At 41.1% G+C, this 129,250-nt stretch overlaps 3 long non-coding RNA genes across 4 annotated transcripts; 1 reads left to right on the top strand and 2 right to left on the bottom strand.

Moving 5' to 3' along the window:
- Window positions 1-32,590: 32,590 nt before the first annotated feature.
- LOC138751491 (uncharacterized) lies at window positions 32,591-56,215 on the bottom strand. Of its 2 annotated transcripts, none has more exons than XR_011349981.1 (2): window positions 55,325-56,215; window positions 32,591-32,916 (listed from the first exon to the last, which is right to left on the bottom strand). It is a non-coding gene; the product is annotated as an uncharacterized lncRNA (long non-coding RNA). The 2 variants fall into 2 exon arrangements; XR_011349982.1 differs by lacking the exon at window positions 55,325-56,215 and adding an exon at window positions 35,619-36,191.
- LOC138751490 (uncharacterized) lies at window positions 35,843-57,552 on the top strand. The gene is made up of 2 exons (XR_011349979.1): window positions 35,843-35,944; window positions 57,463-57,552. It is a non-coding gene; the product is annotated as an uncharacterized lncRNA (long non-coding RNA).
- Window positions 57,553-86,661: 29,109 nt separating this feature from the next.
- On the bottom strand, window positions 86,662-115,223 carry LOC138751492 (uncharacterized). The gene is made up of 4 exons (XR_011349983.1): window positions 115,017-115,223; window positions 95,432-95,515; window positions 94,169-94,245; window positions 86,662-89,769 (listed from the first exon to the last, which is right to left on the bottom strand). It is a non-coding gene; the product is annotated as an uncharacterized lncRNA (long non-coding RNA).
- Window positions 115,224-129,250: the final 14,027 nt, after the last annotated feature.

The following is a 129,250-nucleotide window of genomic DNA, read 5'->3' as shown; positions in this document are numbered from 1 at the left end:
TTTACACCCCATTAATCTACACCCCCAGTACATTTTGAACAGTGGGAGGAAACAGGAGCCCCGGAGAAAACCCATGCAGGCATGTAGAGAACGTACAAACTTCTTACGGACTCGATCACCTGGCACTGTAAAGACATTGTGCTAACACCTATGCCAACTGGGCTGCCCTTGAGTCTGTGGCACCTCCTTTCATAGATGGCAAAGTGAAGTGCTCCAATTGATCGAGCATTGGTTGCCAGCAGGAAAGAAGGTTTGAATACTAAATCCTTAATCCTAGCACTTACCCTATTTATTACTGGACAGCAGGGAATGCATCCTCCTGTATGCTGCTAGTGGAGTTTGTGGACACACAATACAATCAGCAAAAGGACCATGCACCAATCTATTCACCCACATAATTTGGCAACCACAAAATCCCATCCAGACAACAAGACAGTTTCAACCAACAATTTTTAGAAATAAGGTTGAAATTTAGTTTTGAAAACTGACCATGAAAGTTGAATCTAAAAGGCCAATGCATTTGGATAGAATAGAAATCTCGGTGAAAGGAGAAGGCACTGATGGAATAACGGGTAAAGGTAGGAAGACGAAGAAGAAAATAACACCAAAGACCAACACACAGAAGTGCTGGGGAAACTCAGCAGGGCCATGTTGTGTCACATACTCCATTTCTCCAGCGATTTTTTTGTATTGCACTTAACCTGAGCATTAGCAGATTTTCTTGTTTAACTTGATAGAGACCAATTAACGGTGGGTTGAATTGAAAATTTACTTCAAATTGATCTTGATGCTCAGCTCTTTTTCAGAATGGCAGTCTTTGTTGTTTGGGATTAACCTCCAGTGATGATGCTAAAGGAAATCAGAAGAAACATTTGTGGTAAATCTCATCATTTCTTTTTTCTTGACTCCTGGCCTTGCCATTCCCTAGGTCCTTGCCAAGTCCAGACCAACAAAAAAAAAAAATCACCCCATTAAGGTCAAAGGAATAATTTTGTGTCAACGATTCCAGCTCACCTGATGCCCTCACTGAGTCGGAAGAAAATTCTGGAAACTCCTGTTGTGTTGAGAAATTCTGTGGGTTCACAGAGAGATGAGTCTGGACATAAGTGTAACACACTTTTAAGTTTTATTAACGTATGGGAAACAAACAGGGCAGAACGTTAAATGGTACAGAATTACTAATTCATGTAAGCAATGATACAGACATTCACCTCAGACATCAATTAGATTCTGACAATGTTAAATCTATATTCGATCCCACTTACACACTACACACACTGTTTCACGTAAGCGTTGATATAGACGTTGACCTTGGACATCAATTGGACTCCGACAATGGTAAATCTATATTTGACCCTGCTCACACACTATAAACAGGGACTCTTACACATGCTCCCAGTTCCCTGATCAAAGGGGATGTGGCTCTACTGCAAGTATTAACCTATCCAATATTATGGCTCAGCTTCAGTGTAGTGCACACCTTACCCATGACCCTTCCAGCGAGGTCCACAGTAGTGACCTGGTATGGAGCAGTGTCTGGAACTTGGACCACGAGACTGAGAGAGCGAATGCGCTCTGTGCTGGTGCTAAATACAGTGCTAATCTGTGCTGCAAGCCAATGATGACCCTAGGTAATTTAAGTTAGCCAATGGCAAGGTGTGCATTAATTAGTGGCTGGAATCCAACCTTGACTGATAGGTGATGTGACTTCTGAATAAGTTTCAGACGGGGAGGACACGTGACCACCCACAATACACATATTCCAGACAGATATGGAGGCCATGTGTTTCTCCACACGCAACTTCTAACCTTAAAACTTGAGTGGTTTCAGAATCTGTGCCCAGTAATGTCACAAGAAGATTTTAAAAAAACATTGATGATGGAGACTCCGGATGCAAGATTAAATATTTATGTTCAGTGGCTTATCACTAGGAGAGCAAAAAATGTCAATGCTGCACAATGTTTTTATGTGTTGCTTCTTTTTTTCTATCACTGGCAAGAGAAAATTGGAGTTTTTATCAAACTGTACCAGACTCCAGTTGGGAGGATCAAAGCTCTTTTGACATGTGTATCTAATACAAAAAGGAGCACAAATTCAATAAATACCACAAAAGAGAGAACAATATAACTAAAAATCTGCTCCCACTGTGTCCCAATTATTTCTCAGTGTCGTCACTGTATTGTTTCTCTTCCAGTCCTTTCAAACATCGAAGCCAATGAATGGAGATTCCTTTCAGCCCCATTTCTTTCCCATGTCAAATGTCAAATTCCAGCAAAGGTTAAAGGATAAAGCTGTTGGATTATTTCTGTTCACTTCTCTGGATTGAGAAATTAAAATAGATTACAGAAAAAAAAAAGCAGAATCAACTGAGACAAGAATTTAACATCGTTAGATCAAGGAATATGATTACATTTCGGAGCTGCTTCATAGATTTTGATGATTTGAGCAAAACAAAAAATGCCTGCAAGTCAATGCAGTTCTTCCTTTGATTGCTTCTGTCTCACCTTGAGCCCCCTTTTCCCTGCCTTTGGGCTGTCAGTGTGAGGAGTTTTGAGAAAGATAAAAGGAACATGTACTTGATGTAGGGGATAAGACATTGAAAAGCATGGACTCCACAACTGCAAATCACGCTCAGGGAGGGACTTTTGACTGTGAGGTTATTAAGTCAAAGCGTACATTTTCAATCTTCTTCAGCATGATGCTGAACCAAGCCATGAAAGACCCCAACAATGAAGACGCTGTTTACATCCGGTACCGCACGGATGGCAGTCTCTTCAATCTGAGGCGCCTGCAAGCTCACACCAAGACACAAGAGAAACTTGTCCGTGAACTACTCTTTGCAGATGATGCCGCTTTAGTTGCCCATTCAGAGCCAGCTCTTCAGCGCTTGACGTCCTGCTTTGCGGAAACTGCCAAAATGTTTGGCCTGGAAGTCAGCCTGAAGAAAACTGAGGTCCTCCATCAGCCAGCTCCCCACCATGACTACCAGCCCCCCCACATCTCCATCGGGCACACAAAACTCAAAACGGTCAACCAGTTTACCTATCTCGGCTGCACCATTTCATCAGATGCAAGGATCGACAATGAGATAGACAACAGACTCGCCAAGGCAAATAGCGCCTTTGGAAGACTACACAAAAGAGTCTGGAAAAACAACCAACTGAAAAACCTCACAAAGATAAGCGTATACAGAGCCGTTGTCATACCCACACTCCTGTTCGGCTCCGAATCATGGGTCCTCTACCGGCACCACCTACGGCTCCTAGAACGCTTCCACCAGCGTTGTCTCCGCTCCATCCTCAACATCCATTGGAGCGCTCACACCCCTAACGTCGAGGTACTCGAGATGGCAGAGGTCGACAGCATCGAGTCCACGCTGCTGAAGATCCAGCTGCGCTGGATGGGTCACGTCTCCAGAATGGAGGACCATCGCCTTCCCAAGATCGTATTATATGGCGAGCTCTCCACTGGCCACCGTGACAGAGGTGCACCAAAGAAAAGGTACAAGGACTGCCTAAAGAAATCTCTTGGTGCCTGCCACATTGACCACCGCCAGTGGGCTGATAACGCCTCAAACCGTGCATCTTGGCGCCTCACAGTTTGGCGGGCAGCAGCCTCCTTTGAAGAAGACCGCAGAGCCCACCTCACTGACAAAAGGCAAAGGAGGAAAAACCCAACACCCAACCCCAACCAACCAATTTTCCCTTGCAACCGCTGCAATCGTGTCTGCCTGTCCCGCATCGGACTGGTCAGCCACAAACGAGCCTGCAGCTGACGTGGACTTTTTACCCCCTCCATAAATCTTCGTCCGCGAAGCCAAGCCAAAGAACATTATATATGAGTGTTGGATCCAAGCTGTAAAATTAACTCTCAGGTTCTGAACATGCTTCATGCAAGATTTTGTGTCTATTTATGAAGAGGTTGTGTAGCTCAATAACAAATTGATTCACTCTCTTCACGACTTGGGATTAATGAGCAGCGATACTTAAATATGTCTGTTCTGGTTATTTTGTGCCCCAGTTCCTCCATAGACCTTAATCCTATCTGTTTCCATTATCTTGTCAAATGCTAAAAACCTTTGCAGATAATCTGAATGAAAATGATTGTATGATTTTTAAAAAATTCTACAAGAAATGCAGCTACTAAATTTTCCTACCCACCATGCACTGACTGTTTTCTCATTATTTACTCATTGCATACTGCTTCTGTTTCTCTTATTACCCCAAATGTCAGCTAATCTGGCCAATACTTGTGCATGAGAAAAACATTACATTCTGCAGAGGCCACGAGTGAGCTTAAAACATAATGCTGGAGAAACCCGGCAGGTTTACTTCATGTGTACTTCATGTAGCGAAGATACAGGTACAATCCTGCTGCATGTCATCTGCTGGAGACTGGCTTGAAGAGACAGGACTAGGATTCCAGAGAGTGCTGAGGGCAAGGAGGGCTCCTGAGGGCGTCTCAAGCATTGCAAGCTTCCTGATTTTGTCAGCAATTCAGATCTGGGAGCTTGAGTTGGCCAATGGATCGAACAGGAAGTTGTGCAGCTAAAAAGTCTGCAAGGGCACTGGAGCCAAATTCATGGACACTCGGTGTCTCTGAAGGGACTCTCTTTTGATTCTCTTTCTCTTGTTGCCAAGTGATCCTAGTGGCTCCTCTTTGTGTGTCTTTGTGGCAGGCATTTAGTGCATTATAACATGATAATGAAGGAATCTTGAATCATGTGTGCTCACAGTGGACCTTGCTAGCTAGTCTTCAGGTAATGTAATGATGAAATCTTCATTTCACTGGTGATTGACGTGAAATCTTTTGGTGATATATCTCATCTTTTTAGGATGGGATTGGGTATGAGGTCATTTCATCAGATCATACAATTTCTGCATTACCCTCTTTTGGTGAGAGGTGCAGGGCAAAGCCCCAGGAGAAAGGGTAAACCAAAAGAGTATTTGGACCCAGCATGTCTCCATTTAATTATTTGTCCAAAATGTCTTTGCCAAGTTAATTGATTATTTGATAGTCTCCTTTTGCAAGAAACAGTCCATGTGGGTTTTAGGTAATGGCAAATAAAGACAAATAATATGGAGCATCCTGATTACAAACTTCACCTCCCTCATTGTCTGAGACTGAGTAACCTGGCTGACTCAGTACCCCCTATTTTTATCTGGGTATCATTTAGCCCACACATGTCCAACTCTGGCCCACGGGCCAAATTTGGCCCGCGATATAATTATATTTGGCCCGCAAGATCATTTCAAAAATGTACTAGAGGTGGCCTGCCCTGCAGCGAGAGCCGATGCTGTTTTTTGGTCATGTCACCCCCACCATCTTCCCCCTTCATTGCACATCCTTCCCCATTGTAACACAAGAAATTGTAACACGAGAAGTCTGTCGATGTCATCAGCCGGCAAGCCAGTTAGAAGGCACAACCAGTCACTTCTCCCACCTGTCGATCGGTGCGGCAGATTGGCGAGCGCCTGTGATTTCCTGTCGGCGCGACGGGCATGGCAGGCTGCGCACGGCCCCTGGGCAGCGCGAGCCCCGCGCGACTGGCACCGGACGGCCCTTCTACAGCGCGAGCACACTTCTCCCGGTCGCCACGGCCTTCAGCGCTTGCACCCGCTCGGACCCCAGGGACAGCTGGTTCAGCCCTGCACGTGAAGAGAGAGATGGTGGCTGTCCTCAAAAGCTGATCGGCAGCGCACTGGGCCTGAGTGGGTGGGTAAGCAGGGGTGGGCAGAGGGTGTAGGTGAGGAGTAATGGGCAGGGGAAGTTATGGTGGTGCGAGGGGAAGTTAGAGGGAGGGATGAGTACAAGGAGGGGTGGATAGGGAAGAGGTAAAAGGGGAGAAGCAGAGCGAGTAGGAGAGGGGTGATTAGAGGGTGAGAGACGGGTAGAGGGAGGAACAGGTTGAGGGGAGAGGCAGTAGAGGGGCGTGTATAGGATGGGGTGGGTAGAGGCAGAGCGAGTGGAGTGAGGGATGAGTAGAGGTTGGGTAAAGGACTGGTCAGGTAGAGGGATGGTGGGTCGAGGGTGAATAGAGGCCTAGAGCCTGAGGAGTGAGCAGGAAATGCTGAGTCTTGATGCAGGCCAAAATGGACACAGCCTGTGAATGCTGACTACATCTCCACAGGGACCAAATATGTTTCCCTCAGGTCAAGCAAAGGGTGAACTTGAGCTACCTACTCCTGACCTGTAACATTATCCTCCTAAAGTTATATCCTAAAGTTTAACATTACATATGTTGAAAGAAGAGAAAACATGCAGATGTTGTTGAAAATTTTCAATAAATATTTAGTTTGGCCCTCGACTTAGTCCAAGTTTTTAATTTTGGCCCTCCGTGAATTTGAGTTTGCCAAAGGTGTCTTGCAGATTAACAGTCTGGATCTCTCACTGAATGCCAAGCTTTGTGCCTGTCATTGACAGTTGAGCAGGCAACACCCAGCCATTGTTATGTAAACCAGGAGCTCCACAGAAACTCAGCAAATCATTGAGTTAGCAACTTTAATAGTGTGGGGTAGTGTGAAGGTTGGAGGATTGTCGCTGAAAGGTTGGAGCATCAGTGACTTGAATGCATCCCTACCAAACCAACCACCTTCAGATTCATAAAGTAGATAGCATATATATTTATTTATTTTTATCCTTTTACAGCAGCCATTCTCAATAGGGATCCTAGTACATTTCAGTGGAAGCCTTGTCTTTTCCCCTCATGTAACATAAATATTTTAACTTTTTTGTGTTGTCGGTAAGCAAGAAGTATGGAATAAACCAACTAAACTTGACTACATTATAAACTTTGAGAAGAGTCTTAAGGGGGGTTGGCTTAGCCAAAATAAATGTTGAGAATGGCTGATGTACAGCACGAGAGAAGCCATTGAAACCAGTGCTGACAACTTACACCTGATTAACCTACCAACCTTACACATTTTGGAGGTGGAAGAAACTTAACTACCCAGGGAAAACCCACACAGGTCATGGGGAAAACATTCCAACTCCTTACAGACAGTACTGGATTCAGGGCCAGGTAGCCAGCACTGTTGGAGCATTGCACTAACCGCCACGCTAACCGTACCACCAAACACTAACCATGTTACAGACATCAGCAAAGGGGTAATAACGATTTTAATTTTTTTTTCCAAATTCAGCTTGTTTTATAATCTGCCTTTTCAGATTTCCCTGAAGACTACAGGAGAGAAGGCCTAGGTAGTGCTACTGTATGATTCAGGCCCAAGGGCAGAATAGGATTTTCTGAATATAATTTTTTAAATAAAGCCCTTTCAGCCCAGTAGCCCATGCCACCCATCTCCCCGCAAATACATTTTTTAAGAGTGTGAGGAAACTAAAGCAGCCAGAGGAAACTCATGCTGTCACAGAGAGAACGCACTAACTCCTTCCCGACAGTTCTGGAGTCGAACCTTGGTTGCTGGTGGTGTCGCATTTTTTTTTTATGTTTGAAGAATCAGTTTTCAACTGCAAAAGTAAAAGTGAAGAAACTCATCCTTGATCACCTCTGTAGAACACATTTGAAAGTATTGGTGAGTATTTGAAATGAATAAAGCCAGATGTTGGGCGATAAATGCAATCTGGCAGCAATAAATTGCACCCAATTAAATGCAATGTTTTCTTCTTCTTCTCTTTGGCTTGGCTTCGCGGACGAAGATTTAGGGAGGGGTAATGTCCACGTCTGCTGCAGGCTCGTTGGTGGCTGACAAGTCCGATGCGGGACAGGCAGGCACGGTTGCAGCGGTTGCAGGGGAAAATTGGTGGGTTGGGGTTGGGTGTTGGGTTTTTCCTCCTTTGTCTTTTGTCAGTGAGGTGGGCTCTGCGGTCTTCTTCCAAGGAGGTTGCTGCCCACCGAACTGTGAGGTGCCAAGATGTACGGTTGGAGGCGATATCAGCCCACTGGCGGTGGTCAATGTGACAGGCACCAAGAGATTTCTTTAGGCAGACCTTGTACCTCTTCTTTGGTGCGTGGCAGAAATGCAATGTAATGCAGTATAAAAGATAATTTTCTCCCCAAGAGGAACATTAACTGTGTTCTGTTTGAATAACATCAAGTTACAGCAAGAGGAAGAGATGAGTTTTCCTCACGTTGAATGCAGAAAATTGTCCCTGATCTTAGATGCTGCCAGGTCAATTCCCTTAGTACAATCTGGGGCAGATTGGGGACAGTTACTAATTTACCAATACAAATCTGCAGAAAAGATAAGGGTAAATGATGATGCTCAGTCCCATTAAGCACATCCCATCTTATAAACAGTAAATCCTCTCCTCCTCCATTTTACCTCCCTGTAAAGCTGTCTATTTGAACAGAGAAAGAAGCATAACCAATTCAGAAAAAAAAGGCTGGCCAATTCTGTTCCTGTCCTCCGAAGCTCCTGGAGAGACACGCCGTAATCCAAAGTAAGCACTGATTACTGTAACTGGCAATGCTCACTCAGGAACTCATCAAGTTCAATCTCAAAGATATGTAGTGATCTCGCGCTCAACACATTTTTAACACATGTTCCAGAGGACAATGATTACATAACAAGTTACACCATCTGGTACTTACAGGCCTCCAGTCCTATTATCCCTTCATTTCAAATAATTGGATTCCTGTCAACATCCTTAGCACTTAAAAAAAAATGGCAGTGCAGCCGGAGCTGCCGTAACAACATTGCCTCCACTGGTGTGGACCTGGGAGAGCGGAGATACAGCACTGCTCTGAAGGGTTCAATCACCCAGTCCTAATGCCAATGGCTATGTATAGCCTGTTTGAGGAGATGATGGTGTTTTTAAATTAAAATCCTGCAACCATGGGTTATCAGCGCCTGTGTTCAGGAAGATCCACAAAGGGCTGGAGATTTATGGGAGCAGTGGACCAGCACAGGGCACCAGAAATGGGAAGAGCACCCCCTGTTGAGAAGGAGACCATCCTACAGGATTGTGACCATGGCAGCAGACCAGCGAGGGGCCCAGCATCTAAGGGACCCACTCAGGCTACAAGTGACTTGTGGACAGGGGACCAGCATGGTCTGGGGGATGCTGGAGATTGGCTCATAGGAACCAGGTATTAGAGTGCTGAGGGCAAGAAGGGTCTCAGGCCCTGAAGGCTTCCTGAACATGTCAAGGGTTTGGATCTGGAGCTCGAGTTGCTGATGAATAGAACAGGAGTCTGTGTGGCTGCAGCTGTGGGAGTGCTGGAGGTGAATCCATAGACACTCGATAATGCTGAAGGGATCCTCTTTTGTTTCCCTTTCTCTCATATTGTAGGAGGCACCAGATGACACTTTGCCTTACAGGCAGGCAGTAGGCAATTTTGTGTAATATTACATGTTCTGTACTATTACATGACCTTAAAGAAACCTTCAATCTCAAAAACATCATTCATTTTTAGACTGGACTTGTGTCACCAATACACAAGGGCAACGTGAAGCTCCCTCACAGCTCCAGTGATCTGAATTCAATCCGGTACCATCTGTGTGATTCTGTGTGTCTTAGTTGCCTCTCACATCCCAAAAATGTATTGGTAGTTTAATTCATCAGTAATGACATTGATTACAGCCTTCAATGCATCAGCTTAGTCTTTGAACAATGTATTTGAAGATCAAGACTTCAGCTCTAACAATTAGGTGGCTATGATTCCTGCCCTCCCCAATGCTTCTGAGACCTGGACTACCTATAGCTGGTGATTCAAAGCACTGGAAAAACAAAACACCAATGCTCTTACTCCGAAATATTCCAAATTAACAGGAAGGTTGATGGAATAAATGTTCTCTCCCAGGCCAAAAACCTGAGTCGTGAGAAATGAATTAGATCAGTCAAATATATTCTCAGGCCAGGTCATTTTCCTGTCTGACAACAGTCTTTCAAATCAGACATGTTGTTCCAAGCTCTGTCATTGGGAGCTTACCAAACAGCCAACTCCATAAAGAAGTGCTATGTTCCCAGTGGATTCTGGCAATCCTTGGTACATGAGCTGAGAAGGACATTCGGGATGGTGTGGAAAACCTCAAAGCCATGACATCATGAGACATAGAGTCCCTGGGCAGAGGATTGGCTGAAGAGCACTGCTTTGTAAGCTACCCACCTCATCAACTACCTCCTTTCCCATCTATGCAAAAGTCCTTAGCTCACATATTCATCTCATCTGTCATCCCAGAGATCACAAATGCAGAATGGAAGTGTCATTTTCCATCCTGATTAATTGACTAAGAAGATAAATAAATCCTTGTGCAGGTTAATAGCCTGAGTATCAACAAGCATGTGAGAAGGAAGAGTTGTAGGGCTAAAGGATTGTGCTGAAGGGATTACTCTGCTGTCACCAGCTTCAACTAGTGGTGTAAAATAACCTGTGTTGTAAGGCTGTACTCTTTTCTCAAACATAAGGATTGAATAGATATGGAGATTGCCTACACTGGATGTGCTTCCTGGGTCATAGTTCACAACAGATGCTGAGTGGAGTCTCATGGGAGAGTTTCTACAGCCACAGAATAACAAAGTAGCATTGCAGCAGGACAGACAGTAGTGTGCGGGAGAAAGGAAATAGCATATTTTAATCGGAGGGTCTGGAGTCCAGTGATAGGTGGTAGGGGTGGGAATGAGGGTGTGGGAGGGGTGGGTGGGTCAGATTGTTGGCACAAAAATGTAAATCAAAGCCTTGACTGGAAGCAGAACAAATGCCATAATTGGATGCATTTTTACCAGTTCATTGATCGACCAGTAAGTGGCACAGTGAACTAGTCCCATGGTGTTGAAGGCTCTTCCTGCTGTGAGTGAAAAGTTTTTGATGGCGTGCTGTGATAGAAACCTGAACAAATTGAATCAGATTAGAGGGAATTCTTCAGAAAAAAAAACTACAATGTTTTTTTTTGAAAATTATATTCACATAAAATACCAATTGCAACCTTAAAGACTGATTTTATAACTGTTTTGCACATAAATCTATTTCAGCTTGGAAATTGTAGGTGCAAATAAAGGATGGATTTGAAACACAGAGAAACTTAACTCTTAGACAGGCACATGGATGAAAGAAAAAATAGATGGTTACAGGGTAGGGAAGGTTTAATACTTTTTTAAAAGGAGTATATGAGTCGGCACAACATTGAGGGCCGAAGGGCCTGTACTGTGTTGCAGTTTTCTATGTTCTATGTTATTCCAGACAAGTTTGAGGTCATGCACTCTGAGAGGATAAATTCTAGTAAGAGACATTGAATAAATGACAGAAACCTTGGGAACATTGAGGTACAGAATCCTTAGGAAGCAAGCTGCATGAAAGTGGATAGGGCGTGAAAAAGATGTTTGCCATGTTTGCTTTCATGGGCTGAAGCACTGGATATAAGAGTTGGAATATCATGTTGCAGCTGAACAAAACACTCTTTAGACAACACTTTGAGTATTGTGTATAGTTCTGTTTGCCACAATAAAGAATGTTTGTGATAACAAGAGAGAGACTGCAGAAGAGATTCACCAGGATCTGACCTGGAATGGAGGGCTGTAATAAAAACAGGAGATTGAATAGGCTGGGCTTATTCTCACTGGAAGATAGGAGGCTGAAGGGTAATCTTAGAGTTAAAAAATTTATGAGGGACAAAGATAGGATAAATAGAATCATATCCCAGGGCAGGGGAACCTAGATCTAGAAATCAAAGATTTATGTTGATAGGTGAGAAGTGTAAAGGAGATCTGAAAGATACGTTTTTCATGTAGAGGTTTACAAATATTTAGAATAAGCTGCCAGAGGAGGCGTAAGAGGCAGATACAATTACAAATATTTAAAAAGCATTGAACAAGTATCTGGATAGAAAAGAAGTAGAGGGATAGAGACCTAATGCAAGCAAATAGGATTAGTGTTGATAGGCATTACAACAGCACAGATGAGCTGAGTTGTAAAGGTATTTTGGTGCTGTACATTTTGATGATGCTCTGATTCTACATAATTGCATTATTAAAAATTAGTGACATTTGAATCCTTATTCTGTATGCCAGATTGGCACCAGCATTCTGAATAGTAAACTGGAAAATACCCAGTGGTTGGTCCCACTTTGTGCTGTGGAGGCAATTCTATTTATTTCTGGTAGTAGATTTACAGTGATAACTACTCCAAAGTCGAAGATTGTGTGGCCATTGCATTGAGATCTGCATTGTAACATATAATTTCAATAATGCAATTAAGCAAAGGGACTTAGAATTGGGAGTAAATTGCAAACTACTGAAGGAACTCAGTGGGCCGAGGCACATCTGCCAAAGGGAAAGGAAATGTCAATGTTTCAGGTTAAGACCCTGCATCAAGACTGAGTTGAGAGGGAAAATAGCCAACAGAAAGAGAAGGGGAGAGGTGTGACAGGGACTTGCAGGTGATAGGTTGACCGGCAGATGGAGAAGGGTAAGGCAGGGCAAGGCAGAACAGAACAGAAACTGAGACAGGTGGGTGAAAAGTGGGCAGGTCAGATAGATGAAAGACATGGTGGCCATTAAGAAGTTGTGAAAAAAGTTGAGATGCTAAATTTTAATTAAAAATGCATAATTGTTTTCAATCATCCTGGATTTTTCTGGGTTTTGCCAATAGTTCGGCACTGGAACTGTTTTCATTGCTCAGGTTCCACTGCTGGAAATTTTGGGACTTTTGAACAAATGCTGTATGGTTTCATAGGTGAATTTTCAGCTGAATTTCACTGATGCTGTCTCCAACAGGGAAGCAAGAACCTACTGAGTTTTGCACAACATTGTAGGGAAGGAATCTGGTTTCAGATTCAATGCAAGGGCAGAACTGACCCAAGATCTATAAACCCAGAATGGGGATCATATTGCTTTTGGGGACAAATGAGGTAAAGCCCATTTTTTATTACTTGAATTCAATTTAATGTTTTCAGTTGTTAAAGAGTGTTAGCTGATTGGAGGAAGAAGCTGAGTATCACTATAAAAGTGAGCATCTATGTAGCAGAGCGGCCATCAAAGGAATGGTCATCATCGGAATGGATTGAGTAAGAGTGCTAAGGCTTCGGCTTAACAGGCTTCAGTGAGAACAGATAAGAGGTGAGGGATAGATGGAGTTGAATTTTAAAAAAAGGCCACCCTATTCAAGGAACATAAAGGATTTAGCAAGTAGGCACAAGTAAGGGCAAGTTTTGTAGGATGTCTGATGACTTCGTCTGCGAGAAGTATATCCAGCTGCGTTCCTGACAAACCGAGATAAGGAATTGGAGCTGGACTTGGATGAACTCTGGATCATTTGGGAGGCAGAGGGAGTGATAGACAGGAGTTACAGGGACACTATCACACCTAGGAGGCAGGAGGAGAGTAGTTGTGTGACAGTCAAGAGAGGGAAAGGGAATAGGCAGGCAGTGCAGAGCACCCCTGTGGCCATTCCCCTCAATATTAAGTATACCATTTTGGATACTGTTAGGAGGGACAACCTACCAGGGACAAGTGACAGCTATCACGTCTCTGGCATAGAGTTTGGTCCTGTGGCTAAGAAGGGAAGGGAGAAGAAGAGGTGAGCAGTAATGATAGGGGATTCCACAGTTAGGGGAACAGATAAGAGGTTCTGTGGAAAAGATTGAGTATCCCAGATGTTATGTTGCCTCCCTGGTGCCAGGGTCGGAGATATCTCAGATCGAGTTCACGGATTCTCAGGAATGAGTGTAAGCGGCCAGATGTTGTGATCCATATGAGGACCAATGACATGTGAAGGAAAGGTGAGGTGGTTCTGCAAGGACAGTTCAGTGAGTGAGGCATTAGGTCAGGGGTGTCAAACTCAAATTCACAGAGGGCCAAAATTAAAAACTTGGACTAATTCGTGGGCCAAACTAAATATTTATTGAAATTTTTCAACAACATCTGCATGTTTTCTCTTCTTTCAACATATGTAATGTTAAACTTTTTCTTATTAAAATAAATGTTTAATAATAGTTTTGGTTAAACTCTTTCCAGAAGAAACATTAACAAAAGAGAAATAAAATATTCAATAAATAATACTTCTCTATAGCCTTTAAGCTCCTTTTAAATGTATTTTTTTTACAAGCCAACAAGTCAAAAAAATAACAACTTGCTTCAATGAAAATCCAATCTTTCAACTATGAACAGTCCAAAGTTAACCAAAGAAAATATTAATCCAAGCTTAGCTTGCTACACTGTGATTTACTCTGATGCACCTGGGTCTAAATCAGATACTTGGCATCTCTTCTTAGATGCAAGTTCATCAAACTCTGGGGTCAGAGTTTGCCTCCCACTTGTCTTGAAAGGTCCTGTTTTCTGTCTTTCGTTTGGCCATTTTTTGTAAGGGGTTTATTACATGTGAGTTGGGCGACAGGTCGCAGATGCTGATGAAAGTAAAGAGAGGAGGTGGGGGCGATTAGCGGGCTGACGGGCCGGCGCCAACGCATTTGCAAAGCATTCTGGGATTTGTAGTATTAGCTGTGCATGCGCTATACTGGCGCGGCGGCCAGCGGGCCAGTTCTAATACAAATTTGTTATGATCTTGCGGGCCAAATATAATTATATCATGGGCCAAATTTGGCCCGCGGGCCTGAGTTTGATATGTGTGCATTAGGTTGAAAGACAGGAACTCCTGGGTTGTAATCTCAGGATTGTGACCTGTGCCATGTACTATTGAGGTTAGAAATAGGAGGATAATGTAGCTTAACATATGGCTAAAGACTTGGTGAAGGAGGGAGGGCATTAGGTTTCTGTCTTCCAGGGAAGGTGAGACATGTTCTGTCGGGATGATTTGCATCTGAACTGGAGGGAAATTAATATCCTTGTGAGAAGATTTGCTAGTGCTTCTCCAGGTAGATTTAAATTGGATTTGCAGGGGGATAGGAGCCAAAGTGCCAGGGCACATAGAGGAGTGGAGGAGGGAAAAGATGACGTGGAAATTAAATGCACTATTAAAAGTCAACTGGTTGTATGTGGTGGAAATTTTCTAAAGTGTATCTATTTTAATGCAAGGAGTATTGTAGGAAAGGCAAATGAGCTTAGAGTGTTTATTGGCATATGGAATTATTACATTGTGGACATTAGTGAAACTTAGTTGCAGGAGGCTCAGAACTGGCAGCTCATTGATCTGGCGTTCCATTGCTTTAAACTTGATAGAACAGGGTAGATGAAAGGTGGAGAAGTGTCATTGCTCATTAGTGAAAATATCACAGCTGTGCTCAGGCAGGACGGACCAGAAGGCCTGTTTACTGAGGCTATATGGGTGGAGCTGAGGAACAGGAAATATATGACCATACTCATGTATTATAGACCATCCAATAGTCAATGAGAATTGGAGGAGCAAATTTGTAGAGAGATAGCAGACAGCTGCAGGAAGCATAAGGTTGTGATAGTAGGGAATTTTAATTTTCTATATATTGACTGGGACTCCCATACTGTAAAAGGGGTGGAGGGCTTGGAGTTTGTCAAATATGTTCATGAAAGTTTTCTAAATCAATATATAGAGATACCAACAAAAGAGAATGTAATACTGGATCTCCTTTTAAGGAATGAGACAGGACACAAGACAAAAGTATGTGGAGGGGATCATTTTAGTCCAGTGGCCATAATGTCATTAGTTTCAAGTTAATTATGGAGAAGGATATGTCTAGGACTTGGGTTCACATTCTCAATTGGAGAAAGGCTAATTTTGAGGAAATTAGAAAGGATCTAGAATGCTTGGATTTGGATAAGTTGTTTTCAGGCAAGGATGTGCAAGGTAAGTGGAGGACATTCAAAGATGAAATTTTGAGAGAACAGAGTTTACATGTTCCTGTCAGGATTAAAGATGAGGTTAGCAGGCAAGGGGAACCTTGGTTTTGAGGGATATTTGGGATCTGGTTTGGAAGAAGAGAGAGATGTATAACTGGATTTAGGCAACAGAGCAAATGAGGCACTTGAGTAGTACAAAAAATTTTAAAAGGCAAAAAAAATAAAGACACAAGTTTGCTTTGGCAGGCAATGTGAAGGAAAATCTTAAATGTTTCTACAGGTATATTAAGAGCAAAAGGATAGTAAGGGTCAAAATTGGTCAAGTATAGGAGGGATGAAGGGTCCAGTCCAGGTCATTTACATGGGTTAAATGGCTTGGTGCCAGCAAGGTCTAATCAATTATAAAGGCCAATGGGCCAAGGACAAGTACAAAGGTACTTAAAGGGGGCCAATGGTTAGGTATGCACTGATGGGTCGGGCTGGGCTAAACCTTGATTGGCAGGTGGTGTGTCTTTGGACCAGGTAGTAGGCAGTGTTGTCACGTACCAGTCATGACCCCTCAGAATACAATTCACCCCTCGGAAGTCACACCACTTGTCAATCATCACTGATAAAAAACCAAATATATCTTAATAGAAGTCTTACCCTTAACAGATCGATAAATCATGGATACAACTATTTCTAATGTTAAAACTACATGTTGATATACAGGACTAATGAAAGGCAGACGTACTCTTGATAATCCGGCAAGCACAACACAATATATCGAAACCAGTGACAGCGAGAATGAGAACAGTCACCCAATGGATGACAGTTGCCCAACATCCTCCTGGAGACCCAAATGGCCACCATGTTTCCCATGAGATGTTGTGCTGGAGGAACTGGTCCCTTGAGTGTTGAATTTTAACCAGCGAATCTTGAACTTGAGCGGCCAAGTGGGTGATGTTCCTGGACTCATCATGGATATATGTTGAACTCTCCTTAACAATCACAGCATAGATATCATCATCAACAACAAGTAGATAATCCAGAGCCATTCAATTCTGAGAATGACTCATCCTGATGGTCGTCATCTCTGCCACCATCTGAGTCAATGCGTCTTCAGTATGTTGCAGTTAACCTGCCATTTCGTTGGCCAGTATCTTGAGCATGCTGGTCATCTGGATGATCTCATGGAACAATCGGGCCATGGCATATCTGGAAAAGGCTATCATCTAAAATCTCTTTGCCTCTATAATGGCCCTCTTGTCCTGGTGACTGCTGTATGCCGGGTGCTCCCTAAGGTTGGCTTGGGAGTGAGATGTAGGACATGATGAATGCTGGAAAGCAGCAACCGTACCAGCTCACAGTGAGCCACATGTAGGCACGGTAGCTACAAATTCAGTGGGTCTCATTTAAAATCCAGGGAGCCCTCAGCTTAATGGCACCATCGGGAGTGGTCACCGGGGTACTCGGATAACAGTTTCACTCACTGTTGCTGTGACTGACTGAAAGGTTTGTACTGTGTTCATTTGGGAGCCTGCACAAGCAATCCTTAGGTCTGATCACCAGCTGTGGAATGACCCTAAGAGTCAGAACTTGGGTGGATGTCAAATTGTTGGGAGGGAAATACCATTTCCTGAAACACCCTCCCCATCAGGGATTGCTGGAAGAGAGGTTATTGAGTGGTGGGGAACTGCTATTCGGGCCCCCCCAAAAAAACATGCCAAAACCCATAGGAGCGAAAAGTCTATGCAGGCAGTTCATTTCAAAGTAATGCAGTGGAGCATAGTAAGATAGGTTATGTGCTGCCGTCAATAACCTAGGAGGCCCACAAACCTTTGGGTGTTTGTTTTATTTGCGGGGATGGCAGAATTCAAAATTTTATTCTTGGCAGTCTTGGGAATATCTTTTTGGCCTGAGAGCCAATGTATTCTGAGGAACTGGACATTCTGGCTGGGGTCCTGCACCTTATGTAGTGGTGAGGGGAGTGGTGGGGTTCTCTGAGGGAGGAGATTAACATATGGAGCCTCTGAGATAATGGTCTGAGGTGGGGCCAAACCTTAATTGGTAGATGGTGTGTCTTCTGACCAAGTAGTGGGCAGTGCTGTCACGTGACACACCACTATACAGTGTGGTGCCGGAGAATTGGAGGGTAGCTCTCATTGTTCCGTTGTTTAAAAAAGGCTCTATAAGTAACCCTGGAAATTAGAGGCTAGTGACCCTAATGTCAGTAGTAGATAAATTAATGGAAGGGGTTCTAAGAGATCAGATATACAATTATTTTGATAGCCAGGGACTGATTAAGGATGGTCAATATGGCTTTGAGCATGGCAGGTTGTTTTACCCAATCATATAGAGTTTTTCAAAGAAGTTACCAGGAAAGTTGACAAAGAAAAAGCTATGGATGTTGTCTACATGGATTTTAGTAAGGTCTTTGACAAGGTGCCACATGGGAGGTTCAGATGCTAGGTATTCATGGTGATGAGGTGAATTTGGTTTGGCAATGGCTGGATGGGAGAAGCCAGAGAGTAGTGGTGGATGATTGCTTCTCAGAGTGGAGGCTTTTGGCCAGTAGTATGCCTCAGGGATCAGTGCTGGGACCACTGTTGTTTGTCATCTATATCAATGATTTGGATGATAATGTGGTAAATTGGATTAGCAAGTTTGCAGATGACACTAAGATTGGAGGCAGTGTGGATAGCAAAAAATGTTTTCAAAGCTTGCAGAGGGATCTGAACCAGGTAGAAAAATAGGCTGAAAATTGCTGATGGAATTTAATGCAGACAAGCGTGAGGTGTTGCATTTTGGAAGGACAAACCAAGTAAGGATGTACAGGGTGAATGGCCGGGCACTGAGGAGTGTGGTAGAACAGAGGGATCTGGGAATTCAGAAACACAATTCCCTGAAAGTGATGTCACATGTGAATAGGGTTGTAAAGAGAGCTTTTGGCATATTCATAAATCAACGTATTGAGTATAGGAGCTGGGATGCTATGGTAAAGTTCAATAAGACATTGGTGAAGCCAAATTTGGAATATTGTGTGGAGTTTTGGTCACCTAGCTACTTGGATGTTGTCTGGAGTTGAGGAACTGAGTTACAGGGAAAGGTTAATCAGGTTAGGACTTTATTCTCTGGAGTGTAGAAGGATGAAGGGAGATTTGATAGATTTATGAGGGGGATAAATGTAGATAGGCTTTTTCCACTGAGGGTAGGTGAGAAACAAACCAGAGGACATTGGTTAAGAGTGAAAGGGGAAAAGTTTAGGGTGAACCTCTTGTCACAGAGAATGGTGGGAGTATGGAATGAGCTGTCAGCTGAGGTGGTGAGAGTGGACTCAATTTTAACTTTAAGAAGAATTTGGACAGGAATATAGATGGAAGAGGTATTAATGCCTATGGACTAGGTACAAATCAATGGGAGTAGGCAAAAAAAATTGTTTGGCATAGAGTAGAAGGGCCGAATGGGCTGTGTTTGTGGTGTAGTGTTCTATGGGTCTATGGTTTTTAAATGTTAACATTTTTGTATATTAAAATGGCATAGTTAGTATTTTCTAAAATGCCCATTTTAATTCCTGTGGATTTATTTCAGTGTTTATGAATGTTAAATATATTGAGAACCATTGAAATACCATGACAGTCAGCAGCACAAAGTGTTGTGGCTTTCCTGGTGTCACTGAGATGGTTTGGTTAAAGAGTCATGGAAACAAGCCATTCAGCCCACCATATTGGTTGCTCATCCACATTAATCCTATCTTCCAACAGTTGGCCTATCTCCTTCAATTCGCAGGAACATTAACTGCTTGTCTGGACTCTGCTTACACCACTCACTCTGCAGAGAATTCTGGCTATTCACCACTCTCTAAGTTAAATAGTTCTCTCTCTCAGATTCCCTCAAATTCCCTCACCTCTTATTTTAAATCTATATCCTTTAGCTCTATTTACATTTGATGAAGAAAAGTTTCCTGAAATTCACTTTATCTATGTCCCTCACTTCCTATACCTCAATCATGTCCACTCTTCATATCCTTTACTCCAGGGAAAACAGACCTATTCCCACTTATCTCTCCTCACAACTAAAATACTCCATCTCAGGAAACATCTTGGTGTATTTCCTGTCAAACCTCTCTAGTGCTATAATATCCTGCCTGAATCTAAATTACAGTAAGGTAACAGGCCCTTCCAGCCCATGAGTCCATGCTGCCTTAAATACACCAATTAACCTCCAAACCCTGCACATTTTTGGAAGGAAGGAGGAAACCAGAAGAAACCCACACAGACACAGAAAAACATACAAGCTCTCGACAGACTGCACTGGATTCAAACCTGGATCGCTGGCACTGTAATAGTGTGCCACTGACTGCTACACCAACTGTGCCAAGTATGGTGACCAGAAATGCAAGATGTACTCCAGTTGATATTGAAGCAAAACACTCTTGATCTTGTCTTCAATGCCTTGGTAAATGAAGACCAATATATCATAAGCTTTCTTAATTAGTTATCTTCCTGTGCTGCCACCTTCAAAGATTTCTTCTTATGTTCCAAATACACTTGCCAGATTTATTGAAAGGAAGGGCTAAGAACAAAGTGGCCCAAATGCCATCATCCCAACTTGTTGACAGGATGGGTTTAGCCATGGGGCCCGTTCAGTGCTGTATGACTGTAGGACTTGCACATCAAGGTTCATCCATTCCAATTATGAGCCCAGAGGACCCCTAAACCCAGCAGCAATAGATATTCACCCAGACAAATGGATACTTAAACAAAAGTTGCTTTTTATTATCTTTAAACATGAAAATAGAATCAAACTTTAACTTATCTCTATTGACTTACTTAACCTAACTTAACCCCCTTCTAATTCTAAGCGCATGTGTGTATAAGTTCAGAAAAGTTCTTTAGTTCACAGTTGAATCTCACTTCTCATTCCTCCAAGTTTACTGGTTGCAAGCAATTCTTATACTGTGCACAGAATTTAACATTTCTAAAGTTTACCAGGCTTTGGTGTTCGAAAGGTAAATGGTTACCGCTCAGGAAGGTACTTGTTGGTTTAGAGAGAGATATGTTGTTCCAGGACATCCACAACTGATTCCTTTTTAATCAGCCACTCCAGTGTTTTGCTGATGAAACTTGCCCCTTCAGGGTTCTCCAGATGATAACCTTTTTCTTTCAGGTCACCACAGAGTGCCTTTTTGTTTCTCTTATTCCAAGTGAAATATTAGGTAGCCAGTCCTCTCCACTTGCATGAATCACAAGGGCTTTTTGCCAGGTCATCTTCCAAAAGACTTTCCACAAGTTTTCCAGCTTGTTCTGTTCCAGTCCCAGCTGCTTCTGTTGGCTGTAACACTGTACAAATGACACAGAGAGAAAAGCCTGTTTGACTCTCTCTGCTTTCAAAACCACATTATCCTCCTAGAACAATGTTCTCTTCCAGACAATCTGCAGCTACAGCAAGATCTTTCATCTGTTGCCTTTTGTAAACAACAATCCATTAGTGAAGTCTCTTGAGCACTCTTCAAACTCTTGCAAAAGCTCTGAGGCACCGATATGTCTAGATTGATCAATGCCTGGGACCAGATGTAATATACCCCAGGGTGCTTTGGGAATAGAGGGAAGGTATAACTGGGGCAGTGGCTATGATCTTTGGGCACAGGGGAAATACTGGAGGATTGGAGAATGGCAAATGTATTCCCCTTCTTTAAAAGGTAATAGGGAGAATCCTGGGAATTATAGACCAGTGAGTATTACATCAGTGATGAACAAACTGTTGGAGAGGATTCTTAAGGATAGGATCTATGAGCATTTGGAGAACTACAGTCTACTCAAGGATAGTCAGCATGGGTTTGTGAAGGGAAGGCCGTGCCTCACAAGTCCAAATGAGTTTTTTTTAGTAGGTAACAAAATAAATTGATGAGGGTGGGGTGGTAGATGTAGTCTATATGAACATTAATAAGGCACTAGAGAAAGTTCCCCATGAAATACTCATTCAGAAAGTCATGAGTCATTGGTATCATGGAACCTTGGCTATGTGGATAAAAGATTGGCTCGCATGTAGAAAGTAGAGAGTAGAAGTGAACAGAAAGTATCTTGCCTTGAGGTCAATGACTAGTAGAGTTCTGCAGTGATATGTTCTGGGACCCCTGCTTCTTGTGATTTTTACAAATAACATAGATGAAGAGGCAAAAGGATACGTCAATAAGTTTGCAGATGATACGAAGGTTAGAGGAGTTGTGAATGGTGCTGAAGGTTGTCATAGGTTACTAAAGGGTATAGACAGGATATAGATTTGGGTGGAAAAGTGACAGATGGAGTTCAATCCGTATAAATGTGAGGTGATGCATTTTGGAAGGTCAAAACCAGAAGGCTGAGAACAGGTTTAATGGTCAGTTACTTAAGAGTGTGGATGAACAAAGGGACTTTAGGATCCAAATCCATACAAATCACTGTCGCCAAACAGGTTGATAGGATAATTAAAATGCCTATGGGAATGTTGGGTTTTATTAATAGGGGGATTGAGTTCAAAATTTGAGAGGTCATGTTGCAACTCCACAAACCTCTGGTGAGACCACACCTAGAATACAGGTGGTTCCCACTTATGATGGTTCAACTTACGATTTTTCAAAGTTACAATGGTTCAAATCTGTACTTTCAATTTCAAATTCCAATCTGTTCCCGCGCTCACGATATATGCTTTAGCATCTCTATCATCGCCACCATCCAGCAATTTATTTTAAACATAAAACATAACAATTTACAGCACGGAAACAGGCCATTAGGCCCTTCTAGTCCGCACCGAACCAAACACCCCTCTCTAGTCCCACCTCCCTGCACAATGCCCATAACCCTCCATCTTCTTCTCATCCGTATACCTGTCCAACCTTTTCTTAAATAATACAATTGACTCCGCCGCCACTATTTCTCCCGGAAGCTCATTCCACACGGCTACCACTCTCTGAGTAAAGAAGTTCCCCCTCATGTTATCTCTAAACCTCTGCCCCTTAATTCTTAACTCATGTCCTCTTGTTTTAATCTTTCCTCCTCTTAACGGAAATAGTCTATCCACATCCACTCTGTCTATCCCTTTCATAATCTTAAATACTTCTATCAAATCCCCTCTCAACCTTCTACGCTCCAAAGAATAAAGACCTAATCTGTCCAATCTCTCCCTATACTCTAGATGCTTAAACCCAGGTAACATTCTGGTAAACCTTCTCTGCACTCTCTCCACTCTGTTTATATCCTTCCTATAATTAGGCGACCAGAACTGCACACAGAACTCCAAATTAGGCCGCACCAACGTCTTATACAGTCTCAACATCACCTCCCAACTCCTATATTCCATGCAATGATTGATAAAGGCCAGCATATTAAAAGCCTTCTTCACCACCCTATTCACGTGAGTTTCTACCTTCAGGGAACGATGTACCGTTACTCCTAAATCTTTCTGCTCTTCTGTATTCATCAATGCTCTCCCATTTACCACGTATGTCCTGTTCTGATTCTTCTTACCAAAATGAAGCACCTCACACTTATCAGCATTAAATTCCATCTGCCATTTTTCAGCCCACTTTTCTAAGCAGCCCAAATCCCTCTGCAATCCTTGAAAACCTTCTTCATTGTTCAATGCTTCAAACATTCTTCATGCCCAGTGTCCTTTCAGCTGTGTACATTTTTTTTCCAGTGTGGAATAAAGCCATTCAAAATGTAATTATAAAAAATGAAAGGTGCTGTATTCTTTTTTGACTTGCTGGAACACCACCCCATCATAAATTTACGAGCACCTGTACTGTGTTCAGTTCTGGTCACCTCATTATAGGATGTGGAAGCTATGGAGAGGTTGCAGAGGATGTTGCCTGGATTTGAAAATATGTCTTAAGAGGCAGGGTAAGTTGAGCTGGGACTTTTCTCCTTGGAGCGAAGAAGAATGAGAGGAGACTTAATAGAGACCCACAAGATTCTGAGAGGCATAGATAGGATGGACAGTCAGTGCCCTTTTCCCAGGGCAGGATCAGCAAGCACCAGAGAGAAGTTTAGGGGACACATCAGCAGTAAGTTTTTTTTTACACAGAGGGTTATGGGTGCCTGGAATGTCTTGCTGAGGATGGTGGTGGAGACTGAAACTCTTAGACAGGCACATGGATGAAAGGAAAAATAGAGGGTTACAAAGCAGAAAGGATTTAGTACTTTATTTTTTGAAAGAATGTATGGGTCAGCAAAATATCAATTTAATTTTAGGTTTTTTTGTTTCTTTTTTTCCTTTATTTTATTTTTGTTCTTTATTTTAGATGAACCTGTTAAATATGGATTTAATTATGGTTGTCTTAAATCATATCATTAAATTAGATAGAATTTACATTTTGTTTAGACCAATGGATTGTCTAATATAATTTACTTGGTTTCTATCCAGAATTATTTTAAGAAATATTGTTAAGTAAACAAATATGGATAGGTTTTTTTGAATTACATTAATATTAATTTGTGATATGTATATGATATTTATTATATTGGTGGACTTTGTATGTAGGATTTATATATGTAAAACTCAATTTAAAAAAAAAGAAAGAAAACATCGAGGGTCAAATGGCCTATACGGTGCTGTAATGCTCAATGAGATTCGCCTTCAGATTTGGAGAAAGGACTAGGACATTCTGATAGGGAAGGCAAATAGATTTCTCTACTCAGGAAAGTCCAGGCCAATAACCAGTATTAGACACTGAAATATCAAAATATATGAGGATGGCTTTTAATGAAGCTACCAAAATTTTAATGCCATTAGTTTTGCTCACAGTCCATAAGATTATAAGATGTAGGTGCAGAATTATGCCATTCCATCCACTGAGTCAGCTCCGTCATTCGAATCATGGCTAACAGCAATGTATTTTCCTCTCAATCTCATTCATCTGTCCTGCCAATAACCTTTGACACCCTCACTAATCAAAAGCCTATCAATATCTACTTTAAATATACCAGTGACTTGGGTTCCACAGCTGTCTGTAGCAATGAAATCCACAGATTCACACCCAGCAGCTGAAGATATTTCTCCTCATCTCTATTCTAAGGGAAGTCCTAAGGCTCTGTTCTCTGTCCTGGACTCTCCTACCACTGGGAATATCTTGTCCTCATCCACTCTATCCAACCCTTTCAAGTTCAATAGCTTTTGATGAGTTCTTCCTCATCCATGGAACCATAGAAACATACAGCACAGAAAGCAGGCCATTTTACCCTTCTAGACTATGCCAACCACTATTTCACTAGTCCCACTGTCTTGCTCCCATTACATAACCCTCCAGATTACTCCCATCCATGTATCTTTCCATTCTATTCTTAAAACTCAAGACTGAGCCCATATTCACCACATCTGCTAGCAGCTTATTTCACACTCCCACCAGTTGCTGAGTGAAGAGTGATGTCCCCCCTAAACTTTCCCTTTTCAGCTTAAAACTATGTCCTCTTGTATTTATCTCCTCCAATCTAAGTGGAAAAAGCCAATTCACATCCACTCTGTCTATATCTCTCATAATTTTGTAAACCTCTATCAAATCTCCCCTCATTCTTCTTTGCTCCTAACCTGTTTAAGTTTTCCCTGTAACTCAACTCCTGAAGACCCGGCAACATCCTAGTAAATCTTCTCTGCATTCTTTCAATCTAATTGATATCCTTCCAGTAGTTAGGTGCCACACACAATATTCCAAATTTGGCTTCACCAATGTCTTAAACTACTTGAACTTAACATTCCAACTCCTATACTCAATACTTCGATTTGTAAATGCTAAGATACCAAAAGCTTTCTTTACAGCCCAGTCCACCTGCGATGCTAGTTTCAGGGAACGATGTATTTGTATTCCCAGACCTCCTCAATGCCCTATCATTTACTGTGTATGTTTTACCTTTATTTGTCCTTCGAAAATGCAATACCTCATACTTGTCTGCATTAAACTCCATCTGCCATTTTTGGCCCATCTCCCATTTGGTCCAGATCCCTCTTCAAGCTTTGAAAATCTTCCTTGCTGTCCATAACACCTCTTATTTTTGAGTCATCAGCAAATTTGCTGGTCTAATTTACCACATTATCATCCAGACCATTGATATAGACAACAAACAAAAATGGTCCCAACACAGATCCTTGAGGCACAACACTAGTCACAGGCCTCCAGTCTGAGAAGCAACCATCCACTACCACTCTCTGTTTTTTTTCCCACACAACTAATTTTGAATCCAGTTTACAACCACTTAGTGTCTTAATCTTTTGAACTAACCTCCCATTTTGGACCTTGTCAAAGATTTTATTAAAGTCCATGTAGACAACATCCACAGCCTTTCCTTCATCTTCCTTCTTGGTGACCTCCTCAAAAAATTCTACAAGACCTACCATGCATTAAGTAAGCCATACTCTCTGACCTTAATCAGTCCATGGCTGTCCAGATACCTATATATCCTATCTCTTAGAACTCCTTCCAATAAACTTACCTACTATAACATCAGCCTCAAGGGCCTATAAATTACCCGGCCTATTTTTGGAGCCTTTTTTAAACAACGGGACAACATGAACTACCCTCCAATTCTCTGGCACCTCACCCGTGGTTAAGGACATTTTGAATATATCTGCCAGACCCCCTGTAATTTCTACACTAGTCTCCCTTAAGGTCAGAGGGAATATCATATCTGGCCTGGGGGATTTAGCTACCTTTATCTGCTGTAGAGTAGCAAGCACCTCCTCCTTCTTAATCTCCATATGTTCCATGGTACTTTTATTTGTTTCCCTTCATTCCTTATACACTATTCCAGTTGCCTGAGTTAATACTGATGCAAAAAAAAACTGTTTAAGATCTCCTCCATTACTTGAGGCTCTACACATAGTTGACCATTCTGATCCTCTAGGTGACCAATTTTGTCCCTTACTATTGTTTTACACTAAATATACTTGTAGAAACCCTTCATGTTTATTTTCACATTATCTGCCAGAGAAACCTTATTTTTTTTTTTTGCCTTCCTGATTTCCTTCTTGAATATTTTCTTGCATTTTATGTACTCTTCAAGTACCTCATCAGCTCCATCTAAATTTCAGCAAGTCCAGGCCAGAGCCATCCAATTCTTCTCCTATGTTTACCATCTCATCCCTGGTTCATTCTCACAAACCTCATCTGGACCCTTTCTAACACCAGCACATTCTTCCTTAAACATGGGGCTCAAATCTGCTCACAACACCCCAAAAGTGGTCCAAAAAAAAATCACAAATCCTTTCATGGGACCTCAGCATTACTGTCCTTACTTTTATATTCTAGTTCTCCATAATGAATTTGCCTTCCTTTTTACCAACTGAACCTACAAGTTAACTTTGATGGAATCCTGCTCGAGACTCAACTCATGCTTGAGATTTAAGTTGACAGATTGGAGATTAATATTGACGCTGTCACTGATAATAACAAGCTGATCAAATTGCCTGTGGCTTATTCTCTGCCCAGGCATGGAATCTATGGAAATCATTCTGGTTTATGAGCCCAAGCATTATAATCAACTTATGGTACATAGGATAATGGACAATCGTGGTGGGTACACTGTGGGAAAGCATTATGAAAATGACGATATGAAGAAAGGTAAGAGGAAAAATATCAGAGAAATAGAGATATAGAATCTTACAAGATGGTCATAGGCCCTTCAACCCTTCACATTCATACTGATCTGTTTGCCAATCCACAAAAATCCTTGTTCTTTCAGTTGGCATTATCCTTCTGTGCTGTGCTTATTTAAGTGTCTGCTCAAATGGAATGAATGCATCCACTTTCACCACCTTCTCCAGCAGTGCATCCCAGATATCAACCTGTTCCTGTGTAAAATATTTTCACTCATATTCTCTTTTAAGCTCCTTCCTCTCACCTGAAACCCATGATCTCTTTTTCTTGATACCCCTTCCATGGGTAAAAAAAAAAGAATTTGACTCTCTGCCTGTTTATGTCTCTTGTAATCTTGTCAGCTGCCAGCAAATTTCAGCAATACTCCGGTCTAAATTATATAAACAGTTCATTGCTTGCACAATAATCCAGATGTTCAGTAAAAATTGGGATCAGATTCTGTTTTGATCAATTTATAAACCCAACATGCAAAGTGTACTAAGTTTACTGGCAGGTTCTGGGTATCAATTCCCCATACAACAAATTGAAAAAAAAAGTGCATAGAATTACAGCAGAACTCTATGGAATTGCACCTAATTTTCAGATGAAATCACCATTATAATGTGAAATGGTTGTTATTTATCTCATTTATCAATACTGGATTAGTGGAAGTGGCCATATATGATGACCCTATCTTACCATCAAGTTCTTTTTTCTACATACATCACTCTATATATATGTCTGGTCATTGTGCATTATTTAATTTTCATGACCTGGATATATTCATTTCTGATGGAGTCTGAATTTTTTTTCATTTTGCAATATTAGAAAGGGACTGATGTTATATTGGCCCTGAGCTGTATGGATCAGATGTGGAACCAGGTAAGAGAATTAAATACTAGGCCCTGGGTATGTTGGATATAATATTTCATATTTATTGTTTGGTAACACAAAGTGAAGTGATTCAATTGTTTTTATCAATTTGATTTAGTACCCATGCATATGTTTACAGCACAGCTTTCCTTCATATCCATCTTCAAAAAAATAGACAAGATTACTTCAAGGTACTCTTTAAATTATTTGAGATTTATACATTTGTATTAATATAACTATATTAAAAATCAACTTTATATTCTTCTTTTAGGTTCTGTGTCTTTTGGATTCCCTGTCAAAGTAGTGCTGAGGCTGTCTGGAGAATGTCCTTTCCTACTCTCACTTATAACATTATTGGGTTTAGGATCATGTTTCTAAGCGAGACTCCATGTACATTTGCCAACAGTGAATGCTATTTTGTCTGGTGGTTGAATCAAATGGAAAGTTATCTCCTTCAGAAGAAAAGAAAATAATTAGAGCTGGTGAATCATGTTGGATTCAATACTTTGTGTGGTTACTAATGCAGTTATACTCCTAACTATTAACATTTATGATCTCTGCAGGCTTCCAAAGTTTTATTTTCCTTTCATTTCGATGATTTTCTTTAATGGAACAGGGAGTATTGATTTCAAAAACAAAATCTGACCAGCAAGCTTAAAATGATACCATTATAGGTCAGCATATCCCTCACTCCACAAGTACTTTTAATCCAGGGACCTGTCCTCAATTCACTAAGAAGAATTCCAAGAGCATGCCAGGTGGGGTGGCCATCCAGAAAACTTGACTTGCATCTTTATGAATGCTAAACTGCAGATTAGCATGACAGAGATAGAGCCAACTAATACCATAGTCATCAGATCAGATCAAACCCCTGTAAATTCTGCTATATCCAGCCATGAATAGTCATGGCCTATTAAAATTGACTGGATAAAGGATGTGTCATGAACAATTTAGTGTTAGGAAAGATCAGCAACTGATAGTTGGAGACAAAGGCTAAAGGACTCTAAATAGAGGAGTGCAAGATTCAGCTGGTCTTTTTTTCTGAAAATGCAAGTTTTCAGCCGATTTAATTCACTCCTGTTGAGGCACATCTGAATGCACTTGACATTGGAAACATTTATGGCCTCACAAATATTCTCATTATATTGCCAAAGGCATGATGCAGAACCAATGGTGTTTCTTGGCAAATTGTTCAGTTCAACAAGCATCTATATGACAAAATATATAAAGCAAAGCATATTCAACCTAATAGCCCAATCAGCCTATTCCAAATCATTAGAAAATGATGGGAACTACTGTCGGTGGGTGCTGCAAGGTACTAACTCAGCAGGAATCTGCCCACCAACCAACTAGGGTAGCTTGGCTCCAAATATTATTGCAATGTTGGTCTAAACGTCTGAATTCCATAGAAGTATTTTATGTAGGCAGGCTTTGATCAAATGGATCACCATTGAAAATCCCAGAGAAAACTCTCCTTGAATGGAAAAAAGTTGTTTGTAATTGTTGGAACTCAATTTATCTGGATTCAATGCAGCTCTAACCTTCTTCATCTGCAACCTCAATCACCTTAATCACCAGACCATATGGAGTTTATTCATTGATGAATGAATTTTAATAAATTCCACTTGCATCTATTCAACTAATGAGGCTATTCCTGTCCATTTATGGCAAGATTCTGAATAACATCTGGACTTGGGCTGATAAATAACAATAAAATATAATTGTGCCAGGCAAAGACAATTAACAACAATCTTTTAATAGTATTACAATTGTCCAATCACTCACCTTCAATATCCTGTTTGAATATGAGGGAGGTGGATGCAGTGTGGGACAGGTGAAAGATTCATTAGTAAGATGGACTTAAGTTGGCTGGACATGACTATGGGAAATCTTTTCTGTATAATTAGGGGGAAGAATTAAAGGTTAAAAATCTTAAAGCCCTTATGAATGAAATTTGTTGTATTCTTAGGATGTACCTTCATATTTAATAATGAATAGATCTGCATTTCTGCAATGCTTTTAATAATTTCTCTGAGTTATTTAAATAAAAATAGTGTTAGCAATTTTGGAGACTTTGCAAAGTCCTGTGTGGTCAGGTAATTTTTCTGACAGTAAGTGGGAATGTATATTTACTACGTGAACTTGCCTGGCCTTCAAATAGTGTTACAGTACACCTTGTATTCAGCTGATCAGACCAAGTCCCAGTTTAATGGATTAAATCTTGAAAATTGTTACTGGCTATTTCCACCCTAGGACATATTGGATTTCTATAGGTGTGCTTTAAAACTCCAGGGTTTGGAATGTGCTGGAAGTCCCACATCATTTCTGGACACAGATTTGAGACTCAAGATGAAGCTGAAACCTCCAGATCTGAGGAGGTGAATCCACTTCGTCTTGACTGAATGATGCAAAACAACCTATCACTTGAAGTTTGCTGCCCTTAGTTCAAAGAATTAATGTAGATAAGTTGTTATTTCCTTTTTTAATGTAACTTTTAAGCCTTTAATGTTTGATATTAAAATGTATTTTAAACATGATAGTGTTTTAATTTTCTCTCTCTCTCATATCTGCTGAACAAAAAGGTGAGAATGAGACAAATGGATAATTCTCTCACAAGTTTTGCTGTTAAATGTCAATTGGTGCTGAACTCTTAACTCCTTTGAAATATTGGATTAAACATTAAGCACACACTAAATGTTAACTTTGTGGTACACTAAACCAGGAAGGGAAGGCATGCACATGCAATAATCTCCATTTTAAAAAGTCCTGTTGTCTTTTTTTTTGCCATTGTTGCTTGTGCCTCTCTGTACAATGCAAGTCCTCCTGAAAAGTGATACCTGCATCTTGCATTGAAATAGCCATACTAATGATATAACTGTACTTTTCATTTTTTTTTGTTAATATGAAAAGTATTTTTGCACTCTATGTTGATGGTAAGTTTGGAGAGGCTGAGTGGTTTGCTTGGTGAGCCTTGTCAGTGACATACTAACATATAGGCTGAGATCCGGGAGAGGGGATTGATATAACCAAGAAAGACCAAATCATAATAAAGGAGTCAATGCACAATGGTAAGCCTAGTTTTATGTCAAGTTGAATAAAAAGTTACAAATACCCTGATTAATGGCAACAGTGGTTAGAAAGGAGAAGGTGGGAACTGATGACTAGAGTTTGCAGTGTGGATCAATAGTTCTAATTTAAATGAGGTAACCTTTGGCTTATCCATGACTAGTTGTTGGTCAAGAGGTTTTATAATGTGGAAGCAATGAACAGGTTGGGGAGGTTTTGAAGAAACTGATCTCTGCACATAAATAGAAACTGACACCATGTATATAGATGATGAGGAAAAATGGCAAATTCTTGATGAGTTATACTACAAGAGTTGTAGATATAAAACATTGTTGCTGACATTTTGTCAACAAACAGATATTGAAGCAATCTTACTGATCCAAATAATTAATGATGGTCCAACATTAGAATGGGGAAGTTGAGCATATCACATCCATCTTCACTGATAGATTTTACTGGGCTAAATTTTGTGTCTGACTAATCAAATCCAAACAGCATTTGGCAAAACAAACCTATTGCTGAACCCCTAAAGCAATAATGGTGCAACGCTATTAGTGCCAGAAACCCAGGTTCGAATCGGATGCTATCTGTAAGGAATTTTTAACATTCTCCCTGTGTCTCTGTGGGTTTCCTTTTGAGTGCACTGGTTTCCTCCAACATGCCAAAGATGCACAGGGTTGGTAGGTTAATTGGTCACATGGGTGTATTTGGGCCATATGGAGTCATGGGTTGGAAGGCCTGTAACTACGCTGTATTTCTAATTTAAATTATTCAAACGAGAAGTGGAATGGCTACATTATTCAGATTATTACTAATGGAGATGATGGAAAAAAAAATAAATTGATGGATGTCAAAGATTAGAAAAGCAAAGAAAAAGTGATTTTTTTTAAATTTTAGAAAGCAAAGATAATCGTCTGCAGATACACAGTAGGTTAATGTGCAAAATATGTGGGAATAAAGCGGCGTTCAAATAAGACTGATACGAATGCACAGGATTAAACTAAAGAAGTCAGGAAAAACAACAAACAAAAAATGAAACAAAAACTCTGAAACCATTTCAGAACCAATTTAATGCTACAGAAGTGGGGGATTGTATGGAAGATTCAAGAGCAGCCGATCAGCCTTCATTGTTCATAATTGTCTAATTCACTTAGTTTCCTCATGTGGCACCTCAGATCAGTGATGTGCATTATGATGTGTTGTTGACTGACTTCCCCTGTTTTGCTGCTCCAAAAGCTTTCTTGGCATAGCATTTAAAAAAAAAATGCTGCTGGAGGGAAGGAACATAGTAAGTAAACAGTAAGTAAGAATGAAAGATTTTATGCATTTATGATCCCTAAGATAGTACAACAGTGTTCAGTTCCCATCTTGCGATGATTTGAAATGATGAAAACAATGCATTTAAACTAACCAATAAATCTTTAATATATTCAAAAATAAGTTTTGTTTTTCCACTTAATATATTCAATTTTCAAAACCACTCTGTTCAATAATTGGGTTTGTAGCTTGAATGTTATGAGCTAGTTTTGCTCTCCTGGCAAGAGGCCAATGCTTCAGGCACTGAAGTGATCTGAGACAAAGATGATTGCTTCCAAATGTGAGAGCAGTATTCATTTCTTTAAAAAGCTGTCCCTCTATTTTGTAGAGGGACCTATCATTTGAAAGGAGTCTCTTTTGTCTTTTATCTCGGGTGTGTTGCACTTTTTGTTGCTCATCCTCAAGTTACCTGAAAAACAAAAGCAGTTGGTGTTAAGGTTGTTATCGAATAGTACAGGAACTGACAATGGCAAAAAAAAACGCCACTAAGTTCTGGATTAACTCAAATTAATTTGGATGATAATTAATGTAGGGCTGCAAATAAGTTACTTCAAGGATGTACATTTTGTGATGCCATAGTAATGGGTTGGCACAATTATTGAATTTCTGGGAGCAGAAACCATCCCCCACCAGTTTAAATACCCATTTCAAACCCCTCTATTTGTTATTCTTTCTTCTTTGGCTTGGCTTCGCGGACGAAGATTTATGGAGGGGGTAAAATGTCCACGTCAGCTGCAGGCTTGTTGGTGGCTGACAAGTCCAATGCGGGACAGGCAGACACGGTTGCAGTGGTTGCAGGGGAAAATTGGTTGGTTGGGGTTGGGTGTTGGGTTTTTCCTCCTTTGCCTTTTGTCAGTGAGGTGTGCTCTGCGGTCTTCTTCAAAGGAGGTTGCTGCCCGCCGAACTGTGAGGCGCCAAGATGCACGGTTTGAGGCGATATCAGCCCACTGGCGGTGGTCAATGTGGCAGGCACCAAGAGATTTCTTTAGGCAGTCCTTGTACCTTTTCTTTGGTGCACCTCTGTCACGGTGGCCAGTGGAGAGCTCGCCATATAACACGATCTTGGGAAGGCGATGGTCCTCCATTCTGGAGACGTGACCCACCCAGCGCAGCTGGATCTTCAGCATTGAGATCCATCACTACTGATTGTTGATGCCCTTGACTTCTTTGATGTTGGTGAGACTCATCTGCTTCTACTGCACAGCTGTTCCTTCTACCCCAGTTGCTGCAATTCATATCAAAGCAAAATCCTGCACCTGCTAGACATCGAAAATTAAAAACAAAAGATGAAGGTCTGCCACTATCTGTTGTTCTCACTTTCACAACTGCCCATTGCTGTTTCAACACTTCTGACATACCTCCTCTGTTCAAATGATTAATTTCTCTAGGTTCCTTTATGAGCTCTGGAGGTCACTGTTTCTGGTTTACAATCAAACTCAATGGAAATCAAAACTCCTCTAAATGTGGGGAGACAGTTCTCTGGGCTTCCTGACCCTGCTTTTTCCAGAGGGTTGAATCCAGGTTCCTTGGATATTGGGCAGTACCTGAAAACTGATGACCCAGTGCCTGATCATCCAGCAGAATGCAGTTTGCAATAGCCACAACCAAGACGACTATTAATGAAATTCTTCATTCTTCCTACTGCTGATCCTAGTATTTTGATTTGACTTTTCCTTTGTTTATCTGATATAGTGGCTGCCATCTTTAGTCTGAATCCTTATCAAATTATTTGAATTGCTTTCTAGTGATATTCTAAATTATCTGGTATGAGGGAGGGAAGTAAACACACTGATATGCAAAATGGAACTCAGCTGGTCTTTTCAGCATCTATAGGAGACAGATATATTGCTGATGTTTTGAGCCTAAGCCCTTCAAGCATCTTCAGGTATTTTTCCTTGAAGGACTTAGGCTCAATGTCGGCAATATACCTTTATCTCCTATAGATGCTGTGTAGCTTGAGTAAAATCTCTCATCTCTCAAGGAGAACATATGCTTTTTTGAGCTTATAACTGAGGGTAGGGTCTCGCAGTGGCCTTCAGAAGGTCTCAGGGTTTAGGCAGGAAACCAGGATTATATATGGGTATATGGGGTGGAACCAGCCATCAGTATAACACACCACCCAGTGAATCTTAGTTCACTGCATTCACTTCTTCCTGCAGTATTTAGGGTACGTGGATGAAGACCGAGAAATTTCTTTCAGAAAATAAATTTTAAAAATGTATAGTTATTTATAAATTCAAGTGATCTGGGGGTTTGGAGATCCTGGTGGAGCACCTAAGCACTGGAGGGCCTTGGTCCCCTTAAGGGAGAAGTGGTGGGCAGGGTCTCTGGCTCTACAGTAGAGGGGGGTGTACTTCCTTTCTGAACCGAATTCCCTAAGACCCTGACTGAGACGGGCAAGAATGAGCTCCACAGCTCGTAGGGCACTTGAGGCAATGGACCCACTGTTACGGTGGGTGCCAGGTCCCTGATGGAGACTGTGTCCTCTCTGCCACTCGGGTACTCAACATAGGTGTATGTGGGGTTAGCATGGAGCAGTTTCATCCTTTCAAACAGGGGGTCAGACTTCACTTCTCCTCACATGCTTCCTGAGAAGGACTGGACTAAGAGTGGTGAGCCAGGTTGGGAGTATAGTTCCCAATGTCAATCTTCTCTTGAAATTGAATGGTAGCTTCCTGCCAGTGTGAGTCTGGAAGGCCTCTTGACTTGAGGGCCAGTTTGACAGCCTTCCAGACTGTGGCATTTTCCTTTTCAACCTGCCTGTTCTCTGGGGGTTGTAGCTGGTTGTCTTGCTGGATGCGATGCCCCTTGCCAGCAGGTACTGAAGTACCTCTTCGCTCATAAAAGATGAGCCCTGGTTGCTATGTATATAGCTGGGAAACCTGAACAGGGTGAAAATGGAATCTAGGGCCTTTATGACTGATTAACTGGACATTGAATGGCAAACGGGAAGTGGGAGTACTCATTAATGATAGAGAGAAAGAAATTGTTTCCGTTCATAGAGGGGAGAGGTCCCTTCAAATTGACACTGAGCTTTTTGAAGGGCCTGGATGACTTAATCAGGTGCACTTTTGTGGGGCAGTGGAAGTGCGGCTTGCACTCAAGGCAGACCTGGTCATTTCCCTGATATCTTCCATGGAGTAGGGCAGATTGTGCTCCTTGACAAAATGAGCCATGCAGGTAACCCCTGGATGGCAGAGCTCGTTATGTAGAGACTGCAGTTGACTGGTGTGTGTAGAGGCACTGATTCCTTTGGAAAAGGCATCTGGAGGGTCATTAAGAGCTACTGGTTGCTAGGTGATGTCATAATTGTAGGTTGAGAGTTTGATCCTACACCTAGCAATTTTGTCATTTTTGACTTTTGCCCTCTGGACATTATTAAACATGAATGCGGTAGATCACTGGTCAGTGAGGAGTGGAAATTTCCTACCAGCCAGGTAGTACCTCCAGTGCCTCATGGCTTCTACAATGGCTTGGCCTCCTTTTTTCACAGAGGTTTTGGAGCTTCTGGTCTTGCAATGTCTGGGGGGGTGGGGGGGGAATGCAACTGGCCTGCCCACCTGGTTGAGGGTGACGGCCAGGGCCATGTCTGGTGTTGTTTTCCACTTGGAAAGGTATATTCTCATCCACCATGTGCATGGCGGCTTTCACAATGTGGTTTCGGAGGTAGTTAAAACCCCTTTAGGCTTTAACTGAGAGGGGGATAATAGTGACTTTTAAGAGAGGTCGAACCTTATCAGCATATTGAGGGATCCACTGGGTGTAATGAGAAAACCCCAGGCATATCCTCAAAGCCTTTGTGATCCTGGGAATGGGGAGCTTTAATGAGGGCACATCCTATTGGGGTCAGGGTCAATGATGCCACTCTCCACCATCTAGACTAGGATAGCAAGATATTTAGTCCTGAACATACATGCTAGAGTTATAAGTGGGGTTCAGAGCTTTTGCTGCATGGAGAAAACTCTGAAGGTTGGCTTCCAGGGTATGGCCACAGGTGATGTTATCAAGGTAGGGGAAGATAGCCTTCATCCCATACTTATCCACCATTCTGTCCATCTGCCTCTGGAAGTTAGAAACCCCATTAATAATACTGAAAGGAACCTTCCAGAATTGATAGATGACCGTTGGCCTTGTATGTTGTATATGGACGGTCCTCAGAACTGATTGGCAGCTGGTGATGAGCAGCCTTCAGGTTGATGGTCGAATAGACCCATTAATGCACTATTTCATTCACCATGTCTGAAATTCGAGGGAGGCGGTAGGTTTCCAGAAGTGTTTACCGATTAGTAGTTTGGCTATAGTCAATTACTAGCCTGGACTTGTTTTCCCCTTTTACCACCACCACTTGTGCTCTCCACGGGCTAGTGCTAGGTTTGATGATCCCATCATTGAGCAGACGTTGTGTCTCAGACATTACGAAGTCTCAATCTGCTGTGTTGTACCTCCTGCTCTTGGTAGCAATAGGTTTGCAGTCTGTGGATAGATTTGGGAAGAGAGGTGGGAGGAGGGGGTTGATATTCAATGTAGAGAGGCTGCATTGGGCCCTGATTTTAGAGGCCTTCTGTTCTAAACTGTTACGGGAGGAGGGGACCAGAATACTCCAGGGTCATGCTCTTAAGGTGACACAGGAAGTCCAGACCCAACAGCACAGGAGCACAAAATTCATCAATACATACAGGTGTATTTTACAAAGTTCTGCCCCTCAAATGACAAATGTACTATACAATACTCTTGAATAAGAGTAGAGTGCAAATGAGATGCAAGGAATATACGATAATTGGAAGGATACATCTTTAGGTTGTATTCTTGTATAGTACTGAGTCTATGAAGCTTTCAGTCGAGCCTCTGTCGATTAGGCATATGGTGGAACGTCCATTTATTTTATCAGTCATTATGGAGTTGCTAAGCTGGTGAGGTCTGTCCTGATCTAGAACTATCAAGGCTAGGACTCTGCACTCCTCAATCGAGTGGCCCCACCACCCTGGGTTACCCAACATGGGTAAGGTGGCATCGACCTAATGATGCAGCAAGATGGCTGCCCTCCTTCCTCCTCTAACGATGATGGTGCTGAGTTTGAATTTGAGTTAATGGCATGATGGCCGCTAAGCCTTTTCACGCTATTTTCTCGCAGCCACCCTCTTTTTGCATGCAGCACAGCAAGTGGGTTCAGGCAAATTCGGGGCAGACGGCTTGGAGCTTCCACTCGTGTAGCAAACCCTTACCCAATGTCCTTTCTTGCCACAACTGGAACAAACTGCCTCTTTAGCTAGGCAATCAGATTGGGGGTGCTAGCCCTTGCTGTAGAAAAAGCACTCCCTAGCACAGGAGCATTTCCTAGCATGGGAAGTGGCAGCTGTTAGGGCTGGGGTAGTAGGAACAGCTAATCCTTGGAAGAGGTCACCTGGGTGAGTAATCTCACTAGCTTGGAGGTCATCACACTTGAGCTTGGCTTGTTCCAACGATTTGGCCAGTTCAACATGACTGGCCAGGTCCTTCTTAGCGGACTACAGCAATCGCTGCCTTATATACCACGACCAGGCCCCCGCGACTAGTGTCCTGGATCTTCTTCCTCACGAACACTGCCAGTAATCACTTCATACCTACAATTCTTGTCAAGTGTTCAGAGATTCAGCAGGTAGTCATCGATGGTCTCTCCTACCCATTGATGATGTAGAGTGAATCAGTGCCTCGCTAGGACCTCGTTTTGCGACTTCAGGTATCAAGCCTTCAAAGCCACAATATCAGCATCATATGTAGTGCAGTCCCTAATGACTGCATACGCTTTAGTTCCTACCCTCAAAATGAGTGTGGACCTCCTGAGTTCATTGGTGTGGAAGACTTCTCTGGTTGTGTTCAGGTAGGCCTGGAAGAGGTCTAGTCAGTATGTGAAATCCTCAACCGCGTTGGGGAACAGATGGTCCATCAGCAGCAAATCTGGCTTGAGCAGCGCTTCCATCTTCTAGGGAATAAGCTAATAAAATTGTCGTGTGAATAAAAGTTCTCACGACTGGAACGATAACGTACATTTTTATTAGCTTATAACTGAGGGTAGAGTCTCAGTGGTCTTCAGAAGGGCTCAGGGTTTAGGTGGGTAGATGGGGGTGGAGCACACCATCAATGAAACTCCATTCACTGCATGCTGAAAAGACCAGCTGAGTTCCTCTTGCATTTTGGTGTGTTAATGTCACTAATATCACAGCATCTGCAGCCTATTGGGTTTCACTCATAAGGGAGGAAAGGCTTAGATTGTTTATTTTAGGGCCTGTATTTTGCTGTAATATTTTGTTCTATTTCCCCAGTGGATCCTAAATTCTGTCTCAATTTCAAAATATTTAAAGATGAGGCCGATCCATTGATCCAAGTCCATTTAGCTTTCCAGAAAGAATCAAATGCTTTCCTCTTCGACCATCAAGTTCACTGATTCAAGGCCTTTGGGCTCCAATATGAATCTATTCCAAATTTTGATTTATATTTTGGGGCAGCATGGTTAATGTAGCATTTAGCAAAGCACTACACCAGTGTCCAGGGTTTGAATCCTCTGCTGGCTGTAAGGAGTTTGTACCTTTTCCTTGAATGGCCCAGTTCCCTTCCACATTCCAAAAAATGTATGGGGTTAATAGGTGGTTGGTCACATAGGTGTATTTGGGCAGTGCAGGCTGGAAGGGCCGGTTACTGTGCAGTATCTCCAAATTAATAAATTACAATTTTGTGTGAAGCAGAACTTGTGCATATTCTTTTCATAATCTATCTTTTTTTGTCATGAACAATTCTCCAATGTTACCTTCAAACTCCATTTGCTCATCCCTAACACAACTCCAGAGAATAAATTTATAAATGTTTTATTTTGAGGTTAAAATGCTTATTTTTCTCCATTCCCATCTCTATTGTGTTGACTAAGAATCTGATGATATGGTCATTCTCACAACATTCAATATGTAGTAAAACCTTTAGCATCTTACCAAGAGGTGAAGGGCTCCGGATAAATGTAGATTTTTATTTTTTACTTGCCTTTTGACCAACAGATATTTGAGGATCCAGAAAACTGAGGGGTAATCCCTTCCCTATCTGAAATATTGATCAATGCTAGTAACTGTCTTAATTATCAGTAGCAAACATGATAATTGTTGATACAAGTATGGTGGCAGTTTGTCTGATGCAGCACTAGCTCTTGTCCTCAATGATGTGACTCCTCCATTTTTGGAAAGTTCTTTTATTCAATGAATCATCTTGACTTGCCCATTCCATGTGGTTTTAGAATGCAGTCTGTTCACATCTGCTGCACAATTGAAATCTTTAAATGAATGATAAAAATTATGGAAGATAACACCTTTAAAATATCCTTCAATTGTACTACTGATGTGCTTTACCGCTGCTGTGTAAGTAGCAAGTTAATTTTACTGAGATCAGATGTAAACTTGCTTCCACTATGAGCTGGTGTGTTCTCAGAGCGAAAAGAGGGAACAACAAACACTTTTGCAATTGGTGCCTGTAGTGTGGATTGTGGAGGGTCATGGGACCTCTCCATCTGGAACCTGCTGGTATTGTGGCGGGTCATGGGACCACTCCGTCTGGAATCTGCTGGTATCGTGGCGGGTCATGGGACCTCTCCGTCTGGAACCTGCTGGTATTGTGGTGGGTCATGGGACCTCTCTGTCTGGAACCTGCTGGTATTGTGGCGGGTCATGGGACCTCTCTGTCTGGAACCTGCTGGTATTGTGGCGGGTCATGGGACCTCTCCATCTGGAACCTGCTGGTATTGTGGCGGGTCGTGGGACCTCTCCGTCTGGAACCCGCTGGTATTGTGGCGGGTCGTGGAAGCTCTCCGTCTGGAGCCTAGTATCACCTGTCAATTGGATGATACAATTTCCAACTAGGTTCTGATTCTGCCCATCCATTAGTGCACACCTGATTAGTGGTCCCTTTAATCACTTAGTGATCCTGGACCAGACCTTCCAGCGTTCTGTTCTTAAAAGTCCACCACATGCAGTAGTTCTTTCTATTTTGTTCTTTGGTCCTGAGATGAATCCTGCTCCATTTCAGGTCCTGAACTGTGGATAATGCTGGAAGAGTCATTAGTAAGGTGTGCACTACACAGGGATTGGGCCTGTCAGATAGCATTGGAATTATGTCTGCATTAAATGATGAACAGTGGGTAGCATATTATCTTTGGTTGATAAATCTGTACATAGTTGCTAGTATTGGTAGTGTTAAGTCCAATGTGACTGGATTGTACTGTACTTGTATGATTGTAAGCAGTTGCAAACAAGACAACCAATTATGAACAAGACAAGCAGGAAGGGTCAGGCAGCTGGTAAGGGGGCCTCAGTCGATGAGAGTATACTTTCTGGGACCAAGGGAAGTCACGGGGGGAGGGGGGGCTCTTTGGCTTGTGGTGTCTCTCCTGAGACACCAACAGGAAATTATAGGAGAATTATGCCAAGAGTGCTCAGAAAGATAAGGAAATATAATCCCTCTAGTATTGCTGTTATGTGCTACAGAAGGCAACAAAACTGCCCAAGTGTGACCAACCAAGAGATGAGAGGAATAGAGGGAATTTGCAAAGTGATTAAAATGCAGCAGCTGCAAGCAGCTCACTGGTCTGGCTGGCACCTCAACCTCGTCAAGGTGTGAGCCATTATCCAGCAGAGGGAAGGAGTCAAGACGCAGTCGGGGGATATGTGGATGGACAGTGGTGACCATAAGGAAACTGAGTCCTACTACAAACTTCCAGCCCTATGTTCCTGAGCCTTTGCAAGCTTGTCCAGTGACCACATGGTCCAAGACCAGCCAAGAGTCACCCTGCTGACCCCTCAAAATGGGGAGCTAGCTGAAAAATGGGAGGAACTGAAATAGGTATGCATACAGTCATTGTGAAATTATGGAGGTCTGGGACTTCTGCAACAAGGAGCGAACTGGGCTAGGGGATTGATACCACCAGCAGCCAAGCGATCACCTAGCCATGTGCCTTCTATGGCTGTGGGACGAGGGGACTCCAATCTCCATCTCTCTCAAAAGGAAACAAGTACCCAAGGCAGTCTATTTGAGCAACAGGATTTACAACACATTGCGGGGGCTGCCAGAAGTGGTTGGTGATGTCACTGCCTATAGGAATGGGTGGTGACTGCAATGTGGATCAGGTTCCCTACCCTTCTAGAATGGAACCTACAGTGGCACATCATTTTCAAAGGAAATAGGTTATTCAAGAGTGGGCATTAATATGGGCATCCACAGGGGTGCCTGTGAGCATCATTTCCCTGAACACATGAGGGTGACTGGTGCTTTAGCAGGCTGTTTAGTCACCACCACATGGCCCAAAGCTAGAGGGGTGTTTTTTCCACTCATGGGGCTGGTGACCATGAAAACCAATTACCCTCTGGGGGAATTAGATTACACTGAGAAAGGAGCATCCACTCAAGTTTTCAGGGTTGCAACAATGTTCAGTGATGTCACCCTACTGGTAACTCAGAGTATGTTGTCTGGAAAGAACATTTCAGGGGAAAGCCCTGTAAGGGTGGAGCTTCCAATGTACTATCCATTCTGACCCAGACCAGCCTCCTCTCTGCTCCTCCCTCTCCAGACATGGCCCCTGATTGATCCATAATGTTACCCCCCCAACCAATTCACCAAATGTGAATCAGTTCTCTCAAACTTCCCCCACCCAACAAGAGAAGATAAGCTGCTCTTCTTTTAGCCTCCACTAATCAGTGCTGGGAGAACACATAACCGCACCATGCCAGACTGTGGCACCTGAATTGCTGCTCTGGCACATGCAGCTGAGAGTCACCCACAAATGCAGACCCTGCTTGACAACAGCTACAGGAGTGCTTATATAGACTAATGAAAATGTTTCAGTAATGACTGTTTTCTTCCACTTCCCCCTCCCTTTATCACCTCACTTCCAGTAATCCTTGCTGGGATGGGTGCTTTGGAAAATAGTTTCTTATTACCCTTCATACAATTTGGCACACACTCCTGACCCTTCAGTGAGTCCACTAAGAGAATACACCTTGGCAATGTAATGCACCTAGTTCAGTTAGCACCAGTCCAAGCAATCAGTGGGGATACAAATGAATGGAATCCTGGCACGAGACGGCAAACAGCTCACCTACGTAAATGGCCTGTAAACCCTGTACCCCTTGGATGTGCATTTGCCAGGCTGACCCCCTGGCTTCCCACAGGACTGCAAAGCAGCAGCCACCTGGGATGCACGCCTCTTGGAGCCGAGGCATCAGCCCCTTCCAACTGGAACGTAGTCATGTGCCGCATTACCTGTCAGTCAAGGTTGTACTCTGCCCACCCATTAGAGTACACCTGACCACTGGCCCATTTAATCACCTAGTTATTACCTGGGCTGGACCCACCAGCTTACTGTGCTATAAAGTCAACCAGATGGAGTAGCTTTCTTTTCTTTGCTCTTTCATACTGAGACTAAACTTTTTCCACTCCTGGTTGAGAATTGTGGACAATATTGGAGGAATCATTGGTAAGGTGTGCACTACATAGGGATTGGAGCTGTTGTACATTAGTGTTGTAGATAGCATTGGAGCCATGTCTAAAGTAAACAAGGAGCAATGAGGAGTGTATTGTAATCCTTAATTGTAAGTCTCTGCACAGTTGCTACTATTGATGGTCACAAATGGCAATGAGGAGATGGATCGGATCATTGCATGATGTAATGACAACAACCTTGTGCTCAATGCCAACAAAATCAAGATGACTGTCGACTTCAGAAGGGAGTCAGGGGAGCACAAACCAGACCTCATCGAGAGCTCAATAGTGGAGAGAATCAAGAACTTCAAATTCTTGGGTGTCAACATCTCCAAGGATCTGTCCTGGAGCCTCCACGTTGATGGAATTACAAAGAAGGCTCGCCAACGGCTATACTTTGTGAGGTGAGATTTGGTATGTTGCTGAAGGTTCTTGTAAACGTCCACAGGTGTACTGTGGCGTGGCGAGCATTCTGACTGGTTGCATCGCCTTCATGGCAATAAACTTCAGAAGATTGTTAACTCGACCTGCCACATCATGGGCACCAGATTTCGCTCCATCAAGGACATCGATATGAGGTGGTTTGGTTTTTTTTATATAAAAAAAAAAGAAGCCTCTATCCTCTGAGCTCCCCAAACAATCACCCAGGCCTTCCTTCTGTGGGGAGGGGGAAAGGTACAGGAGCCTAAACGCGAGTACTTAATGGCACAAGACTGGTTCATCGATTATTCAGGAATCTAATGGCAGAGGGGGAAGAACCTAAGACACTGCCTTACTTTTTGTGCCCTATTTGAATTTTTGTTGATAATGTTGTAAGATGGTTATGATATGAATGACGTTGCTGCAAAAACACCAAATTTCAGGACAACAAATTCTGATTCTGGTAAAGTTTGAAGTGACTGGGTTGTACAATGCTTGCAAGTCTGTACACGGTTGCCAGTACAGGTCTGGTACCCCTTATTTGGGACCATACTTTGCTCATTTTTTGAGGTTTTCAGTTTTTGGGACAAATCTGGGGGGGAAAAAAAATCCAAAACATGTAATCAGCACAGTAGCAATGGCAGAATGTGTATCAATGGTGAAATAACAGCAGGCGTTTTGAGTGCCAACATGAAGCCACAATGGAAAATTCACATGAAATAATACATATTACTTATTCAAAAAAATTGCTGTGTTCACAAAAGAAGATAAATGCAGCACCAAACACTACAATTTCTCCTCGACGGCTTTTTCAAATGCTTCCTCCATTGTCATCTGCCTCATTAAAATTGGTTGTTGTCTTAGTCTCTGTGATTTTTATAAACTGACATGATTTCCGGTTCTATTATCAATGTACGCTGCTCTAGTACTTCACTAAGACCATCTCACATTTACACTATGTCTATAGACACTTTTTCTGCACTGTTAACAAAGGCATCTTCTCTGTCAGATTCAGACCATTTCAGCTATTTCAACAGCAATCCAGTGAATGAACAACTGGACTATCATTATTGATATTTTTTAAAAAAACTTCTTCCATATCCACTTCCAGCTTATTGATGAACTCTGAAGGTACATTTTTTTGCATGTGTGAAGAGGTCACACTATAGTTTTCTCTCCCCTAACATAAGGAATCCTTCAAAATCACCATCACTGTACATAGGTGCAGGCCAGAGGTTGTGCCAGGCATGCACGATTGTCTTTTAGTCACTGTGTTCCAAGCATTGGTAACACCATCCTTGATGCTAATCTCCTTCTGGAAACTCACCACACCCAAGCACCTGTCCACTTCCAGCCTTCTGTTCAATAAATTCTTTATATATTCACTCTTCATTGATCGAAGGGTACCTTGGTCACATGGTTGAATTAATGAAGTTGCATTTGAGGGAAAGTACATGACATGATCATTATCTTTGAGATTTTCCATTGGAGGATTAGCAGAATGTAACATGACTGAATGCACTCAAGACAAGTGAGGAGCACAAACCTGCCTTTAATGGCCAGTAGACACAATAGTCCTGAGGTAAGGTGGGAAAACCAGTGTTTATATTGGTGATAGAAATGAGTTACAAGGACACCAATCACAGAGAGGAGGAAAGTAGGTGGGTGACAGACAGGAGAGTGAAAGGAAACATGCAGGGGGCTCCTGTGGCTATTCACCTCAGCACCAAGTATACCCCTTTGTTGACCTATCTGAGCCAGACAGCAGGTCATCTCTGAGCTTCAGAAGGGAAGGGTGAAGTCAGGTAGAGTGAAAGTCGTAGCAGATTTGAGTTAGGGGACAGATAGGAGATTCTGCAGCCTCAAAAGAGATTCCAGGATAGAATGTTAACTGCCAGGTGCTTGGGTCCAGCATGTCTCTGAACGAGTGCAGAATATTCTTAAAGGGAAGGGTGAGCTGCCAGATGGCATGGTGCCTATTGGTACCGATGACTTAAGCAGGAATGGGATAGAGATCCTGAAAACTAAATTTAGGGGGTTTGATGAAAATCTGTGGAAACAGTCAGTACTATGAACTAGAAGATCAGAGCAGGAAGCAGTGCAAAGTGGCTGAAGGGATCGGTCAGGGTTACAAGGTCTTGAATCACTGGAACCTCTTCTGGGGAAGAGATGACCTTTACAAGTGAGATTGCTTGCACTTCAATTCAAGGGTAGAAAATATCCTTGCAGAAAAGTTTGTTTAATGCTGCTGTGGGAGGTTTAAACTAGATTTGCAGGAGGATGGGGACAATTTGTGGGAGGACTTGCAGATAGGGCAAAATTGCAACCATTGGGATGAGTTGCAAAGCAACAGGGACTCAAACAAATACAGGGATAAATGTTTTGTATTTAAATGCACGCAGCATCAGAAATAAAGTGGATCCTGTAGTACAGCTAATGAATGGAAGGTATGATGTTGTGATCTCATGGAGTCATGGCTAAAGGATGGATAACATTGGGAGCTGAATGTCATCAGGTACAATTTATCCAAAGGGTGGGCATGTAAGCAGAGGGTCTGGCTCTATTGGTAGGGAACAATATTAAAGCATCAGAGGTGAGATAAGACCAGAAGATATTGAATCATTGTGGGTTGAGCATTTTTTTAAAAAGGCAAGGGCAGAAAGTCTCTGGCAATTATTAACAGACCTCCAAACAGTTGCTGAGATGTGGACAACAAATTACAACAGCTGATAGGAAAGGCATGTCAGAAAGGCAATGTTATGGTAATTATGGGACATTTCAACAAGTAAGTAGACTGAGGAAAACCAGGTTAGGACTGGATTTCAAGAGAATTTGTAGAATGCCTATGAGATGGCTTTTTAGAGCAGCTTGTTGATGAGCCAACTAGGGGATTGGCTGTATGCAGCTTCTGCCCAAATGCAGGCTTTGGCAACATATCCTTTGATGCTCTATCGATCTCTGGGGGAGATGAAAACTGCTCCTTTCCAAATACAGCAACAAGGAGATTCAAAAACAAAAAAGAATTAAGTTGTCCTTTCTCTGTTGACCCCTACTCCTAGTTTTCAAATCAACAACTTCTGTCGTTAACTTCAAGTTATTATCTGTTAATGTTGAGCAAGTGCCTTCCAAATGCCAAACTCATTTAAAGTCAATTTCAAAGATAAATGTTCTCCTTGCTCTTTAACAGAGAGGCAAACTTGATTGAGTTTATTATCAATTAGACCTAGCTAAGTATGTTGAGTTTTGAATTCCTCAACAATCGATAGTTTAAGCTGACCAATTACTTCAGAGATGACCTCCAAGGATGGATTCCTTCCTTACAGTCTTGCCATTCCTGTAGTCATTTCTGAAAGGTGAAAATATGAAATCTGACACAACTTGGCTTTATTTTCTAAATAAAGCAAGTGAAGAATGCAAATTACACTGGAGCTAGTGACTAAAGCTGTTATTGCATGTCACGGCCAACTGGAAGTCCTCACATACCTTTTTAAAGTTTTATTTTGCCACAGATGCCATTCATACACTGTGTGGTGACTTCATCCCAGGTCAAAGCAATGTTCTTAATGGAATGGTAAATATTGTATTCTTTCTAAAATTTGGTGGTTTTTTTAGTTGTACCTTTTGAGTTACACAAATTGTTTGGGTGAATGTTTTGACATAATAAGCTTTGAAGACTGCAATAACCCCTTGATCCATGGGTTGGATCGATGAGGTTGTATTGGGAGAGAGAAACACCACTTTGATATTAGGATGGAGATCCTAATATCAAATATAATACAAGGGGATTTCCTGAAGCATTATTAGAGATGGCAGAGGCCGAAAGCATTGAATCCACGCTGCTGAAGATCAAACTGTGCTGGGTAGGTCACGTCTCCAGAATGGAGGACCATCGCCTTCCCAAGATAGTGTTATATGGCGAGCTCTCCACTGGCCACCGAGACAGAGGTGCACCAAAGAAAAGGTACAAGGACTGCCTAAAGAAATCTCTTGGTGCCTGCCACATTGACCACCACCGGTGGGCTGATATCGCCTCAAACCGTGCATCTTGGCGCCTCACAGTTCAGCGGGCAGCAACCTCCTTTGAAGAAGACTATAGAGCCCACCTCACTGACAAAAGACAAAGGAGGAAAAACCCAACACCCAACCCCAACCAACCAATTTTCCCTTGCAACCGCTGCAACCTTGTCTGCCTGTCCCGCATTGGACTTATCAGCCACAAACGAGCCTGCAGCTGACGTGGACATTACCCCTCCATAAATCTCCGTCTGCGAAGGCAAGCCAAAGAAAGAATTAACAAGTAGCAAATTGTTAAAAGGAACATTTTCTTTCATAGAATAATTTTCCAATTCACTAGCTTAACAGCTAATTAAGGCATCTTCAAAAAGTTTGTGTCATCTAGCACTTCTTGTTGCTGTGATAATGCGCTGGAATATGTGTTTGTTTTTAAACACCCTAGGGTTTTCACTCTGGTAAGTGGCAAATTACATTTATTCAGTTCATTTGCAAAGCCATGAATATATGTATATGATAAAAAGCATGAAGAGAGTTGTTACAGTTTATCTGTGATGTAGTCAGAGTAGATGAGCTAATTTTACAAAGATTTGACTCCAGTTTTCTATTCATTCCTCAGTGTCTTATTTCCCATTTATTCACTTACACATTCAATAGTTTTATTTATGTATATATTTAAAATCTCTCTTGATCTGCAAGGCTTCCAGCCACCATAATGTCAACCTTCCGCCAAAGCTCTATCGAAAATGCCATGGCCGGCTGCATCAGTATGGTACAGTTGCTGCAGAGAAATGAATTGGAAGTCGATCCACAGGACCATAAGAGTGCCAGAGAGGATTACTGGAATCCTCCTCCCTCCACCCCCAATCGGCATGATCTATCAGGATCATTGTCTGAAGAGGGTGCACAAAATCATTGAGGACCCCTTTCAACCTGCTCACAGCATCTTTCAGCTGCTCCCATCGGGGAAGAGATACAGGACTATCAGAGCAGCTCTACCAGGCTGAGGAACAGCTTCTTCCCATTGTCAGAAATAAAACTTCTCACACATGAGTCTCTTTAAAACTGATGACACGACAAGCTTTATTTACAAGTCTGCAAAGTTGGACTCAACTGGCTTCTCACCAGTTAAGCCCCGATACATACAGTGCATTGATTTTTATACCCTTGTTGTTTGCCCTTCCCCTTCTTATTAATACTGTTTTAATTGGTTAGTATTGCAAAAGCATTCTAAGTACAACTGCATTTTTAATTATCACGTTCGTTACGTACGCTGCGAACTCTACATACACTAAATTCTGTTTCTCACCCTTCTTATCAATCTTTTGTCTCCTGCATGTCTCTCACTATGACCATGAAAAGATATGTTTACAAAAACATATCCAGCTGAACTTTTTGTCCTTGGCTGCTAGTAAGCTCCCTGTCCGTTCTGGCTTCCCTTTTTATGATTAATCATCACATTTTAACTTAAGCCATTTTAACCTAAATTCTCTATCTCTAACAATCCACCCCTTTCTCTCTTTAAAATGTGTGTATTATATATATGAATGGGGATTTTAACTCGGGGAAGAGAAATGTCTCATGATAAATTAATTTCGTGCTGAAGTAAAATTCTAACGGGGTCTCCCAGTTCCCCTGGTTGCATAGCCTGTTGGACCATGGAAATCACCAGGCTGCGTAGACAGGGAATAATACAGGGCAAAACAAGTAGGAGGAATAAAATACCTCCGATGACCCACAATAAGGTACGCCACCAGGTTCCTCCAAACCATTTGTCCATCCAATTTAATTTTGCAAAAGGATGCCAGGTTTGAACCGGTACATGGGACAAAGTACGAATATTATCAGTGATTTTTCGAATGGCTTGGCCATTATCATCAATCTGTAAGCAGCAGTTAGTCAAATTAAGCTTTCCACATACACCTCCTTCTGTGGCTAGGAGATAGTCTAGGGCCAGACGGTTCTGATATATAGCAGAGCGCATTTGACCTTGCTGGGATGCAAGTAATTGCAGGGCTAGAGCTGTTTGATTTGTAACAATTAAAAGTTCCTGCAATTTTAGTTGCAAGATCAACAAAAAGGTTATCTCCCCCAACTGCGTGACCGAAACTTTCATGGTTATTTGGATGGACTCGAACTAAGTCCGGCTGTTTTAAAGGGGCAGGCACTTTTGAGTGTGGAGTGGAATTTCTTATTGGAACAGTACGCTGGTGTATGCAAAACCAGAGTCCATCAGGGCATGGTGGGCCTGAGTCACCCTTCCAACCGTTAAGAGGGAAAGGAGTGGTATTAGGAATCTGTATATAATGACCCATATTATTTCCTTCTTTTTCCACACAAGGGGTATATGGATGTTGGGTGGTATTTTCTGCCCAGCATTTCTCAGGAACTGAGGTATGGGAAATAAAATTACCCTCCTTTCTTCCCCAAATGCGGTCCTGAAACAGGACCACTGTGTCTCTGCATTTCTTACATTTCACACCTGATAAAGACATAGGCAAACTAAGAAAAATCAAAGAACATAACAATAACATTGTGAATCAAGTCTTTCTGCGAAATCGCAAGGTAAGAGGTTTTTCTCCAGGAACACAAGTCCAATCTGAGTTCGTATCAGGGTCCTGAGGCGCCTCTACAGGTCCCTTAAATCTGGATGCGTGTGTCCACCCCTTCTCTCTTGTTCGTGCTGTAGCCTCTGTAGTTAAGAGAACTTGGTATGGACCTTCCCACTGGGGCTGGAGTTTTTCAGTTTTCCAGGTCTTGATGAGAATCCAGTCTCCTGGTTCCACCTTGTGTAAAGAAAAGTCTAGAGGCGGTGTTTGTGCCAATAGTCCTCTCTTTCGTAAATCTGTAAGAGAGCGTGATAGTGCCTGTAAATAGTTCCTAACAAATATATCCCCTTCCCCCAAGGTGGGACACCCCTCAACTGTACTCCAGAAGGGAAGCCCAAACATCATTTCATAAGGGGACAACCCTACATCTTTTCGTGGGGCAGTACGAATTCTCAATAAAGCCAGGGGCAGACACTTTATCCAAGGCACTTTAGTTTCCACCATTAATTTTGTCAATTGCATTTTTAGGGTTCCATTCATACGTTCAACCCTCCCTGAGCTTTGTGGATGCCAAGGGGTATGCAAAGAGACCTGTAATGCATTACAAATCAATTGCTGGATTTTTGAACAAAAATGTGGACCCCTGTCTGAGTCTATAGAATCCATTATACCATATCTGGGGATTATCTGCTCTAGGAGGAGGCGAGCTACTGTAGAGGCTGTAGCATTTACTGTTGGGAAGGCTTCCACCCATCGGGTAAAGTGATCTATTACCACCAACAGATACTTCCATCTTTGGACTTGAGGTAACTCTGTGAAGTCCATCTGGATACTTTGAAAAGGGCGTATGGCTAATGGTTGACCTCCCATGGTCCCTGTCCTCATTATCTTCTTATTAATTTTTGTGCATAGGTGACAGTTCTGCACCTCCTGTTGGGCCAAGGTGTAGATTCCCTTACACACATATTCTCGAAGCACTGTGTCACATAAGGCTTGGGTGCCCCAGTGGCTCTGATGATGCAGGTGTTTTAAAATATTGCGAGTTATTTCTTTATTTAGAACCATTCTTCCATCTGGTGTCTTCCATGTTCCATCAGGCAGCTGGCTTGCGCCCAGCTGAGCCATGTCCTTTTCTTCCTTAGCAGTGAAAATGGGAGCCTTCTTTATGCCTTGTCTTATTGGGATTAAGGTCAGCAAACGGACTTCTTGTTGCATGGCTGCCCTTTTGGCTTCTTCATCAGCCAGTCTGTTTCCAATTGCTGTCGGGGTATCTCCCCTCTGATGGCCTGGTATGTAGACCACTGCTATTTCCTGGGGTAATGTCAAGGCTTCTAAAGTCAGAGTAATCATCTGTTCGTGTGCCAATTCCTTTCCTCTTGATGTAATTAGACCACGCTCCTTCCAGATCTTACCAAAGGTATGCACTACCCCATATGCGTACTTGGAATCAGTGTAAATCGTTCCAGTTTTCTCTGCCAGTATTCTGAGGGCTCTCTGCAAGGCATATAGTTCACAGGACTGTGCTGACCAGCTTCCGGGTAGTCTCGTGGATTCTACTACTTTCCAAGTATTTCCTTCTATTATAGCATACCCACTTCTTCTCATTCTGTCAACACATCTGGCGGAGCCGTCAATGTAGAATTCATATCCTTCTCCCAGAGGAGTATCGCAAAGGTCTTCTCGGGTCTTGGTCTGAAGATCCATCAACTCGACACAGTCGTGCTCCACCTCTCTCTCTGTTTCACTGCCGTATAAAAACTGAGCTGGGTTGCAGCTATTAATCTTTGCAAACTGTAGATCTTCTCCGACCATTAAAATGGTTTCATACTTTAATATGCGAGAATCAGTCAGCCATCGATGGGCAGTTTGTGTTAATAAAACACTCACAGAATGGGAGGTGTACACAGTCATCTTTCCTCCAAAAGTAAGTTTACGTGCTTCCTCTACCAACAGAGCAGCAGCCGCTACTCCCTGGATACACGTCGGCCATCAGCGAGACACTGGGTCCATCATTTTGGAAAGGAAAGCCACTGGGTGTCGCTGACCGCCTTTTCCCTGTGTTAAAACTCCCACAGCTGTTCCTTGGTTATGAGTGACAAATAGCTGGAAGGGCTGTTTTAAAGAGGGCAGAGTGAGTACTGGGGCTCGTGTCAGGTGATGCTTCAAGTCCTCAAACCATCCCTCCTCCTCCTGGGTCCATTTCAATGATATTCATTTTCATTTGTCAGCTTTTTATACATAAACTTCACCAAAGCTGAGTAGTCCTCTATCCATAACCTACAGTAACCTAAGAGTCCCAGGAATTGTCTTATTTCCTTCTTATTACGGGGTAACAGCATTCTAGTGATTCCCGCAATCCGTTCAGGGGTAATCCGTTTCTGTCCTTTACTTATCTGGTGTCCCAGATATACCACAGTTCTCTCAACGAACTGTAACTTGTTCCTGGACACCCATAGACCCTTTTTCCCCAGATAATTCAAGAGTCTAATTGTATCTCCCCTCATTTCTTGTTCCTTGGGTCCTGATAATAGTAAATCGTCCACATACTGCATTAGTTGGGAATCATCAGATTGTGGATAGTCCGCCAGGATTTGTTCTAGCATTTGTCCAAACAGGTTCGGAGATTCAGTGAACCCTTGGGGCAATACAGTCCACCGAAGCTGTCTCCGTCTACCTGTCCATGGATTTTCCCATTCAAACGCGAACATATCTCTACTTTCCTCTTCTAATGGACACGTCCAGAAGGCATCCTTCAAGTCGATAACACTAAACCACTCATGGTCTGGGGGAATCCGACTCATAATAGTATAGGGATTAGGCACCACTGGGTGGCGGGTCTGAACAATAGCATTCAAACTTCTTAGATCCTGAACTAGGCGATAGGATCCATCTGACTTTTTCACTGGGAGTATAGGGGTGTTATAAGGTGACATGCATTCTTCTAATAGTCCGTCTCGTATTAGAGTCTCAATTACCGGCTGTAGCCCTTTTCTCCCTTCCAAAGAAATAGGATACTGACGTTTCCTTACCGGCTGATGACCTGGTATTAATGTGACATGTAAAGGTGGGATGTCCAGACCTCCTCGATTTCCCTCCTTATACCAGACTCTCTCGTCAATCTGCCGTTCATCCTCTTCCTTTAGAGCACAGAGGTGGACTCGCACTTCTCCGTCCACAGGGAGAGCACCCAAACCTAGGAGAGCCTGTAAGTCCCTTCCTAGGAGGTTAAATCCAGCCGACGGTAACAACAAGAGGTCTTGTACCCCTTCTCTTTCTTCCAGTTTCACTGTTACTTGGGGAATTATTGATACCATTCTGGGAGCCCCTTCTATCCCAGAAATTGTCAAATTACTTTTTACAGGCTCAGTTCCGATTGGCACATTTATTACACTACTTCGTTCCGCTCCTGTGTCCACCATAAACACCACCTCTTCTCCCTTGGGACCAATTTTTAGTTTTACCAGGGGTTCCCTCTTATACTCGGTCCCTAACATTTGGAACCCCTGACCCCCCTAATCTTCTTCCATAAGTTCGAGGGCACGCAATTCCCTCTTGTATCGGGGGCATTCCCTCTTAAAGTGTCCTTCCTCATTGCAGTAATAGCACTTAGCGAACCTCCGGGGTCTTCCCTCTCTTGGATATCTTGGATTGTTTAGAGGAAGATTTTGTTTTCTTTCCCCTCTGGATTCGGCATTCATCTGTTGGATAGTCTGTACCATAACCTTTGTCGCCCTCTTTTGATCTTCTTCTTCTCTCTGCACATATACTTTTTGCGCCTTTTTTAACAGGTCACTTAGGGGTTTTTCGCTCCAGTCCTCCTCCTTTTCTAGTTTCTTTCTAATGTCCTGCCATGATTTGGAAACAAATTCAATTCGAATAAGCTGTTCACCCATTGGTGTACTAGGGTCCACGCCAGCATACTGTTGAACATTCTTTCTCACCCTCTCCAAAAAATCAGTAGGGGACTCGTCTTTCCCCTGGTGGTTCCCAAATGCCTTGGTAAAATTGTGACCCTTTGGCACAGCCTCCCGTATCCCTTTAATTGTCCACTCTCTATATTGTCTCATACTTGCCAATCCCTCGGGTGTTCATTTGTCCCACCTGGGTTCATTTAAGGGATATTTTTGTTCATGGGGTCTGGGGTCCCCAGGTTGTTCATATTCCCACATGAGGAGGGCAGCCCGTCGAATCATCTGCCTCTCCTGGGGTGAGAATAATGTTCCCATTATTGCCTGCATCTCTTCCCACGTATATGTGTTTGGTCCCAGGAATTGGTCGAGCTGTTCAGCCAGTCCTATAGGATCTTCCAATAACTTTTTCATTTCTTTCTTAAATCCCCGCACCTCTGTACTAGTTAGGGGAACATTCACATATCCCGTTCCCCCTCCCGGTCCTCCCATAGGAACTTCCCTCAGGGGATTTAGGCTTATTGAAAACTTTGATGGTCCTGGACCAGTCTGGGATCTTGTCCAGGGTCGGTTTACCAGTGGAAGTTTAGGGTCCGACTCCCTTAATTCATTCTTTTTTTCCCGGCCCCTTTCGGGGCAATCAGATTCATCACCTTTCCCCTCCGGTAATGAGCTTTCCTCGGGCGCAGTAGGCACCGGGGGAATATAAGGAGGGGGAAGGTTGTCCAGAGGTTCCCACTTCTTTTCTCCCGTTACCCTCAATTTAAAACATTTTGTTAAGGATCCTGGCCAGGGAACCCAACAAAATGCATATGCTGACTCTTCTTGATTCACCTTTGGTCTCGAATTTACATATATGTTTAATGCTTGTCTAACCCAATCCTCATCAGATCCAAATTTCGGCCACCAGACCGAGGAACCTTTAATAGGTTGTTTCGAGCAAAGGAGACAATATTGAACTATCTTTTTCTTGTTTTTGTCTCGATATCTTTTACTATCCCAATTTTCAAACATTCTCCCCAAAGGGCTGTCAAGGGGAACTCCCAGGAATTGTCCTGAATTTTCAGACGAGCCCTTAGATTTTGATCCTCCCATTTTCCCACCTAGATCCGTTTATCGTTGCTGAGGACCCTCTCGTTCTGGACCCTACTCCCTTCTTCTCAGACGCCTCGTTGGAGGTACTGTCCCTCCTTCGGTTACCGCTGAGGTTTCCCTGGGGTCGACCCCTCTCTTCTCGGCACTTCGTCGGAGGTGCTGTCCCTCCTTCGGTTACCGCCGAGGTTTCCCTGGGGTCTATCCTAGAGTCCCACGACAGGGTCCTCACGCCACGACAAAAGCTCTATACCTGATCTATTACGTTAGGTTTTTTTTTATCCAAACAGGTGTATCCCATTACACCTGTTACCCAATCCCCACACCACAATCGTAAGTCGTCACTTACCGGTGTCTTCTCGGGGATTGAACCGTCACCCTTCTCCTCTCCGTCTTGTCGTGTCACCTTGTCCGGATACCACTCGCTCAAGCCGCCCGAAGCGACGAGCAAGGGACTAGGAGCCGCTGAACTCAGCGGGGTGCACCACCTCCGATGTCCCTCTTCTCGCCTCCCCTCACGGCCGGAGTGTAGATCCCGGACGAGCCCCCATTTGTCAGAAATAAAACTTCTCACACATGAGTCTCTTTAAAACTGATGACACGACAAGCTTTATTTACAAGTCTGCAGAGTTGGACTCAACTGGCTTCTCACCAGTTAAGCCCCAATACATACAGTGCATTGATTTTTATACCCTTGTTGTTTGCCCTTCCCCTTCTTATTAATACTGTTTTAATTGGTTAGTATTGCAAAAGCATTCTAAGTACAACTGCATTTTTAATTATCACGTTCGTTACGTACGCTGCGAACTCTACATACACTAAATTCTGTTTCTCACCCTTCTTATCAATCTTTTGTCTCCTGCATGTCTCTCACTATGACCATGAAAAGATATGTTTAAAAAAACATATCCAGCTGAACTTTTTGTCCTTGGCTGCTAGTAAGCTCCCTGTCCGTTCTGGCTTCCCTTTTTATGATTAATCATCACATTTTAACTTAAGCCATTTTAACCTAAATTCTCTATCTCTAACAATATGGGCAGTGAGGATGCTGAATGATCAAAGGAACTGCTTACATGAACCATCATAGACTCTAATATTTATGAAACAATATTCATTTATTTGTATAATGAATACTTAGCCTGCATATGTATTGATTTCTGTATCTGTGTGATGTCTGGTTGTGTAAATGCATATTTTGCACCAAGGTCTGGAGAACTCTGTTTTGTCAGGTTGTACCTGTGCGATCAGATGACAATAAATTTAACATTTTTAAAAACTTTTAATATTCATCTTTCATTTTTAATATTTTTTTTGCCATATTGCTTTTTTGTTATCTTCTGTAGGTTTTTAAGCTACCCAACCCTCCAGTTTGTAGTTCCATACACCCTCTTTGCTTTTTTTGCTGTCTTGCTTCTTTGTCCACCATAGTCTCTCTCTCTTCCTTTGGGATGTAACAATCCAGCAGATCAATGGGTATCGCAGCCATAAGAAACGAGTAGACTTGAGCAAGGAGCCAGCAGTGGTGCTGCTGGTGCTCGAATGTCGATAACCAACCAACATTCAATCTCTTCCAAGTGGGCAATTTATGAATCTTCCTAAGAGTATTTCTAAAAGGTTCAACCATTCAAGTTGATCGTACTTCCCCCCCCCCCCCCCCCCATTGGTGTCTCTTTGTGTTGCTGAAGAACCAGTGACAAGTCAAGGATCTCCATCAATGCCATCAGTTACAACTCCAGGTCCTACACCTATGGCACCAGTTCAAGTTCCATATGCTTCAATCATAACAAGTCAACCAGTCATAAGCCATGGTGGGCAAGACGATATATTATCACTCATAGGAAAACAAAATGAAAGTTCTGCTATGTTAGCAGAACAATAAGGTTCATATTGTTTACCCAAGAAGGAAATTTCAGTTTTTAATGGAGATCCATTACAATATCTGACATTCATGAAATCCTTTGAACATCACATTGAAAGTAATACTGAAAACGTTAAAGATAATCTGTATACTGGAGGACAGGTGAAGGAGTTGGTCAAAACTTGCCAATCCAGGCCAAGGTTTTAAGAGCAAAAGAATTATTGCATCTTCATTATGGCGATGAGCATAAAATCACAAGGGGCCCACAAAGACAAGATTCTTTCTTGGCCAGTAATAAAATCAGAGGATGCAAAGGTTTTACAAGCATATGCCCTCTTTCTGAGAGGATGTTGTAATGCAGTGGAAAGTAGTGTATACTTGCAAGAGCTGAATTTGCTTGCTAATTTTTCGATTATTGTCAATAAATTACCTTTATAAGCTGAGGGAACTGTGGAGAACAAGGTTGCAGAGCTTCAGATGTTTTCTGGAAGGGACACCACTTTTGAGAATTTTGTACAATTCTTGGAATGGCATGCATATGTTTACACCATAACCATTATTTGGAAATATTAAGATGCTTCAATAGTTCTTAAGACAATGATTTAGATTTTTTTAAATATCTTTAACAGAATTCAAAGGGAAGTACCTTTGTTACTGCTGTGTCAGATACAAACACAAGAAAGAACAAGGAAATAAAGGAAAAGGAAGTTCAGACTGTTCAGGAAGACTCTTTGTATTGCAAAGATAAACATCCTTTATAAATATTTTCACAATTGGAGAAAGTCGTAAGATGAGAAATTAAACATTTTAAAAAGACTGGAATATGTTTTTGTTGCTGAAATTAAACATTTAAAAAAAAAGAGGAATATGTTTTGGTGGCTTGTGTAAAGGACACATCGGCAAAACCTAATGAGTGACTCTGTTGGGATATATGCAGTTTAAAACATCCTAAGTTACTACATACTCAACAATCTGATTCCAAGATTAAAGACTCAGTCAAAGAGAATGCCTCTGCTTTGGTTCAGACAAACCGTCTTATTGGGCCTAGTGACAAAACTCTCTCAATCGTTCCTGTGCAGGTTTCAGCTAAAAAAGGAAGCTTCATACTGAAAACTTGCATATTTCTTGATCCAGGAACTACAACATAATTTTGTAATGTTGAATTGATGAATAAACTTGATCTTCATGGTAAAAGATAACAAATCTTGTTGAAGATGAATGATGAAAGGAACAATTGAAACTAATATAGTTTAAGTTTTACTGATTGTTCCCAGAAACTCCTGCCACTGCTGCTCCAATATTTTTCTGGCCAGGGAACAGTTCCCCTATCACTGATAAAATCCCCTGTTGAACTTGCATACTGAAAATAGACATCGTGTCACAGAACAAGTTACCTTAACTCACCGCCTGTTCCTTCTTGCTTTCTGCCTTTCTTGTGTTATGTGTCACATTTGACATAAAGGACTCTCCCCAGGAATGACTACACACATTTTCTTCAGCTCACTGAAAGTAAAAGGTAGACCACAACCACAGGCTCTCCCAGTCCAGTTAAAGTACAGGTGGAAGAAGCCTGGGAGATTCTATGAAGCTTTGAAGTCAAACATCTTGAATTCAAAATAATGGGAAACTTATAGCAGCTGTGCTAGCGGAGCAAAAAATGAGATTGGTAGTCAGTGAGTTCATCCAGAACTCGTGAATTTATTTTGTCTCACATGCAGTGTTATTGAGGCGCTTGAAACTCCCACCCCTCATTGCTGCAAGTCACGTGGTTATGTATCCATGTGGCCTATGTGCATGCGTGTTCCTTCTTCTTAATGGAAGAGAAGGATGCGCAGCACCATCTTTGGTGTGGCTGCTCAGATGATGCATGTGTGGGTCGCCACAAAACACCCCCGCCCCCCCCCCCCCCCAAGAACTGGTGATAGTTCAAAGATTGTACAGTTTTGTGTTTAGGTAGCCTGCCTCTATGTTTGGCCATTTGCACAGAATCCAGTTGTTCTAAGTCTAGATGAGCTGGCTTAATGTGATCTATCGTGAAAAGTTCCAATTTTTCCCCAACATCCAATGTGAAGGTAGACCCGTTGTTATGCAGCACTTGGTACGGCCCCTTGTCTGGCTGTCGAAGTGGTGGCCGGTATGCACCCCGTCTGACAAAAACTTGCTCAGTTTTTTAGATCCTTGGAGATAGAGGCAGGTGCCTGGGTGGGGTGGGTGCCAGGTTACCAAGTCTGTCGCGGAGCTTTTGTAGAACCACCATGCTGGCTCTCTTTCCCCCCCCCCTCCCCTTGGGGTGGGGAGAAACTCACCAGAGAGTGCTAGGGGGTTGCCGTAGACCAATTCTGCCAATGCTGCCTGTAGATCTTCCTTGGGTGCAGTGTGGATCCCGAGAAGGACACAGTGGAGCTTGCCCACCAAGATGAAGCCTGGAATTCTGGCCATGAGCATTGACTTGAAATGTCTGTGGAAACATTCGACCAGGTAATTTGACTGCGGATGATGGTTTGATGTAGTTGGGTTCCCAGCAAACTGGCTAACATTGCCCAAAGGCTGGATGTGAACTGGGCACCCCGTTTGGCAATGATGTGTGCTGGAATGTCAAAGGGAACTACCTGAGAGGGAATGTCTGGAAGGTCTTGGCATGGATTAGTCTCTTGCCTTTAAGGTTGACCTGTGGGCCCTCAGAAAATCTGCTCCCAGGAGTGGCTTTTCAAGAGTGGCCATTGTGAAGTTCCATTTGAATGTATTTGCACTGAACTGAAATGTTATTTTCAGTTTGCACCTATGTCCTTATGGAGCTGTTGTTAGTGGCCTGTAAGATGGGCCCTTGCAGTCTTGGACAGTGCCAGGGTGTTGGGACACTGATCTCTGCACTGGTGTCACAAGGAAAGGCATCCAGAAATTCTGTCCCAAACATGCAGTAGGCTGTCTGGTTAGCCAGCCGCCAAAGCCATCAGTAGCGGCTGGCCTTGGCACTTCCCAGGAACAAGCAGGCCATTGGCAGCAGTGGGTTTTGGACTCGCCACCTCTGGTGGTAGAAACACCATTGGTTTTTAGTGTCCTCCTTTGGGGTTGCTGGAGGTCTTGTGATGTACAAGGCTTAGTCTGGCATGGCCCGGGGTCTGGACAACTGATTGACGGCAGACTTGTTCTCCCTCTTGGTTTGCCAGAGGAGGTCTGCTTTGGCAGCGACCTTTCTGGGGTCACTGAAGTCCTCGTCTGCCAGAGGTAGCAGTATGTCGTCAGGTAGCTGCTCGAGGAATTCCTGCTTGAACACAAGACAAGGCTTGTGTCCCACTATCAATGCTGGCATCTCATCCATCCAGGCAGATGGGGTCCTGTCCCCTAGGCCATCCAGGTTCATTAGCCTGGCTGTCCTCTTGCATCTGGAGAATCCAAACTTGTTTATTAGTAGCATTTTCAGCGCAATGTATTTGCCGCTGCCTGGTGGGGCTTGGATGAATTGTCTACCTAGGCCGTGGTCTCTTGGTCCAAAGTGGTAATCACTTGAAAATACTTTGTGGAGTCTGTAATCTGTTTGATCTGAACTGTGCCTCTGCCTGGGTGAATCGTGTGTGGGGCCTCCGTGCCCAGAATGTGGGCAATTTTAATGCAAACAGCACTTACCTCCACAGTATCCATGATACAGGGTCCAAAGTGCGTTCTGACCCGTTGGTGCAACCAATGTAGCGTCTCCTAGGGGAGTGAAAGATGAGATTGGTAGTCAGGTTTGTCCAGATCTAGTGAATTAATTTTGTCTTGCGTGTAACTTTCTTAAGGTGCTTGAAACTCCCACCCCCTCATGCTGGAAGTCACATTAAGGCTATGCAAGTGCGTGGCCTGTGCGCCTGCAGGCTCCTCCTTAATGGAAGAGAAGAATGTGTGGTGCCATCTTTGGTGCAGCTGATCTGATGGTGTGCGCATTACACTTGAAGCTGTTTCACCTGACCACCAAGCATGTGGGTTGCCACAAGCCTAAGTGCTGCAGGTGAAGCTTTGGCGGGTTGGCCACCACTTTATCTGCCATTTTCCTAATATTTAAAGTGCATGAAGGCATGTAGCTGCCTTCTACAATATACATGGATATAATGTTATACAGCATTTTAGTCTGTAAAATCATCACCTTTTTTTCTCACACCAACTGGAAGAAATAATCCTAAATACTGATTACGCTACAGTATTCAGATTTCTAACTGGGTCAAATGCAAAGATGCAGGGGGCAGAATAAAATTCCCTGCTTGGAAGCCTATAAACTCAGATTATAGGTGTTCTATTCTGCAAACATACTGTACATGCAAAAATGCCTCAAAAGGCTGATGACAGATGGTAGATGGATATAAAAGTAGCTTGTGTGTCCTTGTATCACTCTCAGGATGTTCCAATCTATTATTATAGAGCCGCACAATTAAGATACCTATCAGATTTTTATCAAACAAGGGAAAAACCAGACTGGACGAAATTAGAATTAGATAAAATAGGGGAAAAGATACCTGAACACATATTATATAAATGGGACGAAAAATTGGTACAACATAGAACTTCTCCAGTATTACATCATCTCCTCAATATTTGGAAGAAGATCCATGTAGAAAGAAATAAAACAAATTATCAATTACCAAAACTAATATTGACGCAAAATAAGATACTCCCTTTTACAATAGACAACCTTTCCTTTAGAGAATGGGAAAAAAAAAGGGATTAAAAGAATAGAAAATTGTTTTTCAGGAAGTAGATTCTTATCCTTTGAACAAATGAGAGATAAGTACAAGATAACTGGAGATACAGCGCTGGCATATTACCAACTGAGATCCTACTTGAAGGATAAATTAGGAAGCAATCTGAGTTTACCAGAGGGAAGTAACCTTGAATATGTGATTACAGATACAATATTAATCAAAAGATTTATAACAAATATGTATATTAAACTGCAAGAAAAGGAGAATGAGGAAACAAATGGTAAAACTAAACAAAAATGGGAACAAGATTTAAATATAAAGATAAAAAAGGAAACATGGGAGAAATTATGTTCTGGAACGATGAGAAATACAATAAATACGAGGCTACGTATGATACAATATAATTGGTTACACAGACTATACATTACACCGCAAAAGTTAAATAAATGGGACCCAACAGTATCTGATAGATGTTTTCGATGTAAAAAAGAAATGGGAACCACAATTCATGCAATCTGGACATGTGAGAGAGTAGAAAAATTTTGGGATGATCTCAATCAGATATTAAATAAAATAACAGAAAACAATATACCAAAGAATCCAGAGATCTTTCTCCTAAGTAACATAAAAAACAAAGAATTTGGAATTGATTTGGAGGATGCACAAAAAAGATTTGTTAAGATAGCCCTAGCCATAGCAAAAAAATGTATTATGTCAACCTGGAAATTGGAAGATAATTTGAAAATACAACAATGGTATATAGAAATGAATAAATGTATTCCATTAGAAAAAATAACATATAGTTTAAGAAATAATATTGAAATATTCGAACAAGTATGGGAGCCTTACATTAAATACAATAGCGAAAACCTACCGGGGACAAACATTACCTAAGTTGATGGAAGGAGAAGGAAAGAAAAGAATGGACTCTGTAGAATTTCCGGTGTATTTTTGTTGAATGACAACATTGTCTGACTGAATTAATGCAACCTAGATTGTATACCTAAAATGGATGAGAGGGGGGGGGAGTGGGGGGGTGGCTTGGGAGGAGGGAGGGGGGGGGAGAAAAAGTCACTGTAAATGTGTGAAAAGGAAAAAGTGTATATCATGGCTATTGTGATTTATGGTGTGAAAAATAAAAAAATTTTAAAAAAAGGGTGTTCCAATCTACTTTTCACTTGTCTAAGTATTTTGAAATGAAGGAAGTATAGCATCGTAGCCAATCTGATAATGGCCAGGTAATTTGTTTTATTAATGTTGACTGAATGTTAATTATCAGTCAATCTTTTTCTCCCCTTCTTCAGAGCATTGCCATGATATCTAACTGAGAGGTCCAATTAGTTTAATTTAGGTGTACAGGCCACTTCATCCCAAAAGCACATTCTGCCCAATTGCACCAATTGACCTACAAGCCTAGTACTTTTTGAAGGGTGGGAGGAAACAAGAACCCTTGGGGGAGGGGGAATCCATGCAGACATGAGGAGAATGTATAAACTCCATACAATGTGAGATTTGAACCACAGTCCCGATCACTGGCACTGTAACATCGTTGTGCTAACTGCTACATCAACTGTACCACCCTCAGATAGTAGCTCAACTTAACATCACATCAAAAAATATATCCCACTTTTCACAATTTCCTCAGTACACCACTGGAGCATTAGGAATAGCCAGATGTCTGAGCTCTGGGAGAGGAATTCAACCTGCAACCCTCTGGTTCCAAGAACTGCCACAGCTAACATCTAACTGTTTGTCATATTCTATCCTCAATGCCGGCATCCAAGAAAAATTCAACTTGCTATGACCTCTCATATCTGTCAGCATTGAAATATAATGATCTGCAAAGATGATGGATGGATTCTAAAAAGTCTGGGCCACATTTATCATGTTTTAATTCTCACTGACTACTGGCCATTCTGACCAACAGAGTAACAAGTAACTCTCACTCTCATTGCAGGCACCTAGATAACCCCAAATCTTGATTCCATCTGGTCTTTTTTTTAAACCACCATTCTCATCTGCTGTTCCTATAGGATTTCCACTCTGATGACCTATGTCACCCACTCCTCCACCCTGTATGACTTGTATGCCTCCATCTGACCCCTTTGTTTTTCTTGCCTCACTCTCGCTTTGCGACATCTGCCAGTCTCCTGCCTCTATTTTACCTCTACCAAGTTCACCAATCCTTCACATGGCTCATCTCACCCCTCACACCCTGTCCTCTTTACATGGGCTTCTCAAATTTCAATAAATGGCCTCGGCCCAAAGTGTGGACCATTCTTCATCTCCCATTAATGCTGGATGACCTGTTGCGTTCCTCCAGCAGTGTATTTAGCTTCAGATTCCAGCATCTCTCCTCTCCTGTGCATATCCACATACTTGCAGCACTGATTCCACCAACGAGATGTTCCTTTGAGTGCTTAGACTGTCAGAAATGTGGGCCATTTCAACAATAGCAATGAGACCAAACCCAGAACTTCTGACTTCCCTTAAGTTAAAACATTAATACAACAGCAGAGCCAATTGTTGAACCAAGTCGGAAGGTACCACTTGTTGAATTATGGGTAAAAAAAAACCTGGTGAATATAAATTTGAACAAAAAAGTTTTATGATTTGTATCTGTTCCTCAGTTTTTATGTTGGAAAACCTGTTTATGAGCCAAATTGCAATAGAACATACATTTCCTTCAGTGTCTTCACTCCAGCATCTTGTCTTTCTCAAATTACCACAATGGTCAGGAAACTAAATAGGGTTTAAAAGATTAAAAATTAAATGAGGAGGGCACATGTGTGGAGGGATAGTTGATGGTAGAATGCAAAACTTTTCAGATTGGAAATTTGAGTGTGTTCAGCTACAGAAATTATAGAGACAAGAAATGAAGGGAATTTGGGATTGTTTAGATATTACAAAACAGTTGATGTTTTGATGAAGACTATGATTGGATGAAGATATGGATGTATCACAGGATGGAAATCCTGGAATAAAAACTACAGATTCAGAAATCAGCTATTGAGAGGTCATTGACTTGAAACATTATCATATATAACCATGAAACTGAACATACCACATAATAGTCGACCCCTCCCTTTGGCCCAAAAATCAGATATTTTTGTATGGTGTGTAAAGGTTTTCTCTTTTTTAGTCTGACTGCCTGCCTATCTGAGCTCCTGACACCACAACAGTGAACCTTCGCTCTACTAGCCTACTTATCAGAGCTACTGATGCCCCGGAGTGGAGCCGCACCCCTGCCAACTGCCACCATGCTTCCAATGCTGTGGCCACCCGCCCATACGAACTCCCAATTGTGGATCTTGCCCCAGCTGCCTGCCCATCCAAGCTCCTAACTGCTGATCCTTGCCCTAGCTCCCTGCCCATATGAACTCTAGCTGCCTGCCCATCTGAACTCTTGACCACAGATCTTCCCCAAACTACCACCCATCTGAGCTCCTGATGCCCCAACCACGGATTTACCACCTGGTCTTGGATTTCCTAATTCTTGATGGTACTTTATAAGGTCAAAAGTATGATTTGTATAAAAGTCAACCCCTCGCTCACTTTTTGGCCCCAAAAAATCCAATATATTTGACGAATACACGACTATATACGGTAATTATCTTGTATCTCCACCTGAGCATTTCCAGCCAATTTGCCAGTTATGATGGGAGATACTTGGTCATTTTAACCTCCTTTGAACTTTTATTTCAGATTATTTCAGATTATTATGAATTTGTATTAAACTTTTATTGTTGGCCATTAGTGGTTTCAGACGTCATAATATCTTTAGCATTTTGACCGTATTACCATGAGGAATTTTTGCTTCATAAGGCCTTTTCATTAAATTGAGAAGCTAGGGATTATTCTTGTGATATCTTAAAGGAATGATACTGTTAACAACAAGATGGTAAATCAAAGACATTGGTTGCAAAATAAGAGTTTAGTTATCATTTGTTCTTGAAGTAAAGTACATCTATTATTTCTAGCTGAAGTAATTAGATGGTTTCTTAAAGCGAGCACATTTCACAAAGGATCTGGAGCCGAAATTTCATGACCAACTACATTTTATTCAATTAGATGAAATAAGAGATTCAAGAGTTGAATGGTCTTTTCTTGTCCGCTACCTTTTTGAGATCTTAACGATGACAATAAATGGTTCTCTCCTTGATAATTTCATAATGACATTTTTAAAAAAAATATTTGCACATAAAAGCTTCAAAATATATGATCATCAAAAGATTCTTCCAAGCAAAGTGATAATTACAACATGAAATAAAACTGGTTTCCATTGTTCAAGGGATTTAGTACACTGAATATGAAACTTCATATGCTTCCCATAGTCTGCAAATTAGTTTATGAAAAATAATGACTGGGTAATGTTTGCAGAAGGTTAAATTGCAATTGCTTTGTGAGCCATAAGTGCCTCTGCATCAACCCAAAATTCTTTGAAGTAAATATGATGTTATCCTAAAGGAATCCTTTTGTTTATTATGTGAATATTAAATAACTCCATTTAAGCATCTTGAACAGCACTTGACATGTGTTCTTTGTTCACAAATGTTACCCAACAATGAAATTCAATCATTCACACAACTACAGCAAGAATAAACCAAAACAGGTGCTTGCTGAGATTCAGAATGGACTCCAACAAGATCTGCCTGAAGTACATTAACACATTCAACACAATAAAAAGGAAAAAAAATCCAATAGGCCTCAGCTGGGACTCCATTGATCCAAAGATAAGCTTCAAACTATGTCAGTAAATTAATGATCTAAAGCATCTTTCTTGTGGAGCATATTTATTTAGTTTGTCTGGTTTTAATTCTCCTGCAAGAAGATTTTCAAGTAACAAGTTCAACATCAATAACAGTACATTCACTGTCCCAAACGGTGATAGACACGTGATGGCAATAACAATGCATTCACTGTCCCAAACGGTGATAGACACGTGATGGCAATAACAATACATTCACTGTCCCAAATAGTGATAGACACGTGATGGCAATAATAATACATTCACTGTCCCAAACGATGATAAACACGTGATGGCAATAACAATACATTCACTGTCCCAAACGGTGATAGACACGTGATGGCAATAACAATACATTCACTGTCCCAAACGGTGATAGACACGTAATGGCAATAACAATACATTCACTGTCCCAAACGGTGATAGACACGTGATGGCAATAACAATACATTCACTGTCCCAAACGGTGATAGACATGTGATGGCAATAACAATACATTCACTGTCCCAAACGGTGATAGACACGTGATGGCAATAACAATACATTCACTGTTCCAAACGGTGATAGACACATGATGGCAATAACAATACATTCACTGTCCCAAACGGTGATAGACACGTGATGGCAATAACAATACAAATTATGAAATTCTGTTCTGTGCAAAAGTTCAAAGGAGGTTAAAATGGCCAAGTATCTCCCATCATAACTGGCAGACAAGCAAACACCCTGAGAAACGGTGGAACCTGTGTCTTGTTTATTTCCTTATAGTTGCTGCCAAAGCCCTGACAGTAATTCAGATGAATCATTGTAGAAATTCTATCCAAGCAACCTTAAACCAAATGTCATTACTTTATACTTGTTTCAGTGCTTTTCAGTGCTCGTATTTGGAATTGATGAAAGTGTGTTCCTAATGCAAACCAGCAGAGGAGCATGACTTCCGCAGATTTCCCAGCACTATAGCTGGGAAATCTGCCCACAGAAACCAAGCCAGATTAGCCTGGCGCAATTCCAGCAATTCCATTCAATTTAATGGGAAGAAACAGCTGCTGAGAGCTGCGAAAATATAAGGTAATTTTGTTTCTTCTCATCTAATTGGGTGGATGTAAATGCACATAATTGTTTTTATTTGTTCTCACGTTTATTTTCTGATTGTGCATGTACAACCTGAAAAAACAACATCCCTCCCTCCCTTTTTTTGGGCATCCACAAAATCACACATTGCATAGTACATAATGATCACATAAATAATCAAAATGAATATTTGGGATAGTTTCATCTGTCCCACAGCCTGTGAGATGTTACTTCCTAGCCTGGCAGTCCTGATTTTGATGCTCCTACACCTTGATGATAGTGGGTTGAAAATACCATGTGCTGGATGGAAAGGGTCTTCTTTAATTCCTTGAGCCCTATTTAGACAACACTCCCAGTAAATGTCATCTACAGAGGAAAGAGAGACCCTGACGATCCTCTCAGCTGTTTTAATGTTCCTTGGTCTAGACTTTAAATGCGATACTTTTCAGCTACCGTGCTACACAATAAAGCAGACCGGCAAGATGCTCTCAATTGTACTCCTGTGAAATGTTTTTCTTGTATGTACAGCATTTAATTTTATTTATTTGTTTGCTTTAAGTGCATTTTCAATTGTGTTTTTAATGTATTGAATGTATTTAATGTAAAAGTCACAGACACTCAATACTCTTTATGGCTTTTACGGTCTGTTTGCATAAGTTTTCATTATTAACTGAGTTTTCACTTCTGGCCAAGCAAGAAAGCAGTGATGGTGAAAACACTCCTCAGCACTGGACAGTTGGTGTGCTACAGAAAAACTGTATTGCAGCCAGTTCAGGGCACAGCAGTGAGTGCAATGTTATTACTGTGCCAGTGATCCTTAATTTTCATGGCAGCAAGTGGCATCTTGTTTTAGAGTTGCATGATTCTTTTTTTTTAAAAAGAAAGTCGGGCAAGCCACAAAAACTGGCATTTTGCAAATACATAACTCGTACAACTGAGGAGGACCAATTTCAAGAAAGTCAGCTCACTATTTTCATAAAGTCTGTGAATGGTGGATTTTGTTGTTCTTGTAATAGAACTGAAAGAACCAAGTTCTAATCAAAAAATGGACTTGGATAATGGGAGACTGGAGGCTAATAAATTCCATGATGGTTGGTTGATTATTGTCTTCCAAAGTTTTGTAGATTCTGGAATTGTTCCTGTGAATTAGAGAGTAGCAAATATGATCCCACTATTTAAAAAAAAATGGAGGGAGAAAGCTGTTAGCTTATAGCTATTGGTGGGGATTTTCAGGAATGTATAATAAAGAATGTACTTTGAGAGTAGTGAATAGAATAATAGAATTGAGAAGAATATTCTGAAATAACATTGGTCTAATTTTGGAGAGTAGGCAAAGAGAACCAATACATTTGAATTTTCATGATTATTTGGCGCTGATCACCCATATGAGTTTGGTTAACAAGATTAGATTGAAGGGGTTATGCACAGGTTGAGAGATTAGGCAAGAGCATGGCATTAAAATAGAATGTGGATAAATATGAAATAATTCACTTGGTAAAATATGATTTAAAAATTGTATCTGTTGCATGATCAGATGGATAGTGATTGTACAATAGCCACTAAATATCATCATGTAGTCAGTTGGGAGAACAACTGATATATTGGCTTTCATTACAAGATGATTTGATCGGAGGATTAGAGAATTATTTTTGAAGTTAGGTGAGACTTCATCCAAGATATTCTATTCAGTTTTGATTGCCTTCGCTAAGGGATGATGTATTTGCATAGAGGGAAATCAGTGAAGATTCAATAATCTGGTTGCAGGCATAGCAGATTGAGGCTGTATCCTTTGGAGTTTAGAAAGGGGAGAGGACAGTTATTCAAGGTTTACAAAATTCTTAAAGGGGCTGACAAATGCAAAGAAGGCGTTTCTCCTGACTGAGGAATCCAGCGCAACAGGTCAAAGTTTCAGAATTGGCAATAGGCTGTTTAAGACTGACATGAGTAGATATGTCGCCTTTCAATAGGTGGTGAATTTTTAAATTCTCTGTTTTAGACAGCTGTGGAAGCCCCATTCAAAACAGAGTGATTGGCTTCTGGGGATTGGAGGAATCAAGGTATATGGAGACAATGCAGGGAAATAGCATGAAGGATTTGTTCATACATGATCCTTTTGAATAGGGGAGCAGGCACATTGGGCTGCAGACCCTACTCTTGACCTTTGGTTCCTTTTGTACTCGCTTTCACAAATGCAGGCATGTCATTTCCATTAAAAATCTGGCAGATAATTGAGTTTGATTTTAAAAATTTACCCTTAATAAAAATTGAGCAATTACAGTTCAAAAAAATGTTTATTTTAAATAAACCTGCAATAATAATTCTTTTGTTTTGCTCTCTAAGGAGTGTTGTGATGTCTTCATATTTCAACATTTTTCAAATGCTACTTGGACACAACCAATTTTTGACTAAAAGCTGTTCATGAAAACATTCATATATATGTTTTGTGTGTGTTGTCAGATCCATAGTTTGCCCCTTTATTCTAATGCATTAACATATGTGCACCCAGGTAGAGGAGAAAGGCAATATGCCACATGTGCTCAAAAGGTTTCCGAGTTCAATGGGGAGTAATCAGTATTCTTGAAGCATCCCCATAGCTTACAAGGTTGCTCATAGAAAAGATAAATAGTTATACTGTATGTGGCTGTTTGCCAAAGCTTAAAATATTTGGCTGCCTGCCTCCGCGTTCTACAACATGTCAGTTAAAAAAAATTATTGAAGGCATTAATTTAACATCTGTGGCAATAAATTCTACACAGGTTTCATATCAAATTCATGAACTGCAGGAGCTGAAGACTTCATTTAGTGATTTCTCTAGTTTGCGGAGAATTAAAATGTTGATAAATATTTTATTTTGTCATTGAAGATTTTCCAGGACAAACATATGTTGGTAGTTCTTATACAAATACACACACACTCACACTTAAAATGTTAATGGGAAGCATATGTTGCTTGTGTGTGTGTGGGGGGGGGGTGGGGGGGGGGGGGGGTGGGGATTAAGAAAGCAAAATGGTATATTTTGATTTGCTATGAATATAAATGTGGAATAATTTGGCCCCTGCAATTGTTATAGTCTCTTTCCACCTGATGAAAAAGAAGGCAACGAGTACTTTCTGCAGATTACTGGAAGATAGGAGGTAAATTAAAGACCTCAAAGGTTATAATCTATGGATTATTACCTTGGGTCACATGAAATTTAACCTAAAGTTAAGTACATGGTTGAAGTGATGCGAGAAGGCAGAACTCCATTGTGTGGGACAGTGATACCACTACTGGGACCAGAATCTGAACCACGATGAGATAAGTGTCCAAGAAGATGAGAGCTTGTAGTTTTCTGTTGCCCCGTTGTTCACTCACTCACTTGAGAAAATAGGCTGTGAAATGAAATCCTATTTCAGGGTTCAGTCTCATGAGTGCAAAAACCTAGACTGGCGGAATCAAGAAACTTGCACTGTGTGAGGTATTCTTTTTTTCTCGAATGAGACATTAAACTGATCCCCTGTTCTCCCATCCTAAAACTTACAATGGAGTTATCCATACTAACCTGAACAATATCCGCAAAACAGCATCTAAAAATATCATGATCACATTGCCGTTTGTGGGATTTTTCTGTGTTTCCTACCACAGTTGCTGAACTTTACATATTACCTGACAGGCTGTAAGCACTTTGGTACATACCAAGAATGCAGAAATATGTTTTCTTTGCTTAAAAATAGCTTGGGTAGGACCAGTAATACAAATCGGTGTTCTAAAATAAAAAGAAGAGAGTCAGTAATTATACTTCAGACATTGCATATTTTTATCATTTTCTCTTTAATTGCAATAACGAAGTCAGGAGAGGAAAATAGAAAATCGATGAATATTAAGTGAGAGTAAATATAGATTAGGATTTGTGAACATTTTGTCCTACTTTGTAAATAGAGCCATAGAAATAGCATAGCAGAGAAACAGGCCATTTGGCCCATCTAGTCCATGTCAATTTTTACACACCCAGACTGGAGTCCTCCATACACTTCCAAGCATCCAATCTTCTCTTTAATGTTGAATTGATCCTGCATCCACCACTTTAGCTGCCAGCTCATCCCACATTTCCCCACCCTCTGAGTGAAGATCTCCCCCCTAATGTTCCTCTTAAACATTTCACCTTTCACCCTAAATCATGTCCTTTAGATCTTGTTTCACCCCAGCTCAGTGGGGGAAAAAAAATCTGCTTGTGTTTACCCTTCTATAGCCGTTATAATTTTGTATACCTCTATCAAATCTTCTCTCATTCTCCGACGCTCCAGGAAACAAGTCCTAACTGATTCAACCTTTGCCTCGGACTTGGCTCCTCAAGTCCAGACAATGTCCTTGCAAACTGACTGCACTCTTTCAATTGTACTGATAACTTACCTGCAGGTAGTGACTAAAACTGCACTCAATACTCAGATCTGGCCTCACCAATGTTGTATACAATTCCAACATAACATTGCAACTCGTGTATTCAATACTTTGATTTGTGAAGGCTACTGTGTCAATCGCTCTCTTTACGACCCTATCTACCTGTGATGCCACTATCAAAAAATTATGTATCTGCATTCCCAGATTCCTCTGCCCAACTGCACTCCTTAGTTCCCCACCATTTACCATGCAAGTCCTACCCTGGTTCATCCTCCCAAAGTGCAACACCTCACACTTCTCCACATTAAATTGCATCTGTCATTTTGCAGCCTATTTTTCAAGCTGGTCCAGATCCTGTTGCAAGCTTTGGAACCCTTCCTTGCTGTCAACTATTCTCCTAAATCTTGTGTCACCTGAAAACTTGCTGGTCCAATTTACCACATTATCATCCAGATCCTTGAGAATAATGGCAAACAACAATGTTCCCAGCAAGAACCCTTGAGGCACCTCACTAGTCACAAGCCTCCAGGTCAGTGAGTCAGATGTTTTACTACCACTTTCTGGCTTCTCTCATAAAGCAAATGACTCATCCAATTTATTACCTCATCCTGAATACCGAGCAACTGAACTGTCTTCACCAACCTACCATGCAGCACTTTGTCAAAGTCTATGTAGTTAACCTTCACTGTCATTGCTTCATCAACTTTCCTGGTACCCTCCTGGCAGGGGTGGGGGGTGGGGGAGGAAAAGAAACTCTACCAGATTTGTTAGGCATGACCTTCCACATACACACAGCCATCTGGATGATGCCAAATCAGTCCCTGTCAATCTAAATATAGTACTTACATATTTAGTCTCTTAGAATATCTTACAGTAATTTCCCATTATTGATGTAAGGCTTACCACCCTTTAATTTCTTGGATTATTCTTGGAGCCTTGAACAACGGAGCAAGATTAACTATCATCCAATCCTCCAGCATCTTACCTGTGGCTCAGGATGTTTTAAATACCTCTGCTGGGACATCTGCAATTTCTGATTGATGAAGGTCTGAGGGAATATTTTGTCAGGCCTTGAGAATTTATCCAGCCTTATTTGCCTCAAGACAACTCCTGCTCTAATCAGTATAGGGTATATGTCCTCATACCATAAGTTGTGGTGTTAATTCAGACAGGATCACAAAATATCAGCTTTAAAGACCTCCCACTTACCAAGCACACCTTTGCTTGAAATTAACTTCTCCCAATCCATACTTGCCAGTTTCTTTTTGATAACATCAAAATTGCTCTTTCTCTAATTTAAAATCTCAGCCTGAGGACCAGATCTATTCTTTTCCATAATTATCTTGGATCACTAGATTCAAAGTATTCCCTTGCACTCACTTCTGTTAGCTGTTCCAAGACAGGAGATCCAGTATTGCATTCTCCTTGGTACACAAAAATGCTGGAGAAATTCAGTATCCATCGAAAACAAAAGTGAAGAAGGGCTCGGGCATGAAACATCATCGGCCTTTTAATTCCTATGGATGTGACACAACCTGCTGAGAATCTGCAGCACTTTTATGTTCTGCATGAGACCCCAGCATCTGCAGATTTAATGTTTCCCTCCTGGCACTCTCTAATTGCGACCTCTGTACATTGATAAGGAAATGTTTTTGAACACCTTTGACCAACTCTAACCCATCCAACTCTTTAACAGTATCAGAATCCCAGTCAATAAGTAAAAAGTTAAAATCACCTCAGAATATTATCATATGTTTCTTACAACTGATGCTATCTCTTTAGAAATGTGCTCCTCCAATTCCTGTTGACTATTGGGTGGTCCATAATACAATATCATTAATGTCGTAGTCTCTCTCTCTCTCTCTCTCTCTCTCTCTCTCTCTCTCTCTCTTCCAATCACCAAGACTCATTAGTCAAGCCCTGCCTGAGCATTTCCCTGCACCGTTTCACCCCACCATCTCTATCACATCTAAAACAACAGTAGCCCAGAACAGTAGCTGCTAGTCCTGCCTCTCTTGCAATTAAATCTCACTAATGGCCACAATGTCACAGTCTGTAAGGCGCTGCAGTTGGATGCTTTTCTTGCAGGTGCTGTTATCTGGGTCACTTGTGGCTTCCCTGATGTCCCACATCATACAAGCCAAGCATTTCACTGTCCTGGCTGCCATTCCCATTGCTCACTCCAGGCAATAAGAAAACAATAAGAGAAAAAAATACTCACTTTACCTCACCTGCTGTACTTTCTTACTTGTTTTTTTTCCTCTATGCGAGTCACAACTTCATCTTGCATTCCCCAATCTCCCTGGAGGCAAAGCCTTTAAGTCCCTCTCTAACTCTGGGCCACTCGCATAATGGCTACTTCACTTGAGCTTTCCTACTTTTTATTGACTGTTTTACCTACTGCTCAAGAGAAATTCCTGTCATTCGCTGATCCTTGTGTAAGAAACAGATTTAATATATTGGTAGAAATTCAACAGGGGTGATGATGAGAGCAAGGTTAAAAATACATTTGCATAGCCTAACAGCTCAGAAACAGGCCCTCCATGTTGTCCTAGAGGACACAAAAACTACAGATGCAGGAACCTTGAGTGAACAAAGTGGAGATGAAGGGACTCGGATGTTGCCTGAACTGCTGAGATCCTCCAGTTTTTTGTTCCTTCAATCTATCAAATTAGAATTGATGAACTAACACTAACCTGCACTAATCCAATTTCATTAGAACCATCGAACCATAAAACACTACAGCACAGAAACAAGGCCCCTTCAGCCATTCTAGTCAGTGCTGAACCATTTTTTGCTTAGTCCCACTGACCTACACCCAATCCATAGCCCTCCATACCTTTCCCATGCATGTACCTGTACAAATTCTGCTTAAATGTTAAAACTAAGCCTGCATTCACCACTTCAGCTGGCAGCTCATTCCACACTCCCACCACTCTCTGTGAAGTTGTTCCCCCTTAAATTGTCACTCAAAAACCATGTCCTATAGTTTGAATTTTACCAGCCCTCAGAGGAAAAACTTTATCAATATTTACTCTGTCTACCCCCTCATTCTTCTACACTCCAGGGAATAAAGTCCTAACCTATTTAACCTTTCCCTGTAACTCAGTTGCTGAATTCCAGGCAACATCCTAGTAAATCTTCTCTCCACTCTTTCTATCTTATGTGACCAAAACTGCACACAATACTCCAAAATTGGCCTCATCAATGTCTTATTGAACTTTACCATAACATTCCCAACTCCTATATTTTGATTTATGAAGGCGAATATGGCAAAAGATGTCTTTGCTACCTTATCCGCCTATGACACCACTTTCAGGAAATTGTGTATCTGTATTCCCAAGCGCTTCAGTTCTACTGCCTCCTCAGTGCCCGACCACTCACTGTGTATGTCCTTGATTCATTTGTCCTTCCAAAATGCAACACCTCACACTTGTCTGCATTAAATTCCTTCTGCCAATGTTTCAGCCCATTTTTACAGCTGATCCAAATCCCTCTGCAAGCATTGAAAACATTCGCTGTCCACATCGCCTCCAATCTTGGTGTCATCTGCAAACTTTCTAATCCAATTTACCATATTATCATCCAGATCATTGATTATAGATGACAAACAACAATAGTCCCAGTACCCACTAGTCACATGCCTCCAATCTGAGAAGTCAACATCCACCACTATTCTCTGACTTATTCCGTCCAGTGATTGTTGAATCCAGTTCACTGCTTCACCATAAATACCTAGCTTCTGAATCTTTCTGACTAACCTCCCTTGTCAAAGGCCTTACTAAAGTCCATGTAGATAACATCCACAGCCTTTCCTTAGTCAACTTTCCTGGTAACCTCCTTGAAAAACTTTTCAGAATTTATTGTCATGAACATTACAATGTTTTGTGGCAGCATCATAGCGAAAACATTCATGATATAAACCATCTTAAAAATTTTTTAAAAGTAATATAGTCATGCATGAAAAATAAGTCAGTGTCTTTTGTTCATTGATTACTCAGGAATCTGATGGCAGTAGGGAAGAAGCTGTCCTTGTGCCGCTGAGTTCTCACCTTTAGATTCCTGTACCTTTTTGCCAATAGTAGCAGAGTGAAGAGAGCATGGCCTGGGTCATGGGGGTCTTTGAGAATAGAGGCTGCTTTCTTAAGCACTACCTCATGATGGAGTGATGGAGTGAAATCTGGTGCCTGTGATGTTGCAGGCTGAGTTAACAAAGCTCTGGACTTTATTCTTGTCCTGAGATTTGGCACCTCCTAGCAGGCAGTGATGCAACCAGCCAGAATACTCTCCACGGTACACCTGTGGAGGTATTTAAGAATCTTTGGTGACATATCGAATGTCTTCAAACACCTCAAAGTATAGCTGTTAGTGAGACATTTTTTGTGATTGCATCAATATGGAAGCTCGAATAGGGACTTTTTTTTTTAAAAAAGGGACTTTTTTTTTAAAAAAAGGGACTCTTTTTTGCATTCAATGTGGTTTTGTGAAAAAGTGGAAAGGTTTTGGAATGAACCGAGTTTATTATTAGGACAAATTATGAAGATAAAGATACCAAAGGATCCAAAAATATTTTTACTTGGAGATATTTATGAAAAGGAAATAAAATTGAAATTGAATAAATACCTAGAAATTTTTTTTAAGTATTGCAAAGAAATGTATAGCGATATCATACAAAGATGATAGAGAAGTATTATTAAGTAGATGGTACAATGAGAAGTGAAATTGTATACCTTTGGAAAAAAATTTGTATAGTTTAAGGAATCGAGTTGAAAATTTTTATAGTATTTTGAAATATATAAATTTTACAGATAATTTTCCATCCACCTCTTCTATCTTATCCAATCCTCTTAATTAGTAATTTTTAATAACAATTAATTGTATATGCTAATATTATTATTTATTAAATGGTAGATGTTTCTTTTCTTTCCTTTTACTTTTGGGTGGGGGGTGGGAATGGGGAGAAAAATATTAAAGTTTTTTTTGTATTATTGGCTATGGATATTTGATTAATGTATTATTCTTTTTTTCTATAATAATGTAAACAATTAAATAAAGTTAAAAAGAAAACATGGAGGCTCCAGGACAGATCCTCAGAAATGTTGACACTCAGGAATTTGAAGTTCTTGACCCTCTCCACCACAGCTCTTGATGAGGACAAGGTCATGTTCCCCTGACTTCCTCCTGAAGTCCATAATCATCTCCTTGGTTTTGCTAATGTTGAGTGCAAGGTTGTTGGTGTGACACCACTCAATGAGCTGATCTATCTCCCTCCTGTACACTTCCTCATTGCCATTTGTGATTCTGCTGACAACTGTGTTGTCATTGGCAAATTTGTAGATAGCCCAATAATCCAGAAACCTGAAGGCCTCCCTACTGCAACATGTATTTAGTCACACGTTAAGCTGCATTATCCTCCTATTTCTAATCTCACTAGTGTTTCATCTTGTATACGTAAGTGTGAGTTCTTGAGACAACACATGGATGAAGAAAAAAGGTTCTTTAAAGTGTTGTAAACAGAATCTTAAGTCAGCCCATGAGGCTGCAATTCTCCATTACAGATCTTGCATACTGTGTCTCTTGCTCTGTGTCAGTCCCTAATAAGGCATTGCTAGTTATCAACATTGTTAACATTTTTAAACTTGTTTTGTGTTCACATTTACATACACTAAAACTTGAAGAGCAAATAAGATAGAACTAGTTCTGCAGCTGACGTGGACTTTTTACCCCCTCCATAAATCTTCGTCCGCGAAGCCAAGCCAAAGAAAGAAAGTTCATTCTATGATAGGAGTCTTTAAATTTGCTCAATGAGTCACTTCGGAGGATTCACGTGTCTTGACGATCTCCTGAGTGATTGTCCTTGAATCTGAGTTGTTGCATTGGACGATGTCTTCTCAGCTGTGTATTCAGGTTGTTCAACAGTATCCATCTTTCCATCTTCTGTGGCTGGTCCCATTTGAAGATCTTGCTGCTAAATTGGTTTAAATCTCTGGTTGAAGTTTGTTGTCCTAAGGGAGGTCATGTTGTTTTGCAGACAGAGAAAAAAATATCCATTGTCTGGAAGAGTGTCATGCAGCATTTTCACAGCAAGTTCACAGATCTACCGCAAGTTCATAGACCTGCTACAAGACCCCATTTCAATATGGTTCTTGAGTTCTGAGTTTATCCTATCCAAAATCTCTGTAGTCAATTGGAAAGGTTCTCCTGAAATAGGGGAAAAAGAACTCTTTGTGGTAACCTGGGAGAGGTTATCTTTTGGAAAAACCCATGAGGGGGCAAATTTCTTTGGTAAGACCCTTCATTTGCTGATTGAAAGAGATCAATTTGTATCCAATGAATAAAGAATATTTCTCTGAAACCAATAAAGACCTTCCTGATCGGTAACAAGTTAAAGCATCAGAGCTTGGTGAATATAATATCTGTTTAATTCTGTGCACAGTAAGAAAGATTGCCTGATACCAGTGAACTTGGAGAAGTGAAAAGTAAATGATTGGACAGTGAAAAATAACTTTCTTGAACACACAAGTATTACATGCATGTGTGCTTAGAATTAGAGTGGGGGTAAATTTATGTATTGTTATGTATTTTTTTTTAAATTTTGTTTAAGTAGCCATTGTCTTAGTGAATTTCTCTTGCTGTTGGTTTTCGAGTCCTTTGGGCTTGTGACAGAGTGACCCAGAGCTCCCAGATGGTTAGTGTAGCAGTTAGCATACTATTAGAGTGCCAGCCATGTGGATTCAAATCCACTCTTCTCGATGAGGAGTTTGTACATTCTCCTTGACCTACACGTTTTTATTTTCCTGAGTGCTCCGGTTTCTTCCCACCTTCAAAAATAATTTAGACATACAGCACAGTAACAGGCCCTCTGGCCCACAAGCCCAAATGCAACAATTAACCTATGGTCCCGGTGCATTTTAAAGGGTGGGAGGAAATGGGAGCACCCAGAGGATACTCACACAGACAGGGAAGAATGTACAAACTCCTGACAGATGGTGCCGGATTCGAACCCGGTCGCTGGTGCTGTAATAGCATTGTGCTAATGCTACACCAACCGTTCCACCTTATATGGACAGGGGTTTGTCGATTCATTGGCTGTAATTGGGCAGCATGTGTCCTATGAGCAGGAGGACCTCCTATTGTACTGTATCATTAACTTGTAAATTTTTTTAAATTTAAAATCCACCTGATCACAGAAATAAAAAGTAAAACAATAACTACTATAACAGCAGAGATCAGGAATGAACCTGGAGCTGAGAGGCAGCAGCTCTACAAGCTGGGCTTCTTTTACTGTTAAAGCAGGCTTTTAATAACATCTCAATGTAACCTGTCTCCTTGTTCCATTGTCTGGTTTCTGAATGCAAGTTGCTTTGTATTGTTTGGCTGTTTTTGTACTGGGTTGGGGGAAATGCTATCTCGTTTTTAATGCTGTAATGGTCCTAATGTCAAAAAATACTGATTCCTGATAACACCTGCAACTGTTTTAAATATGATATATAGTGTCATGCAGCATAGAAGGAAAGGCCTGGCACAAAATCTCTAAGACATGAATAAATAGATCAGATTAGTCTACTGAAAAGATGTAAAAAAAAATTGGTGGGAGAAAGGAAGGTTCTTTTATGATTCCAGCTGAAATCCAAGATGAGAAAAGATGTATTTGTTTATCCTTCCAGGAGTTCTACATGAAAAACTAAGAACCTCATGGTATTGACCAGGTCAGGAAATGGAATCCCATTATATGAAACAGAGATAATGGGTGGATATTCAAATAGGTATTCCTCAAAAATCTGTGCTGGGGATTCAATTTACATGATGAAACAGGATGTATTAAATGAAAATTATAGATTTAGCAAAGGAACAGAATTCTACTCAATGTAGCCAAATATGAAATATTTAATATCTTAAAAATTATTAGATGAAAGACTAAATTCAGGTGACGAGGGAGAGGCTTGATTGTAGTTAGTTAAAATGTCATGCAGATGCAGAAAGTAATCAAAATAATCTGTGGGGCTGTTGTCCTTTATATCCTGAGCAATGGTTACCAACCTGGGATACTTTATCATCTCTGGGGTGTGCCATTGATAATGGACAGGGAGGGGAGGCAGGAAGCTTTCTGCCTCAGCCACAGGGCAGCTACCATCCCCAGTAATTCACTTAGACAATACCAATTGCTTAAAATGAATGTTGTCATCAGGAATTTACAGAGGGGAGTGCTTATTTTACCAAGTATAAAGAAAGATAGGAGTCGAGGAGGTGGAACGTAGACTGCATGTCTGTAGTAAATTCCTGGGTCTGGTGAATCTCTGAAATTCTCTTCCCTCTGGAATGGTGGATGCCATAAAATTAGACATTTGAAGGGGAGGTGGATTATTTTGGGGGGGGGGGGGGAAGCAACAGGTTAAGGACAATGGGGATCTAGCAGAGAGGAGGAGTTGAGGCCTGGGATAGTTCAGGTGAACATGCATCACCTCACCCCAGTGGATGAAGCCATGTTTCAATTAACTATGGCAGGCTTCAGATCATTAATAATAATAGTATACCAATCTCTTTAGTGCCGCAGAACCTCTTGAAATTCTAACCTTAGCTATTTGCAAGCTGTAGATAGTGTAAATATTTCATGCCTTTTATTTTAGCAAAATTCAATTCAATCATTATGCATTTCTGCTTTCAGACAATCCTGGAATGAACGTGGTCATTCTGAAGGTTAGCTGAAATGTGATATGCTCTGTCATTCCCCTCATGCAGGACTATCCTGTAGCTGCATCACTAGGAAAGGATAGTTCATGTGCCAAGTTCCCAGAAGGTCAGGTGACATTTAAGCTCACTTTGCAGAGGAAAACCCACAGAAGAAGGCTGAGCCATAGAAGCCATTAACTTAATCAGCTAGCAGTCTGAATGCAATTGATGATTCCTTTAACTAACATAGGTAGGGAAGGAAGGAAATGGGGCACCGCTGAGTATACGTTCAGCTTTGCAAAGTATTATCTTAATTGCTGAAGTCCAATATAAACTTTATGCTGGTTATTCAGCACAATCTGCCTATTCTCAATACAAGGGATAATGCCACACAGGGAGTGGTGTAACATACATTCATAATTGATGCTGATTGGCCAAGTTTCACTTTTGAGTATCTTAAAATGCTTGAGCTTAACTTCTCAAGATGGAGATTAATAGCATTGTTGACTATTTGTGTCAATAATTTGATGAAACACCATGGTTTGTTAGAACTATTAGATTATACCAGATCTGGTATAAATTTGAGTCACATGCAAGACAGATAACACTTTCAATAGGGCCCTGATGTTAACTACCAAAGGGTTGATGTAGCATTTGTTGATGTTCTGATGTGATGTTCAGATATGATGGATGCAATACATGCACCACTTTGGATTCTAAGGCACACAACTTTTGTCTTGGCGAAATCAACCCACAATACACTGACATGTCACCAGAGCCAAAAACAAGCAAAAGTGATGCATGTACAATTTCAAATCCTCCCTGATGGAAAGTTAATAAAAGAAATGAATCAGCTGAATTCTATAACAGTTCATTCATGTTGTCTGTCTGTTTTCAAATGTGTTTAGCTTTGACCCACCACCTGTTTGCAATTTATTTTACATTACATTTCCCAGAAAGGTTCTCTGAATTTGTGAAATTGGCAAACTAACTTGGATTAGTGCCTAAGAAAAGGAGGGGGTAGTAGCATTACTGGTCATTGGAGTGTATCACGGTTGTGGAAAGGGTGGACGCTGAGTTGGTGTGTGGGGAAGTTAGAAATGGGAAGGGATCTATCACTGTGCAGGGAGTGGTCTATAGGCTCCTAAATAGCTCTCGGGATATCGATAAGCAGGCAGATTTTGGAATGGTGAGGGAAATGCAGGGTTGTAGTTATGGGTGATTTCAATTTCCCTAATATTGACTGGCATCTACTGACTGCAAGAGGGATAGATAGGGCTGAATTTATAAGGTGTGTATAAGAAGGATTCCTGGCAGAGTATGTGGACTCATCAATTAGAAGAGAGGCCATAATGGATTTGGTTCTAAGGAATGAACCTGGTCAGGTGGCAGACCTTTCAGTGGGGGATCATTTTGGTGAGAGTGACCACAACTCCCTTAGCTACAACATAGCTATGGAAAAGGATTAAAAACACTCAAACTGGGTAAGTGCTTAACTGGGGAAGGGTTAATTATGAAGGGATGAGGCAGGAATTAGTTAGAATAAATTGAAAATGGATGTTTAAGAGTGAAAGCACAGAAGTAATGAGGAGGAAGTTTAGGGACAACTTGTGCAGGGTTCAAGATAGGTTTGTCCCACTGGGACAGGGAAAAGATAGTAGAAAAATGGAACCATGGCTGACAAATCAGGTCAGGCAAATAGTCAAAAGGAAGAAGGAAGCATGCATTAGATATAGGAAGCAGGAAACAAGAAGGGCACATGAGAAGTCTATTTTAGCCAGGAAGGGGCTTAAGGTCTTGGGAGAGCTTGAGGGAGCATGAGAAGGTCTTGGCATGTATAATTAAGGAGAACCCAAGACATTCTATGTGTATGTAAAGAACAGAACATTGAAAAGAATGAAGGTGGGGCTGCTAAAGGATAAAGGGGGTGTTATGGGCTCAGAGGACCCCAAATCCCAGCAGCAATAGAAATTCACCAAGACAACTGGTTGCTTAAAGATTGCTTTTGTTTCTTTTAACATAAAAACAGGATGAAACTTCAACTTATTACTATTAATTTAACTTAACCCCCTTCTAATTCTAAGTGCACGTGTATGTAATGTGTATATGTTCAGGGAAGTTATTTGATTCACACTCCAATCTCGTACTTCACTCCTCCAAGTTCACCGGTATCTGGCAATTCTTATACTGTGCACAAAATTGATCATTTATGAATTTTCACCAAGTGCTGGTGCTTAAATGGTTACCACTCAGAAAGGTTCTTGTTGGTTTCAGAGAGATTGTTTGCTCATTGGACACACAAACTGACTTCTTTCCATCAGCCACTTCAGTGTCTTGCTGAAGAAACTTGCCCCAACAGAGTTTTCCAAATGATGACCTCTTCCAGGTCACCAGAGTTCCTCTTGTTTCCCTTATTTCAGGTGAAACACTCTAGCCAGCCATTTCCTCTTGTATGGACCACAAGGGTTTTCAACAGGCTGAACTCAGAACTCACAATCCATCTTAAATGGGGTTTAAACAAGCTGCCAGAATCCAAAAGCCACTGCAGAATTTGAACTGAATTCTCTGTCTCTGTTTATAAAACCACATGACCTTCTTAGAACAGCAACCAGACAGATTGTTTCACCAAATCCATTCTTCAGACCCTGTTCATCTGTTGCTTTCAAAAGCAATAATCCATTTACACCTGCTTTTGAAGTTCTTAGCAAAGCATTTCTACATAGCTTTTGTCTTTGCAAAGGCTCTTGGTGCCTCAATGTCTCACTTCCAGCAAGGCTCTTGCATTTTAAATAAGATCTGTTTTATGAGGTGTTTTTGTTTGACCTACACTCTAACTCCCCACAATCTAGCTCCTTTAAAACATTTATTTATAATATAAAATACAATATATCAGTCACAGGAGCAACATATGCCTGGAGGCAGAGGAGGTTGGCGAGGTCCTAAATAAATACTTTGCATCAGTTTTCACAAGAGAAAATGACATTGATCATGGTGAGTTCAAAATTGAACAGGCCTGTGAACTGGACAATGTGGAGATTAAGGAAGTGGAAGTGTTGAATCTTAAAAACATCAAGATATTCCTGGGTCCAGATGCGATATATTCCAGGCTGCTGTGGGAAGTGAAAGAAGATATAGCTGGGGCAGTAGCTATGATTTTTGAATCCTGTTTGGCTGCAGGGGAAGTGCTGGAGGATTGGAGAATGGCAAATATAATCCCTTTGTTTAAAAAGTGAAAGGGAGAATCTTGGGAATTGTAGACCCATGGGTGGGTGTGCAAACTAATGGAGGGGATTCTTAAGGATGGGATCTATGAACATTTGGAGAAGAATGCCTACTCAAAGATAGTCAGCATGACTTTATGAAGGGAAGGTCATGCCTCATAAGTCTAAATGAGTTTTTTGAGAAGGTAACAAAAGAAATGGATGAGGGTAGGGAGGTATATGTGGTCTATATTGATTTTAGCAAGGCAGTTGAGAAGGTCCTGCATGAGAGACTTATCCAGAAAGTTGAGGCACAGGATCAGTGGAACCTTGGCTGAACTAGTTTTAAACTGCACATTACATAATGACAGGAAGGTAAAGATCACCGTAGTATCTAAGAGATGGGTGTTGTTGATAAATAATAGAGGATAAAAAATTGGCTTGAAGGAATAAAGCAGAGAGTAATAGTGGAAAGAAAGTATTCTGTCTGGAGGTTAGTAACCAGTGAAATGCCAGAAGGATCTGTTTTGGGACCCCTGCTCTTAGTGATTTTTATAAATGACCTGGATGAAGAGGTGGAAGGATGGGTCAATAAGTTTGCGGATGACATGAAGGTTGGAGGAGTTGTGGATGGAGCTGAAGGTTGGCGAACCTTACAAGAGGACATAGACAGGATGCAGAGTTGGGCAGAAAAATGGCAGATGGATTTCAATCTGGATAAATTTGAGGTTATGTATTTTGGAAGGATTTTGGAAGGCTGTGTACAGGATTAATAGTCAGTTACTTATTATCCTCTGTGGATAAACAGAGGAACCTTGGGGTGTAAATCCACATACATCTCTCACAAGTTGCTAGGATAGTTAAGAAGGCCTTTTGGATGCTGGGCTTCATTAATAGGGGGATTGAATTTATTTGTCGAGAGGTAAGACCACACTTAGACTATTGTGTTCAGTTCTAGTTACTTCATTATAGCAAGGATGTAGAAGCTACGGAGAGGGTGCAGAGGAGATGTGCCAGGGTGTTGCCTGGATTGGGAAACCAGTTTTATGAGGCAACATTAGCAGAGCTGGGACTTCTCTCTTTGCAACATAGAAGAATGAGAGGAGACTTTATAGAGGTCTACAAGATTATGAGAGGCATTGATATGGTGGACAAAGAACACCAGATTCACAGGGCGGGATCAGCAAACACCAGAGGACATGTGTTCAAAGAGAAGGGAAGAAAGTTTAGGGGAGACATCAGGGTTTTTTTTTGGTTTTTTTTAAAGAGTTTTAGGTGCCTGGAATGCCTTGCCAGGTGTAGTGGTGGAGGCTGAAACATTGGAGGCATTTAAGAGACTCTTGGACAAGCACGTGGATGAAAGGTAAAATAGAGGGTTATGAGGTAAGGATGGTTTAGTATTTTTTTTAAAGGAAATAATATATAGATTGGCGCAATGAAGAGGGCCAAAGGGCCTGTACTATGCTGTATTTTTCTCATAGCTGGCATTACACATAGATGGCAGCATTGCCTATCTGGTGAAATTACAAATGATGAAATTCAGATATAATTTCAAAGCAACATAAACTGAAATAGAATCTGACTGGAAAGAAAAAGGAACAACGTCAATAAAATAAACACACTAGTTATTCTTTGGGGAGACAATACCTCACTTGAGTTCATTTTAAAAAAATCTGAGAGTGAATATAGCAGATCGTTTCTTTTATATAGCTGCCATTCTCTATCCTGATTACAACAGTAGTGGTGGAATAAACAGGTACAGATAATCTATTCAATATATTCCTACAGAATATTTTGCATTGTAAACAAAGATTGTAAAACAAAAGCTGTATGTGAAGTTGAGAATAGAAATGGGAGCAAACACCATTCTGATGAAGGAACTCAGCAGGTCAAGCAGCATTAGTGGGAGAAAAAGAATGGCTGACAATTCAGGTCAGAACCCTTCAAGTCCAAAGCCATATTTAAGCTGTGTTTAGTAACCCTGTGCAAAATGAATCTAACATCTTGTTTCATTTGTTTTCTACTATGATTGCACAACACAAAGGGTGGTGCTTTCATGAATTTGGATGACGAGCTAGATTTTGTACAAATGTTCTGATTTAAAGAAACCTATTTTATGAAACAAATGTTCTTCAATAAAGGACAATTTACAAGGTCTGGTATTCCAGTTTCAGGAGGCAGGCAGTTGCAGTGAAGCTTTAAGTGTTTTTGCTGTGACTTGATATCTTAGAGAATGGTCTCCTCCCACTTCAATAGCATTCCCAAGAAAAACAGAACCTGACCTCAAGTGAAACTCCAGAGTGACACATCAAAATGCAAGTGGAAAACTACCGTTAACAAACCATCGTTTATAACTGAATTTCAACTTGAGAAAGTTGCAATCGGTCGTTGTTATATACCGTCACTGGCCTGTTTTTCATGTTTTGCATCCAGGAATAAGTGTGGTCAGGATATAAAGTTCATTGGAACCATGCACAAAATGTCCTTAACTATACTATAATTAATTCACTGAAAGACTTCCCAGATTAGGATGTTAATTAAAAATAATCTTCCTCAACCTCTCCTATGTTTCCACATTCTGTATATATGACTTCCCTGAACTGAGACATTTCCTTCCTTCCTTCCTTATTAATTAACTAGTTAATTTACTTCCACGTTTAGAAACCTTCCTTTTTATCACCACCCAGGAAAGGAATTTAAAAATGTGTCTTCCATGTGATTTAGAAAGCCTTCAAGGTCAGCTCACGTGAACAGTTCAAAACCCAAAAACACACAACCTCTCGAAAACTATGTTCACCTTGAAGGGAGTTGAGGAGGCAGGTGGAGGTCATCATTCAGGATGGGAAAGAATGTCTTTTAACCATGATAAAGAAAGAAAGCTTTGGCTTTTATACTTGTCAGTAGCCTCTATTATTTATCAACAACACCCATCTCTTTGACACTATGGTGACCTTTACCTTACTGACATTATGTAATGTGCAGTTTAAAACTAGTTCAGTAGAAATTCATACTGCTGAAAATCGTGAAACATTGTTACACTGACGTGTGAATTAAATCCCAAAGCAGCACATTTATAGATTATAGCACAATGTTTATTTTATCTTGTTCTGATGTGGCAAAATATCTTCAATAAAAAAGAAAGCAGTAATTTTCAGCTAAATCCAGATTTCTCCAATGAAAGGCAATCTCCAGGATATGTCAACTGGGTTGCTTCATTCACATGTGATATGGAAATTCTGAATGTGCAGAAAGGCTCCAACGTTTGCAGTTTTAAGTGTGATATTAGAATTAAAATTATGCTATTATATAGAGAATTCTAAATTAAATCATCAGAAAGGACTAGTTGTGCAAGTTTACAGCAGATGCTTTCGAATAAGAGTATTTTGTGCAATAATTGAGAAAACAGCACAGTGTACATTCACACCGCATTTGGGTGTATGAGCAATGAAATTAGAAACTTAGTGTGGCACTGCAGCAGGACAAACAAACATTTTCTACCAATGCCCTGGAGTATATATTGAAGTTCAAACACATTTGAGCTTAGTAAGCTAAAATCAAACATTACTTACAACAATTATATTTTAGCTCTAACTCACTGGCAGGAAATAAGATCCACAGCAGTATGTTATCCAAACAATGTTTAAAAAATATTGACTGAGCATTTTGCATTTATTCCAGGATGGAACATAAAGGATGTAGATACCAGCACATATTGTCTGTTACATTATAAATTATGTATTTATACAATAAATCACTTGGTTAATATTTTTCAAATATTATCATTATTTACATTTATAACACCTGCAAAATACAGTGAAGATTAATTTTTATAAGTTAATGTGGTACAACTATGATAAAAATTTTACAATAGGAATATTTCCTGGTTGGAATTTCATCTACATATGAATGCTCTTTCTTTAGGATATATGGAACTGATCTTTCACTGCCCTTGGTATCACCAGCTGTCTGCTGTTGGACTATACCATTTCATCTGGTGTTGTCCCAGGCACTGTCTTTTATTGCTGGCTCAGCTCTAATCTGTCATTCATACTGGGCCGTCCCTCACTTTCTGGCTGCTACACTCACGTAAAAGCCCAACCCTAAAGTTCTCCATCTGCCAAAGACACCACAGACATTAATCATCCAAAAACAACTGGGAAATATTGAAGAAAAAAAAATGTTTGAAAAAAATTACTTGTTTTCAAATTTTAAAATGTAGAAAACATTCATTAACTCTAGGTCGTGAGCAGCACTAGTTATCCATTCTTGCTTCATCTTGTTAAAGCAGTCCTGAGAAGGTTTGACAAACAAACACATAATCTGCATCGGAGTGCCTTCACCAATTTTATATAACTGTTCTGTTGTTGTTCTTACAATAGACTAAGTGCCCAAACATGCTAGCTAATTACTCTCTGATTCCCAATAGATTGAGTTCACACCCGAACAAGCTAGCCAATTATTCCCCGGTTCCCAATATACTGAGTTCCATTCATTGTTTAATTAACATTTTAATTTACGAGTAAGTATTCAGTAACCTTGTCCAATCCAAATTTCTTCCTGAAGCAGGTCCATTTTTGGATCCCAACAAGACAATCTGGTCATCCTCAGGCAAGGGACCATGCCACCAGGGGTTTGATGGAGGGAGATCAAGGTAAACTTACCTTGTGGTCCCTATCTCCCACTATTTCCCTGACACCTGCCCGGCCACTTATTCAGTCAGAAATTGCTCTGCAATTCCTGTTTTGGAATCTTGCCAACTGGTCCTTAGTGGTGAGGCTAGATGCATGTAGAAGTGCTTCTTGTTGTAAAATAATTCTTGCTCTTTGCAAAGCATGGTGATATTTGTAGCCCTATTCGCGTTCGTTTCTCAAGTCATCTCAGGTCCACTTTCACAGGTTTATGATTAGCTTTGGAACTCATGGTCCTAATTACTCTCACTGTGGAGAGAGATTATCTTACCAAATTTCACCCTCAATATGTCCATGAGTACCCACCAAAACTTGATTCTTAATCATGGTTTCCACTCCAGTGCAATGATTAATCAACATTTTTTTGTCCAACATTAAACCAAAGCTCCAGCTGATTGTTAATATGGCTGAAGTTTAAAATTAAAGGTCCTCTACTCACTGATTAGAGATTTTATCTTTAGCCTATGAAAGGCACGCTCAATTGGATTTTGATTGGGTGACTGACTTGGTCATTCAAGAATTTTTCAATTTTTAGCTTTGAAAACTCCTTTGTTGCTTGAGCAGTATGTTTGAGATCATTGTCTTGCTGTAGGATGAAGCACCTTCCAATGAATTTGGAGGCATTTGCTTGAACTGAGCTGATAAGACGTACACCGCAGAATTAATTTTTCTACTGCCGTCAGCAATTATATCATAAGTGAACTGCATCAGTATGTGTGGCAGCCATTCATGCCCAAGCCATAACACCCCCACCAACATGTTTAACAGATGAGTGGATTTGCTTTGGATAACTCTGAGGATGATGAAAATGATGGTGCTTCCAGAGCCCTTGTAATGGCAGCGCTGCTGCAGGTGCGACCCACGGAGAGTGAGGAGTGGAGATACAGCGCTCCCACAAAGTCCAACTGCACAATCCGACTGCTATCTGCTTTTAATGGCCCATTAAAGGAACAGACGGTAAGTCTATTGAAAATTCCATACCCATGTCTTCACCCAAGATGGCAGTGCCTCTGATTGACAGCAGCTATGAGGGGGTTGCAGACTTACAGGGAGCAGAAGACTGGAGCAGAGCACCAGAAAGCAGGGAGTCAATCCCCTGGCTGAGGAGAAGAAAAGGAGAGGACCCTTGGGACAGTGATCATGGTGGCAGACCAATGAGGAGCCCTAAGGCTGAAAGACCCACACATACGGCAGGCTGCTGATGACTTGAAGTGAGGAACCCGCGGAGGTTATGGGCTGCTGGAGACTGATGTTGGGGAAATCGCACTGGGCTGTGGTCTGCTGGCAACTGGCTCATCTGGCTGAAGAGATCCCAGATATCAGAACCAGGATGTGAGGGGGTGTTGAAAGCACTGAAGGGTTCCTGATCGTGTTGGAGGTTCGTATCTGGAACTTGGGTTCCCAATGGTTTGGATTGGACTCTGTGGCTGGGGAGGCTGCAGTTCCACTGGAGGCAAATCCATGGACACATGGTGAATCTGAAGGTACTCTCTTTTGCTTCTTTCTCTGACTGTAAGAGAAAAATCAGACAATTTCTGCCGATCGGGAATCTGTGTGGTTCACAGCAGGCAAAAGCAATTCTGTGTAATAAGACATTATTTTATGACAATAAATTGAATCTCAAATCTTGGGCAGTTCCTTTATGCCAGTGGTTCCCAACCTTTTACTTTCCACTCACATACCACTTTAAGTATTCCCTATGCCATAAGTGTTCTGTGATTAATAAGGGATTGCTTAAGGTGGTATGTGGGTGGAAAGAAAAAAATTTGAAAACCACTGTTTTAATCATTCCAAATTGATTTGTTATGTGCACAGTTTCATAACTCCAAAGGAAATGGGCCAATGACAATTTTTCTCAATCAAAATATTTCAGTAATAATTGGGTCTAGAGCAGTGATTCTCAACCTTCCCTTCCTACTCACATATCAGCTTAAGCAATCACTTACTAATCACAGAACACTTATGGCATAGGGAATACATAAAGTGGTATGTGAGTGGAAAGTAAAAGGTTGGGAACCACTGCTTTATGCTCTTGCCATTATTCTGATACAGGTTAATCTTGATCTCATTTGTCCAGAAGACCTTTTTGCAGAATTCTGCAGGCTCTTTTAAATACTGAGTAAACTGGTTATCCTTTTTCTGTGATTATCTGGTGGTTTGCTTCTTGCAGTGTAACCTCTGCATTTCTGTTCATGAAGTCTTCTGCAGACATTAGATCATAGAACCATAGAACTGTACAGCACATAAAACTGGCCATTCAACCCTCCCAGTCTGTGCCAATCAATGAAATTAGCTAGTCCTACTACTTACTATCATTCCATAACCCTCCAGACCACTCCTATCCATGTATTTATCCAATTCATTTTAAAACTCAAGTTTGAATCTGCATTCACTATATCAAATGGATGCTCATCCCACACTCCTACCACTCTGAGTGAAAAACTTTCCCCTAATATTCCCCTTATACCTCTCCCCTTTCAGCCTAAAGCTATGACCTCTTGTATTTATCCCCCCCCCCCCAATCTAAGAGGATACATCCTATTCATATCTAGTCTGTCTATACCCCTCATAATCTTATAAACCTATATCGAATCTCCCCTCATTCTTCTTCATTCCAAGGAGTATAGTCCTAACCTGTTCAATCTTTCCTGGCAACTCAACTCCTAAAGACCTGGCAACATCTTGGTAAATCTTCTTTCAATCTTATTAATATTTTTCCTGATGCTGGGTGACCAGAATTGCACACAATATTCTAAGTGTGATCTCACCTATGACTTGAATAACTTCAACATAATATCCCAACTTCTATACTCAATTCTTTGATTTATAAATGCTAAGATGCCTAAAGCTTTCTTTACAACCCCGTCCACATGCAACACCACCTTTAGGGAACAATGTATGTATTCCCAGATCTCTTTGCTCCTCCACACTCCTCAATGGCCTTCCTTTTACTGTGTAAATCCTACCCTAATTCACTCTTCCAAAGTACAACACCTCAGACTTGTCTGCATTAAATTTCATCAGCCATATACTGGCTCAATTTCCCATCTGGTCCAGATCCCTCTGCAAGCTTTGAAAATCTTCCTCACAGACCATTATGCCTCCTATTTTTGTGTCATCTCCAAATTTGCTGATCCAATTCACCACGTTATCATCTAGGTCAGGGATTCCCAACCTTTTTGTTCCTCTATACCCCTTGGGCATTTTTATAGGTTCCCTGTACCCCTAAAAGTTAAGGATAAATAAAAAATACGACATTGTGCAATCTGACTGCAGATTACAACACCTTGTATTGTACAGTAGTGGTTATTCTCTCAGACCCAATGCACCCCATGAAAAGTGCAAATGTACTACTGGGGTTACATGTGCCCCAGGTTGGGAATCCCTGATCTAGGTCATTTATAGATAACAAACAATAATGGTCGCAACACAAATCACTGAGGCACTCCATTTGACACAGACCTCCAGACTGAGAAGCAACTATCTGCCACCAATCTCTGTTTTCTTCCACCAAGCTTATTTCAAATCTAGTTTGCAAGCTCACTATGTATATACCTAATGTTCTAACCTTCTGAACCAACCCCTCATGTTGAACCCTATCAAAGGCCTTACTAAAGTCCATATAGGCAACATCCACAGCCTTTCCTTCATCAACCTTCTTGGTAACTTCCTCAAAAAACTCTACAAGATTTATTAAACACGACCTACCATGCACATATCCATGCGGACTATCCCTAATCAGCTGATTACAGTCCAAAGATCTATATATCTTATCACTCAGAAATCCTTCAAATAACTTGCATACTTCTGATGTCAGGCTCACTTGTCTGGTTTACTTTTGGAGGCCTTCTTAAACAGCAGGACAACTTGAATACTCTCCAATCCTCTGGCAACTCCCCCATGACTAAAGACATTTTGAATATATCCACCAAGGGCCCTGCAATTTCAGCACTTGTCTCCCTCATGGTGTAGGGGAATATCATATCTGGTCCAAGGGATTTGTCTATCTATCTTTATTCATTGGAAGACATCCACACCTGCCTCCTGAAGAGTGCTTCTGATCTATCAGACAGGCATATGGGGACAGTTTCTGAACTCCAAAGGAAATGGGCCAATGACAATTTTTCTCAAGCAAAATATTTCAATAACAATTGTGTCAAGAGCTGTGATTCTCAACCTTCCTTTCCCACTCACATACCACCTTAAGCAATCCCTTACTAATCACAGATTAATCATAGGGATTCCTTGTATTTTTTTCCATCTCATCCCTGGGATCATTCTCGTAAACCTTCTCTGGGCATCCTATATCATCCTTCCTTAGATAATCGTGCCCAAAATTTGGCCTGACAAATGCCTTAAAAAGTATCAATCTACATCTTTGTCTTTACATTCTAGTCCATTCTAAATGAATGCTAACCTTGCAATTTGTCTTCTTTAATATTGACGCAATTGGCTAGTTAACATTCAGAGAATCCTGGAGTAGGTCTTTTGAATTCTCTCCCCATTTAGAAAATAGTCTGACCTGACACCAAATTGCTTAACCATACACTTCCTTACACTTCCCAGTGCTGGATTCCATCTTTGTCATTATCCAGCAGTCCAATGTCCATTCTTGGCTTTCTTTTGCTTTATAGCATCCACTTTTAAGTGATAAGTTTGTGTACTTCCATATTTAATCTTCTTTAAATTTATTCCATTTTCTGTTGGTTTTTAAAAGCTACCCAGTCCTCCGGCTTCCTATTAATTTTTTTTTTGTAATACCATTGTACTATCAATCAACCACAATCAGACAGAGAATCATGATTAATAGGCTTTAATGACCTTAAAGTGTCAGCACAGCCTGCATGTCGTTGGCCTGGTTCCAAGGCAGGTACTGAGGGAAGGATTTGGGTGTAACAGCTGTTATGGGAATTTGTAGGAGTCACAGGTTCAGGGGGCAGGCTAGCCCATGCAGTACATGCAACCCCACCCACACCCACCCTTTCTTTCGCTTCTCTGACTTCCTTTGTCAGCCATAGTTGCCTCACCCTCCCTTTTGAACACTTTTTTGTGAAGAAACAATCCTGCATCTTCAGAGTTTTTCCGAGAATCTCCTGTCATTGCTGCTCTACTGTCTTCCCTCCTTTGGTAATTCTTATGATCATCTTTGGCCAGGTCCCCTCGTGCCTCCACATTTACCTAACTTATCTGTAATACCAACACATCCGATTTTAGCTTTTCCCCCTCAAACTACAGGGAGTTAAAATGTCAACTTGTTTGGTAAAATAACATGAGTGCCATTCGTCAAAAGTCAAAATGTGTTTATATCACATCAGGGGTACATGGAATGTTTTAACAGGTTTGTCTGGCTTTAATCAGGATTTGTGTTTGGCAGCTATATTGAATACTTTATAAATTAGCACACTTACAACTTGACAGGATTACTGCAACTAATTTCTTTAACTTTATTGGTTTAACATTTCAACTCCACGACTGTAAAGTCAGAAGGACTGGTATTAAACAGCTTCAACAATAGCAAGGTCGCTAGTACTGCTAATTTTTTTTTAACTTGGATGGACTGTCTTATAAAAATATCAAATTGAAATTTGCAAGATTCTTTCTTAATAATTAGTCCAATGTAATGCCGTTATGATCTGAACATTGTGAAATAAATGTACCCAAGAAAATTAGGGACTTGTGAATGGGGACAGTAAATGTATAAACCACACTCTCAGCATTTGGTGTCTGATGACCTCCACTACTGATACATCCATGACCTCTGAGAGACAGGAGCTGCAAACAGATGGTGTTACAGAACACCTCCCTCCTTTGAAGTGTGCTGGAGAGTCTGATGCTTGGAGATATTTGTGAAGGGGACCATTTTACAACAGATGATACTCAAAGCTAGAAGCAAAAGAGCAAATGCCTACCTTATCAGGTCTCTTTTATTGTAAGTTAGTCTTTGGGATCCATCTTGGTCAAAATGCATCATGTCTTTCAGTCATCCCTTAACAGCAAATGTCAACAATTATAATACCAGCCTGAGCCATGCTTGAGATTGAACACCACAATCTCTGCCTCTTAACAGCACAAGCAGGATTTCACGTGATAATTTCTCCTCCTTACTCAGTCATTTGGAGTTGAGGACGATCTATTTCCTTTTCAGGAGGATGACATGAGACTGATAGTCTCTAATAGGGTAAGATTTGACACCTTTGTTGGGATGGGCTGGTGGGAAGTTTTGGATGTGATCTACTATTCGGAATTGATTTCCTTGTCCTTGTATGGTCTCGGTGCTGTCCTTCCCAATTTTCTGCAGCGATGTACCATGGATTGCCAAGAATGGGTGGGATGTTCTACTAATTTCAGAAAGAAGGTAAGAGGAACCATTGACCTCTTATCCTAATATTAATGCTAGGAAAAAGTCTGGAATGTACAAAACAGAACATCTCACAAATAATAATAGGATTGATGAACTTGTTGAAGAAAAAATCAACTTTGACAAATCTCTGAATTCTTTGTGGATATGACCAGGGAGAACTAGCAGATGTGTATTTTCTTTGGATTTTTAGAAGGCTTTTGAAAGATTCCTCAAAGGAGACCAGCAAGATTAGAACACTGGAACTGGGACTAATATATTGATATGGACTGAGAATTGAATATTGGATAGAAAACAAAGAGTGGGAACTAAATGATAATACTAGGTTTTCAAATTGTGACAACTGAGGAAATGCAAGCATCACCGGTTGGACCCAAGCTTTTTACTATCTATGTCAGCAATTTAGTTGAGTCACTAAATGCCATATTTTCACATTTGCTGATAGTACAGAACAGGTTGTAAAGAGACTTCAATGGATAGGGGTAAGCCTAACAGGCCAAAAGAAAAAGCACAGCAAATGGAATATAACGTGGCAAACAGCAAGGTCTAGTGAACAAAGCAATAAGGCAGAGTTATTGTTAAATGATGAGCGATTGGGTAGCATTACTGTTCAAAGGGACTCTGGATGTGCTTGTGCACACATCAGTGCAGATGAACATGCAGGTGCACTAAGTGCTGAGGACAGCAAATGCTATGTTGGCCTTCATAATGAGAGGATAATAATGCAGGAATATGATATTACTTAAGGCTTGGTGAATTTTGGTTTCTTTGCCTGAGGAAGGATGTAGAGAAAATGTGACGAAGGTTCACTTACTTATTCTATGGTTCCGGGATTTGTATTTTAAGGAATAGATTGAGTCGACCAGGATTGTAGTTTGGAAGAATGAGGGGGATCTTACTGAAACATACAAAATTCATGAAGGAGAAGCACAATGGTAACAAATACTGTAATCTACAAGCAGACCATTCAGGTGAGGCCGAGCTTTTCGAACACATCATCCAACCTAAAATGCTGGATTCAGTGAACTCACTGTGGCATTCTTCACATAGGTTTAGACCAAATGTGGATTGGGTGACTGGTTTGCTGAACATTTAAACCTTAGCCAACTATTCTAACTCCCCAACCATTCCTATAGTAGCACTTTTGCCCTCAGCCTTATCCATTGTCAGTGTGAGACCAAATGTAAACTTGAGGAAAAATGTATCTTATTCCTCTTTTCCAGCCTTAAACATAGCAGTACTAACATTTATTTCTCTAATTTGGGTGACTCCCACTCCAATATGATTCCACTCTTTCCATCTCTTCTTGACCTAGTCTTGTACTTAATATTTTCTCTCAAACTTTTCTTTTCTCAACTCCTTCTCCCTTTCCCTATCTCCCTACTTTCCCAACCTTTCTAGCTTATATCACATCCCCCTTTATATCTGTAATTTCACCTATTCTATTTTATTTGTCATATAAAGGTTTTTACTCCAAACATTAACAAGACCTTTTCTACCCATGGATGGAGTCTGAGCTGCTGAGTGCCTGAAGGTGTTCTTCACTTGAACATACAACAGCACAGTACAGACCATTCAACCCATATGTTGATCTATAGCCCTTTTTACACAGAGATCCTGCAATACTGCAGTAAAGAAGACAGTCATGAAGCAGGCTTTGCTTGTTTACACTGAACCAAACAATGCCGGCATAATGCTGCTGCAGTGTGTCATTTTATAAAGCATGCAGGCATTCCAGAAGCAAAAATGGCATGACATGTAACACAATAGAGTTTGGTGTCTAGTGTGACATATAACGTACACAAGCACATCCTTTCCCTTCCTGGTCCCAGCCTGCCGGCTCGCACTTTTTACACAAACATTGATCAGTGCTGTGACTACTCCGCTGCCAGCTTAAAGGCAGGACTACAATGACTCCAACTATCTGTGTTCATATATTCTGTGGCACCATGAAGTGGCTGTGTAAAAGGGGCTTAACAACAATCTAATCTTTCCCTAACTCTCACTTATAACCCTCATTTTCTTGCATCCATATGCCTAAGATTCTCTTAAATGTCCCAATTTTACCAGCCTCCAGGCATGTAGAAATACTGTTCAGTTCAAATTTATTTTTCATCCTATTGTACTGAGGGATGAGGCTATAGCATCATCAGTGCTACTTGGAGGTATTCATTGAGGCCTGTTATTGTCACCTTCTTTGTTGCTGGGATGAAGGTGGCTGCCTCAAAACCTGGAGGGACAATGGACTGTTGCAGTAACTTGTTGAAGATCTCCATAAGGGCTCTGTCAGTTGGTCTGCACAGTCCTTCAGAGCCTAGCTGGGTATGTCCCACTGCCTTGAGTGGATTCACTCTGGATAGGATTCTCCTCACATCGGATATGGCTACACAAGGGCTCTGTTCTTAAGGGAGAGAAGGAGTTTTCTTTAGAGTCTGCCTGTTTTTCTTTTTCAATCATGAATAAGAAAATGTCACTGTTGTTCACTTGCAAGGTCACTTGTGATGTGCTATTCTTTTGATACCTTGCTACCATTGTCACACAGTGGACTACAGGTTGTACTTTAATTCGGGGGCATTGGGACCTGGTCATTGCCGGACCACAGAAAATGCCACAAAAACAGAAATGGAACCCCAAGACAATCCCCTATGTAAACATATCAAAGGTAAAACAAAGATTAAAACAGGAAATAAAACCATGGGGTGGCATGGTTAGTGTACCGGTTCGAGTAATGCCTTTACAGCGCCAGCACTCGGGACCAGGGTTTGAATCCTGCACTGTCAGTAAGGAGTTTGTATTAAAGGTGGTAGATTCAAATGTGCTGGACCACAGAGTGCTGGATAATGGAGGTACAACTGTATAGTTCCTCTGTGTGTACCCACACTTTGCCTTCTGGATTTCATGCAAGAGTTTAGCCCTGGCTGATCCTAGTGTCATCTTGTCTCCTATCCTGAAGGCAGCATCTTGAGCTTTGAGAAGTGCATGGACCTCTGCATCCATCCACTCTGCTTTCAGAGGGTTGTGAGCATTTGAAATTCTATACCCAGCAATTGTGGAGGCAAAATCCTATACAAAGCTAAACTAATATATGGACATATCAAGGAATGGAAACAGATAGTAGAGTGGAGCTAAGGATAAGATCCAGACTGCTGTAATCTTATTGAAGAACTGAACAGGGTTGATTTGCTATATGGCCAATTCCTGTTCTTAATTTCTTCATCTTAATGAGGAGGGTAGCCAAATTGTACCATTAGAAGGCAGCCAAGATTCTGTTCCCAATACCAGGCCAGGCAATATTGGTGTTGAGGTTAGAGTGAGCTTGACAAGGAAACCTTTCACAATCAACAACAGGATTTTACACAAACACCAACCTCCCCCTCCTAACTCCCTTCAACCACTATCCACACATGTCTCCTACCAGATCCTTTTTCCATCTGGCTCGGTCTATCCTTTACCTCTATCCCAATGATCCCCATTATCATCTTTGCCTCATCAGATTTGGGCAAAGTTAAATGTCGTGTTTCTGTACAGCTGCTGTTATACCCCTCAAGCTGGCAGCACCTGTGCTTTTCAATTTTTTTTCTTCTGCCTGTCACCTTTCACTCGTATGCCCCTTTGTCCCAACTCCGCCCCTTTGTCCCAACTCCACCCCTCCGCCTCGCTACACCATCCAGAGAGACTGCCAGCACAGTTGTCTGCACTAGAATTATGTCCTCGTAGTTTTTTTTTCTATCAGCTTCAATCTTGGATTATGGAATATACTTTTCTAATTCAGAACATTAGAAATGGCAGCAAGAGTAGGCCATCCGGCCTGTCAAGCCTGCTCTGTCATTCAATATGATCATGGCTGATCTGATGATAAGCTCATCTCCACCTTTTCACCATATCCCTTAATTCCCTTACTACATAGAAATCTATCTAACCCAGTCTTAAATATATTTACTGAGGTAGCCTCCACTGCTTCAATGAGCAGTGAATTCCACACATTCACCACCCTTTGGGAAAAGCAGTTGTTCCTCATCTCTGTCCTAAATTTACTACCCTGAACTTTCAGCCCATGTCTCCTAGTTCTGGTCTCCCACCAATGGACCTTGATCTCATCCATGCCTTTCATAATTTTACATGTTTCTATGGGATCCCTCTCATTCTTCTAAATTCCAGCAAATACAGCTCCAGATAACTCGATCTCCATCTGTAAGGAGTTTGTATGTTTTCACCATGTCTTCATGGATTACCTCCAAGTACTCCAATTTTCTCCTACCGTCCAAAAACCTATGAGATTTGTAGGTTAATTGGTGTATTTGGGCAGCAAGGGCAGGAAGGTCCTGTTACTGTGCTGTATCTATAAATTAAAATTAAAGTATCTTGTAACTGAGTAAATCATCCCAAAATATTTACATATTTATTTTGTTGTATCTTTATGCATATATGTGATTATTGTGCATTGTTTGTGCAGGCACGCACTGTGGGCTGGAAAACCGCTAGATCATCAGGATGTATGTGCACAGTCAGATGATAAACTTGAACTTGAATTTGGACTTGATTGGAACTGAGCTGGGCATTGCATTGTTCATAACGTGTTCATTCTCTGAATATATAGGTTGACGGAATCCCAGAACAACAGATTTAGTTCTAGTTGTAATAACATGAACTGAATGCTGCCAAAATTTACCCCATTATTCTCAATGCCAAAGAGATTGAATTACCCATTGGATATACTTGTGGATTCCTGTTTTCTATCTGAAACCCACATGACATTATATCGGCTGTTTACAAAAAAAATGAAAAATACTTCCTGTGTCAATTATGCTAACAAAACAATTGAGAAAGATGAGGGCTTTTATTCTGAAATCTCATCTATATAAGAGGGTCTCTATCATCTACTCTCAATTAGTGCTTTGATTGCATTGTAAATTCATGTACAAAATCTGCAAATCAAGCAGAAATGGAATATCTGTCTCTGCACCCCACAACTGAACTATCCTCAAGTGATTTACAAAACAAAAACTTTTCAAAAACTTCATGTGGTTTTGTTGTAATTTAGTAATAAAAAGGCCTGGAAGTCAGCCTGAAGAAAACTGAGGTCCTCCATCAGCCAGCTCCCCACCATGACTACCAGCCCCCCCACATCTCCATCGGGCACACAAAACTCAAAACGGTCAACCAGTTTACCTATCTCGGCTGCACCATTTCATCAGATGCAAGGATCGACAATGAGATAGACAACAGACTCGCCAAGGCAAATAGCGCCTTTGGAAGACTACACAGAGTCTGGAAAAACAACCAACTGAAAAACCTCACAAAGATAAGCGTATACAGAGCCGTTGTCATACCCACACTCCTGTTCGGCTCCGAATCATGGGTCCTCTACCGGCACCACCTACGGCTCCTAGAACGCTTCCACCAGCGTTGTCTCCGCTCCATCCTCAACATCCATTGGAGCGCCTTCATCCCTAACGTCGAAGTACTCGAGATGGCAGAGGTCGACAGCATCGAGTCCACGCTGCTGAAGATCCAGCTGCGCTGGGTGGGTCACGTCTCCAGAATGGAGGACCATCGCCTTCCCAAGATCGTGTTATATGGCGAGCTCTCCACTGGCCACCGTGACAGAGGTGCACCAAAGAAAAGGTACAAGGACTGCCTAAAGAAATCTCTTGGTGCCTGTCTCATTGACCACCGCCAGTGGTCTGATAATGCCTCAAACCGTGCATCTTGGCGCCTCACAGTTTGGCGGGCAGCAACCTCCTTTGAAGAAGACCGCAGAGCCCACCTCACTGACAAAAGGCAGAGGAGGAAAAACCCAACACCCAACCCCAACCAACCAATTTTCCCTTGCAACCGCTGCAATCGTGTCTGCCTGTCCCGCATCGGACTTGTCAGCCACAAACGAGCCTGCAGCTGACGTGGACTTTTTTACCCCCTCCATAAATCTTCGTCCGCGAAGCCAAGCCAAAGAAGAAGAGTAATAAAAAGAATAACATGTAAAAATGTAACAAATAAGAAAATAGACATTTGAAAAACAACATATATGAGTGGAAATTTGTTACTTGATGGGAATTCTCTTTATTCACCTGATGGAAAATGTCACAGTGGCAATTTTCTATCTTGATTTCTAAACATTTCATTTGTATATTATTGTATTGGATGAAATAAAACTAATTACTTCGTTCCTGTACTGTTGCCATTTTAAGTAAAACACTTCCATTTGTGCATAGCACGGAACATCAATATTATTGATTATAATATATATGCATAGATAAAGAGAATTTGGCATCTTGTGTTTTACCTTGTTACAACTTTTATTGTTTGTTCAAAATTAAAATAACACCTCTAAGATTTAATACAGCTAAAATTTGTAATCCTGGTGAAATTAAGAAAACCTTTGCTGCAATTCTACTTGTTAACTTAACCTTTCCGACTAAGCCTGGTTTTTCTCCCCAGTTAACGGAAGCTGAAAATGTTTGAAGTTTGAGCAGTTCAGCCTCTTTCAGTTTGAAATTAGAGTGAGATTCCAATCTGAATTCGGCTGCATTGAGAAAAATGTCTGATGACCTTAGCAAATGTTGTAAAGCTCAAATGAATTAATGTTTCAGATGTCCTAGAAATGGAAGGTATAATAAAATGCTGGATGCAGCTTGAAAGCAACTAGTCCACAAAAAATACTTTATTAAACAAGCCTTGAAGTAACAGAATGTCAAAACACTGGAAATTATTTGTACAGGTGCAATACCCCCTTATATTAAAAAAAAACATAGTACAGCAAAGCTTCATTTTCTTAATATTCTTGGCTACATTCCAATCCAGAACTGGGAATAACTACACAAGTTCACCAGGACCTTGCCAGAATTAAGGCCTTGAATTATAGGGATAGATTGGGTCTTTATTACTTTGAGCACAGGAGACTGAGTATGATCTTTGAGGTTTGTAAAAATCCTGAGGAGCATGGATAAAGTGAATGCTTCGTCTTTCCCCCCAGAAAATATGATTCCAGACCAGTGGGCATATGTTTAAGATGAAAGGGAAGAGATCTACGAGGAACAACTTTACACCCAGAGGGTGGTCTGTATCTGGAATGAGCTACCAGAGGAAACTGCAGAAGTGGGCACAACTTTGAGATTCAAATGACATTTGGATAAGAAGGGTTCAGAAGGATATGGAAAAAATGCAGGCAAATGGGACTAGCCCAAAATGAGTTGGGCCAAAGGGTCTGTTCCATACTGTATAATTCCATGTCTTAAGTTGTGATATGCTTTGAATGCAAGGTTTATTGTGGTTTTTATTTAGATTTAGATTTCAGATTTCTTGTCAGAGCACATACATGCCATCGCAAAAAAACCATGAGATTCTTTTTTCCTGCGGGCAAGGCAGTATAACCATTTATTGTTGGTGCAGAAAAACTGTACATAATGTGCACATGTAAATAGATGAAGAAATGTAAACAACTGTGCAATACAAAGAGGAAAAAATATAAAGTACAAAAGTAAGAGTCCTTAAATGTGTCCCTGACTGAATTTGTCATTGAGAAGTCTAACGGTGGCAGGGTAGCAGCTGTTACTGAACCTGGTGGTGTGAGTCTTGTGGCAGGTAAATTCCTTTCCTGATGGTAGCAACGAGAACAGAGCATGTGCTGTGGGTCTTTGATGAATGCTGCTGCTCTGCTACGGCAGTGTTCTCTGTAGATCTATCTTATTAAAAGTGAAATGCTGGCTGTTTCATAGGTAACAAATCATAACAAAAATACACAGTTGTGCCAGTATTTTTATTATACTTTTATTCATGCTGCTCTGATTTAATGAAACTACCAATGTCTTTGTTAGGTAGGTATTATTAAAATAAAACTAGAATTATTTTTTTGCTCAAACTAAGTAAACAAGTTGCAAGATGAACAGTTAAACCCTCCTCTTCCCATCTCCACTTCCTCATATTGGGAAGGGAGTTGGGAGAAGTGTCTGAGTTTTGAGTAAAACATGAAAGTCTCCAGACACTGTGATTGAAGTAAAAACATTGGAGAAACTGGAGAAATAAACATTGTGGAGGACTTCACACAACCCTCATAAACTTTTCTTCCTTCTGCCATCTCGAAGGAGGTACCTCAACACTCAGGCCTTTATGTCCAAAATGAGTAAGTTTTTTCCCCCAAGCCATCAGGCTCTGAATCTCTAGAACATATATGGATAGTGTAATGTGGACCTGTATATGTGTTAATATTTTAATTTATGTAAATCTGGTCCATGGCCCTGGAGAAACTCTATCTTGTCTTTACTGTGCAATGCATGGTATGAACAATTTAAAAAAAAAGGGGTGACTTGACTCAGCAGGTCAAACCGTGTACTTTATATAGCTAAGATAAAGATACATAACTAACATTTCAGGCTTGAGCCCTTCATCAAGGTATGAGCTTTGACGAGAACAGCCCCACAAAGAGTGGTGAGAACACCCTTTTTAAAATGTGCATTTTCTGCTTTGGCCTCTAAACCCTGCATTCTTCTGGGGGCAGATATACAACAGCTGCCAGATGAGATATAGAGTTTTACGGGGAGGAAGAAGGCCATTCAGCCTAACTTCAGCAGGCTGACCTATCTCAGTTAATTCCATTCGCCTTTGTTCAGCCACATCGATCCCACTAACTGTTCCTATCCATGTGCCTGCTTAGGTGACTTTTAAACATTGTAATTATACCCGCCTCTAGTACTTCCTCTGGCAGCTCAATCATGTACCAAGCACACTTTGAGGAAGATGGCCATAAGGTCCCTCTTAAATCTTTCCACTCTCACCTTAAATCTATGCCCTCTAGTTTTAGATTTCCTCAATCCTGGAAAAAAAGTTTTTAAGCATTTATCTTATCTATGCCCTTCTTGATACACAAAAACACAACTTCTCCTTTTAACTTAAGCCCACCAGTCCTGGTATTATGCATTTGAATTTTTTTGGCACTCTTTCCAGTTCAATGGTATTTTTCCTATAGAAATGAAACTCAATATTGTTGGAGCTGGAAATCTGAAATAAAAACAGAAAATGTTGTGAATATTAGACTGGACAGGCATCATCTGTGGAGAGAGAAGCAGAATTATTTTTTTACAGGCAAATGACCTTTCTCGAGAAGTAAGAATAGTTGCAGATGACACATGTTATAAGGTGCAGAGAAAGGGGATAGTAGATGAGAACAAATAGGGTCTGTGAGAGGCAGGAGAGGTTCATTGTTGAAAGGAATATGATTGCAAGGTATCAAAAGTCTAAAAGAAACCAAATTTCAACACTGACACTTCCCCTGGACTTCTGCTATCTTGCTTTGTTTCCCCATTTATGAAATATAATATCTCTTTCCTCTCACTCTCTATCATAACTTCAAATGCCAGTAAGACCCTTTGGTATAACATTTACACCCATGTGAGTGTCAGTGTTTGCTGCTTTACCCCTATGGTCTTGGTGTCACAGAATTTGTCCTGTCTTGTACTCCAATGTAGACTTTCCTATTTGTTCCCCTATTTCTTCTATTTTTTTTCCCTGCAAATTTATTTTACTTAGAACTATTTCTAAAAGATGCATGGATTAAAACCCAGATGAATGTACCTGCAGAATTAAAATTTATTTGGCTGAAGTAAAATGTTTCCATAGGGAAGTAACAGAGGTGGAGTACATGACAAATGCTGCTATGGAAACGACCGTCAATTTGGTTTTCAAACACAAACCACATGATTCCCTTAACTGTAGCCAAAAACAGAGACGGAAGACAGAACCTATATATTTCAGCCAAAACCACTTCAAAACATGTTTAAATTCCAATTTAAATGTTCTCTTGACTCCATTTTTAATCAAATGGAAGAATTTATTGATTCATATCAAAATAAACTATTAGAGACTTCAAAAAATGGTTTCTTGAGTGATTCTATTAAAGTGATAACATCTTTTATAGATAGCAGTGGCAGATAGCACTGCTTGGTGAGCAATAAATATAAGAGGCCATGTACCAGTAAGTACTTCAGGAAGTCAGGCTCCAAGCCAAAGGCAGGATTTATACTGAGCGGATAACACAATGGTCTGGGCAAAATAGTGAGGGGAGACCAGCATAACAGTTCTACTTAGTTCAAGTCTGCTTTGCGCAAGTGCAGGTCAAAAGATGGGAATGTAGATTCTAAATCAGTTTTCCAAGATTTAAAGGGAGAAAAATAACTCAACTGATTAAGAAATGAAGGAGAGAGAAAATGAAACTATCGATCATTTTGTCTTGTGTCTGTTGTAGTAAAATATTGGAATTTCTTAGTAAGAAAGTCATAGTAGGGCATTTAGAAAATATTAATAGGAGAGGAGAGAGTCAGATTCAGTATCAGGTTTATTGTCATGAATGTATCACAAAATTTGTTTTGCGGCAGAAGATTGTACGTTACTAGTGCAAAATTGATATAAATTACAATTACGTAAATGTAATAGAGTTAAAAATGTGTTTTAATTTTTATTCTCAATTCTGTATTTGTGAATTTTATCTCAGAGTTATTTGTATTTTTTGTTATTTTAATAATGTTTCCAGTGAGAACACGTTTTGTGGTGCACACCTCTTGTTCCTCACTGCTTGCTACATTGCTAAAGGTAAGTGTGAGGGAAGATTACTGCTGGCCTATTTTAATGTTTTCTTTGGAAAATGAATTATTTATGTTATCAGTCTTAATGTATATTGTTCATTGCTAATATATTATTGTTTTACAGTTAGTTTTGTATTGTTTTGACCATTAATGTAAGTTTTATGGATGTTTTTATCTAACTTGTGTTTAGGAGCCATTACCATGTCTTGGTCATTTGACCCACATAGCATTGCTGAGATTTCATGGTGTAAATTCTTTTTTTTGCATGCTTGGGAGCAAAGGTGCAGAAAGGATGAAAAAACAGAAGACAATTGCTGTGTTATGTTGTCTTCTACCAGTACAAAATGTCCTTATTAAATGTAAATTCTGGCCAGTGAGTCATCTCTATGCAGTTTTTAACTTGTCCATCGGTGTCACTGTTCTCACTTTTGTATATATAGTTTTTAAGTTTAAGAAGATTTTAAAATGTGAAATGTTTTCCTGGCAAATTTTTAACAGCTCTCGGCTAATATCATGAGCGCTAAGTTGAGTATATATTGAAATGTAAAGTAAACTATCTGTGTGTAGTTTGAGGAAAAGGATGAAAACACTGCTTGTTAAAATAATAAAGGAGCAAATGTGCAGAAAGGATGAAAAACCAGAAGATAATTGTTGTGTTATATTGTCTTCTGCAGGGAGCAAATACATTCTGGAAAACAATTCCATGAGTTTTCTCTTTTTCTATGCCTCATGAAAACCCATTACAATTTAAAAAATCTTGTATTAGTGTACGAAGTGAAAATATGAGGTAGTGTCCAAATTTCATTGTTCAGAAATCTAATGGCAAGAAGCTGATTTTGTAACATTTGGTGTGCATCTTCAGTCTCCTGTTCCACCTTCCTGATGGTGGCAGTGAAAAAAGAGCATAACCTAGGTAGTGAGGGTCCTTGCTGATAGAGGCGGTTTCCTAACACACCGCCTCTTAAAAGATGTGCATAATGGAGTGAAGATTAATGCTTGTGATAGTGCTGGCCAAGGCTAAAACTCTCTGCAGCCTTTTCTTATCCTGTGCATTGGCACCTCCATACCAGACAATGATGCAATCAGTCAGAATGCTTTCCATGGGATGCTCACTGGTGTGCCTACTTCATGACTGCATTGACATGATGGCCCCAGCACAGGTCTTCAGAGATGTTGATACCCAGGAATTTAAAGATTTCCTCTCTTCACTGCTAATCTCTTGATGAGGACTAATCTGGTTTCCCCTTCCTGAAATCTATAAACCAGTATTTTTTGTCTTACTGATCTACCCTGCAAAGTTGTTGTGACACCACTCAACTAGCTGTGCTATCTCACTCCTGCGTGCTTCCTCATTGCCATGTCTGATTCTGCGAATAACTGTCGTGTAATTGGCTAATTTGTAAATGGCATTTGAATCGTGCCAAGCCACACATTCTTGGATGTAGAGAGAGTAGAGCAGTGCACTAAGCAAGCACCCTTGAGGTGTAACTGATTTCATTGAGAAGGAGACATTGTTATTAATTCGCATGGACTATGGTCTTCCAATGAGGAAATCAAAGGTACAGTTGCAGAGAGAAGTGCAGAGGCCCATGCTTTGAAGCTTTGATTGTGTAGATGATGAAAAGCAGCCTATTGTAGGTATTGCTGGTGCCCAGGTGATCTAGAGCTAAGTAGAGAGCCAATGAGTTTGCATCTGTTGTGGAATAATTGTGGAAATAACTAAATTGCAGTGGGTCCAGGACTTTTTTTTAAGGTATGAGATAATTCTTGCCATGACCAACCTCTCAGTGTATTTCCTAATCCTAGATATGAGTGTTGTTGGGTGATGGTCATTGAGGCAGCTCACTCAACTCTTCTTGGGCACTGGGATGATTGGTGCCCTTTTGAAGCAGATTAATTGAAGGGAAACCATGTTGGCCAATAAATGGAGTTTTGAGAAGTGTAACTAATTGAAATGAGCAAACTGGATGCTGTAGTGTATTTAGATTTTAAAAAGTCATACACAACACAAAATTAGAGCACATGATATTGTGGGTTCTGTACTGGTGCACTGGACAATGAAGATTTTGCTTCCTGAACACTTTTGAGTGTATTTTATGGATTTTGGGCAACTGATCTCAAAATGTGCCTTAAAATATTCCTATCACATACCATTGTTTATATATAACCTATTTGTGTGGTTTCCTGTCATATTTTCAGTCTACTGGTATATTGCCCACAATACAAGCTGTTTGGGTCAGTTCAAGCAGGCCTGGTCATGCACTGATTGCAGGTGCTATGCAAATATTGCCTTAGGCCTGGGCATGCTTAGTCAGGGTAGATGCAGGCAGGTGACAAATGCAGCTCACGTATACGGATGCTGTGCATTACCTTGATATTCATTGAAATCCTGTTGATGCATATGTTCTTCAGACAATAGCATAGTGATTGTAGTAAACGATAATACTTATTGTCTTCAGGAAGATTCAATACAGCAAAAATGTCTCATCAATGTTGTAACAGCTGCAATACATTGTTACATTTGTGCTGAGTATATTCTTAAGGCTCAATGATGCAGTATGACTGCATTTAATAAGCAAGCCCATGAGCTCCATGTTGGTTGTAAAATTGGTGACCAAGACAAACCTTGGACTCCTCACAGCCAACCTGACAGCTTGACTCCGAGGTACTCAGAAGTCGATGCTATTTGCAGTCCTAATGATAAGGCAAGAACAGGACAGATGTATCTGGGTTCTCTGCTTAAAAAAAAAGAAATGTATTGCATACCCCAATCTGCCTTCAGTCATGCTGCTTGATAACAGTTTGCAAGTTCTGAAGCCATCAGGGATATGGAACCTAGATGAGGCAGATGAAGTTGCCACAATGCACAAACCTGATTTGGAAATGACACTGATCCAGATGTTAAACTGTTTATGCCTGGTTATTCTCATCTGATTACACAGCCAGAATTAAATGACCTGGTCAGGGAGTTGGGTTTATCAAAAACAAAAGGAGAACTACTTGGTTGAAGATTGCAAGGATAGGGTTTGCTGTCACCAGGTACAAAAAAATTCTGACTTTTGGAGATGTTGAGAACATTTGACAAACTTCTTTACACTGGTTAATAACCTTGGTTTCTGCACTGCCATTGATGGGTTGTTAACAGCTTTTGGTTGGGTGCATGATCCACAAAAATGGCAACTTTTTAATACACTTTTATGCACAGGACATAATGGCCTTGGAAAAACAATATCAGGCCATCTGGAATCCATCAATGCTGGCCGACTATTGAAACATAGAAACATAGAAGATAGGAGCAGGAGTAGGTCATTTGACCTTTTGAGCCTGCTCCGCCATTTAACGAGATCATGGCTGATCTTAAAGTTCAGTACCCCGTCCCCGCCTTCTCTCCGTAACCTTTAATACCCTTATACTGAAGAAATAGATCTAATTCCCTCTTAAATATATTTAATGAACCTGCCTCTACTGCCCTCTGTGGCAATGAATTCCACAGATTCACCACCCTCTGGGTAAAGAAATTCCTCCTCATCTCGGTCCTAAATGGTTTGCCTATTATCCTCAAACCATGGCCCCGGGTTCTGGATTTTCCCATCATTGGGAACATCCCATCTGCATCCAATCTGTCCAGTCCTGCCAGACTTTTATATGTCTCTGTGAGATCCCCTCTCAATCTTCTAAACTCCAGGGAGTACAATCCCAATTTGCGCAATCTTTCCTCATAAGTCATTCCTGCCATTCCAGGTATCAGCCTGGTGAATCGCCTCTGCACTCCCTACATTGCAAGAACATCCTTAGATAAGGTGACCAAAATTGCACACAATACTCCAGGTGGGGTCTCACCTGTACAGCTGCAGTAAGGTATCCTTGTTCCTATACTCAAACCCTCTTGATATGAAGGCCAACATACCATTTGCCTTTTTAACTGCCTGCTGTACCTGGATGCTCGCCTTCAGAAACTGGTGTACAAGTATCCCTAGGTCTCTCTGCACTTCCCCATCTCTTAATCTATTGCCATTCAAATAGTAATCTGCCCTCCGGTTTGTATTACCAAAGTGGATAACCTCACATTTATCCACATTGTAGTGCATTTGCCATGTATCTGCCCAGTCCCTCAACTTATCCAAATCACACTGGAGCTTCCTGACCCCCTCTTCCGTGCACACAACCCGTCCTAGCTTAGTGTCATCTGCAAATTTGGAGATATTACATCCAATCCCCTCATCCAGATCATGAATGTAAATTGTGAACAGCTGGGGTCCCAGTACAGATCCTGTGGCACCCCACTGGTCACCGCCTGCCACTCAGAAAACAAGCCATTTATCCCAACTCTCTGTCTTCTACCTGCCAGTCAGTTCTCAATCCACATCAATACTTTGCTCTCAATCCACATCAATACTTTGCCCCCAATCCCATGAGCCTTGATTTTGTAAGCCAGTCGTTTATGCGGGACCTTATCGAAGGCCTTTTGGAAGTCCAGGTACACCACATCCACTGGCTCTCCCGCATCTATTTTACCTGTCACCATCTCAAAGAATTCCAATAGATTTGTCAAGCACGATTTACCTTTTGTAAATCCATGTTGACTCCGTCCGATCCCTTCTCTGCTAGTCATATGCTCCGCTATTACATCCTTAATATTGGATTCCATCATTTTGCCCACTACTGATGTAAGGCTCACCGGCCTATAATTCCCCGCTTTTTCTCTACCCCCCTTTTTAAATAGTGGGGTAACATTAGCTACCCTCCAATCCATGGGTACTGATCCTGAGTCTATCGAGTTCTGTAAAATAATTCTTAAAGCATCTGCTATCTGAATGGCCACTTCCTTAAGTACCCTAGGATGTAGATTATCAGGGCCTTGGGATTTATCTGCCTTCAATCCCATCAATTTCCCCAAGACCATGTCCTTAGAGATACTGATTTCTTTCAGTTCCTCCCTTGCATTAGTCTCTATGTTTCCCAACATCCTTGGGAGGTTATTTGTATCCTCTCTTGTAAAAACAGAACTAAAGTAAGAATTTAATTGGTCTGCCATTTCCTTATTCCCCATTATATATTCCCCTGATTCCGACTGCAAGGGACCTACTCTGGATTTCACCAATCTTTTCCCCTTGACATATTTATAAAAGCTTTTGCAGTCGGTTTTTATATTTGCCGCAAGCTTACTTTCATAATTTATTTTTGCTCTCTTGATTAATCCCTTTGTCCTCCTTTGGTGCATCTTGTTAGACACTGATACGAGAGGCATCAGAAGCTGAGCACAAATGAAAATCAGTGGCAAAACATTTTTATGTCAGTTGAGCTAATGCAAAATGTCAGCATCATTATGCAATTAAACATGCTAAATTCAATAAAAACATTTAAAATGTTTCTCCAACTTCCTACATGATACAGCAAATTGTAAATTATCCTTGGGTTAAGTTTGAAGTTGTCTATCATAATTTCCTACTTTCTTTCAAAAAGCAAACCTTTTGAAAAAAATTGTCCAGTTCATTATCAACACCAGACAAAACAATTTTTCTCCATGTCACACACACCCACGCACACAATACAAGGTGTATAATAATCACATATATACATAAAGATATAATTTGTATACACGCACACATACACTTCTTGATGGTAGTGGATCTAAGATACTGAATGCTGAATTAAGAGTCCTCCATAATCCTTGAAGCCCTATTTAAGAAATGGTTCTGGTACATGTTGTCAATAGAGAAAATGGACACCCCAGTGATCTTCTAGGCTGTTTTGATGATCCTCTGTATTGACTTCCAGTCCAATGCTTTGCAGCTACTATATGACAAAATGATGTAGCCACAAAAGTCATTCTTAATTGCTCACCTATAAAATGTGGTCAAGATGGGGGCCAGAAGCTTTGCTCTTTTAATAGACAGGAAACAGAGTTCAGAAATAGATGGTTCATTATCACATTATTTTTTCAATGGTTAAATTCAATGCTTTCAGAATTGCTGGCAGTTTTGACTCAATACATTGGCACTTCCTCTTCCTCCAATCCCGCCACCCCCACCCCCCCCACAAATGATACTGTTTGACTTCTTAGTTCCTTCTACAGATTTTATTTCTCCAGATTCCAACCTCTACAGTCTCTTGCATACTCAAATTAACATGTTTCTGCTGCTCTCTTCTTCCAATAATATGGTTATAGTCTAGCTATAGTTTCACAAGCCTGCGTGCTGGATGTTCTTTGCAACAATCAGATTTTATTCACTAGATTAAACTTGGATTACATTTTTATATCTCATTGTTGGCACCTATACAAATTTTTTAAGAGCTTATTCTGAATCTTTGCAGCTATAATTTACTGCAGAAATCATTACCAATAATTGCATTATCCCATGTTGCAAACTAGGACTTGTGTATGACCCCAATGGTCATGCTTTGCCAATGGGCTTGAAGCTAACTGTAAACAAGAAAATTTTATTGAAGGTTGTGTTTAAGTGGTAATTGATGCTGAAGTTAAAAATCTCACTGATTGTTTTGAAGTCATGTTCTGTACTGAGATTCATGGGAAATGAAACAGACATCCTCATTGTTAATCTTGAGCATTTTTCCTCTCCATCACTAATCTGGTAAAAAATACATAATACCCTGCCAGAATCAACTATGTTTCACTTTCTTGCAACAAGGTCTATATTGGAATAAGTTTTAGACTTAATAAAAATTCTAAATGAATAACCTGTATTAGTTGGCCATCTCAAGCACTCAGTTGCATGCTATTTCATCACCTCTTCCCATTCTCAGGCTGGTCTCCTTGTTCTTGGCCTTCCCCACTGCCAAAGCAAGGCCCAGTCTAAGCTCAACAACACTCCTTTTCTATCTGGATAAAAACACAAAATGCTGGAGAAGCTTAGCAGGTCAAACAGTGTCCTTTATGTAGCAAAGGTAAAGACACAGAACCCATGTTTCGGGCTTGAGCCCTTCATCAAAGTATGAGAAAATGCTGGCAGGAGTCTGAACAAAAGAGTAGGACAGGGGGCGGGAAAGGAGGGTGGCAAAGGCAGGAGATGATAGGTGGAGAAAGGAGGAAGGAGACAGCAGCAATGAGGGGGAGGAGCGATGGGTAGGTGGAAGACTTGGACAGAGGAAAGAGGGAGGGGGAAGAAATCGTGAGCAGGTTTAAAGGAAAGTAGTGAAGTCAATGTTCATACCATCTGGCTGGAGGGTGCCCAGATGGAAAATAAGGTGTTCTTCCAATTTTCAGGTGGTCATGGTGGGATAGTAACAAGGCCATGGCACACATGTGAGCATGGGAGTATGACTTGGAAATGAAATGTTTGGCCACTGGAAAGTCGGTATTGTTGTGAACGGAGCAGAGGTGCTAAGTGAAGCGATCTCCCAGTCTGTGACTGGTCTCTCCGTTTATAGAGAATGCCACAAAGGGAGCACCAGATGCAATGTCTCCTCCCCCTCATTGCTGTTGTCCCCTCCCTTCTTTCTCCACCTATCATCTCCCGCATCGGCCACCTCCGCCCCCCCACTCTTTCGTTCAGATGCCTGCCAGCATATTCTCGGGCCCAAAACGTCATTGATGTATCTTTACTAAATAAAGGACCCTGTTTGACCTGTTGAGCTTTCCCAGCATGTTGTTTTTACTTCAACAAGGTCGCGTCAGATACAGCAATGAGCTCTCTGAACCCTTCTCCATTAACAATGGCGTGAAGCAAGGCTGTGTTCTCGCACCAACCCTCTTTTCAATCTTCTTCAGCATGATTCTGAACCAAGCCATGAAAGACCTCAACAACGAAGACGCTGTTTACATCCGGTACCGCACGGATGGCAGTCTCTTCAATCTGAGTCACCTGCAAGCTCACACCAAGACACAAGAGAAATTTGTCCGTGAACTACTTTTTGCAGACGATGCCGCTTTAGTTGCCCATTCAGAGCCAGCTATTCAGCGCTTGATGTCCTGTTTTGCGGAGATTGCCAAAATGTTTGGCCTGGAAGTCAGCCTGAAGAAAACTGAGGTCCTCCATCAGCCAGCTCCCCACCATGACTACCAGCCCCCCCACATCTCCATCGGGCACACAAAACTCAAAACGGTCAACCAGTTTACCTATCTCGGCTGCACCATTTCATCAGATGCAAGGATCGACAATGAGATAGACAACAGACTCGCCAAGGCAAATAGCGCCTTTGGAAGACTACACAAAAGAGTCTGGAAAAACAACCAACTGAAAAACCTCACAAAGATAAGCGTATACAGAGCCGTTGTCATACCCACACTCCTGTTCGGCTCCGAATCATGGGTCCTCTACCGGCATCACCTACGGCTCCTAGAACGCTTCCACCAGCGTTGTCTCTGCTCCATCCTCAACATTCATTGGAGCGCTTTCATCCCTAACGTTGAAGTACTCGAGATGGCAGAGGTCGACAGCATCGAGTCCACGCTGCTGAAGATCCAGCTGCGCTGGGTGGGTCACGACTCCAGAATGGAGTACCATCGCCTTCCCAAGATCGTATTATATGGCGAGCTCTCCACTGGCACAGAGGTGCACCAAAGAAAAGGTACAAGGACTGCCTAAAGAAATCTCTTGGTGCCTGCCACATTGACCACCGCCAGTGGGCTGATATCGCCTCAAACCGTGCATCTTGGTGCCTCACAGTTCGGCGGGCAGCAACCTCCTTTGAAGAAGACCGCAGAGCCCACCTCACTGACAAAAGGCAAAGGAGGAAAAATCCAACACCCAACTCCAACCAACCAATTTTCCCCTGCAACCGCTGCAACCGTGTCTGCCTGTCCCGCATCGGACTTGTCAGCCACAAACGAGCCTGCAACTGACGTGGACATTTACCCCCCTCCATAAATCTTCGTCCGCGAAGCCAAGCCAAAGAAAGAAGTGTCTACAGAATTTTGTGATTTACTTCTCTGTTTGTGTATCAATTCAATGGTATGAACATTGAATTTTCTAATTTCAAGTAACTCTTAACTCTCTCTTTCGGATTCTTTATCTGGTTATCCTATTTTTTCCTTCCAGCCCCCATTTTCAACCCTCACCCTCAAAGTTCCATCTAAGCACACTTCACCCATCAGATGCTCTCTTCCATCTGGGCCCATTGGCCATCCATTTCTCGATTAAATGGTTCCTATTATCATCGCCTTTACTCATTAGTGAACACTAATTATGATCTTATCACCCTCCAAACTCTGCCTTCATCAGAAACCTCTTCTCCTTTAACCTGGCTTCACCTGCTCCTTTTTATTTCCTGTTTACTTCCACCTTCAGGCAGCTGTCTGTCTTCCAACTCCACCTAGCTTCTCCCTCTCTTAGCTCCATCTTCCCATCATCATTCATTCTTCCTCAGTCTATTTCTCACTTCTTGGTCCCTGTTTCACCTCTCTCAATGTCCTCTTTCCACTCTCAATCCTCATACGGTGTCTCGACCCAAAACATTGACAACTTGGCCACATGCAGGCGCAGCTCAACCCAATGATTCTCTCCAGCAGCTTGTTTTATGATCCAGATTCCACATGTGTGGTCTCTCCTGCCTCCTCCTAAATTCACATAGCAGATGACCTGACAGAAGATCCCAATTTAGACCATGCTGAAGGGAATAACAAACCGACATGGCCACAGGGAGAATGCACAGACAGACAGCTCTAGATTGAAACCCAAGTTACGGTAATAACATTGTGCTAATCGCGACACCATCTATGTTGTAGCCAATTTTTTTTGTTCTTTTCTCTACACTAAAATTGTTCATAGTTCCTCTTCTTTTCAGTTCTTTTTAATAAGAATTCCAATAACATTAGCTAACCAAGTAAATCCCTGCTTAAACAGGAGGTAAAGGGCTTATTCTTACCTGAGCTGCTGTTAGTGACCTTACCATTAAAGCCAGAATCACCATCATTGTGTGCCCTTGACCTTTCATCTGATTAAGGATGGTTACTGAGGCCTCTAGGATGCCTTTCCAAGATGGCCACCTTCAATGGCATTGTACCCCCCAACCCTTCTCCATCGCAGGCCCTCAGGTTTTGACAATTCATTTCAGGATCAAAACCTCAAGCAACAGTTCGTGTTCCTTTTGAGGACTGCTAGTTTCATGTATGATGCAATAGTGAGCAAATAAATCCACACTGCTTGCACAACTTTTAAAAATGTCACATTTACCTACCGGCTTAGTTATGCAACTTGCACAGCAGAACAACAATGGGCTCATTGAACTCAACAAGAGAAATTGCCTTCAAGGAAAATACAAAGTAAAGTAAATGTTAAATATTTAACTTAAGTTTTACTGTTTTCTGTTTATATTTGTGTATTTTAGTCTGCAAACTGAAGTCTATTTTGTCTATTATTTATAATAATTTAAATTTTTACTATGTATTTTTGATGGGGCATTTGAATGTCAAATTCATTCAGAGTCAAATGATTTGAACAATAGTTTTAGCAGTCAGTAAGTCTGGGATAGGGCCCCACCAGCTATCAAAGCCATTCTGTCACTGCAGCTGGCCTTTTGTTCTAACAGAGCCCCTTAGTTTCCATACATCTCGCACAAGATCGCACTTAGAAGATCATCCTGCATGTAACAGTATGATCCAGGGTCCTGGTGACTGGAAAATGCAGCGCAACTGAAGTTCCAAGTAACTATCTTGAACTTGTGACTGTTTTTACTGTGTTTGATTAACCTTTTATGTTTATTATCTCTTTTTTATCTCTCCTGATACATAATTTATATCATTGCCTTGGTGCTTCTTAGAACTGGGCTGCTGCAGAAAGAAAGAACTAGTGTATATGAGAATAAACTCTCATATCATATTTCATATCACAATTGTTTTTTCAAATCATCCTGTTTTCCTTAATTTAGAGGTTTAGCACGATAACAGGTCCTTCTGACCCATAAGCCCACACCTCCAAAATACACCCATGTGACCAATTAGCCTACTAACCTCGTGCACTTTTGGAATGTGGGAGGAAACCAAAGCACCCAGAGAAAACCGACATGGCCACAGGGAGGATGCACAGACAGACAGCTCTAGATTGAAACCCAAGTTACTGTAATAACATTGTGCTAATTGCGACACCATCCATGTTGCAGCCAATTTTTTTGTTCTTTTCTCTACACTCAAATTGTTCATAGTTCCTCTTCTTTTCAATAATTTTTAATAAGAATTCCTCTAAGAGAGGAAATTTATATGCACTTCATTTTTATTGACTGTCCTCTTATTTTGTAGCTCTGTCTCCTTGTTTGTAACTGTCCTATAAGTTAAATCTTTAAAGCCCCTTAGGTTTTTCTATGTTTCCACCATCTGGGAATGCAGACCCAGACTTTCTACCCTCCCTTGATAGGACACCCTGTCATCCTAAAAATTAACTGGTGAATCTTCCTTGGATTGCCTCCAATGCAAGTTTCTTGTCAATCGTGAATATTAATGGAACTGACGATGGTAATATTTCTGAAGGTAAAAGCGAGGCAGTTTGAATCTCGCTTGTTAGAGATGTCCCTTGTATGATAATTACATGTCATGACAGTATTTGCCATTTTTCAGTCCACTTACGACCATTATCCAGGTCTTGCCTCATACACTGCTCCATTAACTGAGGAAGTGAAAACAGAATATAGCACTATGCAATTATCAGAGCACGTTCCCACTTTTGATCCTATTGTGGAGAGAAGATTATTTACAAAGCATAGACTAGAATCAGGAGATTTTAGTTGGATTCCCAGTGTAGCAAGAGTTTACACGATCTCCAGACCAAACCCATCCTAAATGCCCTATGAAACTATGTTGAGATGGAATAAATCATCAAACTAAGCAGGGAATTTGACAAGCCAAAATCCTGCAGTCCACCCCCCAAAAATTTGTGGTCTGAACCAATGCATAAATTGGAAGAGGCAGTCAAGCTCAGCATTTCATGGGTTTTATTTTGGCCGTTTTTTTTTTCTCTCATAATCTAACTGCCCGCATGTCATTTCTTTAGTTTTTATTTTGTTACTGTCTTCTCTCATTAATAGCTTTAATTAACCTATCAATTGGATGACTTTATCTGCAACTTTTGTGGATAGCCAGCCTGTCCTGACTCCATAAGAGTTAATCCATGGCATTTTCTGCAGCCCCCAATTTCACAGGTTTCATGTATTATATTCAAACATGCCAATATATTTTTATTAGCCATGAGAAATAGGCTGGGCCATAATGATTTTGGACAAGTTCAGTGCGAATGTACTTTTGTCACAGGAAAAAAAATTGCACAATATAAGATTTTTGTGCACACTGACTATTAAAAAAAATAGAGGGAACATTGCCCCTCCCCCACTCACCAGGTGGACAAGAAACCCCTGGCGCACGTGTTGGCGGCTATGTCAGGAAGGGGGGGTTGCCTTGGGCCACCAGGTGAATCTATCCACCATGGTGATCAGGTAGCGGTATCCCCTCAAGACAGGCAGGGGACCCATGATGACCACATTGACATGTTCAAATCGGCATGAGGTAGCTTGAATTGCTGGATGGGCTGTTGTGTGTGCATCTGTACCTCTTGCCCTGTTTGCAAAGGCCGTGTCAGATGAACCAGGCAGAAATCATCTGAACCGTTATACAGATGGAGGGGTGTGACAATCCAGGTATGAGGTCGAAGACCATTTTCTGCCACTTAGCTGAGACCACTGGTAGGGGCTTCCTGTTGAAACGTCACACAGGATGATGGTGATGCCATCGTCCAAGGGTAGTTGTAGGCCTGTGATGGCCGTGCCGAAACACTCTGTGACGTGGTCAGATTGTTGGGCCTGGGTCAGCTCTCAGAAATCAATGCCCTGTGAAAGGGTGCACACTGCTAGCATGGAGAGGGCTTGTGTGACTGTTGTGTTTGCCAAAGAGTGGCGAATGGAGGTAGTGAACTCCAAAATGTATGATAGGTGCTGCTATTGGTATGCGGATCATGGATCTGAAGCCTTGTTGAAGGTGAAAGTAAGAAGCCTGAGGTCACTGTAGACCATGAAGGTCCAGCCTTCCAGGAAATAATGAAAATGGCAGAACTGCAAGGTAGAGGGTGAGCAGTTCTCTGTTTAAGGTGCTGTACTTGCATTCTAGTGGGCGGAGATGGTGGCTGAAGAATGCAAGTGGCCTCCACATATCATCTACCTTGAGGACCGCACCCACAGCAGTGCTGGATGTGTTGACCTTGAGTGCTGTGGGTGCATCTAACTGCAGGTGCATTAACATAGTCAAATGTGCCAGGGCCTCCTTAGTACCTGCAAAAGTGACCAATGTCTCATCAGTCCAATCGAGGTCTCTGGTGGAGGCAGTCATCAGGTCGAAGAGGGGATGTATGATGGCAGCTGCCGTGGGGATGAATTTGTTGTAAACATTCACTATACCCATTAATTCCTGAAGGGCTTTGAGAGTGGATTGCCTTGGGAACTGGCAGATGGCATCTACCTTGTGCGGGAGTGGTGCCACACCATCTTTAGTGATGCAGTGGCCCAAAAAATCAATCTCCTTGTGGCTGAACTCACAGTTTGCAGAGTTGATGGTGAGACCGAACTGTGCCAGTCGAGCGAATAGCTGTTGTAGGTGTACCACATGTTCTTCCTGCGTGCTGCTTGCCACCAGGATGTCATTTAGGTAAATTAAAATGAACTGTATAATACCTCCTTCTGCATCCATCAACCTCTGGAACATCTGCGCGGCATTCTTCAGGCCAAATGGCATCCTCAGGGACTCGAATAGGTCAAATGGAGTGATAATGGCAGTCTTTTGGACATCGTCTGGGTGGACTGGGATCTGATGATGCCTCCGGATCATGTTGACTTTAGAGACCAGTGGGCTCCATGAAAGGGTGGCTGTGAAGTCCTGAATGTGAGGCACTGGGTAGCAGCCCAGAACTGTAACCTTGTTCAAATGGCAGTTATTGCCGCAGGGTCACCAACTGCTGTTGGCTTTAAGCACCATGTGGAGAGGTGAAGCCCACAGGCTGTTGGACCTAAGAATGATGCCCATCTCCTCCATTTGAGTGAACTCCTCCTTGACCAGTCTGAGTTTGTCCGGCACCAGCTGGAAGGCCCGTGAGTGAATGGTGTGGGCATTGGTGGAGATGTGGTGCTGGACGTCTTGCCGAAGTTGTGTGGAGGAGAACTGCCGGCACAGAATGGCAGGGTAGTTGGTGAGCAGTCAGGTGTAACAGTCACCTGAGGTCTCCACAGCTAGGTGGGTGATTGGCTTGTTGGATTCTCTGAGGGGGTACCATCTGAAAGGTTTCCACATGGGCAAGGTGTCTGCCATGCAGGACTACCAGTAACGAATGCACCCGAAGGATATCCACACCAAGCAGAGGTTTGTCCACTGCCACTGAAAGTCCACCTTCCTGAAACACAAGGGTCTGTGCTCTGGCCAAAAGTCCGGATGGTCAAGTTGTTGGCTACTTGCAAGGTGGGGCCATGTGGTCTCATGCCTGTTTCCAGTGAAGTCGGTAGAATGACACTCATCTTAGCTCCTGTATCATTAAGGAACCTACGACCCAAGATGCTGTCCCACACATGAAGCAGGTTGTTTTGTCGGCCAGCCATTGCAGATATTAATAATGGGTGGTCAGCTCGTTTCCCTGAAGTGAGCAGGGTTGTTGACATTTTCATGCCTTTGCCCCACAACGTCGGTGGTAGAAGCACAGACGTTGATCTGTGGGGGTTTGGCTAGGGTGGCTGGAGCGGCACTCTGATTGGGAGGGGGTGGGCTTGACTTCCGTGTGGACTCGTGCTGCGACCTGGTCACTTAGTTGACCATCTCTGGGGCCTCACATTTGGTGTAGTAGAGACATCGGCCTTTGCTGCGACTTTACATGGGTCACTGAAATCGGCATCTGCGAGCAAGAGCCTGATGTCCTCTAGCATTTGTTCCAAGAAGCTTGCTCAAACAGGCCTTCTGCCAGTACAAGCATTTTGTCCATTAGTGCGGACAGCATCCTGTCCCCCCAGGCCATCTAAGTGCAGGAATCTAGCAGCCCTCTCACTTTGGGAAAGGCTGTATGTGGTGATAAGGAGGTTTTTTAAGGTTAGATATTTTCCCTCTTTTGGTGGAGCGGCCATATCCTGGTTGAGAAAGCTAAGTGATTTGCTTAATCTGGAACTGGGCCTCCACTTGGCCAAACCAACAGATGGTCAGCAGCTTTAACACTGTGCCACCTACTGCTCAAGGGTCCATTTCATTGAGTCTTCAGGGCATGGAGACTCGTCGGGTTCACGACTGTAGCACATTGTGAGAGTGACTGTACAGACTGGAGATGCAGGCTGCTAGCTTGGGTATCACAACAGACTGTTATTTAAAACTTGTGGACTTGCTTATCAGGCCACGAGTCAGATTGCGCATATGTCCCACCGCTTGCGTCATGTTCATGTGAGAGTGCATGCCAACTTCTGGCCTGGACCTGAAGCGATGGATGTATGCCGCTGTTTGCCTCCACTTCCCCGCTGACCGCACATAACAAGTGGGGCCGGTTCATCACTGCACACCTGTGCTTCGCCACAAGGGTAACTATTAACAAAAGTTGTCAAAATTGTATTAAATCCTGATTTATCCATAAAACATTTTATTTGTAAATCGATGTTGTGCAATATGCTACACAAAAGGCACTACCGATAGGTGCCCAATTAGAAATCCAGATGAGGATAATTGCATTTAAATTAGTAAATAAAAGCTGATAGTTGACACCGTCATCATTAGATAAATGGGATTACAGTTTTCATATGTTACTGAAAGTTAATTCAGCAAAATCCTGGTGCAACTGAAGTTAAAAATAAACTTTAAATGCCATGCCCAAAGCCGCAGGCACTTGTTTGTTGGAATGCGTTCCATTGGTTTAAAATTCACTTTGCCTAGATTTAGCAAAGGAAAAGTAGATCAAGATTTTGCATTGAATGTTGATGTTTGGAAAGGAAATAGAGAAATAATGTACTTTCATGCATTAGATGTGTACTAATACTAGGGTATAATGCACAAAAAATGATCATCACTGTTGCACCTCTGGCCTAGTCAGGAATTACTATTGAACAATACATTTTTACTGTTGTCTCTGAAAGTAAACAGGAATGGGAATGATGGTCTAAAATATGCTTCTCCAAAAGGACATTACATTGAGGATTGATTATTTTCAAATTTCAACTCTATCTGACAATGGAGAGAGTTTGAGGCTAACCAGCAAAGTCTGGTTATAATGCTTACACCATGCAAGAATATGCAAGGCTTGAATGTAAAACTATCAATTCCATCTTGTACTATTCAATGTGATCTTCCTTTCGTGACTTCTTGTTGTGTTGAACGTGTAATTTGTTTAACTCTTTCATCAACATACCGCGTATCAAGAAGCCTAGATCTACACAAAGATATGCCAAGAAATTCAGAATGAATTTAAAATAATATTTAAATGCAAGGAATTGAATGATCATTTAATTAAATAAACATTTGTTAGTTAAAAAAAACTGAAATCTTTCTGTTGTAATGTATTTAGCAATTTGATTTAGAGAAAGCTCTGTCAGTTGACATCACAAATTAGATGTGACCTTGTATGTTATGTGTAGGAATCTGGTGCTGAATAAGTAATATCTTTTTCCCAATTCAGCTATGCCCATTGATTTTCCAAGGTGTGCTGCCCATGACCAAGAATCTCTTTGACAATTGTTTACTCAGAAAGATTCTATTTGTCTATGTCTCCTTAATTAGCAGTCTAGGGAAATATTTCATGAATGGGACTGTACATTTGTTCTTCATTAAGAAATAGGAATGCTCATGTTTAACAAAATCAGGGTTCAATTGATGTTGAAGTCAGGAGTATTATTAGAGTTATTTTCTATTGAGTGTCATCATGAACTTTTCCCAAGGTTCATCATGAACTTTTCCCAAGGTTCATCATGAACTTTTCCCAAGGTTCATCATGAACTTTTCCCAAGATTCATCATGAACTTTTCCCAAGGTTCATGGTCTAAGAAAACAGCCCCCATTAGTCCATTGAGTCCACATTGCCATTTTTGCATGCTTTTACACACAAGTTGAAATTAAAATAAAACTCTACAAATTAAATAAGAATAAAACTAGATATGATTAGCTGTTGATATGTAACAACACATTTTTACATTTTTGTATGTTTTGTCTTTCAAGACTGAGAATAATATTTGACTGATTCTTGCATCATGTCCATTGTTCATATTTTTTTTAAAGGTTAAAACCATACTTCACCCATCCATGAACCTATCCAAATTCTTAAATGTTACAATTGAGCCTGCATTCACACTTTTAGCTGGCAGCTCGTTCCATACTCCAACTACTCTCTGTGTGATGTTCTCTTTCATTTTCCCTCTAAAATGTTCCCCTTTCACTCTTAGCCTACCTACATTTAATCTGTCTATTCCCCTCTTCATTATAAATGGCAGTGTCAAATTTCCCATCATTCTTCAATGCTCCAGGAAATGAAATCCGAACCTGTTTGACTTTTCCCTGTAAATCAGTTCCTGAAGTCTGGGCAACATCCTAGTAAATTTTCTCTGCACTCTTTCTACCTTATTGATTTCTTTCTTGTAGTTAGGTGACCATAACTGCACACAGTACACCAAATTTAGCCTCACCAATGTCTTGTATAATGTTACCATAACATCCCAACTTCTCAACTCAATACTTTGATTTATGAAAGCAAATAAGCCAAAAGCTCTCTTTACAACCCTATCCACATGTGATGCCACTTTCAGGAAATTGTGTTTCTATATTATCAGATTCCTCTGTTCTACCATACTCCTCTGTCCCCTACCATTTACTGTGTCCGTCCTTTCTTGGTTTGTCATTCCAAGATTCAACACCTCACACTTCTGCATTAAATTCCAGCTCCCATTTTTCCAAATGGTCCAGATCCCTCTGCAAACTTTGAAAAGCTTCTTCGCTGTCCACAACATCTCCGATCTTAGTGTCATCGGCAAACTTGCTGATCCAATTTATCACATTATTATGCAGATCATTGATATAGATAACAAACAACAATAGTCACAGCACAGATCCCTGAAGCACATCACAAGTCACAGGCCTCCAGTCTGAGAAGCAATCATCCATCACTGCTCTTTCTTCTCCCGTCCAGCCATTGTTGAATCCAGTTCAATTTATTCAGCTTGAATACCTAGCTTATGGACCTTCATGACAGACCTTCCATGTGGAAATTGTAAAAGGGCTGACTAAAGTCAATGTAGAAAACATCACAGCCTGTAGTTCATCAACTTTCCTATTAAGCTCTGAAAAATTCTATAACATTGATTAAACACAACCTACCACATACAAAGCCATGTTGACTCTTCCTAATCAGTTTCTGACTATCCAAATAATTTTACATCTGATCTTTTGGAACATCTTCCAGTAATTTACTTGCTACTGACATCAGGCTCACTGGCTTATAATTTCTAGGGTTACTTTTCGAGCCTTTTTTAAAACAACAGAACAAGGTGAGCTACCCTCCAATCCTTCGCCACTACATTGGTGCCTAAAGACATTTTTAATATTTCTGCCAGAGTCCTGGCAATTAAGGTCTATGCGAATATCTCATCAGGCCCTTGGGATTTATCCACCCTTATTTGATTTAAGGTAACAAACACTTCCTCCTCTGTAATCTGTATAGGTTCCATAACTTCACTGCTTGCTTTCCTTACTTCCCACAACTCTATACCTTTTTCCTGAGTGAATACTGATGGAAAAAAACATTTACAATCACTGCCATTTCTTTTGACTTCATACAAAACCAAACACTCTGATCTTCAGGTGACCAATTTTGTCCCTTAATTTCCTTTTGCTCTCAATATACCTGTAGAAACCCTTAGGATCTTCCTTCATATCGTCTATCAAAGCAACATCATGACTTTTTTTGCCTTCGTAATTTCTTTCTTGAAGTTTTCGTGCATTTTTTACATGCCTCAAATACCTCATTTGGTCCACAATGCCTATAGCTGCTATGTACTTCTTCTTCCAAACTAGATCCCAAATGTCCCTCAAAAATCAAGGTTCCCAATGCCTGCTAACCTTACCTTTAATCCTGACAGGAACATACAAACTGTACTCTTTGAAGGTCCTCCACTTACATTGCACATCCTTGCCATAAAATAACATCCCAATCCACATATTCTAGATCCTTTTTCATTTCTCAAAATTGGCCTTTCTCCAATTTAGAATCTCAACCTGAGACCCAGACTCATCCTTCTCCATAATTAACTTGAAACTAATGGCATTATAATCACTGAACCCAAAATGTTCCCCTACACATACTTCTGTCACCTCTCTCCTGCCTCGTTCCCTGAGAGGAGATCCAGTATTGCATTCTCTCTAGTTGGTACATATTGATTTAGAAAACTTTCCTGAACACATTTGATAAATACCAAGCCATCCAGCCCTTTTACATTATGGAAGTCCCAGTCAATATGTGGAAAATTAAAATCTCCTACTTTCACAAGCTTATGCTTTCAGCAGCTGTCTACTGTCTCTCTACAGATTTGCTCCTCCAATTCACATTGACTATTGGGTGGTCTATAATACATGAGTGTGGCCATACCTTTCCTGTTCCTCAGCAAATAGTCAGTAGACGAGCCCTCTGGTCTGTTCTGCCTGAGAACAGCTGATTTTTTTCCCTGATGAGCAATGCCACTCCTCCCCCTTCATCTCTCCACCCCTCCTGTTCTATCACATCTAAACCAACCAAAGCCCAGAACAGTGAGCTGCCAGTCCTGCCCCTCCCGCAACCAAGTTTCTCTAATGGCCACAATGTCATAATTTCACCTGCCAATCCACGCTCTAAGCTCAACTTCCTTTCCTACAATACTCTTTGCATTGAAATAGATACACTTTAGAAAATTTTTATGATGTACAATCCATTGATTCCTAAATGTCAATGAAATTTTCACATCATCTTTTCCCTCCTCTATCTGCTCTTTCACTCTGGTTCCCAACCCGCTGGAAATCTAGTTTAAACCCACTGGAGTAGCACTAGCAAACCTTCCAGCAAGGATATTAGTCCCCATCCAGTTCAGATGCCAAATGTCCTGTTGGAACAAGTCCCACATTTGCTGGAAGAGAATCCAATGATCCAGAAACCTGAAGGCTTCCCTCCTGCACCACATTTTTAGTCACATGTTAAGCTGCTTTATCCTCCTATTACTAACCTCTCTAGTATATGGTCCAGGTAACAAACCTAGATCACAACCCTGGAGATCCTGTCCTTCAACCTATCGCCTAATTCCCTGAACTCGTAGGTCCTCATTGGTCCATATATATTGGACTTTGGTACCAGAGAGGCATCATACCATCCAGGCTATTCAATTTCTTCCATAGAACCTCTTTATCTGTCCTCCAACAATGGAATCCCCTGTCACTACTGTGATGAGCCCAAAGGACCCCAAAACCCAGCAGCAATAGACATTCACCAAGACAAGTAGTTACTTAAACAAAAGTTGTTTTTAATTATCTTTAAAAATGAAAACAGAATCAAACTTTAACTTATCTCTATTAACTAAATCCAACTTAAGCCCCTTCTAATTCTAAGCGCACGTGTATGTGATGTGTGTGTAAATGTAAGAAAAGTTATTTGGTTCATAGTTCATTCTCACTTTTCATTCTTCCAAGTTCTCTGGTTGCAGGCAATTTGTATACTGTGCACAGAATTTAACATGTATAAAGTTCACCAGGCTTTGGTGCTCGAAAGGTAAATGTTTACCGCTCAGGAAGATTCTCGTAGGGTTTGCAGAGAGATATTTGTTGTTCTAGGATTTTGACAACTGAGATACCACCATTAGTCACCTCAATGTCTTGCTGATAAACCTTGCCCCATCAGGGTTCTCCAGATGATAACCTCTTTCTTTCAGGCTAGCACAGAGTTCCTTTCTGTTCCTCTTATTCCAAGAGAAATATCAGACCAAGCACTTGCAGCCATCCACGACTTTGGAGTTTTCTGTTTCAGTTTCAACAAGCTTCCTGGCTTGTATTGTTCATCTCTGTGTCTCTGTCTGTCTGTCTCTCTCCCTGTGTCTGGCTGTCTGTCTCTCTCCCTGTGTCTGTCTGTCTGTCTCTCTCCCTGTGTCTGTCTGTCTGTCTCTCTCTCTGTGTCTGTCTGTCTATCTCTCTCTCTCTCTCTCTCTCTCTGTCTATCTGTCTCTCTGTCTCTGTCATATATCTGAGATACCAACTGCCAGCAAGCCCATGTGACTTTCTCACTTCCAAAACCCCTGACCTTCTCCAGCAAACAATAGGAGTTAGTCTTCTTGGTCAAGCTGTTGTCTTTAGGTAAACAAAACCTAGGAGTGACCTTTATGTGCACTTGGTCAAAACCCTTTTGCAAAGAACTTTTAACAGCCAGAGTGTCTCCTGCGTGTTGCTTTAATGATGTCATTTCAATTAGTACCTATTTGTGAAATGTGCATAGCATTCTCCATAGTTTCTGTAAAGTCATTGAATTCTTCAGTATTACAAATAAGATATTTTTAAAATGTGTGTATTTATGTAACCTACTCTAATTTTACCAATTTATTTCTGAAATATATTCCATTACATATTTCATTACACTACAGCTTGCCTCTTCTCCTCTCTTGCCCTCTTAGCCACAGGATCAGACTCCATGCCAGAGACCTGATTCCCATCTTGTGCCTGGTGGGTCCTCCCCCAACTGTATCCAAAATGGTATACTTTTTTATGGAAGGGAATAGCCACAGGGATGCCCTGCCCTGCCTTCCCATTACTTTGGCCTCTCTTGACTGACACCCACCTACCCTCCTCCTGCCTCCTAGGTGTGATACCGTCCTGTAACTCCTGTCTTTCACACCATCTGTCTCCCAAATGATCCAGAGTTCATCCAAGTCCAGCTCCATTTACTTAACTCAGCTTGTCAGGAGCTGCAGATGAAGTTGTCATGGATACTGGTGGCTTCCCCAATAACCCACATTCAGCAAGAGGAGCTTTTCTCTGCCTTGGCTGCATCCCATTGTTTATGACTCGAGGAAAAAAATGATATCTAAAACCTACCCTTACCTGTGCCTACCTGCTGAATCCTTAGTTCCATCAATAGGGTGGCCCTTTCTGACTTCATCTCCTACTATCCCTTGCCTCTTACCTGTTCTCTCTGAAACCTGTTGAGCCAAAGACTTAGGACTCTGATTTACGCCTACCCTAATGATGACTGGTCCCTCAATGTAGAACGTAACATCAGGAATTTCTAAAGGCAATGTCTTTTTATAAGTTAAAGTGGACTCCGTTTGCTAATTATATGCATTTAAGTTTGATTTAAATATATGTTTAAGTGTGATATTTTAGTGTTGACAATTTTTTTTTGTTAGAATTTTTTTAGGTTAAGTTTTATCTCTTTTTTGTAAGTGGATATTTTTTTTCCATATATATTGTCAATTTTATTAACTCTTCACTCTTTATTTTGGGGGGGAATGTTGGACTAATTTTAAGTTAGACTATTAATATTGTGTTACAATTAACAGGGGGGGTATTTTGTGTAGTTTTCTGATGTAATATTGTAATCATACCTTTTTTAATTTTTTTCTATTTTTCTTTAAATGTAATTCTTTATTGTATTCATGTTATAAAATTTTAAATAAAGTCTTCAATTTCTAAAGGCAAGCTGGTTGATCAATAATTTTCATTTAATCTGTTCAGTAGAGAATTCTCTGTTATTATATTTCTGGTCACTATTTATTTCATTAGTTTATACCTTTTGTACTAGATACAGAAATCCTACGGACAACTCCAGGCCATGTTAACAATATTTGTTGTGGGATTGAAGAATTCTCGCAATATGGAATCTATTTGCACAAAGCTCAATGTTAGTCCATTAATTAAAAAATGTTGACAAGATTATTGAAGTGTAAATAAAGAAATTGTTATATTTAATTTTCTTTCAAAGGGCTATGTCCTATTTAAAAAGCTTTCTTTACCCCTGTACTGATATGCTGAGTAAATATCAGATTATTACCTTAAATGAAACAGGATGTTAACGTCATGTTATGAACTGTAAATGCAAAGGTTATGTCAAGTCAGTTCCAGCTTTTATGACAAACCTGTCATTGATATTGATGAAGAATTGTCCAAGGAAAATACAGTTAACCACAGCAGAAGCTCTGTTTGCCAAGCCCAGATAGATCTTGTTAACCAGTCAACTTTCTAATGTTCAGCTTTTGCCTCACACAATGTGCTTTCTGTGCTTTCTCAAGAGTCTGGCATGGATTGACTGCAAGTAGTTGAAACTCAAGCGATGGCATCTGGCCTCCTGCTTCATAGTCTGCATATTTTTCTTTATTCATTTGGCCAAGTAGGAAATAACAAAAGTGTATACTGTACACTAGCAGCAATCAGGGCAAACCCAGAAGCGTAAGAAATTATCTCCTAGGATGAAATTAACAAAGTATAGCTACCATTATTCATCCTCTTTGTGCATTACTTGTTTTAAAAAGCTACTTAATTTTTCATGAATAAGAAATGAGGTAAATTTCCATATGGTGACATAAATTTACCTCTGCACCACTTCCCTTTTTGAATATTTTATTTAAAAATTTTATCCATACATGTAATAATAGCAAAATACAAAAGACAATCATCAATTATTAATGTCAATTCCATTATACATGATGGTATAAATGTCCAACCTCTTCCTCAGCAAAAATTCTCCAATATAAAAAGTAATGATAGAAAGAAAAAAGAAACTAAAGAAAAAAAAATAACCTGCCAAAAGGACACCACCCACTACACAATTCTAACCATTTACATTTTTAAATCTTCCAAGGAGGTTAACAAGGTTTTCAAATTTAGGGAGAATATCTATAAATTCATTCCTGCAATTTGTACATACAGGTGCCAAATTTTCAAAAATACATCATGTTTATTGCTTAAATTATGTAATCTTCTCAAGGGGAACACAGTTCTGCATTTCTGGTTCCATCGATCCATTCCAAGATAAGAGTCCAATTTCCATATGACTGCAATACATTTTCTTGCTAGTGCTAATGAAATCTTTAACAAATCCTTTTTTGATATTTAGTTAATTATAAGATCTCATCCCTACAATATTATCTAATAAAAACAATAATGGATTTTGTGT

Source organism: Narcine bancroftii, chromosome 1 (genome assembly GCF_036971445.1).
Source record: "Narcine bancroftii isolate sNarBan1 chromosome 1, sNarBan1.hap1, whole genome shotgun sequence".
In the NCBI taxonomy this organism is placed as follows: domain Eukaryota; kingdom Metazoa; phylum Chordata; class Chondrichthyes; order Torpediniformes; family Narcinidae; genus Narcine; species Narcine bancroftii.
The sequence above is the reverse complement of the archived record's forward strand: the minus strand, read 5'-3'. Positions and strand labels throughout refer to the sequence as shown.